General features: G+C 41.3%; 1 protein-coding gene across 3 annotated transcripts; it reads left to right on the top strand.

The window, feature by feature from the left end:
* Positions 1-57747: 57747 nt before the first annotated feature.
* Positions 57748-110852, top strand: LOC128666682 (gastrula zinc finger protein XlCGF17.1). Of its 3 annotated transcripts, none has more exons than XM_053721409.1 (6): positions 57748-57860; positions 60607-60810; positions 62500-62613; positions 67198-67305; positions 77847-77951; positions 109255-110852. In XM_053721409.1, the coding sequence occupies exons 3-6, from the start codon at positions 62505-62507 to the stop codon at positions 110064-110066; spliced, it is 1134 nt and encodes a 377-aa protein (XP_053577384.1). In that variant the 5' UTR covers positions 57748-57860; positions 60607-60810; positions 62500-62504; the 3' UTR covers positions 110067-110852. The 3 variants fall into 3 exon arrangements, with proteins under 3 accessions (XP_053577384.1, XP_053577383.1, XP_053577386.1); XM_053721408.1 differs by having other exon boundaries at positions 60607-60857; XM_053721411.1 differs by lacking the exon at positions 60607-60810 and having other exon boundaries at positions 57771-57860.
* Positions 110853-144179: the final 33327 nt, after the last annotated feature.

The following is a 144179-nucleotide window of genomic DNA, read 5'->3' as shown; positions in this document are numbered from 1 at the left end:
TCACTAGCTCATGGACTCTTGCTAATTACATGAAAGAAATATACGTGCACACTCACCTGTAACCTGCGTGCCTCAGAAACAACATATGTGCACACTCACCTGTAACCTGCGTGCCTCAGACACAACATATGTGCACACTCACCTGTAACCTGTGTGCCTCAGACACAACATATGAGCACACTCACCTGTAACCTGTGTGCCTCAGACACAACATACGTGCACACTCACTTGTAACCTGTGTGCCTCAGACACAGCATGTGTGCACACTCACCTGTAACCTGTGTGCACACTCACCTGTAACCTGTGTGCCTCAGACACAGCATGTGTGCACACTCACCTGTAACCTCTGTGCCTCAGACACAACATGTGTGCACACTCACCTGTTACCTGCGTGCCTCAGACACAACATACGTGCACACTCAACCTGTAACCTGCGTGCCTCAGACACAACATACTTGCACACTCACCTGTAACCTGCGTGCCTCAGACACAACATACGTGCACACTCACCTGTAACCTGCGTGCCTCAGATACAACATACTTGCACACTCACCTGTAACCTGCGTGCCTCAGACACAACATACGTGCACACTCACCTGTAACCTGCGTGCCTCAGACACAACATACATGCACACTCACCTGTAACCTACATGCCTCAGACACAACATGTGTGAATACTCACCTGTAACCTAGGTGCCTCAGACACATATGTGCACACTCACCTGTAACCTAGGTGCCTCAGACACATATGTGCACACTCACCTGTAACCTGCGTGCTTTAGACACAACGTGTGCACACTCACCTATAACCTGCGTGCCTCAGACACAAAATACGTGCACACTCACTTGTAACCTGCGTGCCTCAGACACAACATACGTGCACACTCACCTGTAACCTACATGCCTCAAACACAGCATATGTGCACACTCACCTGTAACCTGCGTGTCTCAGACACATGTGTGCACACTCACCTGTAACCTGCATACCTCAGACACAACATAAGTGTACACTCACCTGTAACCTGTGTGCCTCAGACACAACATACATGCACACTCACCTGTAACTTGTGTGCCTCAGACACAACATACATGCACACTCACTTGTAACCTACATGCCTCAGACACAACATATGTGCACACTCACCTGTAACCTGAGTGCCTCAGACACAGCATACGTGCACACTCACCTGTAACCTAGGTGCCTCAGACACAACATGTGTGCACACTCACCTGTAACCTGCGTTCCTCAGACACAACATGTGTGCACACTCATCTGTAACCTGTGTGCCTCAGACACAACATGTGTGCACACTCATCTGTAACCTGTGTGCCTCAGACACAACATGTGTGCACACTCATCTGTAACCTGTGTGCCTCAGACACATCTGTGCACACTCACCTGTAACCTGGGTGCCTCAGACACAACATATATGCACACTCATCTGTAACCTGCATTCCTCAGACACAACATACGTGCACACTCACCTGTAACCTGTGTGCCTCAGACACAGCATGTGTGCATACTCACCTGTAACATGTCCCTGTATATGACTAACAACACCACATACACATTATAGTAACTAAACAGCACTGTGCCTATAAACCTTATTAAACCCTGATTTAGTGCTCCCTGTATGTGACCAACAACACCACATACACATTATAGTAACTACACAGCTCTGTGCCTATAAACCTTATTAAACCCCTGATTTAGTGCTCCCTGTATGTGACCAACAGCACCACATACACATTATAGTAACTACACAGCTCTGTGCCTATACACCTTATTAAACCCCTGATTTAGTGCTCCCTGTATGTGACCAACAACACCACATACACATTATAGTAACTACACAGCTTTGTGCCTATACACCTTATTAAACCCCTGATTTAGTGCTCCCTGTATGTGACCAACAACACCACATACACATTATAGTAACTACACAGCTTTGTGCCTATAACCCTTATTAAACCCCTGATTTAGTGCTCCCTGTATGTGACCAACAACACCACATACACATTATAGTAACTACACAAATCTGTACCTATAAACCTTATTAAACCTCTGATTTAGTGCTTCTGTATGTGACCAACACCACATACACATTATAGTAACTAAACAGCACTGTGCCTATAAACCTTATTAGCACCCTGATTTAGTGCTCCCTGTATGTGACCAACAACACCATATACACATTATAGTAACTACACAGCTTTGTGCCTATAAACCTTATTAAAACCCTGATTTAGTGCTCCCTGTATGTGAGCAACAACACCACATACACATTATAGTAACTACACAGCTCTGTGCCTATAAACCTTATAAAACCCATGATTTAGTGCTCCCTGTATGTGACCAACAAAACCACATACACACTATAGTAACTACACAGCTCTGTGCCTATAAACCTTATTAAACCCCTGATTTAGTGCTTCCTGTATGTGACCAACAACACCACATACACATTATAGTAACTACACAGCTATGTGCCTATAAACCTTATTAAACCCCTGATTTAGTGCTCCCTGTATGTGACCAACAGCACTACATACACATTATAGTAACTACACAGCTCAGTGCCTATAAACCTTATTAACCCCCTGATTTAGTGCTCCCTGTATGTGACCAACAACACCACATACACATTATAGTAACTACACAGCTCTGTGCCTATAAACCTTATAAAACCCCTGATTTAGTGCTCCTGTATGTGACCAACACCACCATATACACATTATAGTAACTACACAGCTTTGTGCCTATAAGCCTTATTAAACCCCTGATTTAGTGCTCCCTGTATGTGACCAACAGCACCACACACATTAAAGTAACTACACAGCTCTGTGCCTATAAACCTTAAACCCCTGATTTAGTGCTCCCTGTATGTGACCAACAACACCACATACACATTATAGTAACTACACAAATCTGTGCCTATAAACCTTATTAAACCTCTGATTTAGTGCTTCTGTATGTGACCAACAACACCACATACACATTATAGTAACTAAACAGCACTGTGCCTATAAACCTTATTAGCACCCTGATTTAGTGCTCCCTGTATGTGACCAACAACACCATATACACATTATAGTAACTACACAGCTTTGTGCCTATAAACCTTATTAAAACCCTGATTTAGTGCTCCCTGTATGTGAGCAACAACACCACATACACATTATAGTAACTACACAGTTCTGTGCCTATAAACCTTATTAAACCCCTGATTTAGTGCTCCCTGTATGTGACCAACAAAACCACATACACATTATAGTAACTACACAGCTCTGTGCCTATAAACCTTATAAAACCCATGATTTAGTGCTCCCTGTATGTGACCAACAAAACCACATACACACTATAGTAACTACACAGCTCTGTGCCTATAAACCTTATTAAACCCCTGATTTAGTGCTCCTGTATGTGACCAACACCACCATATACACATTATAGTAACTACACAGCTCTGTACCTATAAACCTTATTAAACCCCTGATTTAGTGCTTCCTGTATGTGACCAACAACACCACATACACATTATAGTAACTACACAGCTATGTGCCTATAAACCTTATTAAACCCCTGATTTAGTGCTCCCTGTATGTGACCAACAGCACTACATACACATTATAGTAACTACACAGCTCAGTGCCTATAAACCTTATTAACCCCCTGATTTAGTGCTCCCTGTATGTGACCAACAACACCACATACACATTATAGTAACTACACAGCTCTGTGCCTATAAACCTTATAAAACCCCTGATTTAGTGCTCCATGTATGTAACCAACAAAACCACATACACACTATAGTAACTACACAGCTCTGTGCCTATAAACCTTATTAAACCCCTGATTTAGTGCTCCTGTATGTGACCAACACCACCATATACACATTATAGTAACTACACAGCTTTGTGCCTATAAGCCTTATTAAACCCCTGATTTAGTGCTCCCTGTATGTGACCAACAAAACCAAATACACATTATAGTAACTACACAGCTCTGTGCCTATAAACCTTATTAAACCCCTGATTTAGTGCTTCCTGTATGTGACCAACAACACGACATACACATTATAGTAACTACACAGCTATGTGCCTATAAACCTTATTAAACCCCTGATTTAGTGCTCCCTGTATGTGACCAACAGCACTACATACACATTATAGTAACTATACAGCTCAGTGCCTATAAACCTTATTAACCCCGATTTAGTGCTCCCTGTATGTGACCAACAACACCACATACACATTATAGTAACTACACAGCTCTGTGCCTATAAACCTTATTAAACCCCTGATTTAGTGCTCCCTGTATTTGACCAACAACACCACATACACATTATAGTAACTACACAGCTCTGTGCCTATACACCTTATTAAACCCCTGATTTAGTGCTCCCTGTATGTGACCAACAGCACCACACACATTAAAGTAACTACACAACTCTGTGCCTAAAACCTCTGATTTAGTGCTTCTGTATGTGACCAACAACACCACATACACATTATAGTAACTAAACAGCTCTGTGCCTATAAACTGTGATATACCTTTAAGGTATATCCCTGCCTTTCCTCTTTCTCTATAAAAAGGGATCAATTACGTCATTTCCTTGCCTGATTATTGAAGCCAAGACTCAGTTTTCTAGCTGATGCCTGTTACGTCTCAACTCAGGTCTCAGGAGACTTTCATAACCTTTTCTAAGTATTTTTCAGATATAAGCCCATTCTGTTCCAGAGACTTAACCGCTGGAGTGTTGAAGCTGAAGCAGTAGTCTAATCTACTAATATCTATTGGTCCGATCACTCTGACTTTACCCGCTGTCAGTTCCAGCAACTGTTCACAGTCAGCGATGCCGAATAACCGGAAGTGAGTCACACACTCTATTTCCTCAAGCCGCAACCGCAACCTCCGCTCTCAATACCGAACAGGTAAAACCAGATTATCCAAACTTGTTTCTCTCTGTATCTGCCGAATTCCAGATTACCGGGTTGAATATTGTCAGCCTGTTTACTCACTGCCTTCTAACCACACAATCAGGCGTTTAGCATATTACTCAGAATCTGCTTGTCAGGAGTTGTATTGAACGCCATTTCTTTCACTGACCGCTACATGTTAAGAGGCACATTACAAGGGATTCACTGTACCTGTGAGGGTGTTTTGAGGATTGACTGTGTGTAAATATTTTAGAGTGTGTGTGAAGCAATTTCATTCATAGGAATATACTTGATTATTTGGAGGCTGTACTTCTACAAAACTATACTAAAGTAATATTGGATTACAATACTCGCATCTGACTTTTACTCATGATCTGACTAAGACGTGAATAGTCTGGTCTGTCATACAAGTTCACTGACTTTCAGTTCATATAACCACTGTGTAATAAAAGCTCACTGTGACTCACTCCTATCTAAAGAAGTGTTCTGGGGTTTGTTCACAAAAGAGCAACATAACATATTTAACTTTCTGGTATCGTTCTGGTGATTTCATCACATAATAATCAGGCCTTATATATAGAATCCTGTTTTTCTTTATTTTATTGTGAAAGAAAAAACATGGATCCTACTGAGATTAAGAACAAATTCACCAATGTATATCAGAAACTGGATTATCTTGCCCATGCATTACAGGAGGTTCAAACAGAAAATTCTGCCATAAAAAATCTCTTAAAAGAATGTGTTACCACAAAACATCAGGAGATACCTGAACCTCAGGTACAAGCACCAATGCCTTTTGCAGGAAAAAAGGTCAGAGTTCCGCGATTTCAAAAACGCCTGTAACCTAATGTTCTCACTCAGACCACACACCTACCATTCAGATAGAATCAAGGTGTGCACAACAATATCCTATCTAGTTGGAGAACCACGGACCTGGGCAAATCGTTTCTTTGAAAATAACAACCCGATATTGGACTCCCTCCCAGATTTTTTTGCAGCAATGTCAAGTCTATATGAGGATACTAATAGCCAAATTCAAGCAGAAACATAGCTACGCGCACTGAGGCAAGGAAAGAGGACCGTAGAGGAGTACACTACTGATTTTCAAATGTGGGCCACAGACTCGCTGTGGAATGAAATCACTCTACGAAATCAATTCCGCCTGGGGCTCTCTGAGGCCCTAAAGGATGAACTGTCTAGATTGGAGATACCTGAATCACTCTCTGGTCTCATCAAACTAAGCACTACATTAGATCGGCGACTTAGGGAGCGAAAGGCTGAAAGAGGGACATATGAAACCACTAGTAGACGCCCGTACACCTTAACACCTTCTCAAGAAAAAAATTCTACCCACTCCATACCAATGGAAATTGGAGCAATTAAAGGACCGTTAAGTCAAGAGGAAAAGACCCGGAGACGACTTGCCAATCTATGCCTTTATTGTGGCCATAAGGATCACTCCGTGGCTCTGTGCCCATTACTGGCAAAACAAAAAAAGGGTAAGACTTATCAATCTATCTCTCTATGTAATAACTTTAAGACAACTCAACTCACATTACCTCTCTCCTTGCAGTGGGACCAACTTCATATCCAGAGTGAAGCGCTTATAGTTTCCGGGGCTTCAGGCTTATATATTGATTTTTTGTTTGTACAACTAAATAAAATCCCCACTGTGTGTAAAAAGCAACCAGTATTCGTAAAGTTAATAGATGGATCTATGATTCAGAAGGGTCCTATTAGACACCACACGATACCACTACTCACAACCACAGTTGGGGGACATACAGAATATCTGACATGATATTATACCAATTGAAAAACACACTTTAATTCTGAGTTATACTTGGTTAACTACACATAATCCTAGAATCAATTGGACATAAAATACACTACAATTAACCTCTGAATATTGCAATAAAACATGCTACCCACATTCTTCAATAAGCAACATCACAAATGGGGTACCTCTGGCATATTCGGATCTGCTTGAGGTTTTTAATCTCAAGGAGGCTGAGTCTTTACCGCCTCATCGGCGATTTGACTGCCCCATAGAGATAATACCAGGCTCTCAAATTCCATATGGTAAAATTTACCCTTTGTCCCAAAAAGAACTCACTTATTTACTAACCTATCTTGATGACAACCTTAAAAAAGGATTCATTTCCCATTCTACATCGGCGGCAGCAGCTGGAATATTCTTTGTAAAAAAACAAAGATCAGTCATTAAGACCTATAATAGACTATAGAGCACTTAATGCAATTACCGTAAAAAATAGGTATCCCTTACCACTGATACCCGAATTACTTGAAAGATTGTCAGATGCCACTATATACAGTAAATTAGACTTGAAGGGTGCATACAATTTAATACAAATAAAAAAAAGGTGATGAATGGAAAACAGCGTTTAGGACACGCTATGGATTGTTCCAATATAACGTGATGCCATTTGGCTTGAGTAATGCACCCGCCACTTTTCAACATTTCATAAATGAAATTTTCCGTGACCTTACAGATATATGTGTTATCATATATCTAGATGACATTCTGGTGTATTCAAAGAATCTTAAAGAACACGAAAAACATGTTAGATGGGTACTCACCCGTCTAAGAGAACACAGGCTATTCGCAAAATTGGAAAAATGTAATTTCCATGTTCATCAAATAAAATTCCTTGGGTATATAATTTCCCCGAACAAAATCCAGATGGACCCTGAAAAAACAAAAATGATTCAAGAATGGACAAGACCAAGAACTGTTCGGGCCCTCCAGAAATTTCTGGGATTCTCAAATTTTTATAGGAAGTTCATTAAGAATTTCTCTACCCTGGTAAGACCACTGACTCAACTTACAAGAAAAGGCCATAAATTTGCTTGGTCTGACGATGCACAAGATGCCTTCACTAAATTGAAAGACTCGTTCACTACTGCTCCAATCCTAACTTTACCAGATTATCATTCACAATTTATATTCGAGGTTGATGCTTCCAACACAGGAATTGGAGCAGTCCTATCACAACGTAATAAAGAGACTCAAGACTTACATCCAATAGCTTACTTCTCAAGGACACTTCTCCCTGCTGAAACAAATTACAGCATTGGGGACAAAGAACTTTTAGCCATCAAAAGTTCATTGGAGCACTGGCGACATCTTTTGGAAGGTGCAAAAGAACCTTTCCTCATATTCACAGACCACAAGAATCTTGAATACTTAAAACGGAGCAAAACATTATCTGCACGTCAAGTAAGGTGGTCCTTGTTTTTAGATAGGTTTGATTTCCAAATCACCTATAAACCAGGACATGCTAACACGAAAGCTGATGCTCTCTCCAGGATGAATGACATAACGAACAATTCAGAAAGCTTAAACCCTATCATTCCACAAGAAAAGTTTATAGGGTCACTTACCAATTTGGAAAAAGACATACTAGAAGAGTTATAAAGAGAACATGATCATCCAACCAACTGTGTAGAGGACTCAACGACTGGGTTACTATTCTATAAAGACAGAATGTATATTCCCAAATCTTTGAGAAACCTCATCTTGAAACACCACCATGACAACGTACTATCCGGTCATAAAGGGGTGCAGAAAACAACTGACTTAATTAAACGTCATTTTTGGTGGCCAGAAATGCAAAACACAATAGAGCAATATGTCAACACCTGTGACATCTGTTCTAGAAACAAAAAACTCCATAGAAAACCAATTGGTTATTTAACGTCACTGCTGATCCCAGATATGCCATGGTCCACCATTTCGATGGATTTCTTAGTAGAGTTACCTATATCACGCCATTATAATACTAGTCGTGGTTGATCATTTGACTAAACTAGGTCATTTTATACCTCTCAAATCACTACCAACAGCAATGACCACAGCCAAAGTATTTATAGACCATATAGTCAAATTACATGGGCTACCCACTACCATTATCACAGACAGGGGCACTCAATTTACTTCTGCTTTCTGGAGGTCTCTCTGTAAACAATTACGTATTGATACTCATTATTCAACCGCATATCAACCGCATATCACCCTCAATCTAATGGCTTAACAGAGCGACTGAACCAGACCCTAGAACAGTTCCTTCGCTGTTACCTTACACATCTTCAGGATGATTGGGTAGACTATCTCCCGATGGCGGAGTTTTCTTATAATAACTCCATTTCTGCTTCTACGAAAATGTCACCGTTTTTTGCTACATATGGCTACCATCCTACCACACTAACTTTCACACATACTACAGTCAACTGTCCCACTGCATCAGATTTCACTTCTACTTTACAAGACAGACTCAGGTTACTTAAAACACATTTGGAGGAAGCAAAAAACAGCCAGAAACATTATTATGACCTACGTCACACACCAAGTCCTGCTTATAAAGTTGGTGACTTAGTAATGTTGTCAACCAAACATTTAAATTTACAAGTGCCCTGTAAAAAACTAGCCAATCAGTTTATAGGACCTTATCCGATTGAAACTGTGATAAATTCAAACGCGATGCACTTGACCTTACCGAAAGACTTCGGCATACATCCAACGTTTCACGTATCCCTCCTGAAACCTAATAGGGGTGAGACCCGGGATGCTTTATCACAGCCGCCACCTCCAGTTGTTCTACAAGATCACCTTGAGTATGAGGTGGAGCAGATACTTGACTCCCGCTTTCGTCGGGGGCGTTTACAATATTTGATCAAATGGAAGGGTTATGGTCCTGAGAATAACTCTTGGGAATCTCATCTTGATTTACATGCACCTGCGCTTGTGCTTCCTTTCATCGCCACCATCCTGAGAAGCCGCGTTTGCTCCCCTTGGGGGCCCACCCTTATGGGGGGGATATGTGATATACCTTAAAGGTATATCCCTGCCTTTCCTCTTTCCCTATAAAAAGGGATCAATTACGTCATTTCCTTGCCTGATTATTGAAGCCAAGACTCAGTTTTCTAGCTGATGCCTGTTACGTCTCAACTCAGGTCTCAGGAGACTTTCATAACCTTTTCTAAGTATTTTTCAGATATAAGCCCATTCTGTTCCAGAGACTTAACCGCTGGAGTGTTGAAGCTGAAGCAGTAGTCTAATCTACTAATATCTAATGGTCCGATCACTCTGACTTTACCCGCTGTCAGTTCCAGCAGCTGTTCACAGTCACTGATGCCGAATAACTGGAAGTGAGTCACACACTATTTCCTCAAGCCGCAACCGCAACCTCCGCTCTCAATACCGAACAGGTAAAACCAGATTATTCAAACTTGTTTCTCTCTGTATCTGCCGAATTCCAGATTACCGGGTTGAATATTGTCAGCCTGTTTACTCACTGCCTTCTTACCACACAATCAGGCGTTTAGCATATTACTCAGAATCTGCTTGTCAGGAGTTGTATTGAACGCCATTTCTTTCAATGACCGCTACATGTTAAGAGACACAATACAAGGGATTCACAGTACCTGTGAGGGTGTTTTGAGGATTGACTGTGTGTAAATATTTTAGAGTGTGTGTGAAGCAATTTCATTCATAGGAATATACTTGATCATTTGGAGGCTGTACTTCTACAAAACTATACTAAAGTAATATTGGATTACAATACTCGCATCTGACTTTTACTCATGATCTGACTAAGACGTGAATAGTCTGGTCTGTCATACAAGTTCACTGACTTTCAGTTCATATAACCACTGTGTAATAAAAGCTCACTGTGACTCACTCCTATCTAAAGAAGTGTTCTGGGGTTTGTTCACAAAAGAGCAACATAACATATTTAACTTTCTAGTATAGTTCTGGTGATTTCATCACATAAACCTTATTAGCACCCTGATTTAGTGCTCCCTGTATGTGACCAACAACACCATATACACATTATAGTAACTACACAGCTTTGTGCCTATAAACCTTATTAAACCCCTGATTTAGTGCTCCCTGTATGTGACCAACAACACCACATACACATTATAGTAACTACACAGCTCTGTGCCTATAAACCTTATTAAACCCCTGATTTAGTGCTCCCTGTATATGACCAACAACACCACATACACATTATAGTAACTACACAGCTCTGTGCCTATACACCTTATTAAACCCCTGATTTAGTGCTCCCTGTATGTGACCAACAGCACCACACACATTAAAGTAACTACACAGCTCTGTGCCTATAAACCTTATTAAACCCCTGATTTAGTGCTCCTTGTATGTGACCAACAACACCACATACACATTATAGTAACTACACAACTCTGTGCCTATAAACATTATTAAACCTCTGATTTAGTGCTTCTGTATGTGACCAACAACACCACATACACATTATAGTAACTAAACAGCTCTGTGCCTATAAACCTTATTAACCCCTGATTTAGTGCTCCCTGTATGTGACCAACAACACCACATACACAATATAGTAACAACACAGCTCTGTGCCTATAAACCTTATTAGCACCCTGATTTAGTGCTCCCTGTATGTGACCAACAACACCATATACACATTATAGTAACTACACAGCTTTGTGCCTATAAACCTTATTAAACCCCTGATTTAGTGCTCCCTGTATGTGACCAACAACACCACATACACATTATAGTAACTACACAGCTCTGTGCCTATAAACCTTATTAACCCCTGATTTAGTGCTCCCTGTATGTGACCAACAACACCACATACACATTATAGTAACTACACAGCTCTGTGCCTATAAACCTTATTAAACCCCTGATTTAGTGCTCCCTGTATGTGACCAACAAAAACAGAATTTATGTTTACCTGATAAATTTCTTTCTCCAACGGTGTGTCCGGTCCACGGCGTCATCCTTACTTGTGGGATATTCTCTTCCCCAACAGGAAATGGCAAAGAGCCCAGCAAAGCTGGTCACATGATCCCTCCTAGGCTCCGCCTACCCCAGTCATTCGACCGACGTTAAGGAGGAATATTAGCATAGGAGAAACCATATGGTACCGTGGTGACTGTAGTTAAAGAAAATAAATTATCAGACCTGATTAAAAAAAAACCAGGGCGGGCCGTGGACCGGACACACCGTTGGAGAAAGAAATTTATCAGGTAAACATAAATTCTGTTTTCTCCAACATAGGTGTGTCCGGTCCACGGCGTCATCCTTACTTGTGGGAACCAATACCAAAGCTTTAGGACACGGATGAAGGGAGGGAGCAAATCAGGTCACCTAAATGGAAGGCACCACGGCTTGCAAAACCTTTCTCCCAAAAATAGCCTCAGAAGAAGCAAAAGTATCAAACTTGTAAAATTTGGTAAAAGTGTGCAGTGAAGACCAAGTCGCTGCCCTACATATCTGATCAACAGAAGCCTCGTTCTTGAAGGCCCATGTGGAAGCCACAGCCCTAGTGGAATGAGCTGTGATTCTTTCGGGAGGCTGCCGTCCGGCAGTCTCGTAAGCCAATCTGATGATGCTTTTAATCCAAAAAGAGAGAGAGGTAGAAGTTGCTTTTTGACCTCTCCTTTTACCTGAGTAAACAACAAACAAGGAAGATGTTTGTCTAAAATCCTTTGTAGCATCTAAATAGAATTTTAGAGCGCGAACAACATCCAAATTGTGCAACAAACGTTCCTTCTTTGAAACTGGTTTCGGACACAGAGAAGGCACGATAATCTCCTGGTTAATGTTTTTGTTAGAAACAACTTTCGGAAGAAAACCAGGTTTAGTACGTAAAACCACCTTATCTGCATGGAACACCAGATAAGGAGGGGAACACTGCAGAGCAGATAATTCTGAAACTCTTCTAGCAGAAGAAATTGCAACTAAAAACAAAACTTTCCAAGATAATAACTTAATATCAACGGAATGTAAGGGTTCAAACGGAACCCCCTGAAGAACTGAAAGAACTAAATTGAGACTCCAAGGAGGAGTCAAAGGTTTGTAAACAGGCTTAATTCTAACCAAAGCCTGAACAAAGGCTTGAACATCTGGCACAGCTGCCAGCTTTTTGTGAAGTAACACCGACAAGGCAGAAATCTGTCCCTTCAGGGAACTTGCCGATAATCCTTTTTCCAATCCTTCTTGAAGGAAGGATAGAATCCTAGGAATCTTAACCTTGTCCCAAGGGAATCCTTTAGATTCACACCCACAGATATATTTTTTCCAAATTTTGTGGTAAATCTTTCTAGTTACAGGCTTTCTGGCCTGAACAAGAGTATCGATAACGGAATCTGAGAAACCTCGCTTCGATAAAATCAAGCGTTCAATCTCCAGGCAGTCAGCTGGAGTGAAACCAGATTCGGATGTTCGAACGGACCCTGAACAAGAAGGTCTCGTCTCAAAGGTAGCTTCCAAGGTGGAGCCGATGACATATTCACCAGATCTGCATACCAAGTCCTGCGTGGCCACGCAGGAGCTATCAAGATCACCGACGCCCTCTCCTGATTGATCCTGGCTACCAGCCTGGGAATGAGAGGAAACGGCGGAAACACATAAGCTAGTTTGAAGGTCCAAGGTGCTACTAGTGCATCCACTAGAGCCGCCTTGGGATCCCTGGATCTGGACCCGTAACAGGGAACTTTGAAGTTCTGACGAGAGGCCATTAGATCCATGTCTGGAATGCCCCACAGCTGAGTGACTAGGGCAAAGATTTCCGGATGGAGTTCCCACTCCCCCGGATGCAATGTCTGACGACTCAGAAAATCCGCTTCCCAATTTTCCACTCCCGGGATGTGGATAGCAGACAGGTGGCAGGAGTGAGACTCCGCCCATAGAATAATCTTGGTCACTTCCTCCATCGCTAGGGAACTCCTTGTTCCCCCCTGATGGTTGATGTACGCAACAGTCGTCATGTTGTCTGATTGAAACCGTATGAACTTGGTCCTCGCTAGCTGAGGCCAAGCCTTGAGAGCATTGAATATCGCTCTCAGTTCCAGAATATTTATCGGTAGAAGAGATTCTTCCCGAGACCAAAGACCCTGAGCTTTCAGGGATCCCCAGACCGCGCCCCAGCCCGTCAGACTGGCGTCGGTCGTGACAATGACCCACTCTGGTCTGCGGAATGTCATCCCTTGTGACAGGTTGTCCAGGGACAGCCACCAACGGAGTGAGTCTCTGGTCCTCTGATTTACTTGTATCTTTGGAGACAAGTCTGTATAGTCCCCATTCCACTGACTGAGCATGCACAGTTGTAATGGTCTTAGATGAATGCGCGCAAAAGGAACTATGTCCATTGCCGCTACCATCAACCCGATCACTTCCATGCACTGAGCTACGGAAGGAAGAGGAACGGAATGAAGTATCCGACAAGAGTCCAGAAGCTTTGTTATTCTGGCCTCTGTTAGAAAAATCCTCATTTCTGAGGAATCTATAATTGTTCCCAAGAAGGGAACCCTTGTTGACGGGGATAGAGAACTCTTTTCCACGTTCACTTTCCAGCCGTGAGATCTGAGAAAGGCCAGGACGATGTCCGTGTGAGCCTTTGCTCGAGGGAGGGACGACGCTTGAATCAGAATGTCGTCCAGGTAGGGTACTACTGCGATGCCCCTTGGTCTTAGCACCGCTAGAAGGGACCCTAGTACCTTTGTGAAAATCCTTGGAGCAGTGGCTAATCCGAAAGGAAGCGCCACGAACTGGTAATGTTTGTCCAGGAATGCAAACCTTAGGAACCGATGATGTTCCTTGTGGATAGGAATATGTAGATACGCATCCTTTAAATCCACCGTGGTCATGAATTGACCTTCCTGGATGGAAGGAAGGATAGTTCGAATGGTTTCCATCTTGAACGATGGGACCTTGAGAAATTTGTTTAAGATCTTGAGATCTAGGATTGGTCTGAACGTTCCCTCTTTTTTGGGAACTATGAACAGATTGGAGTAGAACCCCATCCCTTGTTCTCTTAATGGAACAGGATGAATCACTCCCATTTTTAACAGGTCTTCTACACAATGTAAGAACGCCTGTCTTTTTATGTGGTCTGAAGACAACTGAGACCTGTGGAACCTCCCCCTTGGGGGAAGTCCCTTGAATTCCAGAAGATAACCCTGGGAGACTATTTCTAGCGCCCAAGGATCCAGAACATCTCTTGCCCAAGCCTGAGCGAAGAGAGAGAGTCTGCCCCCCACCAGATCCGGTCCCGGATCGGGGGCCAATATTTCATGCTGTCTTGGTAGCAGTGGCAGGTTTCTTGGCCTGCTTTCCCTTGTTCCAGCCTTGCATTGGTCTCCAAGCTGGCTTGGCCTGAGAATTATTACCCTCTTGCTTAGAGGACGTAGCACCTTGGGCTGGTCCGTTTTTACGAAAGGGACGAAAATTAGGTCTATTTTTTGCCTTGAAAGGCGATCCTGAGGAAGGGCGTGGCCCTTACCCCCAGTGATATCAGAGATAATCTCTTTCAAGTCAGGACCAAACAGCGTTTTCCCCTTGAAAGGAATGTTTAGTAGCTTGTTCTTGGAAGACGCATCAGCCGACCAAGATTTCAACCAAAGCGCTCTGCGCGCCACAATAGCAAACCCAGAATTCTTAGCCGCTAACTTAGCCAATTGCAAAGAGGCGTCTAGAGTGAAAGAATTAGCCAATTTGAGAGCATTGATTCTGTCCATAATCTCCTCATAAGGAGGAGAGTCACTATCGAGCACCCTAATCAGTTCATCAAACCAGAAATATGCGGCTGTAGTGACAGGGACAATGCATGAAATGGGTTGTAGAAGGTAACCCTGCTGAACAAACATCTTTTTAAGCAAACCTTCTAATTTTTTATCCATAGGATCTTTGAAAGCACAACTATCCTCTATGGGAATAGTGGTGCGTTTGTTTAAAGTAGAAACCGCTCCCTCGACCTTGGGGACTGACTGCCATAAGTCCTTTCTGGGGTCGACCATAGGAAACAATTTTTTAAATATGGGGGGAGGGACGAAAGGAATACCGGGCCTTTCCCATTCTTTATTAACAATGTCCGCCACCCGCTTGGGTATAGGAAAAGCTTCTGGGAGCCCCGGCACCTCTAGGAACTTGTCCATTTTACATAGTTTCTCTGGGATGACCAAATTTTCACAATCATCCAGAGTGGATAATACCTCCTTAAGCAAAATGCGGAGATGTTCCAATTTAAATTTAAATGTAATCACATCAGATTCAGCCTGCTGAGAAATGTTCCCTAAATCAGTAATTTCTCCCTCAGACAAAACCTCCCTGGCCCCCTCAGATTGGGTTAGGGGCCCTTCAGAGATATTAATATCAGCGTCGTCATGCTCTTCAGTAACTAAAACAGAGCATCCACGCTTACGCTGACAAGGGTTCATTTTGGCTAAAATGTTTTTGACAGAATTATCCATTACAGCCGTTAATTGTTGCATAGTAAGGAGTATTGGCGCGCTAGATGTACTAGGGGCCTCCTGAGTGGGCAAGACTCGTGTAGACGAAGGAGGGAATGATGCAGTACCATGCTTACTCCCCTCACTTGAGGAATCATCTTGGGCATCATTGTCATTATCACATAAATCACATTTATTTAAATGAATAGGAATTCTGGCTTCCCCACATTCAGAACACAGTCTATCTGGTAGTTCAGACATGTTAAACAGGCATAAACTTGATAAGAAAGTACAAAAAACGTTTTAAAATAAAACCGTTACTGTCACTTTAAATTTTAAACTGAACACACTTTATTACTGCAATTGCGAAAAAACATGAAGGAATTGTTCAAAATTCACCAAACTTTCACCACAGTGTCTTAAAGCCTTGAAAATATTGCACACCAATTTTGGAAGCTTTAACCCTTAAAATAACGGAACCGGAGCCGTTTTAAGCTTTAACCCCTTTACAGTCCCTGGTATCTGCTTTGCTGAGACCCAACCAAACCCAAAGGGGAATACGATACCAAATGACGCCTTCAGAAGTCTTTTATAAGTATCAGAGCTCCTCTCACATGCGACTGCATGCCATGCCTCTCAAAAACAAGTGCGCAACACCGGCGCGAAAATGAGACTCTGCCTATGCTTTGGGAAAGCCCCTAAAGAATAAGGTGTCTAAAACAGTGCCTGCCGATATTATTATATCAAAATACCCAGAATAAATGATTCCTCAAGGCTAAATAAGTGTTAATATCAATCGATTTAGCCCAAAAAAAAGTCTACAGTCTAAATAAGCCCTTGTGAAGCCCTTATTTACAATCGTAATAAACATGGCTTACCGGATCCCATAGGGAAAATGACAGCTTCCAGCATTACATCGTCTTGTTAGAATGTGTCATACCTCAAGCAGCAAAGGACTGCAAACTGTTCCCCCAACTGAAGTTAATTGCTCTCAACAGTCCTGTGTGGAACAGCCATGGATTTTAGTTACGGTTGCTAAAATCATTTTCCTCATACAAACAGAATTCTTCATCTCTTTTCTGTTTCTGAGTAAATAGTACGTACCAGCACTATTTGAAAATAACAAACTCTTGATTGAATAATGAAAAACTACAGTTAAACACTAAAAAACTCTAAGCCATCTCCGTGGAGATGTTGCCTGTACAACGGCAAAGAGAATGACTGGGGTAGGCGGAGCCTAGGAGGGATCATGTGACCAGCTTTGCTGGGCTCTTTGCCATTTCCTGTTGGGGAAGAGAATATCCCACAAGTAAGGATGACGCCGTGGACCGGACACACCTATGTTGGAGAAACCACATACACATTATAGTAACTACACAGCTCTGTGCCTATAAACCTTATAAAACCCCTGATTTAGTGCTCCCTGTATGTGACCAACAACGCCACATACACACTATTGTAACTACACATCTCTGTGCCTATAAACCTTATTAAACCCCTGATTTACTGTTCCCTGTATGTGACTAACAAAACCACCTACATTCAGTTAATTAAAAGGATATAGGAGTCAGTAGTATGCTGGCACGTATAGTTCAAGCACACTAGTGCAAGACATTGTGTAGCTCAAAATCCATGAAAACAAACCAGTGCTGATCTATGCACTAACAAAAGCACTTAATGGTTGGTGCGAGGAGCTAACCGTTCATATAGTGCACATTTAAAGGGACACAAAGCCAAAGTTTTTTTTTTCATGATTCAGATAGAGCAGCAATTTTATAATTTGTTCTTATTTCTCATTATCAATATTATCCCCTTCTGATGACAAAACCAGGTGACATGTGACGTCCTGCTTACCTCCGTGTGCATCAGGAAGATCTAAGGTTTGGTTTTTGTCAGACATTGTTTTTTTCAGCAACTGAATTTGTCAGATATTCTTATAATGTTTCTCCTTTAATGACAAATGCAGTGACGTTTATTGTACGTGATCTTCACAGTAACCGGAGCCTAAACACAGAGAGAGAGAGAGAGAGAGAGAGAGAGAGAGAGAGACACAGAGAGAGGGTCGCATGTACAGTTCATTATCATAGGTGACATTAGTGTGAGTATGACCAATGCCCTTATCTGAGTTTTTCAGTGAGTTACCCACATTAGTTATACTGCTTTTTCAGTAAACCAAACACTCAAATACCATCAAAAAGCCATCATATTAAATCCATTTTCCATAACATACATATTGTATTAAAGAGATGTCATCTCTGCCTTGTACACTCGTATAGAACCCTCCCCGGTACCACATAGAGATATATAATTTTATAGAGAGGTTTCCTCTGTCTCACACACACAGCCCCCTCCCCAGATCCTTGTATACATATATATAGTATTATAGAGCCTTACACACACAGCCCCCACAGTACCTTATATACAGATCTATAATATTATAGAGAGATTCCCTCTGTTTCACACACACAGCCCCTCCCTCAGTACCTTATATACAGATCTATAATATTATAGAGAGATTCCCTCTGTCTTACACACACACAGTCCCTCCCCAGTACCTTATATACAGATCTATAATATTATAGAGAGATTCCCTCTGTTTCACACACACACAGCCCCTCCCTCAGTACCTTATATACAGATCTATAATATTATAGAGAGATTCCCTCTGTCTTACACACACACAGTCCCTCCACAATAGCTTATATACAGATAGATATTATAGAGAGGTTCCCTCCGTCTCACACACAGCCCCTCCCTGGAACTTTATATACAGATATATAATATTATAGAGAGGTTCTCTCTGTTTCACACACACACACAGCCCCTCCCCAGTACCTTATATACAGATATATAATATTAAAGAGAGGTTCCCTCTGTCACACACACACAGCCCCTCCCCAGTACCTTATATACAGATCTATAATATTATAGAGAGATTCCCTCTGTTTCCCACACACACAGCCCCTCCCTCAGTACCTTATATACAGATATATAATATTATATAGAGGTTCCCTCTGACACACACAGCCCCTCCCCAGTACCTTATATACAGATATATAATATTATAGAGAGGTTCCTTCTGTCTCACACACACAGCCCCTCCCTCAGTACCTTATATACAGATATATAATATTATATAGAGGTTCCCTCTGACACACACACACACACACAGCCCCTCCCCAGTACCTTATATACAGATATATAATATTATAGAGAGGTTCCTTCTGTCTCTCACACACAGCCCCTCCCCAGTACCTTATATACAGATATATATTATAGAGAGGTTCCCTCTGTCTCACACACACACATCCCCTCCCCAGTACCTTATATACAGATAACAAAATTTATGCTTACCTGATAAATTCCTTTCTCCTGTAGTGTAGTCAGTCCACGGGTCATCCATTACTTATGGGATTATAACTCCTCCCTAACAGGAAGTGCAAGAGGATCACCCAAGCAGAGCTGCTATATAGCTCCTCCCCTCTACGTCATACCCAGTCATTCGACCAAAAACCAAACGAGAAAGGAGAAACTATAGGGTGCAGTGGTGACTGGAGTATAATTTAAAATTTAGACCTGCCATAAAAAACAGGGCGGGCCGTGGACTGACTACACTACAGGAGAAAGGAATTTATCAGGTAAGCATAAATTTTGTTTTCTCCTGTTAAGTGTAGTCAGTCCACGGGTCATCCATTACTTATGGGATACCAATACCAAAGCTAAAAGTACACGGATGACGGGAGGGACAGGCAGGCTCTTTACACGGAAGGAACCACTGCCTGAAGAACCTTTCTCCCAAAAACAGCCTCCGAAGAAGCAAAAGTGTCAAATTTGTAAAATTTGGAAAAAGTGTGAAGTGAAGACCAAGTTGCAGCCTTGCAAATCTGTTCAACAGAGGCCTCATTCTTAAAGGCCCAAGTGGAAGCCACAGCTCTGGTAGAATGAGCTGTAATTCTTTCAGGAGGCTGCTGTCCAGCAGTCTCATAGGCTAAACGTATTATGCTACGAAGCCAGAAAGAGAGAGAGGTAGCCGAAGCTTTTTGACCTCTCCTCTGTCCAGAATACACGACAAACAGGGAAGAAGTTTGTCGAAAATCTTTAGTTGCCTGCAAGTAAAATTTCAGGGCACGGACAACGTCCAGATTGTGCAGAAGTCGTTCCTTCTTTGAGGAAGGATTAGGGCACAATGATGGAACAACAATCTCTTGATTGATATTCCTGTTAGTAACGACCTTAGGTAAGAACCCAGGTTTAGTACGCAGAACTACCTTGTCTGAATGGAAAATCAGATAAGGGGAATCACAATGTAAAGCCGATAACTCAGAGACTCTTCGAGCCGAGGAAATGGCCATTAAAAACAGAACTTTCCAAGATAACAGCTTGATATCAATGGAATGAAGGGGTTCAAACGGAACACCCTGTAAAACGTTAAGAACTAAGTTTAAGCTCCATGGCGGAGCAACAGTTTTAAACACAGGCTTAATCCTGGCCAGAGCCTGACAAAAAGCCTGAACGTCTGGAACTTCTGACAGACGTTTGTGTAAAAGGATGGACAAAGCTGAGATCTGTCCCTTTAACGAACTAGCGGATAAACCCTTTTCTAAACCTTCTTGTAGAAAAGACAATATCCTAGGAATCCTAACCTTACTCCATGAGTAACTCTTGGATTCGCACCAATGCAAGTATTTGCGCCATATTTTATGGTAAATTTTCCTGGTAACAGGCTTCCTAGCCTGTATTAAGGTATCAATTACTGACTCCGAGAATCCACGCTTTGATAGAATCAAGCGTTCAATCTCCATGCAGTCAGCCTCAGAGAAATTAGATTTGGATGTTTGAAAGGACCCTGCACCAGAAGGTCCTGTCTCAGAGGTAGAGACCATGGTGGACAGGACGACATGCCCACTACGTCTGCATACCAGGTCCTGCGTGGCCACGCAGGCGCTATCAGAATCACCGATGCTCTCTCCTGTTTGATCCTGGCAATCAATCGAGGAAGCATCGGGAAGGGTGGAAACACATAAGCCATGTTGAAGGCCCAAGATGCTGTCAGAGCATCTATCAGAACTGCTCCCGGGTCTCTGGACCTGGATCCGTAACAAGGAAGTTTTGCATTCTGGCGAGACGCCATGAGATCCAGATCTGGTTTGCCCCAACGCCGAAGTATTTGGGCAAAGACCTCCGGATGAAGTTCCCACTCCCCCGGATGAAAAGTCTGGCGACTTAGAAAATCCGCTTCCCAGTTCTCCACGCCTGGGATGTGGATCGCTGATAGGTGGCAAGAGTGAGACTCTGCCCAGTGAATTATCTTTGAGACTTCCATCATCGCTAGGGAACTCCTTGTCCCTCCCTGATGGTTGATGTAAGCCACAGTCGTGATGTTGTCCGACTGAAACCTGATGAACCTCAGAGTTGCTAACTGAGGCCAAGCCAGAAGGGCATTGAAAACTGCTCTTAATTCCAGAATATTTATGGGAAGGAGACTCTCCTCCAGAGTCCATAATCCCTGAGTCTTCAGGGAGTTCCAGACAGCGCCCCAACCTATCAGGCTGGCGTCTGTTGTTACAATCGTCCAATCTGGCCTGCTGAAGGGCATCCCCTCGGACAGATGGGGCCGAGAGAGCCACCATAGAAGAGAATTTCTGGTCTCTTGATCCAGATTCAGCATAGGGGACAAATCTGAGTAATCCCCATTCCACTGACTTAGCATGCACAATTGCAGTGGTCTGAGATGCAGGCGTGCAAAGGGTACTATGTCCATTGCCGCTACCATTAAGCCGATTACCTCCATGCATTGAGCCACTGACGGGTGTGGAATGGAATGAAGGACACGGCAAGCATTTAGAAGTTTTGTTAACCTGTCTTCTGTCAGGTAAATTTTCATTTCTACAGAATCTATAAGAGTCCCTAAAAAGGGAACCCTTGTGAGTGGCAATAGAGAACTCTTTCCTTCGTTCACTTTCCACCCATGTGACCTTAGAAATGCCAGTACAAACTCTGTATGAGACTTGGCAGTTTGGAAACTTGACGCTTGTATCAGAATGTCGTCTAGGTACGGAGCTACCGATATTCCTCGCGGTCTTAGTACCGCCAGAAGAGAACCCAGAACCTTTGTAAAGATTCTTGGAGCAGTAGCTAACCCGAAGGGAAGAGCTACAAACTGGTAATGCCTGTCTAGGAAGGCAAACCTTAGGTACCGGTAATGATCTTTGTGAATCGGTATGTGAAGGTAGGCATCCTTTAAATCCACTGTGGTCATGTACTGACCCTTTTGGATCATGGGTAAGATTGTCCGAATAGTTTCCATTTTGAACGATGGAACTCTTAGGAATTTGTTTAGGATCTTTAAATCCAAGATTGGTCTGAAGGTTCCTTCTTTCTTGGGAACCACAAACAGATTTGAGTAAAACCCTTGTCCGTGTTCCGACCGCGGAACCGGGTGGATCACTCCCATTAGTAAAAGATCTTGTACACAGCGTAGAAACGCCTCTTTCTTTATCTGGTTTGTTGACCACCTTGAAAGATGAAATCTCCCTTTTGGAGGGGAAGCTTTGAAGTCCAGAAGATATCCCTGAGATATGATCTCTAACGCCCAGGGATCCTGGACATCTCTTGCCCAAGCCTGGGCAAAGAGAGAAAGTCTGCCCCCTACTAGATCCGTTTCCGGATTGGGGGCCCTCACTTCATGCTGTCTTAGGGGCAGCAGCAGGTTTTCTGGCCTGCTTGCCCTTGTTCCAGGTCTGGTTAGGTTTCCAGCCCTGTCTGTAGCGAGCAACAGTTCCTTCCTGTTTTGGAGCGGAGGAAGTTGATGCTGCTCCTGCCTTGAAGTTACGAAAGGCACAAAAATTAGACTGTCTAGCCCTTGGTTTGGCTCTGTCTTGAGGCAGGGCATGGCCCTTACCTCCGGTAATGTCAGCGATAATTTCTTTCAAACCGGGCCCGAATAATGTCTGCCCTTTGAAAGGTATGTTAAGCAATTTAGATTTAGAAGTGACATCGGCTGACCAGGATTTTAGCCACAGCGCTCTGCGCGCCTGAATGGCGAATCCGGAATTCTTAGCCGTAAGCTTAGTTAGATGTACTACGGCATCAGAAATAAATGAATTAGCTAGCTTAAGGGTTTTAAGCTTGTTTATAATCTCATCCAATGGAGCTGTGTCAAGGGTCTCTTCCAGAGACTCAAACCAGAATGCCGCCGCAGCCGTGACAGGCGCAATGCATGCGAGGGGTTGTAATATAAAACCTTGTTGAGTAAACATTTTCTTAAGGTTACCCTCTAACTTTTTATCCATTGGATCTGAAAAGGCACAGCTATCCTCCACCGGGATAGTGGTACGCTTAGCCAGAGTAGAAACTGCTCCCTCCACCTTAGGGACCGTCTGCCATAAGTCCCGTGTGGTGGCGTCTATTGGAAACATTTTTCTAAATATAGGAGGGGGGGAAAAGGGTACACCGGGCCTATCCCACTCCTTAGTAATAATCTCTGTAAGCCTCTTAGGTATAGGAAAAACGTCAGTACACGCCGGTACCGCATAGTATCTATCCAGCCTACATAATTTCTCTGGGATTGCAACCGTGTTACAATCATTCAGAGCCGCTAATACCTCCCCTAATAATACACGGAGGTTCTCAAGCTTAAATTTAAAATTTGAAATGTCTGAGTCCAGTCTATTTGGATCAGATCCGTCACCTACAGAATGAAGCTCTCCGTCTTCATGCTCTGCCATTTGTGACGCAGTATCAGACATGGCTCTAACATTATCAGCGCACTCTGTTCTCACCCCAGAGTGGTCGCGCTTACCCCTAAGTTCTGGCAATTTAGATAAAACTTCAGTCATAACATTAGCCATGTCTTGCAAAGTGATTTGTAATGGCCGCCCTGATGTACTTGGCGCCACAATATCACGCACCTCCTGAGCGGGAGATGCAGGTACTGACACGTGAGGAGAGTTAGACGGCATAACTTTCCCCTCGTTGTCTGGTGAAATTTTCTTGACATGTACAGATTGGCTTTTATTTAAAGTAGCATCAATGCAATTAGTACACAAATTTCTATTAGGCTCCACATTGGCCTTTGAACATATTGCACAAAGAGATTCCTCTGTGTCAGACATGTTTAAACAAACTAGCAATTAGACTAGCAAGCTTGGAAAATACTTTTGAAAACAATTTTCAAGCAATATAAAAAAACGTTACTGTGCCTTTAAGAAGCACACAAAAAAACTGTCACAGTTGAAATAACAATGAACCGGATTAGTTATAGAAACCAAATTTTTACAGTAAATGCATAAATTTAGCAAAGGATTGCACCCACTAGCAAATGGATGATTAACCCCTTAATACCAAAAAAACGGATAACAAATAAAATATATACGTTTTTATCACAGTCAAAGCTCAGTCTCACAGGTCTGCTGTGAGTGATTACCTCCCCTCAAAACTAGTTTTGGAGACCCCTGAGCTCTGTAGAGACGTCCTGGATCATGCAGGGAGAACAAGAAGACTTGTGACTGAATTTCTACTGCGTAGAAAAGCGCCAAAATAGGCCCCTCCCACTCATAATACAACAGTGGGGAAGCTCAATAAACTGATTTTATTTAAAACAAACGACAGCCAAGTGGAAATTAATGCCCATAAAATTTTTCACCAAGTACCTCAGAGCTAAAACGATTAACAAGCCAGTAAACGTTTTAAATATAAATACATGAATTTATAAAAAAGCCTGTTGCTAGTTGCTTTTTACTGAAGAAAGGCTATAAGTTATATGTATACAGTATTTTCTTAGTGAAGTGCCATTCCCCAGAAATACTTCAGTGCCAACATACATACATAACAGCCTGATACCAGTTGCTACTACTGCATTTAAGGCTGTACTTACATTTTATCGGTATTAGCAGTATTTTCTGAGTCAATTCCATTCCTTAGAAAATAATATACTGCAACATACCTCTTTGCAGGTGAACCCTGCCCGCTGTCCCCTGTTCTGAAGTTACCTCGCTCCTCAGAATGGCCGAGAACAGCAAATGGATCTTAGTTACGTCCGCTAAGATCATACACAAACTCAGGTAGATTCTTCTTCTAATGCTGCCTGAGAAAAAACAACACACTCCGGTGCCGTTTAAAATAACAAACTTTTGATTGAAGAAATAAAAACTAAGTTTTAATAACCACTGTCCTCTCACACATCCTATCTATTAGTTAGGTGCAAGAGAATGACTGGGTATGACGTAGAGGGGAGGAGCTATATAGCAGCTCTGCTTGGGTGATCCTCTTGCACTTCCTGTTAGGGAGGAGTTATAATCCCATAAGTAATGGATGACCCGTGGACTGACTACACTTAACAGGAGAAATATAATATTATAGAGAGGTTCCCTCTGTCTTACACACACACAGCCCCTCCCCAGTACCTTATATACAGATATATATTATAGAGAGGTTCCCTCTGTCTCACACACACACAGCCCCTCCCTGGTACTTTATATACAGATATATAATATTATAGAGAGGTTCTCTCTGTTTCACACAGCCCCTTATATATAGATATATAATATTATAGAGAGGTTCCCTCTGTCACACACACACAGCCCCTCCCCAGTACCTTATATACAGATATATATTATAGAGAGGTTCCCTCTGTCTCACACACACACATCCCCTCCCCAGTACCTTATATACAGATATATAATATTATAGAGAGGTTCCCTCTGTCTTACACACACACAGCCCCTCCCCAGTACCTTATATACAGATATATATTATAGAGAGGTTCCCTCTGTCTCACACACACACACAGCCCCTCCCTGGTACTTTATATACAGATATATAATATTATAGAGAGGTTCTCTCTGTTTCACACAGCCCCTCCCCAGTACCTTATATATAGATATATAATATTATAGAGAGGTTCCCTCTGTCACACACACACAGCCCCTCCCCAGTACCTTATATACAGATACATAAAATTATAGAGAGGTTCCCTCTGTCTCACAAACACAGCCTCTCCCCAGTACCTTATATACAGATATATAATATTATAGAGAGGTTCCCTCTGTCTCACACACACACACAGCCCCTCCTCAGTACCTTATATACAGATATATAAAATAGTAAACAGAGGTTCCCTATGTCACACACACACACATGTTCCCTCTGTCTCACACACACAGCCCCACCCCAGTACCTTATATACAGAAATAAAATATTATAGAGAGGTTCCCTCTGTCTCACACACACACAGCCTCTCCCCATTTCTTTATATACAGATATATAATATTATAGAGAGGTTCCCTCTGTCTCACACACACAGCCCCTACCCAGTTCGTTATATACAGATTTATAATATTATAGAGAGGTTCCCTCTGTCTCACACACACAGCCCCTACACAGTTCCTTATATACAGATATATAATATTATAGAGAGGTTCTCTCTGTTTCACACACACACAGCCCCTCCCCAGTACCTTATATACAGATATATAATATGATAGAGAGGTTCCCTCACACACACACACACACAGCCCCTCCTCAGTACCTTATATACAGATATATAATAGGTTCCCTATGTCTCACACACAAACAGGTTCCCTCTGTTTCACACACACAGCCCCACCCCAGTTCTTTATATACAAATATATATTATTATAGAGGTTCCCTCTGTCTCACACACAGCCGCTCCTAAGTACCTTATATACAGATATATAATCTGTCTCACACACACACACAGTCCCTCCCAGTACCTTATATACAGATATAATATTATAGAGAGGTTCCCTCTGTCTCACACACAGCCCCCTCACCAGTACCTTATATACAAATATATAATATTATAGAGAGGTTCCCTCTGTCTCACACACGGCCCCTCCCCAGTACCTTATATACAGATATATAATATTATAGAGAGGTTCCCTCTGTCTCACACACGGCCCCTCCCCAGTACCTTATATACAGATATATAATATTATAGAGAGGTTCCCTCTGTCTCTCACACACACAGCCTCTCCCCAGTACCTTATATACAGGGAGTGCAGAATTATTAGGCAAGTTGTATTTTTGAGGATAAATTTTATTATTGAACAACAACCATGTTCTCAATGAACCCAAAAAACTCATTAATATCAAAGCTGAATATTTTTGGAAGTAGTTTTTAGTTTGTTTTTAGTTTTAGCTATTTTAGGGGGATATCTGTGTGTGCAGGTGACTATTACTGTGCATAATTATTAGGCAACTTAACAAAAAACAAATATATACCCATTTGAAATAATTTATTTTTACCAGTGAAACCAATATAACATCTCAACATTCACAAATATACATTTCTGACATTCAAAAACAAAACAAAAACAAATCAGTGACCAATATAGCCACCTTTCTTTGCAAGGACACTCAAAAGCCTGCCATCCATGGATTCTGTCAGTGTTTTGATCTGTTCACCATCAACATTGCGTGCAGCAGCAACCACAGCCTCCCAGACACTGTTCAGAGAGGTGTACTGTTTTCCCTCCTTGTAAATCTCACATTTGATGATGGACCACAGGTTCTCAATGGGGTTCAGATCAGGTGAACAAGGAGGCAATGTCATTAGATTTTCTTCTTTTATACCCTTTCTTGCCAGCCACGCTGTGGAGTACTTGGACGCGTGTGATGGAGCATTGTCCTGCATGAAAATCATGTTTTTCTTGAAGGATGCAGACTTCTTCCTGTACCACTGCTTGAAGGTGTCTTCCAGAAACTGGCAGTAGGACTGGGAGTTGAGCTTGACTCCATCCTCAACCCGAAAAGGCCCCAACAAGCTCATCTTTGATGATACCAGCCCAAACTAGTACTCCACCTCCACCTTGCTGGCGTCTGAGTCGGACTGGAGCTCTCTGCCCTTTACCAATCCAGCCACGGGCCCATCCATCTGGCCCATCAAGACTCACTCTCATTTCATCAGTCCATAAAACCTTAGAAAAATCAGTCTTGAGATATTTCTTGGCCCAGTCTTGACGTTTCAGCTTGTGTTTCTTGTTCAGTGGTGGTCGTCTTTCAGCCTTTCTTACCTTGGCCATGTCTCTGAGTATTGCACACCTTGTGCTTTTGGGCACTCCAGTGATGTTGCAGCTCTGAAATATGGCCAAACTGGTGGCAAGTGGCATCTTGGCAGCTGCACGCTTGACTTTTCTCAGTTCATGGGCAGTTATTTTGCGCCTTGGTTTTTCCACACGCTTCTTGCGACCCTGTTGACTATTTTGAATGAAACGCTTGATTGTTCGATGATCAAGCTTCAGAAGCTTTGCAATTTTAAGAGTGCTGCATCCCTCTGCAAGATATCTCACTATTTTTGACTTTTCTGAGCCTGTCAAGTCCTTCTTTTGACCCATTTTGCCAAAGGAAAGGAAGTTGCCTAATAATTATGCACACCTGATATAGGGTGTTGATGTCATTAGACCACACCCCTTCTCATTACAGAGATGCACATCACCTAACATGCTTAATTGGTAGTAGGCTTTCGAGCCTATACAGCTTGGAGTAAGACAACATGCATAAAGAGGATGATGTGGTCAAAATACTAATTTGCCTAATAATTCTGCACTCCCTGTACAGATATATAATATTATAGAGAGGTTCCCTCTGTCTTACACACACACACACACAGCCCCCTCACCAGTACCTTATATACAAATATATAATATTATAGAGAGGTTCCCTCTGTCTTACACACACACACACAGCCCCCTCACCAGTACCTTTATATATATATATATATATATATATATATATATATATATATATATATATATATATATATATATATATATATATATATATATATATATATATATATATATATATATATATATATATATATATATAGGTGGCCCTCGGTTTACAACGGTTCAATTTGCACCGTTTCAGAATAACAACCTTTTTTTTCAGTCATGTGACTGCTATTGAAAAGCATTGAGAAGCAGTGCATTGATTAAAATAGTCAGTAGGTGGAGCTGTCCGCTTGTGTTGCAGCAAAGATATTCAAGCCAAGCAAGCTGAAATTAATCAGAGCAGCTTGCAAAGGAACAAGATCTTCCTGTCTATAAATCAGTCCAGATTGGAATGCATAGAAAGAACTGTTTGCAGAAAAATGCAAGTAAAGTCTGTGTTGTGTGATTATTTTATTAGGTTTATAATGCTGTTTAGCATTTAAAGTCTTCATTTCAAAGCTTTAAAAATAATGTATTAGGTGTTACTTATGACAATTTTGAGAGGGGCCTGGAACCTAACTCCCTCACTTCCCATTGACTTACATTATAAACTGGGTTTCAATTTACAATGGTTTCGATTTACAACCATTCCTTCTGGAACCTAACCCCGGCGCAAACTGAGGGCTACCTGTGTATATACAAATATATAATGTTAGAGAGGATCCTCCTGCCTAACACACCCCTCCCCAGTACCTTTATATATAGATAATATAGTTATATAATATTAGAGAGATGCTTTGTATGCCTCACACACACACACACACACACACTCAGTACCTACCCCAGCACCTTATATACAGATATATAATATTATAGAAAGGTTCCATTTGCAATAAAGTGTACCTTATGTAGATGCATATAACACTATAGAGTGGTACAAACTGTGTCACACACGGCCACGTCCCTAACACCATATATATGGAACACTAAAGAGAGGTATCATCGGTCTCTCTCTCACACACACACAATATACATATAAACACTAGAGAGGTACAATTTGTTTCACACTCTATACACAGACAGATAATGCTACAGAGCTGCACATGCAAATACACACAGTGAGTTACACATATTACACACATAACACAGTTACACACAGTGAGATAGATATTACACACATAACACAGTTACACACAGTGAGTTACACATATTACACACATAACACAGTTACACACAGTGAGTTACACACATAACACAGTTACACACAGTGGGCTCTATTTAACAAGGGCCAAATGGCCCCTGTTCCCCTTGTTTTCGCGCGAGCCTTAAGGCTTGCCAGAAACAGGAGTTAAGAAGCAGCGGGCTCCTAAACTCATACGCCGCCTCTAAGGCGGCGTATAGTAATCCGCCGGATCATGATCGGGCTGATTGACACCCTCTGCTAGCGGCCGATTGACATTTATCGATGTGCGTCAGACATGGCTCGCTATAGCGGATCATGTCTGCCCACACACATATATAAATAGACCCCAGTGAGTTACACAAATTACACACATAGCACAGTTACACACAGTGAGTTACACATATTACACACATAACACAGTTACACACAGTGAGTTACACATATTACACGCATAACACAGTTACACACAGTGAGTTATACATATTGCACACATAACACAGTTACACATATTACACACATAACACAGTTACACACAGTGAGTTACACATATTACACACATAACCCAGCTACACACAGTGAGTTACACATATTACACACATAACCCAGCTACACACAGTGAGTTACACATATTACACACATAACACAGCTACACACAGTGAGTTACACAAATTACACACATAACACAGTTACACACAGTGAATTACACATATCACACACATAACAGTTACACACAGCAAGTTACGCATATTACACACATAAAGTTACACCCAGTGAGTTACACATATTACACACATAACAGTTACACACATTATTATCATTATTATCGGTTATTTGTAGAGCACCAACAGATTCTGCAGCGCTATAAACAGAGGCGAAGTACAACAAAACAATTATAGGGATCAAATGGGTAGAGGGCCCTGCCAAGAGTTGCACTGTTGTAGTCAGCTCTTAAGAAGGTGATCTACAAACAGTTGGATTTGTAGGCTTACAAGCTAAGGGGGTTCAGGGGATAGCAATGGAGAAGAGGAACTGGTATAAAGAAAGGTTAGCGTAGGTTGTATGCATCCCTGAACATTAGAGTCTTTAGGGCGAACTTGAAGCTTTTAAAACTATAAGAGAGTCTTGTGGAGCGAGGCAGAGAGTTCCACAAGATGGGAGCCAGTCTGGAGAAGTCCTGTAAACGGGAGTGTGATGAGGTGACAAGAGAGGAGGAGAGTAGGAGGTCGTGAGCAGAGCGAAGGGGACGGAAGGGAGAGTATCTGGAGACAAGGTCTGAGATATAGGGGGGGAGCAGTGCAGTTGAGGGCTTTGTATGTCCGAGTGAGAATTTTGTGTTTGATCCTAGAGGCAAGAGGAAGCCAGTGAAGGGATTGGCAGAGAGGTGCAGCAGATGAAGAGCGACGTGTAAGGAAGATGAGTCTGGCATAACACAGCTATACACAGTGAGTTACACACATAACACAATTACACCCAGTGAGTTAGATATTACACACATAACACAGTTACACACAGTGAGTTACACATATTACACACATAACACACAGTGAGTTACACATATTACACACATAACACAGTTACACACAGTGAGTTACACATATTACACATAACACAGTTACATACAGTGCGTTACACATATTGCACAACACACAGTTACACCCAGTGAGTTACACATATTACACACATAACACAGCTACACACAGTGAGTTACACATATTACACATAACACAGTTACATACAGTGCGTTACACATAGTGAGTTACACACATAACACAATTACACCCAGTGAGTTACACATATAACACACATAACACAGTTACACACAGTGAGTTACACATATTACACACAGAACAGTTACACACAGTGAGTTACACATATTACACATAACACAGTTACATACAGTGCGTTACACATATTGCACATAACAGAGTGAGTTACACATATTACACAATACACAGTTACACCCAGTGAGTTACACATATTACATACATAACACAGTTACACACAGTGAGTTACACACATAACACAATTACACCCAGTGAGTTAGATATTGCACACATAACAAAGTTACACACAGTGAGTAACACATATTACACACATAACACAATTACACACAGTGAGTTACACATATTACACACATAACACAGTTACACACAGTGAGTTACACATATTACACACATAACACAGTTACACACAGTGAGTTAGATATTACACACATAACACAGTTACACACAGTGAGTTACACATATTACACACATAACACAGTTACACAAAGTGAGTTACACATATTACACATAACAGTTACATATAGTGCGTTACACATATTGCACATAACAGAGTGAGTTACACATATTACACACAACACAGTTACACCCAGTGAGTTAGACATATTACACACATTACACACAGAACACAGTTACACACAGTAAATTACACATATTACACACAGAACACAGTTACACCCAGTGAGTTACACATATTACACACATAACACAGTTACACACATTACACACAGAACACAGTTACACACGGTGCGTTACACATATTACACACAGAACACAGTTACACACAGTGAGTTACACATATTACACACAGAACACAGTTACACACAGTGAGTTACACATATTACACACATAACACAGTTACACACAGTGAGATAGATATTACACACATAACACAGTTACACACAGTGAGTTACACATATTACACACATAACACAGTTACACACAGTGAGTTACACATATTACACACATAACAGTTACACACAGTGAGATAGATATTACACACATAACACAGTTACAGTGAGTTACAGATATTACACACATAACACAGTTACACACAGTGAGTTACACATATTACACACATAACACAGTTACACACAGTGAGTTACACATTACACACATAACAGTTACACACAGTGAGATAGATATTACACACATAACACAGTTACAGTGAGTTACAGATATTACACACATAACATAGTTACACACAGTGAGTTACACATATTACACACATAACAGTTACACACAGTGAGTTACACATAACACAGTTACACACATTACACACATACAGCGAGTTACACATATTACACACATAACACAGTTACACAAAGTGAGTTACACATATTACACGCATAACACAGTTACACCTAGTGTGTTACACATATTACACACATAACACAGTTACACACAGTGAGTTACACATATAACACACATAACACAGTTACACAAAGTGAGTTACACATATTACACACATAACACAGTTACACAAAGTGAGCTACACATATTACACACATAACACAGTTACACAAAGTGAGTTACACATATTACACACATAACACGATTACACCTAGTGTGTTACACATATTACACATATAACAGTTACACAAAGTGAGTTACACATATTGCACACATAACACAGTTACACCCAGTGTGTTACAGATATTACACACATCACAGTCACACACAGTGAGTTACACATATTACACACATAACACAGTTACACACAGTGAGTTACACATAACAGTTACCCACAGTGAGTAACACATATTACACCCGACACATAACACACAGTCTGTGCACCCCGTACTTACAGCACTATACACACAGTAAGTTACACATATTATTACACACATGACACATCGCACAGAATCTGTGCACCCTGTACATACAGCACGATACACACAGTAAGTTACATATATTATTACACACATGACACATCACACATAGTCTGTGCACCTTGTACTTACAGCACTATACACACAGTAAGTTACACATATTATTACACACATGACACATCACACACAGTCTGTGCACCCTGTACTTACAGCACTATACACACACAATAAGTTACACATATTATTACACACGACACATCACACACAGCCTGTGCCCCCTGTACTTACAGCACTATACACACAGTAAGTTACACATATTATTACACACACGACACATCACACACAGTCTGTGCACCCTGTACTTACAGCACTATACACACAGTAAGTTACACACGACACATCGCAGAGTCTGTGCACCCTGTACTTACAGCACTATACACACAGTAAGTTACACATATTATTACACACGACACATCGCAGAGTCTGTGCACCCTGTACTTACAGCACTATACACACAGTAAGTTACACATATTATTACACACATGACACATCACACACAGCCTGTGCCCCCTGTACTTACAGCACTATACACACAGTAAGTTACACATATTATTACACACATGACACATCACACACAGTCTGCGCACCCTATACTTACAGCACTATACACACAGTAAGTTACACACATGACACATCACACACAGCCTGCGCATCCTGTACTTACAGTACTATACACACAGAAAGTCACACATATTATTACACACATGACACATCACACACAGTCTGCGCACCCTATACTTACAGCACTATACACACAGTAAGTTACACACATGACACATCACACACAGCCTGTGCACCCTGTACTTACAGCACTATACATACAGTAAGTTACACATATTATTACACACATGACACGTCACACAGTCTGTGCACCCTGTACTTACAGCACTATACACACACAATAAGTTACACATATTATTACACACATGACACGTCACACAGTCTGTGCACCCTGTACTTACAGCACTATACACACAGTAAGTTACACATATTATTACACACGACACATCGCAGAGTCTGTGCACCCTGTACTTACAGCACTATACACACAGTAAGTTACACATATTATTACACACATGACACATCACACACAGCCTGTGCCCCCTGTACTTACAGCACTATACACACAGTAAGTTACACATATTATTACACACGACACATCACACACAGCCTGCGCATCCTGTACTTACAGTACTATACACACAGAAAGTCACACATATTATTACACACATGACACATCACACACAGTCTGCGCACCCTATACTTACAGCACTATACACACAGTAAGTTACACACATGACACATCACACACAGCCTGTGCACCCTGTACTTACAGCACTATACATACAGTAAGTTACACATATTATTACACACATGACACGTCACACAGTCTGTGCACCCTGTACTTACAGCACTATACACACAGTAAGTTACACATATTATTACACACATGACACATCACACACAGTCTGTGCACCCTGTACTTACAGCACTATACACACAGTAAGTTACACATATTATTACACATCACACACAACCTGTGCACCCTGTACTTACATCACTATACACACAGTAAGTTACACATATTATTACACACATGACACATCACACACAGCCTGTGCACCCTGTACTTCTCATCTTCTTTCAAACACGCAAAAGTCACTCCCATACTCAAAACTGACGGCGTGGTGTTTTGCGCAGCTGGGGAGGGGCAAGTGTGTCTAATGCAGAGGAGAGAATATTGTTATAGTGGGCTGTAGCGAGATCAGGGCAGGTTATAGTGGAGGTGTGAGGGAGGAGATTTTGAATGATTTTTGAAAATTGGAGCGGATCCACAGCATGTGTATTTCTACAGGTGCGGGGTCGGGTTTAGCTGTGACACATCACACACAGTCTGTGCACCCTGTACTTACAGCACTATACACACAGTAAATTACACATATTATTACACACATGACACATCACACACAGTCTGTGCACCCTGTACTTGCAGCACTATACACAAAGTAAATTACACATATTATTACACACATGACACATCACACACAGTCTGTACACCCTGTACTTACAGCACTATACACACAGTAAGTTACACATATTATTACACACGACACATCACACACAGTCTGTGCACCCTGTACTTACAGCACTATACACACAGTAAGTTACACATATTATTACACACATGACACATCACACACAGTCTGTGCACCCTGTACTTACAGCACTATACACACAGTAAGTTACGCACATGATACATCGCACATAGTCTGTGCACCCTACACTTACAGCACTATACACAAAGTAAATTACACATATTATTACACACATGACACATCGCACAGTTTGTGCACCCTGTACATACAGCACTATACACACAGTAAGTTACAAATATTACACACATGACACATCACACACAGTCTGTACACCTTGTACTTACAGCACTATATACACAGTAAGTTACACATATTATTACACACATGACACATCACACACAGTCTGTACACCTTGTACTTACAGCACTATATACACAGTAAGTTACACATATTATTACACACATGACACATCACACACAGTCTGTACACCTTGTACTTACAGCACTATATACACAGTAAGTTACACATATTATTACACACATTACACATCACACACAGTCTGTACACCTTGTACTTACAGCACTATACACACAGTAAGTTACACATATTATGACACACGACACACCACACACAGTCTGTGTACCCTGTACTTACAACACAGTAAGACAGTGGAGGGCAGCATAGCCCGGAACCAACATAATAATTAAGGCCCTTAGGAGTGTGCTGCTGTGAAGTGGCAAAAATGTTGCATTAGTGAGGGTGAGGTTTAGCTTACCCTTTAAGTAGTCAGGTTACAGGCCCCAAACCCTCTTTCCAGCTCCTCTTCACAGCTTGCAGGGTCCGTGATACCAGTTCATCTGCTGAGGATCAGTCAGGGTTCCTGTAAAAAAATTGAGGAATTGGATGAGCTGCTGATTGGGGACTTCGACTCCAAGGAGGATGTAGTGCCACCTTCTCCTCCTCCTCGGAGTCGAAGTCCCCAATCAGCAGCTCATCCAATTTCTCAATTTTTTTACAGGAACCCTGACTGATCCTCAGCAGATGAACTGGTATCACGGACCCTGCAAGCTGTGAAGAGGAGCTGGAAAGAGGGTTTGGGGCCTGTAACCCGACTACTTAAAGGGTAAGCTAAACCTCACCCTCACTAATGCAACATTGTTGCCACTTCACAGCAGCACGACTCCGGTGAGTCGTGCCCCTGGGTCTTCCCTGTACCCCACTGTCCGTGTGGTTTCCCCCCCTAAATCTGGCCCCCCATCAGCCCCCTCTCCCTTGGTGGGTAGTATTGGGGTCCCGGGTGTGTCCAGAGCTAGCCCCCAATCCTCAAATGTGTTCCCTCCTAACCTTCCGTGGCTGGGCCTAGTGGGAGCGTCGTTGCCGGGGAGGCCTTACCTGCATCTGTTACACTGACCGGTGAGGCAGTGTCTACGGCTGGGGTGCTGCTCCAATCCCACGCATCGGTGCTTTCCGGCGGGGGGTCGTCATCCCCAGGCGTCAGGTACTCTTCTCCGGTGCGTCAGTCGGGTCCATCATCCACGCGGGCATCCATGCCAGTGTCGGGTGACGTCACTTCCGGTTTGGCCGTTTCTGGTGACGTCACTTCCGGAAACGCCATTCCGGACCTGAGAGCAAACGGGCAGCATCGTCGTTGCCTCCGGGGTATGCAGGTAAGAGAGGAGTACCTCGGGGGGGGGGGGGTCGAAGCGTGCCACAAGTACACAGCGCTCGCGTGGGGGCATTGTTTTGGTGTCCTCTGGGCGTGGTAGGCAGCAGCAAGATGGCTCACATGAGCAGGCCGCAGGCCTGACCGGGGGTACGTTGTTATCTGCTAATGCGAAGTCAGGGGGCAGTTGTGTCGCAGATGGGCAAGAGGCAGGGGCGACATCAGCTGTTAGTGGGCAGCAAGATAAGGGTGATTCTGGCATATATGAGCAGGCCACAGGCCTGACAGGGGACACGTCAGTAGTTCCTCAGGAAGTAGGGCCTCAGGGCCAGATTAGACAGGCGGGGGGCAAACGGCGAGCCGCAAGTACCTCGCGGCCTAGCAGACGCCGTGTTGCTGCGTCGCGCAGCACCCGTAGCACATCGCAGGGTGCGCGCGTGTCGCCCGTGGGTGTGGCCCTCAGCGGGGTCCCCCGGGAGTTGTTACTAGGGCTTCGACCAAGAAAGCCCCAATATCCACGCCCAGCTTATGTCAAGCACCAGTTATTCCAGAGCAGGGCCTAGGCAGACAGGTTCAGTTCGCTGACGCTGTTTGGATGCGCACACGTGGGGAGTGTGTCTGGCAGTGTGAGGCATGAGTGTGGCATAGAGCGTAGGAGTCCTAGCCCAGGGGGGATTGATGTTGTTGATTGTGGGCCTTCGCCCTCCCCCCGTGGTACTCCTCTCTCGCATTTTTCTTTTCAGAATATCATGGAGCCCAGAAATGCCTTGGTGCCACTGCAGTCCACTCCTGGGGTTGGTGAAAGGGAGGAGCAGAGTCGGGAACAACTATCCACCTCCTCAGATCCTTTGCCGGTGCAGTGTCTCATGGGAGCTGGTAAGCACACTGTGACTTATGAACATAGGGGTTTTAACTCATCCTCTGATAATTCGGGGTCCGAGAGTGATAGATCCCTGGGGTTGGAAGCTAAGGGGCAGAAGAGGATGTATAGGATGGTTACATGGCTAGTTGAAGAAAGGAAGGGCATGGGTTTACCTCTCCCCCTGGTTCATCCCGCATGGAGCCCTGTGTTCCTATGCCGAACCTCCCGGGCAAACGGGCCTAGTTAGCCCAGGGGCGACCAATAGGCGTAGAGCGGCTATGCATGGGGACACGGATACGTGGCCCGCATACAGTCTGCATGAGCATCTTAAATCTAAGATGGTGCGGCGGATTCAGGACGGCAAATACGTGCATATGTTTGAGCGGTCAGCGGAAGCCTACCGCCAGAAAGAAATGGCGGATGATGGCACGGGCCCTAAGACATTCAAAAGGCCCGATTCGTATGATGAGTGGCGCAAATCTTTCTGGGTTTATGCGTTGTGTTACATAACCAGATTCCCTGACCAGGCCTTGAATATCCTGAAGTATCTGGATTCTATCGAGACTGTTTTTGAGAAACGCAAAGAAGGGGCGTGGCGGGATTACGACGCAGTGTTTTGCAGGAAGATGGTTGGTAACCCTCTTCTTACATTCAGCGATGTTGATTCGCGATTGTGGGTGCAATTGGGGCCTGAAAGGCAGGTGGCACCTGGACAGTCTCCTGGTAGTTTACCGGGCGCCAAGGCCTCACAGCGCTCTCGACGGCGGCTTACAGGTGTGTGCTGGCGTTTCCAAGACAAGCTCTGTGCCAGGGGTACGGCTTGCGCCTTCCGCCATGCCTGTAAGCACTGCGGGCGGCCACTCAGGTTCCAAGTGTACCAGGGCCCAAGTCGTTCCCAGGAGAGACCAGGCACTGGTCCCAAGCCTTTATCTTCGGGAAAGGGCGGCCACCCCGCTGAGAGTAGCCGTAATTGAGGAATGGCTGCTCCTTTACCCGTTTAAGGAAGCCGCCGCTTTACTTAGGGATGGTCTTCTATGGGGATTTATTATCCCTGTCGGATCGCATGTGGTAGGTTCCTCCACTCATAGGAACTTGAAGTCCGCATATCAGTTTCCCTGTGTTTTGAAGGAGAAACTGAACAAAGAGATAGCGTTGGGTCGCATGGCGGGCCCATTTGGGGAGATTCCGATTCCGGGGTTGGATGTTTCCCCGTTGGGGGTCGTACCAAAGGAGCCGGGGTTGGGGCTGATATGGCGAAACTGGATGTGGAATCCGCATTTCGGCTCCTCCCGATTCACCCCTCTTCTTTTCGGCTCATGGAGTGTTGGTTTGATGGCAAGTATTATGTGGACAAGTGTTTGCCTATGGGGTGCTCAATTTCCTGCGCATACTTTGAAGCTTTAAGTAGTTTCCTACACTGGGCTATCGCAGCGGTTGCCAGCTTTGATGGCCTGGCACACTACTTGGACGACTTTTTGCTCGTCGGGCGTGCAGGATCGTCAGAATGCGCTTTCTTGATGAAAGCGACAAGATTACTGTTGGGTAGGATGGGAGTTCCTTTGGCTGAGGACAAGACCCAGGGCCCTTGCACATGCCTTACTTTTCTGGGCATTGAAATTGATTCTGCGGCAAGGCAGTGCCGTTTGCCACAGGATAAAGTTGAACGAATGCTGGAGGCTGTACGGGCTATGAGAACAGAGCCCTATCGATCCGTGAAGGATCTTCAGACTTTGTTAGGTTTACTTAATATTGCGGGCAGGATTATTCCTATGGGAAGGATTTTCCTTCGGCGGCTTGAACGGCAGTTGTGCGGCGAGAGGTCACAGATGCGCAAGTTTTGAGTATCCCCGGAAATGGTGGATGACCTTAAAGTATGGGAAGAATTTTTAACACACTTTAATGGTATTTGCTTGTGGCTGGAGGTGGTTCCTTCCAATGCAGTGTTGCAACTGTTTACTGATGCTCGTGGGTGGACAAAGGGCTGGTACGGAACCTATGCCTTTTGGAGCTCTTCCCCATCATGGTTGCCCTGGAGATTTGGGGAAATCAGCTGCGAGACCGCGAAGTAATATTCTGGACTGATAACACGAGCGTTGTTTTTGCTATTAACAAGCTCACGTCCGGATCCCCTCCGGTGGTGCGATATTTGAGGCTTTTGGTGCTGAGGTGTCTACACCTGAATATCGTGTTACGTGCTCGGCATGTTCCGGGTGTTCAGAATAGGATTGCTGATGCTCTTTCCTGTTTTCAATGGGAAGCCTTCTATGCGTTAGTTCCTCTTGCGGATACTAATGGTTCGCCTTGTCCTGATTATTTATGGCAGGTGGCGTTGGATGGGGACCTTTGATCGCGATGATTCGTTCTTCGCTCGCCCCGTCCACCTGGACAATTTATTTAAAGCACTGGACAGAATGGATCGCTTTCTGTGACTCTAGAGGCCGTCCATCTTGCCACGGCGACCAATGGGGTCTTCTTGAATGGATTACCGAACTCAAAGGTAATGGGGTTTCGAAGAGTGCGGTTGGGTCTCGGCTCACCGCCGTGTCCTTCTTCTGCAAAATATATGGCCTCACTGACTCCTCTAGGACTTTCCTGGTTCGGCAGGTACTGAGGGGTTGGGGGCGTATGGTGCCCAGAACAAGGGATGTTAGGAAACCAGTTACTATTGAGCGCATGGTAGTGTTATGTCAGGCCTTGCCGGCAGTATGTTCGTCCGCCTACAAGGCCACCCTGTTTTCAGTCGCCTTTGGGCTGGCTTTTCACAGGGCACTCAGGGTGGGGGAACTGGTTCCCCCTTCGAAGAGCAAGCCTGGAGGCCTTATGGCCTCCTGTGTCAAGAGCGACGAGTCGTCAATTCTTGTCTTCATTCCCAGATCCAAAACTGACCAAGAAGGGAAAGGAGCTTGGTTATCTTTGCCGGCCCACGAGGGATCTGTATGTTGCCCAGTCAGGCTCATCAAAGCCTACATGGACGTGCGTCCGGAAGGTTCCTCACAATTCCTTGATCACAGGGACGGTTCCCTGTTGACGAGATTCCAGTTTCAGAGAGTATTGGGCTGGGCAGCGTCTCGAGTGGGCCTTGACCTGAGGGTCATAGCTCCTCATTTGTTCAGAGTTGGAGCGGCTACCACAGCTGCGGGTTTAGGTTGGTCTGCAGACCATATCAGAGCACTGGGGAGATGGAGGTCTAAAAGGTATTTGCTGTACGTTAGGCCTTTAACTGTGTAGATGATGCTTTACTTTTGTAATGTTCCACGGTTAACTTTTATTTCTTTTTTGGGCCGAGGAGCGGTCCACTGAGAGTTTGGATTACGGGTCACTCTTACATCCACTGGGCGGAGCTGAGAGCGATCGCGAGACCTGATGGGCGTCAGCTGGGGTTCCCCTCATCCCGTGTCACCATTAGATGGTTAGGGCGTAGATGTCTGACATGGCAGGGTCTGCCCGAGTTACTGCAGGGGGCGTTGCGCAGGTGGGAGAAACCCCATGATTTAATCATTCACGCCGGGGGGAATGATATGGGGCTCCTGCCGTGTAAACAGCTCAGTGCAGTTATTCAATCAGATCTGAGCACGTTTCAGACTTGGGTTCCTCAAGTAAAGATTGGGTGGTCCAACATTATCCCCAGAATCGAGTGGCGACATATGCAGTCCCACCGAGCAGCTTTCCAGGTCCATAAGAAGATCAACAGGGAGGTTAGAATCTTCTTAGGCCAGTCAGGAGGTTTTGTTATAGAGCATAGGAACATTACAACGGCTGAGAGGAGCCTCTACAGAAGGGACAGGGTGCACCTCACTGAGAGGGGCATTTACATGTTCCTCTGTAATTTGAGACGTTCTATTTTACTACTCCTATGAGTGTGGCGGCAAGAGCTGTGCCTGTTGGGCTGTCTCTTGTGGCGGTTGGTCCGCGCCCCGGTTTGCCATCAGAGGTAGAGTGACGGCTGCCCAGGGGAGGGTGATCTCTGCAGGCACGCGCCTGGGGTCCCTCCCATTCGAAAGATGCCGAGAACTCCCTAAGCCTTCTGCGTGCAGCTAAGCTCCACTTGTGTAGGCATTCACGGGCGCGGCCCTTCTTCCTAGCAGGGGGTTGCTTACTCTCCTAGCTAGATTGCCGCCACATGTTTAGCTGGCCCTGTTGCCTCCAGCCGGTTCTCATGTTCTTCAATAAATGTGACACACGGGTCTTTACCCACACTTGTGTCTGTGTTATTTATTCAAAGTTATAAATAAGTTATGGTTATGTATATAGTTATGGTTGAGTCAGTTTTATGGCTCTTATATATATTTTATGACAGCAAGCCAGGAGGATAGGGCATTTAATTAATTAAGACAGTGGAGGGCAGCATAGCCCGGAACCAACATAATAATTAAGGCCCTTAGGAGTGTGCTGCTGGGAAGTGGCAACAATGTTGCATTAGTGAGGGTGGGGTTTAGCTTACCCTTTAAGTAGTCAGGTTACAGGCCCCAAACCTTCTTTCCAGCTCCTCTTCACAGCTTCCCTCCCTCCCTTCAATTTGATACTGCGGCAATCTTTAGGCTGGGCATCACTAGGGTGTTTCAGCAGGATGTCCGAGGCAGGATGAGGGCTACACGGCTTGTTTCCTTAAGTCCAAGGACGGTAGTTTTGACTCCCCAGGTAGTGGCATGGTTTTGCGCCTCGTCACACCTGGTCCTACTGGTCTGGAGATCTTTGATTTACACCCTGGTTAGGCGGTTGGTCCGCGCCCCGGTTTGCCATCAGAGGTAGAGTGACGGCTGCCCAGGGGAGGGTGATCTCTGCAGGCGCGCGCCTGGGGTCCCTCCCATTCGAAAGATGCAGAGAACTCCCTAAGCCTTCTGCGTGCAGCTAAGCTCCACTTGTGTAGGCATTCACGGGCGCGGCCCTTCTTCCTAGCAGGGGGTTGCTTACTCTCCTAGCTAGATTGCCGCCACGTGTTTAGCTAGCCCTGTTGCGTCCAGCCGGTTCTCATGTTCCTCTATAAATGTGACCCACGGGTCTTTACCCACACTTGTGTCTGTGTTATTTATTCAAAGTTATAAATAAGTTATGGTTATGTATATAGTTATGGTTGAGTCAGTTTTATGACTCATATATATTTTATGACAGCAAGCCAGGAGGATAGGGCATTTAATTAATTAATTAAGTTACACATATTATTACACACATTACATATCACACACAGTCTGTGCACCATGTACTTACAGCACTATACACACAGTAAGTAACACATATTATTACACACATGACACATCACACACAGCCTGTGCACCCTGTACTTACTGCACTATACACACAGTAAGTTACACATATTATTACACACATGACACATCACACACAGCCTGTGCACCCTGTACTTACTGCACTATACACACAGTAAGTTACACATATTATTACACACATGACACATCACACACAGTCTGTACACTCTGTACTTACAGCACTATACACACAGTAAGTTACATATATTATTACACACATGACACATCACACACATCCTGTGCACCCTGTACTTACAGCACTATACACACAGTAAGTTACACATATTATTAAACACATGACACATCACACACAGCCTGTGCACCCTGTACTTACAGCACTATACACACAGTAAGTTACACATATTATTACACACGACACATCACACACAGCCTGTGCACCTTGTACTTACAGCACTATACACACAGTAAGATACATATATTATTACACACGACACATCACACACAGCCTGTGCACCCTGTACTTACAGCACTATACACACAGTAAGATACATATATTATTACACACGACACATAACACACAGCCTGTGCACCCTGTACTTACAGCACTATACACACAGTAAGTTACACACATGACACATCACACACAGCCTGTGCACCCTGTACTTATAGCACTATACACACAGTAAGTTACACATATTATTACACACATGACACATCACACACAGTCTGTGCACCCTGTAATTACAGCACTATACACACAGTAAGTTACACAAATTATTACACACATGACACATTACACACAGTCTGTACACCTTGTACTTACAGCACAATACACACAGTAAGTTACACATATTATTACACACATGACACATCACACACAGTCTGTGCACCCTGTACTTACAGCACTATACACACAGTAAGTTACACATATTACGCACAGGACACATTACACACAGTCTGTACACCTTGTACTTACAGCACTATTACACACAGTAAGTTACACATATTATTACACACATGACACATCACACACAGCCTGTGCACCCTGTACTTTACAGCACTATACACACAGTAAGTTACACATATTATTACACACATGACACATCACACACAGTCTGTGCACCCTGTACTTACAGCACTATACACACAGTAAGTTACACATATTATTACACACATGACACATCACACACAGCTGTGCACCCTGTACTTTACAGCACTATACCCACAGTAAGTTACACACATGACACATCACACACAGCCTGTGCACCCTGTTCTTACAGCACAATACACACAGTAAGTTACACATATTATTACACACATGACACATCACACAAAGCCTGTGCACCCTGTACTTACAGCACAATACACACAGTAAGTTACACATATTATTACACACAATCTGTACACCCTGTACATACAGCACTATATACACGGTAACTTAAACATATTATTACACACATGACACATCACACACAGCCTGTGCACCGTGTACTTACAGCACTATATACACGATAAGTTACACATATTATTACACACATGAAATCACACACAGTATGTACACCCTGTACTTACAGCACTATATACACAGTAAGTTACACATATTATTACACACATGACACATAACACACAGCCTGTGCACCCTGTACTTACAGCACTATACACACAGTAAGTTACACATATTATTACACACATGACACATCACACACAGCCTGTGCACCCTGTACTTACAGCACTATACACACAGTAAGTTACACATATTATTACACACATGACACATCACACACAGCCTGTGCACCGTGTATATACAGCACGATACACACAGTAAGTTACACATATTATTACACATCACAGACAGTCTGTGCACCCTGTACTTACAGCACTATACACACAGTAAGTTACACATATTATTACACACATGACACATCACACACAGTCTGTGCACTCTGTACTTACAGCACTATACACACAGTAAGTTACACATATTATTACACACATGACACATCACACACAGTCTGTGCACCCTGTACTTACAGCACTATACACACAGTAAGTTACACATATTATTACATACATGACACATCACACACAGCCTGTGCACCCTGTACTTACAGCACTATACACACAGTAAGTTACACATATTATTACACACATGACACATCACACACAGTCTGTGCACCCTGTACTTACAGCACTATACACACAGTAAGTTACACATGTTATTACACATCACACACAGCCTTTGCACCCTGTACTTGCAGCACTATACACACAGTAAGTTACACATATTATTACACACGACACATCGCACACAGCCTGTGCACCCTGTACTTACAGCACTATACACACAGTAAGTTACACATATTATTACACACATGACACATCACACACAGTCTGTGCACCCTGTACTTACAGCACTATACACACAGTAAGTTACACATATAACACATCACACACAGCCTGTGCACCCTGCACTTACAGCACTATACACACATTAAGTTACACATATTATTACACACATGACACATCACACACAGTCTGTGCTCCCTGTACTTACAGCACTATACACACATTAAGTTACACATATTATTACATACATAACACATCACACACAGTCTGTACACCCTGAACATACAGCACTATATATACAGTAAGTTACACATGACACATCACACAGAGTCTGTGCACCCTGTACTTACAGCACTATACACACAGTAAGTTACACATATTATTACACACATGACACATCACACACAGTCTGTACACCCTGTACTTACAGCACTATACACACAGTAAGTTACACATATTATTACACACGACACATCGCACAGAGTCTGTGCACCCTGTACTTACAGCACTATACACACAGTAAGTTACACATATTATTACACACATGACATATCACACAGCCTGTGCACCCTGTACTTACAGCACTATATACACGGTAAGTTACACATATTATTACACACATGACACATCACACACAGTCTGTACACCCTGAACTTACAGAACTATACACACAATAAGTTACACATATTATTACACACATGACACATCACATACAGTCTGTACACCCTGAACTTACAGCACTATACACACAGTAAGTTACACATATTATTACACACATGACACATCACACACAGCCTGTGCACCCTGTACTTGCAGCACTATACACACAGTAAGTTACACATATTATTACACACGACACATCGCAGAGTCTGTGCACCCTGTACTTACAGCACTATACACACAGTAAGTTACACATATAATTACACACATGACACATCACACACAGCCTGTGCACCCTGTACTTACTGCACTATACACACAGTAAGTTACACATATTATTACACACATGACACATCACACACAGTCTGTACACTCTGTACTTACAGCACTATACACACAGTAAGTTACATATATTATTACACACATGACACATCACACACATCCTGTGCACCCTGTACTTACAGCACTATACACACAGTAAGTTACACATATTATTACACATCACACAGTCTGTGCACCCTGTACTTACAGCACTATACACACAGTAAGTTACACATATTATTAAACACATGACACATCACACACAGCCTGTGCACCCTGTACTTACAGCACTATACACACAGTAAGTTACACACGACACATCACACACAGCCTGTGCACCTTGTACTTACAGCACTATACACACAGTAAGATACATATATTATTACACACGACACATCACACACAGCCTGTGCACCCTGTACTTACAGCACTATACACACAGTAAGATACATATATTATTACACACGACACATAACACACAGCCGGTGCACCCTGTACTTACAGCACTATACACACAGTAAGTTATACATATTATTACACACATGACACATCACACACAGTCTGTGCACCCTGTACTTACAGAACGATACACACAGAAAGTTACACATTATTATACACATGACACATCACACACAGCCTGTGCAGTGTGCACCCTGTACTTACAGCACTATACACACAGTAAGTTACACACATGACACATCACACACAGCCTGTGCACCCTGTACTTATAGCACTATACACACAGTAAGTTACACATATTATTACACACATGACACATTACACACAGTCTGTACACCTTGTACTTACAGCACAATACACACAGTAAGTTACACATATTATTACACACATGACACATCACACACAGTCTGTGCACCCTGTACTTACAGCACTATACACACAGTAAGTTACACATATTATTACACACATGACACATAACACACAGTCTGTGCACCCTGTACTTACAGCACTATACACACAGTAAGTTACACATATTATTACACACATGACACATCACACACAGCTGTGCACCCTGTACTTTACAGCACTATACCCACAGTAAGTTACACACATGACACATCACACACAGCCTGTGCACCCTGTTCTTACAGCACAATACACACAGTAAGTTACACATATTATTACACACATGACACATCACACACAGCCTGTGCACCCTGTACTTACAGCACAATACACACAGTAAGTTACACATATTATTACACACAATCTGTACACCCTGTACATACAGCACTATATACACGGTAACTTAAACATATTATTACACACATGACACATCACACACAGCCTGTGCACCGTGTACTTACAGCACTATATACACGATAAGTTACACATATTATTACACACATGAAATCACACACAGTATGTACACCCTGTACTTACAGCACTATATACACAGTAAGTTACACATATTATTACACACATGACACATAACACACAGCCTGTGCACCCTGTACTTACAGCACTATACACACAGTAAGTTACACATATTATTACACACATGACACATCACACACAGCCTGTGCACCCTGTACTTACAGCACTATACACACAGTAAGTTACACATATTATTACACACATGACACATCACACACAGCCTGTGCACCGTGTATATACAGCACGATACACACAGTAAGTTACACATATTATTACACATCACACACAGTCTGTGCACTCTGTACTTACAGCACTATACACACAGTAAGTTACACATATTATTACACACATGACACATCACACACAGTCTGTGCACCCTGTACTTACAGCACTATACACACAGTAAGTTACACATATTATTACATACATGACACATCACACACAGCCTGTGCACCCTGTACTTACAGCACTATACACACAGTAAGTAACACATATTATTACACACATGACACATCACACACAGTCTGTGCACCCTGTACTTACAGCACTATACACACAGTAAGTTACACATATTATTACACATCACACACAGCCTTTGCACCCTGTACTTGCAGCACTATACACACAGTAAGTTACACATATTATTACACACGACACATCGCACACAGCCTGTGCACCCTGTACTTACAGCACTATACACACAGTAAGTTACACATATTATTACACACATGACACATCACACACAGTCTGTGCACCCTGTACTTACAGCACTATACACACAGTAAGTTACACATATAACACATCACACACAGCCTGTGCACCCTGCACTTACAGCACTATACACACATTAAGTTACACATATTATTACACACATGACACATCACACACAGTCTGTGCTCCCTGTACTTACAGCACTATACACACATTAAGTTACACATATTATTACATACATAACACATCACACACAGTCTGTACACCCTGAACATACAGCACTATATATACAGTAAGTTACACATGACACAGAGTCTGTGCACCCTGTACTTACAGCACTATACACACAGTAAGTTACACATATTATTACACACATGACACATCACACACAGTCTGTACACCCTGTACTTACAGCACTATACACACAGTAAGTTACACATATTATTACACACGACACATCGCACAGAGTCTGTGCACCCTGTACTTACATCACTAAACACACAGTAAGTTACACATATTATTACACACATAACACATCACACACAGCCTGTGCACCTTGTACTTACAGCACTATACACACAGTAAGTTACACATATTATTACACACATGACACATCACACACAGTCTGTACACCCTGTACATACAGCACTATATACACAGTAACTTACACATATTATTACACACATGACATATCACACAGCCTGTGCACCCTGTACTTACAGCACTATATACACGGTAAGTTACACATATTATTACACACATGACACATCACACACAGTCTGTACACCCTGTACTTACAGCACTATATACACAGTAAGTTACATATATTATTACACACATGACACATCACACACAGTCTGTACACCCTGAACTTACAGAACTATACACACAATAAGTTACACATATTATTACACACATGACACATCACATACAGTCTGTACACCCTGAACTTACAGCACTATACACACAGTAAGTTACACATATTATTACACACATGACACATCACACACAGCCTGTGCACCCTGTACTTGCAGCACTATACACACAGTAAGTTACACATATTATTACACACGACACATCGCAGAGTCTGTGCACCCTGTACTTACAGCACTATACACACAGTAAGTTACACATATAATTACACACATGACACATCACACACAGTCTGTGCACCATGTACTTACATCACTATACACACAGTAAGTTACACATATTATTACACACATAACACATCACACACAGAATGTGCACCTTGTACTTACAGCACTATACACACAGTAAGTTACGCACATGACACATCACACACAGCCTGTGCACCCTGTACTTACAGCACTATACACACAGTAAGTTATACACATATTATTACACACATGACACATCACACATAGTCTGTGCACCCTGTACATACAGCACTATACACACAGTAAGATACATATATTATTACACATGACACATCACACACAGCCTGTGCACCCTGTACTTACAGCACTATACACACAGTAAGTTACACATATTATTACACACATGACATATCACACACAGTCTGTGCACCCTGTACTTACAGAACGATACACACAGTAAGTTACACATTATTATACACATGACACATCACACACAGCCTGTGCAGTGTGCAACCTGTACTTACAGCACTATACACACAGTAAGTTACACACATGACACATCACACACAGCCTGTGCACCATGTACTTACAGCACTATACACACAGTAAGTTACACATATTATTACACACATGACACATCACACACAGTCTGTGCACCCTGTACTTACAGAACGATACACACAGTAAGTTACACATTATTATACACATGACACATCACACACAGCCTGTGTAGTGTGCACCCTGCACTTACAGCACTATACACACAGTAAGTTACACATATTATTACACACATGACACATCACACACAGTCTGTACACCCTGTACTTACAGCACTATACACACAGTAAGTTACACATATTATTACACACGACACATCATACACAGTCTGTGCACCCTGTACTTACAGCACTATACACACAGAAAGTTACACATATTATTACACACATGACACATCACAAACAGTCTGTGCACCCTGTACTTACAACACTATACATACAGTAAGTTATATATATTATTACACACATGACACATCACACACAGCCTGTGCACCCTGTACTTACAGCACTATACACACAGTAAGTTACACATAGTATTACACACACTTGACACATCACGCTGTACTTACAGCACTATACACACATTAAGTTACACATATTATTACACACATGACACATCACACACAGTCTGTGCACCCTGTACATACAGCACTATACACACAGTAAGTTACACATATTATTACACACATGACACATCACACAGAGTCTGTGCACCCTGTACTTACAGCACTATACACACAGTAAGTTACACATATTATTACACACATGACACATCACACATAGTCTGTGCACCCTGTACTTACAGCACTATACACACAGTAAGTTACACATATTATTACACACGACACATCACATACAGCCTGTGCACCCTGTACTTACAGCACTATACACACAGTAAGTTACACATATTATTACACACGACACATCACAAACAGTCTGTGCACCCTGTACTTACAACACTATACATACAGTAAGTTACATATATTATTACACACATGACACATCACACACAGCCTGTGCACCCTGTACTTACAGCACTATACACACAGTAAGTTACACATATTATTACACACATGACACATCACACACAGTCTGTGCACCCTGTACTTACAGCACTATACACACAGTAAGTTACACATATTATTACACACATGACACACAGTCTGTGCACCCTGTACTTACAGCACTATACACACAGTAAGTTACACATATTATTACACACATGACACATCGTCTGTGCACCCTGTACTTACAGCACTATACACACAGTAAGTTACACATATTATTACACACATGACACACAGTCTGTGCACCCTGTACTTACAGCACTATACACACAGTAAGTTACACATATTATTACACACATGACACATCGTCTGTGCACCCTGTACTTACAGCACTATACACACAGTAAGTTACACATATTATTACACACATGACACATCACACACAGTCTGTGCCCCCTGCACTTACAGCACTATACACACAGTAAGTTGCACATATTATTACACACTTGACACATCACACACAGCCTGTGCACCCTGTACTTACAGCACTATACACACAGTAAGTTACACATATTATTACACACGACACATCACACACAGCCTGTACTTACAGCACTATACACAAAGTTACACATATTATTAAACACATGACGCATCACACATAGTCTGTGCACCCTGTACTTACAGCACTATACACACAGTAAGTTACACATATTATTACACACATGACACATCACACAGTCTGCGCACCCTGTACTTACAGCACGATACACACAGTAAGTTACACATATTATTACACACAGTCTGTGCACCATGTACTTACAGCACTATACACACAGTAAGTTACACATATTATTACACAGTCTGTGCACCATGTACTTACAGCACTATACACACAGTAAGTTACACATATTATTACACACAGTCTGTGCACCATGTACTTACAGCACTATACACACAGTAAGTTACACATATTATTACACACAGTCTGTGCACCATGTACTTACAGCACTATACACACAGTAAGTTACGCACGACACATCACACACAGTCTGTGCACCCTGTACTTACAGCACTATACACACATTAAGTTACACATATTATTACACACATGACACATCACACACAGTCTGTGCACCCTGTACTTACAGCACTATACACACAGTAAGTTACACATATTATTACACACATGACACATCACACACAGTCTGTGCACCCTGTACTTACAGCACTATACACACAGTAAGTTACACATATTATTACACACATAACACATCACACACAGCCTGTGCACCATGTACTTACAGCACGATACACACAGTAAGTAACACATATTATTACACACATGACACATCACACACAGTCTGTGCACCCTGTACTTACAGCACTATACACACAGTAAGTTACACATATTATTACACACATGACACATCACACACAGTCTGTGCACCCTGTACTTACAGCACTATACACACAGTAAGTTACACATATTATTACGCACATGACACATCACACACAGTCTGTGCACCCTGTACTTACAGCACTATACACACAGTAAGTTACACATATTATTACACACATGACACATCACACACAGTCTGTGCACCCTGTACTTACAGCACTATACACACAGTAAGTTACACATATTATTACACACATGACACATCACACATAGTCTGTGCACCCTGTACTTACAGCACTATACACACAGTAAGTTACACATATTATTACACACTTGACACATCACACACAGTCTGCGCACCCTGTACTTACAGCACTACACACACAGTAAGTTACGCACGACACATCGCACACAGCCTGTGCACCCTGTACTTACAGCACTATACACACAGTAAGTTACACATATTATTACACACATGACACATCACACATAGTCTGCGCACCCTGTACTTACAGCACTATACACACAGTAAGTTACGCACGACACATCACACACAGTCTGTGCACCCTATACTTACAGCACTATACACACAGTAAGTTACACATATTATTACACACATGACACATCACACACAGTCTGTGCCCCCTGTACTTACAGCACTATACACACAGTAAGTTACACATATTATTACACACTTGACACATCACACACAGTCTGCGCACCCTGTACTTACAGCACTACACACACAGTAAGTTACGCACGACACATCACACACAGTCTGTGCACCCTGTACTTACAGCACTATACACACAGTAAGTTACACATATTATTACACACTTGACACATCACACACAGTCTGGGCACCCTGTACTTACAGCACGATACACACAGTAAGTTACACATATTATTACACACATGACACATCACACAGTCTGCGCACCCTATACTTACAGCACGATACACACAGTAAGTTACGCACATGACACATCACACACAGTCTGTGCACTCTGTACTTACAGCACTATACACACAGTAAGTTACACATATTATTACACACATGACACATCACACAGTCTGCGCACCCTGTACTTACAGCACGATACACACAGTAAGTTACGCACATGACACATCACACACAGTCTGTGCACTCTGTACTTACAGCACTATACACACAGTAAGTTACACATATTATTACACACATGACACATCACACACAGTCTGTGCACCCTGTACTTACAGCACTATACACACAGTAAGTTACACACATGACACATCACACACAGTCTGTGCACCCTGTACTTACAGCACTATACATACAGTAAGTTACACATATTATTACACACATGACACGTCACACAGTCTGTGCACCCTGTACTTACAGCACTATACACACAGTAAGTTACACATATTATTACACACAGTCTGTGCACCATGTACTTACAGCACTATACACACAGTAAGTTACACATATTATTACACACAGTCTGTGCACCATGTACTTACAGCACTATACACACAGTAAGTTACACATATTATTACACACTTGACACATCACACACAGCCTGTGCACCCTGTACTTACAGCACTATACACACAGTAAGTTACACATATTATTACACACGACACATCACACACAGTCTGTGCACCCTGTACTTACAGCACTATACACACAGTAAGTTACACACATGACACATCACACACAGTCTGTGCACCCTGTACTTACAGCACTATACAAACAGTAAGTTACACATATTATTACACACAGTCTGTGCACCGTGCACTTACAGCACTATACACACAGTAAGTTACGCACGACACATCACACACAGCCTGTGCACCCTGTACTTACAGCACTATACAATATTATTACACACATGACACATCACACACAGCCTGTGCACCCTGTACTTACAACACTATACATACAGTAAGTTACATATATTATTACACACATGACACATCACACACAGCCTGTGCACCCTGTACTTACAGCACTATACACACAGTAAGTTACACATATTATTACACACATGACACACAGTCTGTGCACCCTGTACTTACAGCACTATACACACAGTAAGTTACACATATTATTACACACATGACACATCGTCTGTGCACCCTGTACTTACAGCACTATACACACAGTAAGTTACACATATTATTACACACATGACACATCACACACAGTCTGTGCCCCCTGCACTTACAGCACTATACACACAGTAAGTTGCACATATTATTACACACTTGACACATCACACACAGCCTGTGCACCCTGTACTTACAGCACTATACACACAGTAAGTTACACATATTATTACACACGACACATCACACACAGCCTGTACTTACAGCACTATACACAAAGTTACACATATTATTAAACACATGACGCATCACACATAGTCTGTGCACCCTGTACTTACAGCACTATACACACAGTAAGTTACACATATTATTACACACATGACACATCACACAGTCTGCGCACCCTGTACTTACAGCACGATACACACAGTAAGTTACACATATTATTACACACAGTCTGTGCACCATGTACTTACAGCACTATACACACAGTAAGTTACACATATTATTACACACAGTCTGTGCACCATGTACTTACAGCACTATACACACAGTAAGTTACACATATTATTACACACAGTCTGTGCACCATGTACTTACAGCACTATACACACAGTAAGTTACACATATTATTACACACAGTCTGTGCACCATGTACTTACAGCACTATACACACAGTAAGTTACGCACGACACATCACACACAGTCTGTGCACCCTGTACTTACAGCACTATACACACATTAAGTTACACATATTATTACACACATGACACATCACACACAGTCTGTGCACCCTGTACTTACAGCACTATACACACAGTAAGTTACACATATTATTACACACATGACACATCACACACAGTCTGTGCACCCTGTACTTACAGCACTATACACACAGTAAGTTACACATATTATTACACACATAACACATCACACACAGCCTGTGCACCATGTACTTACAGCACGATACACACAGTAAGTAACACATATTATTACACACATGACACATCACACACAGTCTGTGCACCCTGTACTTACAGCACTATACACACAGTAAGTTACACATATTATTACACACATGACACATCACACACAGTCTGTGCACCCTGTACTTACAGCACTATACACACAGTAAGTTACACATATTATTACGCACATGACACATCACACACAGTCTGTGCACCCTGTACTTACAGCACTATACACACAGTAAGTTACACATATTATTACACACAGTCTGTGCACCATGTACTTACAGCACTATACACACAGTAAGTTACGCATGACACATCACACACAGTCTGTGCACCCTGTACTTACAGCACTATACACACATTAAGTTACACATATTATTACACACATGACACATCACACACAGTCTGTGCACCCTGTACTTACAGCACTATACACACAGTAAGTTACACATATTATTACACACATGACACATCACACACAGTCTGTGCACCCTGTACTTACAGCACTATACACACAGTAAGTTACACATATTATTACACACATGACACATCACACACAGTCTGTGCACCCTGTACTTACAGCACTATACACACAGTAAGTTACACATATTATTACACACATGACACATCACACACAGTCTGTGCACCCTGTACTTACAGCACTATACACACAGTAAGTTACACATATTATTACACACATAACACATCACACACAGCCTGTGCACCATGTACTTACAGCACGATACACACAGTAAGTAACACATATTATTACACACATGACACACAGTCTGTGCACCCTGTACTTACAGCACTATACACACAGTAAGTTACACATATTATTACACACATGACACCTAACACAGTCTGTGCACCCTGTACTTACAGCACGATACACACAGTAAGTAACACATATTATTACACACATGACACACAGTCTGTGCACCCTGTACTTACAGCACTATACACACAGTAAGTTACACATATTATTACACACATGACACCTAACACAGTCTGTGCACCCTGTACTTACAGCACGATACACACAGTAAGTAACACATATTATTACACACATGACACACAGTCTGTGCACCCTGTACTTACAGCACTATACACACAGTAAGTTACACATATTATTACACACATGACACCTAACACAGTCTGTTCACCCTGTACTTAGAGCACTATACACACAGTAAGTTACACATATTATTACACACATGACACATCACACACAGTCTGTGCACCCTGTACATACAGCACTATACACACAGTAAGTTACACATATTATTACACACATGACACATCACACACATTCTGTGCACCCTGTACTTACAGCACTATACACACAGTAAGTTACACATATTATTACACACATGACACATCACACACAGCCTGTGCACCCTGTACTTACAGCACTATACACACAGTAAGTTACACACATGACACATCACACACAGCCTGTGCACCCAGTACTTACCGCACTATACACACAGGAACACAAGAGCTACTGAATTTGCAGCTTTTTCCTGGGCCTGTGTGTATCACGTGACCACTGCAGTCTGATGACTATGACATCACAGGTCTTTTAGCAGGATGGGATCTAGCTGCTACCGTACTAGTCAGACATGCTGGGGTCAAAGTACAGTCCTGCGTTCTACACCTGATTCCGGGTAGCTTCTGCTCTCTGTCTAGCTGTGTAACTAACCAGGTCAGTAAATCAGTGTGTGTGACTGTGTAATATATATAGTGTGTTTGTAACTGTGTAATGTATATATATGTGTGTAACTGTGTAATGTATATATATTTATAGTGTGTAATGTGTGTAACTGTGTAATGTGTGTATATATATATATATATATATATATATATATATATATATATATATATATATATATATATATATATATAGGCATAACATAATTTTTAGAGGTGAAACTGGGACCACCTGGTGCGGTGCCAGTGGGGGTGTGGTCAGGAGCGTGGTCAAGGGGGCGTGGCAATTACCGGTCCTTTTAAAGTACAGGTGGCCCTCGGTTTACAACGGTTCAATTTACACCGTTTCAGAATAACAACCTTTTTTTCCAGTCATATGACTGCTATTGAAAAGCATTGAGAAGCAGTGCATTTATTAAAATAGCCAGTAGGTGGAGCTGTCCGCTTGTGTTGCAGCAAAGCCAAGCAAGCTGAAATTAATCAGTTTAACCAGACCTGAGATATTGAGCAGATTTCAAAGGAACAAGATCTTCCTGTCTATAAATCAGTCCAGATTGGAATGCATAGAAAGAACTGTTTGCAGAAAAATGCAAGTGAAGTCTGTGTTGTGTGATTATTTTATTAGGTTTATAATGCTGTTTAGCATATGTTTTTGTTCATTTAACTTAGTTTAATTATATATTCTGTGTTGTGTGATTATTTTATTAGGTTTATACATGCTGTTTAGTATTTAAAGTCTTTATTTCAAAGCTTTAAAAATAATGTATTAGGTGTTACTTATGCCAATTTTGAGAGGGGCCTGGAACCTAACTTCCTCACTTCCCATTGACTTACATTATAAACTGGGTTTCAATTTACAACGGTTTCGATTTACAACCATTCCTTCTGGAACCTAACCCCGGCGTAAACTGAGGGCTACCTGTAGTAGCTTTTATGTGTGTAATGTTTCGTGGATACTCTACCCTTCCTCAGTCAAACAAGTAAATCACACAGTTTAAATAGACCATAACACCACCCCCTAGTGAAAAAGGCACCATTACGTTGTCATGGCAAATAAATCATTAATCTAAATCTCAGATTCTAAATAATGCCAAACATCAAGCATAATTATCACTTTCATAATTATCAATTTCACAATTTAATATCTGCAGTGTAATATGTGTTTTATGTGTCTAATTAAGGAACAGAGCCAAATACTGATAAGGCATAAATACAACATTGAATGAAAGTAAAAAAGAAACACGTAAGTACCTGCTAAAGCTGTTTAAGAGGCTACTCTATACCATAATGCAGGTCTACCATAATGTCTGTACTTCCTAGTCATACCCATATGATTCCCCTAAAGGTGTATTACCGGCAATGTCACCAGGGGTCGTGGGGGAGTTAAATTCTTAGAAAAATAAACCAAGTAGTACTACAAAATTAAAAAAAAACTATGCTGCTCACTGTATTACTAAATGTAAACTTTGAAGGACATGAACGTTAAGCTAAGCAGGGCTGTATGTAACAAAGTACCAGTATCCAACTATGCTGGAAAGTCACAGTCCAGTCATTTTGAATAATGTGTCTGGGTTTCAGGTGGGCTGAAACCCAGACACATGATTTGAAACCTGGAGGTGGCAACCCTATTGGGACAGAATGAACAACTGGGTGGGACACTGGGATAGCGCCTCCAAACCGGGACAATCCCAGTAAAAGTGGGACTTCTGGTAAGCCTATATATATATATATATATATATATATATATATATAGTGTGTAATGTGTATGTGTGTGTGTGTGTGTATATATATATATATATATATATATATATATATATATATATATATATATATATATATGTGTGTATATATATATATATATATATATATATGTGTGTAATGTGTGTGTATATATATATATATATATATATATATATATAGTGTGTAATGTGTGTGTGTGTGTGTGTGTGTATATATATATATATATTCTTGCCCCAGGCAATACGTGGGTAAAACCTACCGTGAGATTAAAGAAAGAATCAAAGAGCATAGACGTGACATCCTAAAAAAACGTGTCAAAACAAGTGGAATTGCACGCCACTTTTTGGAATTCCATAATAGTGAGGTTACCAACTTACGTTACATGGGTTTAGAAAAAGTCAGTATTTCTGAAAGAGGTGGTGACTGGGATAATGCCCTCCTTAAAGAGGAATGTAAGTGGATTTTTAATTTGGACACAGTACAACCAAATGGTCTTAATGAAGAGCTAAACTATGCTCCTTTTTTATAGCTTTGATAATGACTTATTGTATATGTGCCCTCTATCCACTTATATCCCCAGGTTTATACCATCCTATGTTCTTTGTATATATTGGTACCATTTAATGCTAATGTCTGGAATTAAAATGTTTAATATTAACAGATGTTTACTTCGACTTATTTAGCACCAACTTCTTATATTGAATTAAAATGTTAATTATCGATTGATCCTTTTTTATGTTAATATAAAGTATTTCATTGCAGATAATTGTTTCTTTTGAACAATCCTGAGGCCGGCTATGTCTGCACTTTTTCAGTTATTATTTTTTAGTTATTTTCAAATTGTTAGACAACTGTATTTATCACCTAACGGGTTAACCATTTCACCTGGCAACCGGATATAAAGTCTAGCGATGATACGCAATAATCACATGCCTGATGAAGCCCAATAGGAATTGAGGTTTTGGGTGAAACACGTGTCGTTTCTTTGTTCACGCCCACAGGAGCTCCGTGAGCGTGGTGAATTGTTTGGTGGAGAGCGGTTTACCCCCATGAAGAATCGGCTTATCCTAGACCTGGTTTCTAGGACGGATACAGCAAAGGCAGTGGCCAGCTCATCTGTGGAATTAACCTGCCTGTTTGGTAGCAGCACCGCAAATCTTGCCCTTATTAAGCAGGGTCTGTATCACACTAAGCCCGCAGCGGAGGTAAGCGGATATATTGCTCCTAATACTGGATGACTGCAGAGACTAAGGTGAGCTGTCATTAACCCCCTGTGAAGGTACGGGGAAATACCGCCCCACCAGAACGGACTGTGGTTTGGTTTCTGTTAAATCACGGACTGGCTATCCTGCATCTAACAATCCATGTACTGTGTTACTGCTAATGTCGACATATAGCTTGGCAAGTAATCATCTAGCTTTTGCTTTCTGACATCGCTAAACTTACTCCATTGTTACTTGCATGCGAAGATTACTGCCGCCCACTACTGGACTTTATGAATTTTGACAGAACCGCAGTTTGTTATTGTAAATTGCTTATCTACTTGTTAGGTTTTCATTCCTTTAGTCGTAGTTTATTGTACTAGGCTTTAGGGATAGGATATATGAGTATTATAAATTTTGATTGTGCATACTGCCTTTGTCTGCATCCTTTGATTAAATGCATAGGTCACCTGAGGGTTGCTGTATAAATTTGGTACATCAGTGTGTGCTGGATTAAGGGTATTTTCTAATACTATTCTTTTTCTTAATTTTATATATATATATATATATATATATATATATATATATATATATATATATATATATATATATTGTGTAACGGTGTAATACAGACATCCCAACCTGCAAAAACTCATATATTGTGTGTGAGGTACGTGGGTTACAGGTGAGTGTGCACATATATTGTGTGTGTGAGGTACGTGGGTTACAGGTGAGTGTGCACATATATTGTGTGTGAGGTACGTAGGTTACAGGTGAGTGTGCACATATATTGTGTGTGAGGTATGTGGGTTACAGGTGAGTGTGCACATATATTGTGTGTGAGGTACGTAGGTTACAGGTGAGTGTGCACATATATTGTGTGTGAGGTACGTAGGTTACAGGTGAGTGTGCTCATATATTGTGTGTGAGGTATGTAGGTTACAGGTGAGTGTGCACATATATTGTGTGTAATGTACGTGGGTTACAGGTGAGTGTGCACATATTGTGTCTGAGGTACGTGGGTTACAGGTGAGTGTGCACATATATTGTGTGTGAGGTACGTAGGTTACAGGTGAGTGTGCACATATATTGTGTCTGAGGTACGTAGGTTACAGGCGAGTGTGCACATATATTGTGTGTGAGGTCCATGGGTTACAGGTGAGTGTGCACATATATTGTGTGTAAGGTACGTAGGTTACAGGTGAGTGTGCACATATATTGTGTGTGAGGTACGTAGGTTACAGGTGAGTGTGCACATATATTGTGTGTAAGGTACGTAGGTCACAGGTGAGTGTGCACATATATTGTGTGTAAGGTACGTAGGTCACAGGTGAGTGTGCACATATATTGTGTGTAATGTATGTGGGTTGCAGATGAGTGTGCACATATATTATGTCTGAGGTACGTAGGTTACAGGTGAGTGTGCACATATATTGTGTGTGAGGTACGTAGGTTACAGGTGAGTGTGCACATATATTGTGTCTGAGGTACGTGGGTTACAGGTGAGTGTGCACATATATTGTGTGTGAGGTACGTAGGTTACAGGTGAGTGGGCACAATATGTGTGATAGTCTGCTAAATAATTATCTCATTTGTACATAGTAATTTCTGGATGACCACATGATATTTATGTAAAAGGAGGGAGATATTGATCTCACTGACACTACAAACACGTGTATTCTCACTGTACAGGCCGTATGGATGTGACACCTTCAGATGACTCAGCGGTAGAGCACGGAGGAGAACCGGATGTGTTAGATCACTCGAAGACTGAGGAGGATGAAGTTCTTATAAATACGTCTACAGGTGATTAGCGCTAATTTTAAGTAAAAATTCTGTGATGGTGACATTTTGTCTCTTGTAAATAACAGTTTATATATGCTATATATGGCCGAAGTGGTTGTCATGAGAGCATACTGTGATAGACTCAGGAGCGTGCTTTATATATGGCAGCAGTACTTGTCATGTGAGCGCATTGAGGTAGATTTTTGGAGCATAATCTATATATAGCAGCAGTGTTTGTAGCAATATTATACACGAAGGGCCAGATTGCAAGTGAAGCGCTAATTTGTCGTGCGCCCGTAAACGTACTATGCTTATATACATATATATTTCTGTTAATATGTGTAAATACCCAAATAAACACATAAATATTTAAAACTGCTGCCCATAGCTGCGCAACTTACCCCCTTCACTGCACTTGGTTCTCATGCTGTGTCTCACGGCATGAGAACGAGGTTCCCGTGCAATGCGAATACGAGCGGGGGACTTCACTGTGTGCAGCACTGAGTCATCTAATATTCTGTTACCGCTGGTTATATACACATTATATACAATATGGTGCAACACTAATATTCTGTTACCACTGGTTATATACACATTATATACAATATGGTACAGTACTAATATTCTATTACCGCTGGTTATATACACATTATATACACTATGGTGCAGCACTAATATTCTGTTACCGCTGGTTATATACACATTATATACAATATGGTGCCGCACTAATATTCTGTTACCGCTGGTTATATACACATTATATACAATATGGTGCAGCACTAATATTCTGTTACTGCTGTTTATATACACATTATATACAATATGGTGCAGCACTAATATTCTGTTACCGCTGGTTATATACACATTATATACAATATGGTGCAGCACTAATATTCTGTTACTGCTGGTTATATACACATTATATACAATATGGTACAGCACTAATATTTTGTTACTGCTGGTTATATACACATTATATACAATATGGTGCAGCACTAATATTCTGTTACCGCTGGTTATATACACATTATATACATTATGGTGCAGCACTAATATTCTGTTACCGCTGGTTATATATACATTATATACAATATGGTGCAGCACTAATATTCTGTTACCGCTGGTTATATACACATTATATACAATATGGTGCAGCACTAATATTCTGTTACCGCTGGTTATATATACATTAAATACAATATGGTGCAGCGCTGATATTCTGTTACCGCTGGTTATGTACACATTATATACAATATGGTGTAGCACTAATATTCAGTTACCGCTGGTTATATACACATTATATACACTATGGTGCAGCACTAATATTCTGTTACCGCTGGTTATATACACATTATATACAATATGGTACAGCACTAATATTCTGTTACCGCTGGTTATATACACATTATATACAATATGGTGCAGCACCAATATTCTGTTACTGCTGGTTATATACACATTATATACAATATGGTGCAGCACTAATATTCTGTTACCGCTGGTTATATACACATTATATACAATATGGTGCAGCACTAATATTCTGTTACCGCTGGTTATATACACATTATATACAATATGGTGCAGCACTAATATTCTGTTACCGCTGGTTATATACACATTATATACAATATGGTGCAGCACTAATATTCTGTTACCGCTGGTTATATACACATTATATACAATATGGTGCAGCGCTAATATTAGGTTACCGCTGGTTATATACATATTATATACACTATGGTGCAGCACTAATATTCTGTTACCGTTGGTTATATACACATTATATACAGTATGGTGCAGCACTAATATTCTGTTACCGCTGGTTATATACACATTATATACAATATGGTGCAGCACTAATATTCTGTTACCGCTGGTTATATACACATTATATACAATATGGTGCAGCACTAATATTCTGTTACTGTTGGTTATATATACATTATATACAATATGGTGCAGCACTAATATTCTGTTACCGCTGGTTATATACACATTATATACACTATTGTGCAGCTCTAATATTCTGTTACTGCTGGTTATATACACATTATATACAATATGGTGCAGCACTAATATTCTGTTACCGCTGGTTATATAGACATTATATACAATATGCTGCAGCACTAATATTCTGTTACCGCTGGTTATATACACATTATATACAATATGGTGCAGCACTGATATTCTGTTACCGCTAGTTATATACACATTATATACAATATGGTGCAGCACCAATATTCTGTTACTTCTGGTTATATACACATTATATACAATATGGTGTAGAACTAATATTCTGTTACTGCTGGTTATATACACATTATATACACTATGGTGCAGCACTAATATTCTGTTACCGCTGGTTATATGCACATTATATACAATATGGTGCAGCACTAATATTCTGTTACCGCTGGTTATATACACATTATATACAATATGGTGCAGCACTAATATTCTGTTACCGCTAGTTATATACACATTATATACAATATGGTACAGCACTAATATTCTGTTACCGCTGGTTATATACACATTATATACAATATGGTACAGCACTAATATTCTGTTACCGCTGGTTATATACACATTATATACAATATGGTGCAGCACCAATATTCTGTTACTGCTGGTTATATACACATTATATACAATATTGTACAGCACTAATATTCTGTTACCGCTGGCTATATACACATTATATACAATATGGTACAGCGCTAATATTCTGTTACCGCTGGTTATATACACATTATATACACATTATATACAATATGGTACAGCACTAATTTTCTGTTACCGCTGGTTATATACATATTATATACAATATTGTACAGCACTAATATTCTGTTACCGCTGGCGATATACACATTATATACAATATGGTGCAGCACTAATATTCTGTTATATACACATTATATACAATATGGTGCAGCACTAATATTCTGTTACCGTTGGTTATATACACATTATATACAGTATGGTACAGCACTAATATTCTGTTACCGCTGGTTATATACACATTATATACAATATGGTGCAGCACTAATATTCTGTTACCGCTGGTTATATACACATTATATACAATATGGTGCAGCACTAATATTCTGTTACCGCTGGTTATATACACATTATATACTATATGGTGCAGCACTAATATTCTGTTACCACTGGTTATATACACATTATATACAATATGGTGCAGCACTAATATTCTGTTACTGCTGGTTATATACACATTATATACAATATGGTGCAGAACTAATATTCTGTTACCGCTGGTTATATACACATTATATACAATATGGTGCAGCGCTAATATTTTGTTACCACTGGTTATATACACATTATATACAATATGGTGCAGCACTAATATTCTGTTACAGCTGGTTATATACACATTATATACAATACGGTGCAGCACTAATATTCTGTTACCGCTGGCTATATACACATTATATACAATATGGTGCAGCACTAATATTCTGTTACCGCTGGTTATATACACATTATATACAATATGGTGCAGTGCTAATATTCTGTTACCGCTGGTTATATACACATTATATACAATATGGTGCAGCACTAATATTCTGTAACCGCTGGTTATATGCACATTATATACAATACGGTGCAGCACTAATATTCTGTTAACGCTGGTTATATTCACATTATATACAATATGGTGCAGCGCTAATATTCTGTTACCGCTGGGTCTATACACATTATATACACTATGGTGCAGCGCTGATATTCTGTTACGGCTGGTTTTATACACACTATATACAATATGGTGCAGCACTAATATTCTGTTACTGCTGGTTATATACACATTATATACAATATGGTGCAGCACTAATATTCTGTTACCGCTGGTTATATACACATTATATAGAATATGGTACAGCACTAATATTCTGTTACCGCTGGTTATATACACATTATATACAATATGGTACAGCACTAATATTCTGTTACCGCTGGTTATATACATTATATACAATATGGTGCAGCACTAATATTCTGTTACTGCTGTTTATATACACATTATATACAATATGGTGCAGGGCTAATATTCTGTTACCGCTGGTTATATACACATTATATACAATATAGTGCAGCACTGATATTCTGTTACCGCTGGTTATATATACATTATATACAATATGGTGTAGCACTAATATTCTGTTACCGCTGGTTATATACACATTATATACAATATGGTGTAGCACTAATATTCTGTTACCGCTGGTTATATACACATTATATACAATATGGTGCAGCACTAATATTCTGTTACTGTTGGTTATATATACATTATATACAATATGGTACAGCACTAATATTCTGTTACCGCTGGTTATATACACATTATATACACTATGGTGCAGCACTAATATTCTGTTACCGCTGGTTATATACACATTATATACAATATGGTGCAGCACTAATATTCTGTTACCGCTGGTTATATACACATTATATACAATATGGTACAGCACTAATATTCTGTTACCGCTGGTTATATACACATTATATACAATATAGTTATTTTACACCCTGTACTTTGTACTATCAGGTAACTTCCTGCTGTGATTACAGGGCGTCTAGCGGAAAACCCGGGCACTGGGCTATTAAATTGTAAGGAAGAGGATGAGACAGATGACATAAATAGTCATCAGACTAAAATTCATTGGTCCCTCCCTACCGGTGAGTAGTAATATTGGAGAGTCTACCGGGGCTGTGCACAGAGTTACTGCTCTCTCATGTAGTTTACTGTCTGGTTTATAAGTGCTGGGGGGCTGTGTACACAGTTACTTACTGCTCTCATGTAGTTTACTGTCTGGTTTATAAGTGCTGGGACTTTGCACACAGTTACTGCTCTCTCATGTAGTTTACTGTCTGTATTATAAGTGCTGGGGCTGGGCACACAGTTACTTACTGCTCTCATGTAGTTTACTGTCTGGTTTATAAGTGCTGGGGCTGTGCACACAGTTACTTACTGCTCTCATGTAGTTTACTGTATGGTTTATAAGTGCTGGGGCTGTGCACACAGTTACTTACTGCTCTCATGTAGTTTACTGTCTGGTTTATAAGTGCTGGGGCTGTGCACACAGTTACTTACTGCTCTCACATGTAGTTTACTGTCTGGTTTATAAATGCTGGGGCTGTGCACAAAGTTACTTACTGCTCTCGCATGTAGTTTACTGTCTGGTTTATAAGCGCTGGGGCTGTGCACACAGTTACTTACTGCTCTCACATGTAGTTTACTGTCTGGTTTATAAGTGCTGGGGCTGTGCACACAGTTACTTACTGCTCTCATGTAGTTTACTGTATGGTTTATAAGTGCTGGGGCTGTGCACACAGTTACTTACTGCTCTCATGTAGTTTACTGTATGGTTTATAAGTGCTGGGGCTGTGCACACAGTTACTTACTGCTCTCATGTAGTTTACTGTCTGGTTTATAAGTGCTGGGGCTGTGCACACAGTTACTTACTGCTCTCACATGTAGTTTACTGTCTGGTTTATAAATGCTGGGGCTGTGCACAAAGTTACTTACTGCTCTCGCATGTAGTTTACTGTCTGGTTTATAAGTGCTGGTGCTGTGCACAAAGTTACTTACTGCTCTCATGTAGTTTACTGTCTAGTTTATAAGTGCTGGGGCTGTGCACACAGTTACTTACTGCTCTCTCTTATGTAGTTTACTGTCTGGTTTATAAGTGCTGGGGCTGTGCATACAGTTACTTACTGCTCTCATGTAGTTTACTGTCTGGTTTATAAGTGCTGGGGCTGTGCACACAGTTACTTACTGCTCTCATGTAGTTTACTTTCTGGTTTATTAGTGCTGAGCCTGTGCACACAGTTACTTACTGCTCTCTCATGTAGTTTACTGTCTGGTTTATAAGTGCTGTGACTGTGCACACAGTTACTTACTGCTCTCATGTAGTTTACTGTCTGGTTTATAAGTGCTGGGGCTGTGCACACAGTTACTTACTGCTCTCACATGTAGTTTACTGTCTGGTTTATAAATGCTGGGGCTGTGCACAAAGTTACTTACTGCTCTCGCATGTAGTTTACTGTCTGGTTTATAAGCGCTGGGGCTGTGCACACAGTTACTTACTGCTCTCATGTAGTTTACTGTATGGTTTATAAGTGCTGGGGCTGTGCACACAGTTACTGCTCTCTCATGTAGTTTACTGTCTGGTTTATAAGTGCTGGGGCTGTGCACACAGTTACTTACTGCTCTCATGTAGTTTACTGTCTGGTTTATAAGTGCTGGGGCTGTGCACACAGTTACTTACTGCTCTCACATGTAGTTTACTGTCTGGTTTATAAATGCTGGGGCTGTGCACAAAGTTACTTACTGCTCTCGCATGTAGTTTACTGTCTGGTTTATAAGTGCTGGTGCTGTGCACAAAGTTACTTACTGCTCTCATGTAGTTTACTGTCTAGTTTATAAGTGCTGGGGCTGTGCACACAGTTACTTACTGCTCTCTCTTATGTAGTTTACTGTCTGGTTTATAAGTGCTGGGGCTGTGCATACAGTTACTTACTGCTCTCATGTAGTTTACTGTCTGGTTTATAAGTGCTGGGGCTGTGCACACAGTTACTTACTGCTCTCATGTAGTTTACTTTCTGGTTTATTAGTGCTGAGCCTGTGCACACAGTTACTTACTGCTCTCTCATGTAGTTTACTGTCTGGTTTATAAGTGCTGTGACTGTGCACACAGTTACTTACTGCTCTCATGTAGTTTACTGTCTGGTTTATAAGTGCTGGGGCTGTGCACAGTTACTGCTCTCTCATGTAGTTTACTGTCTGGTTTATAAGTGCTGGGGCTGTGCACACAGTTACTTACTGCTCTCATGTAGTTTACTGTCTGGTTTATAAGTGATGTGAATGTGCACACAGTTACTGCTCTCATGTAGTTTACTGTCTGATTTATAAGTGCTGGGGCTGTGCATACAGTTAGTTACTGCTCTCTCATGTAGTTTACTGTCTGGTTTATAAATGCTGGGGCTGTGCACACAGTTACTTACTGCTCTCTCATGTAGTTTACTGTCTGGTTTATAAGTGCTGTGACTGTGCACACAGTTACTTACTGCTCTCATGTAGTTTACTGTCTGGTTTATAAGTGCTGGGGCTGTGCACAGTTACTGCTCTCTCATGTAGTTTACTGTCTGGTTTATAAGTGCTGGGGCTGTGCACACAGTTACTTACTGCTCTCATGTAGTTTACTGTCTGGTTTATAAGTGATGTGAATGTGCACACAGTTACTGCTCTCATGTAGTTTACTGTCTGGTTTATAAGTGCTGGGGCTGTGCATACAGTTACTTACTTCTCTCTCATGTAGTTTACTGTCTGGTTTAAAAGTGCTGGGGCTGTTTACACAGTTACTTACTGCTCTCATGTAGTTTACTGTCTGGTTTATATGTGCTGGGGCTGTGCACACAGTTACTTACTGCTCTCATGTAGTTTACTGTCTGGTTTATAAGTGCTGGGGCTGTGCACACAGTTACTGCTCTCTCATGTAGTTTACTGTCTGGTTTATAAGTGCTGGGGCTGTGCACACAATTACTTACTGCTCTCTCATGTAGTTTACTGTCTGGTTTATAATTGTTGGGGCTGTGCACACAGTTACTGCTCTCTCATGTAGTTTACTGTCTGGTTTATAAGTGCTGGGGCTGTACACACAGTTACTGCTCTCTCATGTAGTTTACTGTCTGGTTTATAAGTGCTGGGGCTGTGCACACAGTTACTTACTGCTCTCTCATGTAGTTTACTGTCTGGTTTATAAGTGCTGGGGCTGTGCACACAGTTACTTACTGCTCTCTCATGCAGTTTACCGTCTGCTTTATAAGTGCTGGGGCTGTGCACACAGTTACTTACTGCTCTCATGTAGTTTACTGTCTGGTTTATAAGTGCTGGGGCTGTGCACACAGTTACTTACTGCTCTCATGTAGTTTACGGTCTGGTTTATAAGCGCTGGGGCTGTGCACACAGTTACTGCTCTCACATGTAGTTTACGGTCTGGTTTATAAGCGCTGGGGTTGTGCACACAGTTACTTACTGCTCTCTCATGTAGTTTACTGTCTGGTTTATAAGTGCTGGAGCTGTGCACACAGTTACTTACAGCTCTCATGTAGTTTACGGTCTGGTTTATAAGTGCTGGGGCTGTGCACACAGTTACTTACTGCTCTCTCATGTAGTTTACTGACTGGTTTATAAGTGCTGGGGCTGTGCACACAGTTACTTACTGCTCTCTCATGCAGTTTACCGTCTGCTTTATAAGTGCTGGGGCTGTGCACACAGTTACTTACTGCTCTCATGTAGTTTACTGTCTGGTTTATAAGTGCTGGGGCTTTGCACACAGTTAATTACTGCTCTCATGTAGTTTACGGTCTGGTTTATAAGCGCTGGGGCTGTGCACACAGTTACTGCTCTCACATGTAGTTTACGGTCTGGTTTATAAGCGCTGGGGTTGTGCACACAGTTACTTACTGCTCTCTCATGTAGTTTACTGTCTGGTTTATAAGTGCTGGAGCTGTGCACACAGTTACTTACAGCTCTCATGTAGTTTACGGTCTGGTTTATAAGTGCTGGGGCTGTGCACACAGTTACTTACTGCTCTCTCATGTAGTTTGCTGTCTGGTTTATAAGTGCTGGGGCTGTGCACACAGTTACTTACTGCTCTCTCATGTAGTTTACTGACTGGTTTATAAGTGCTGGGGCTGTGCACACAGTTACTTACTGCTCTCTCATGTAGTTTATTGTCTGGTTTATAAGTGTTGGGGCTGTGCACACAGTTACTTACTGCTCTCTCATGTAGCTTGCTGTCTGGTTTATAAGTGCCGGGGCTGTGCACACAGTTACTTACTGCTCTCTCATGTTGTTTGCTGTCTGGTTTATAAGTGCTGGGGCTGTGCACACAGTTACTGACTGCTCTCTCATGTAGTTTACTGTCTGGTTTATAAGTGCTGGGGCTGTGCGCACGTGGCCGAATTTACTACCTACTTTTAATATAAGTAGTTTTTGAGGTGCACCCGAAAAGGCGCATTTTCTTCTGTTAAGTGTGATCAGTCCACGGGTCATCATTACTTCTGGGATATTACTCCTCCCCAACAGGAAGTGCAAGAGGATTCACCCAGCAGAGCTGCATATAGCTCCTCCCCTCTACGTCACTCCCAGTCATTCTCTTGCACCCAACGACTAGATAGGATGTGTGAGAGGACTATGGTGATTATACTTAGTTTTATATCTTCAATCAAAAGTTTGTTATTTTAAAATAGCACCGGAGTGTGTTATTATCTCTCTGGCAGAGTTTGAAGAAGAATCTACCAGAGTTTTTGTTATGATTTTAGCCGGAGTAGTTAAGATCATATTGCTGTTTCTCGGCCATCTGAGGAGAGGTAAACTTCAGATCAGGGGACAGCGGGCAGATGAATCTGCATAGAGGTATGTAGCAGTTTTTATTTTCTGACAATGGAATTGATGAGAAAATCCTGCCATACCGATATAATGTCATGTATGTATACTTTACACTTCAGTATTCTGGGGAATGGTACTTCACTAGAATTACATTGTAAGAAATACATAAAGCTGTTTAATAACTAGAGATTATGTTTAACGTTTTTGCTGGAATGTAAAATCGTTTTCATTTGCTGAGGTACTGAGTGAATAAATGTTTGGGCACTATTTTTCCACTTGGCAGTTGCTTAATCTGTTTTCTGACAGTTTCTGTTCTCCCTCACTGCTGTGGGTGAGGGGGAGGGGCCGTTTTTTTTGGCGCTTTTACTACGCATCAAATATTTCAGTCAGCAACTCATTGTATTCCCTGCATGATCCGGTTCATCTCTACAGAGCTCAGGGGTCTTCAAAACTTATTTTGAGGGAGGTAATTTCTCTCAGCAGAGCTGTGAGAATTATAGTTTGACTGAGATAAAAAACGTTTATTCTGTAATTTGTTTCCTGCTTTCAGAATTTGTTATCTTTGCTAATGGGATTAAACCTTTGCTAAAGTTGTGTTGTTTACAAGGATTGAGGCTATAACTGTTTTCAATTTATTAATTTTCAACTGTCATAGATCTTCTGTGCTTCTTAAAGGCACAGTACGTTTTAATATTATTCTAATTGAATTGTATTTCCAAGTTGCAAGTTTATTTGCTAGTGTGTTAAACATGTCTGATTCAGAGGATGATACCTGTGTCATTTGTTGCAATGCCAAAGTGGAGCCCAATAGAAATTTATGTACTAACTGTATTGATGCTACTTTAAATAAAAGTCAATCTGTACAAATTGAACAAATTTCACCAAACAACGAGGGGAGAGTTATGCCGACTAACTCGCCTCACGTGTCAGTACCTACATCTCCCGCTCAGAGGGAGGTGCGTGATATTGTAGCGCCGAGTACATCTGGGCGGCCATTACAAATCACATTACAGGATATGGCTACTGTTATGACTGAGGTTTTGGCTAAATTACCAGAACTAAGAGGTAAGCGTGATCACTCTGGGGTGAGAACAGAGTGCGCTGATAATATTAGGGCCATGTCAGACACTGCGTCACAGGTGGCAGAACATGAGGACGGAGAACTTCATTCTGTGGGTGACGGTTCTGATCCAAACAGACTGGATTCAGATATTTCAAATTTTAAATTTAAACTGGAAAACCTCCGTGTATTACTAGGGGAGGTGTTAGCGGCTCTGAATGATTGTAACACAGTTGCAATACCAGAGAAAATGTGTAGGTTGGATAAATATTTTGCGGGTACCGACGAGTACTGAGGTTTTTCCTATACCTAAGAGACTTACTGAAATTGTTACTAAGGAGTGGGATAGACCCGGTGTGCCGTTCTCACCCCCTCCGATATTTAGAAAAATGTTTCCAATAGACGCCACCACAAGGGACTTATGGCAAACGGTCCCTAAGGTGGAGGGAGCAGTTTCTACCTTAGCTAAGCGTACCACTATCCCGGTGGAGGATAGCTGTGCTTTTTCAGATCCAATGGATAAAAAGTTAGAGGGTTACCTTAAGAAAATGTTTGTTCAACAAGGTTTTATATTGCAACCCCTTGCATGCATTGCGCCGATCACGGCTGCAGCGGCATTCTGGATTGAGTCTCTGGAAGAGAACATTGGTTCAGCTACTCTGGACGACATTACGGACAGGCTTAGAGTCCTTAAACTAGCTAATTCATTCATTTCGGAGGCCGTAGTACATCTTACTAAACTTACGGCGAAGAATTCAGGATTCGCCATTCAGGCACGCAGGGCGCTGTGGCTAAAATCCTGGTCAGCTGATGTTACTTCTAAGTCTAAATTGCTTAATATACCTTTCAAAGGGCAGACCTTATTCGGGCCCGGGTTGAAAGAGATTATCGCTGACATTACAGGAGGTAAAGGCCATGCCCTGCCTCAGGACAAAGCCAAGACTAGACAGTCTAATTTTCGTTCCTTTCGTAATTTCAAAGCAGGAGCAGCATCAACTTCCTCTGCACCAAAACAGGAAGGAGCTGTTGCTCGCTACAGACAAGGCTGGAAACCTAACCAGTCCTGGAACAAGGGCAAGCAGACTAGGAAACCTGCTGCTGCCCCTAAAACAGCATGAATTGAGGGCCCCCGATCCGGGATCGGATCTAGTGGGGGGCAGACTTTCTCTCTTCGCCCAGGCTTGGGCAAGAGATGTTCAGGATCCCTGGGCGCTAGAGATAATATCTCAGGGATACCTTCTGGACTTCAAATACTCTCCTCCAAGAGAGAGATTTCATCTGTCAAGATTGTCAACAATCCAGACAAAGAAAGAGGCGTTTCTACGCTGCGTACAAGAGCTCTTGTTAATGGGAGTAATCCATCCAGTTCCACGATCGGAACAGGGACAGAGGTTTTACTCAAATCTGTTTGTGGTTCCCAAAAAAGAGGGAACTTTCAGACCAATCCTGGACTTAAAGATCCTAAACAAATTCCTAAGAGTTCCATCGTTCAAGATGGAGACTATTCGGACAATTTTACCTATGATCCAAGAGGGTCAGTACATGACCACTGTAGATTTAAAAGATGCTTACCTTCACATACCGATTCACAAAGATCATTATCGGTACCTAAGGTTTGCCTTCCTAGACAGGCATTACCAGTTTGTGGCTCTTCCATTCGGATTGGCTACAGCTCCAAGAATCTTCACAAAGGTTCTGGGTGCTCTTCTGGCGGTACTAAGACCGCGGGGAATCTCGGTAGCTCCATACCTAGACGACATTCTGATACAAGCTTCAAGCTTTCAAACTGCCAAGTCTCATACAGAGTTAGTTCTGGCATTTCTAAGGTCACATGGATGGAAGGTGAACGAAAAGAAAAGTTCACTCGTTCCACTCACAAGAGTTCCCTTCCTGGGGACTCTTATAGATTCTGTAGAAATGAAGATTTACCTGACAGAGGACAGGCTAACAAGACTTCAAAGTGCTTGCCGCACCCTTCATTCCATTCAACACCCGTCAGTGGCTCAATGCATGGAGGTAATCGGCTTAATGGTAGCGGCAATGGACTTAGTACCCTTTGCACGCTTACACCTCAGACCACTGCAACTGTGCATGCTAAGTCAGTGGAATGGGGATTACTCAGACTTATCCCCTTCTCTGAATCTGGATCAAGAGACCAGAAATTCTCTTCTATGGTGGCTTTCTCGGCCACATCTGTCCAGGGGGATGCCATTCAGCAGACCAGACTGGACAATTGTAACAACAGACGCCAGCCTTCTAGGTTGGGGTGCCGTCTGGAATTCTCTGAAGGCTCAGGGACAATGGAGTCAGGAGGAGAGTCTCCTGCCAATAAACATTCTGGAATTGAGAGCAGTTCTCAATGCCCTCCTGGCTTGGCCCCAGTTGACAACTCGGGGGTTCATCAGGTTTCAGTCGGACAACATCACGACTGTAGCTTACATCAACCATCAGGGAGGGACAAGAAGCTCCCTAGCTATGATGGAAGTATCAAAGATAATTCGCTGGGCAGAGTCTCACTCTTGCCACCAGTCAGCAATCCACATCCCGGGAGTGGAGAACTGGGAGGCGGATTTCTTAAGTCGTCAGACTTTTCATCCGGGGGAGTGGGAACTTCATCCGGAGGTCTTTGCCCAAATACTTCGACGTTGGGGCAAACCAGAGATAGATCTCATGGCGTCTCGACAGAACGCCAAGCTTCCTCGTTACGGGTCCAGATCCAGGGATTCAGGAGCAGTCCTGATAGATGCTCTGACAGCACCTTGGGACTTCAGGATGGCTTACGTGTTTCCACCCTTCCCGTTGCTTCCTCGATTGATTGCCAGAATCAAACAAGAGAGAGCATCAGTGATTCTAATAGCACCTGCGTGGCCACGCAGGACTTGGTATGCAGACCTGGTGGACATGTCATCCTGTCCACCTTGGTCTCTACCTCTGAAACAGGACCTTCTGATACAGGGTCCCTTCAAACATCAAAATCTAACTTCTCTGAAGCTGACTGCTTGGAAATTGAACGCTTGATTTTATCAAGACGTGGGTTTTCTGAGTCAGTTATTGATACCTTAATACAGGCTAGGAAACCTGTTACCAGAAAGATTTACCATAAGATATGGCGTAAATACCTATATTGGTGTGAATCCAAAGGTTACTCTTGGAGTAAGGTTAGGATTCCTAGGATATTGTCTTTTCTACAAGAAGGTTTAGAAAAGGGTTTATCTGCTAGTTCATTAAAGGGACAGATCTCAGCTCTGTCCATTCTGTTACACAAACGTCTGTCAGAAGTTCCTGACGTCCAGGCTTTTTGTCAGGCTTTGGCCAGGATTAAGCCTGTGTTTAAAACTGTTGCTCCACCATGGAGTTTAAACCTTGTTCTTAATGTTTTACAGGGCGTTCCGTTTGAACCCCTTCATTCCATTGATATAAAGTTGTTATCTTGGAAAGTTCTATTTTTAATGGCTATTTCCTCGGCTCGAAGAGTCTCTGAATTATCAGCCTTACATTGTGATTCTCCTTATTTGATTTTTCATTCGGATAAGGTAGTCCTGCGTACTAAACCTGGGTTCTTACCTAAGGTAGTTACTAACAGGAATATCAATCAAGAGATTGTTGTTCCTTCTTTATGCCCAAATCCTTCTTCAAAGAAGGAACGTCTACTGCACAACCTGGATGTAGTCCGTGCTCTAAAATTTTACTTACAGGCAACTAAGGAATTTCGACAAACGTCTTCTCTGTTTGTCATTTACTCTGGGCAGAGGAGAGGTCAAAAAGTTTGGGCCTTCAAGAATGAGGCCTCTGTTGAACAGATTTGCAAGGCTGCAACTTGGTCTTCGCTTCATACTTTTTCCAAATTTTACAAATTTGACACTTTTGCTTCATCGGAGGCTATTTTTGGGAGAAAGGTTCTTCAGGCAGTGGTTCCTTCTGTATAAAGAGCCTGCCTATCCCTCCCGTCATCCGTGTACTTTTGCTTTGGTATTGGTATCCCAGAAGTAATGATGACCCGTGGACTGATCACACTTAACAGAAGAAAACATAATTTATGCTTACCTGATAAATTCCTTTCTTCTGTAGTGTGATCAGTCCACGGCCCGCCCTGTTTTTAAGGCAGGTAAATATTTTTTAATTTATACTCCAGTCACCACTTCACCCTTGGCTTTTCCTTTCTCGTTGGTCCTTGGTCGAATGACTGGGAGTGACGTAGAGGGGAGGAGCTATATGCAGCTCTGCTGGGTGAATCCTCTTGCACTTCCTGTTGGGGAGGAGTAATATCCCAGAAGTAATGATGACCCGTGGACTGATCACACTACAGAAGAAAGGAATTTATCAGGTAAGCATAAATTATGTTTTTACCAACTGTAATCTGTGTTAAATGGACACCTCTTGGTTTTGTGTAACAAAAAGCAGAATCTGTAACTTCAGTTATCTAAATGCTGTAGATTTCCCCGATACAATTTTTAATTTGCAGCATTTGCAGTTTACAGAATTTTTCTTTTAACATCTGGTTAGTGTAGGATCTTCAGTAGCACAATATTTATGGAAAAGCAAAAGGGGCATTTTAAATGCATTAAAAAAAACACATACTGATTTATTATGTTACCTTATTACAAGACTCCACTGTTTTATGGTAAAGTTATAAACACTAGATCATGTGATATCAACACTAGATCATGTGATATCAACACTAGATCATGTGATATAAACACTAGATCATGTGATATAAACAGTAGGTCATATGATATAAAAACTGAATCTGCTTTATTTGTGCAGATGAAGATAAAGCTGATATAGTGAAAGTTGAGATAACAGAAGATTTGTGTGTGAGGCGTCAACAGGGAACCCCGGATGAGGAAACCAGTGGCAGTATCAGCCCAGGTGAGTGCTTGTGTGTTGTGTCTGATCGATGCAGGGTTACAGATGAGTGTGCACGTGTGTTGTGTCCGAGGGATGCAGGTTACAGGTGAGTGTGCACTTGCGTGGTGTCTGAGGGACATGTATCACAGATGAATGTGCACATATGTTGTGTCTGAGGGACACCTATTACAGATGAATGTGCACATACGTTGTGTCTGAGGGACACGTATTACAGATGAATGTGCACATATGTTGTGTCTGAGGGACACTTATTACAGATGAATGTACACATATGTTGTGTCTGAGGGACACTTATTACAGATGAATGTGCACATATGTTGTGTCTGAGGGACACTTATTACAGATGAATGTGCACATATGTTGTATCTGAGGGACACTTATTACAGATGAATGTACACATATGTTGTGTCTGAGGGACACTTATTACAGATGAATGTGCACATATGTTGTGTCTGAGGGACACCTATTACAGATGAATGTGCACATATGTTGTGTCTGAGGGACACTTATTACAGATGAATGTACACATATGTTGTGTCTGAGGGACACTTATTACAGATGAATGTGCACATATGTTGTGTCTGAGGGACACTTATTACAGATGAATGTGCACATATGTTGTATCTGAGGGACGCTTATTACAGATGAATGTACACATATGTTGTGTCTGAGGGACACTTATTACAGATGAATGTGCACATATGTTGTGTCTGAGGGACACGTATTATAGATGAATGTGCACACATGTTGTGTCTGAGGGACACGTATTACAGATGAATGTGCACATACGTTGTGTCTGAGGGACACGTATTACAGATGAATTTGCATATATGTTGTGTCTGTGGAACACCTATCACAGATGAATGTACACATATGTTGTGTCTGAGGGACACCTATTACAGATGAATGTACACATATGTTGTGTCTGAGGGACACTTATTACAGATGAATGTACACATATGTTTTGTCTGAGGGACACTTATTACAGATGAATGTGCACATATGTTGTGTCTGAGGGACACTTATTACAGATGAATGTACACATATGTTGTGTCTGAGGGACACCTATTACAGATGAATGTACACATATGTTGTGTCTGAGGGACACTTATTACAGATGAATGTACACATATGTTGTGTCTGAGGGACACTTATTACAGATGAATGTGCACATATGTTGTGTCTGAGGGACACATATTACAGATGAATGTACACATATGTTGTGTCTGAGGGACACTTATTACAGATGAATGTGCACATATGTTGTGTCTGAGGGACACGTATTACAGAAGAATGTGCACATATTTTGTGTCTGAGGGACACGTATTACAGATGAATGTGCACATATGTTGTGTCTGAGGGACACTTATTACAGATGAATGTGCACATATGTTCTGTCTGAGGGACACCTATTACAGATGAATGTACACATACGTTGTGTCTGAGGGACACGTATTAGGGACACATATTACAGATGAATGTACACATACGTTGTGTCTGAGGGACACGTATTACTGATGAATGTGCACATACGTTGTGTCTGAGGGACACGTATTACAGATGAATGTGCACATACGTTGTGTCTGAGGGACACGTATTACAGATGAATGTGCACATACGTTGTGTCTGAGGGACACGTATTACAGATGAATGTGCACATATGTTGTGTCTGAGGGACACGTATTACAGATGAATGTGCACTTGTGTGGTGTCTGAGGGACACTTATTACAGATGAATGTACACATACGTTGTGTCTGAGGGACACTTATTACAGATGAATGTGCACTTGTGTGGTGTCTGAGGGACACGTATTACAGATGAATGTACACATATGTTGTGTCTGAGGGACACTTATTACAGATGAATGTACACATATGTTTTGTCTGAGTGACACCTATTACAGGTGAATGTACACATATGTTGTGTCTGAGGGACACTTATTACAGATGAATGTGCACATATGTTGTGTCTGAGGGACACGTATTACAGATTAATTTGCACATACCTTGTGTCTGAGGGACACCTATTACAGATGAATGTAAACATATGTTTTGTCTGAGGGACACCTATTACAGATGAATGTAAACATATGTTTTGTCTGAGGGACACTTATTACAGATGAATGTGCACATACGTTGTGTCTGAGGGACACTTATTACAGATGAATGTGCACTTGTGTGGTGTCTGAGGGACACTTATTACAGATGAATGTACACATACGTTGTGTCTGAGGGACACTTATTACAGATTAATGTACACATATGTTGTGTCTGAGGGACACTTATTACAGGTGAATGTACACATATGGTGTGTCTGAGGGACACTTATTACAGATGAATGTACACATATGTTGTGTCTGAGGGACACTTATTACAGATGAATGTACACATATGTTGTGTCTGAGGGACACGTATTACAGATGAATGTACACATATGTTGTGTCTGAGGGACACGTATTACAGATGAATGTACACATATGTTGTGTCTGAGGGACACGTATTACAGATGAATGTACACATATGTTGTGTCTGAGGGACACTTATTACAGATGAATGTACACATATGTTGTGTCTGAGGGACACTTATTACAGATGAATGTACACATATGTTGTGTCTGAGGGACACGTATTACAGATGAATGTACACATATGTTGTGTCTGAGGGACACTTATTATAAATGAATGTGCACATATGTTGTGCCTGAGGGACACGTATTACAGATGAATGTACACATATGTTGTGTCTGAGGGACACGTATTACAGATGAATGTACACATATGTTGTGTCTGAGGGACACTTATTACAGATGAATGTACACATATGTTGTGTCTGAGGTACACTTATTACAGATGAATGTACACATATGTTGTGTCTGAGGGACACGTATTACAGATGAATGTACACATATGTTGTGTCTGAGGGACACTTATTACAGATGAATGTACACATATGTTGTGTCTGAGGGATACGTATTACAGATGAATGTACACATATGTTGTGTCTGAGGGACACGTATTACAGATGAATGTACACATATGTTGTGTCTGAGGGACACTTATTACAGATGAATGTACACATATGTTGTGTCTGAGGGACACTTATTACAGATGAATGTACACATATGTTGTGTCTGCGGGACACTTATTACAGATGAATGTACACATATGTTGTGTCTGAGGGACACTTATTACAGATGAATGTGCACATATGTTGTGTCTGAGGGACACTTATTACAGATGAATGTGGACCTATGTTGTGTCTGAGGGACACCTATTACAGATGAATTTGCTCATATGTTGTGTCTGAGGGACACCTATTACAGAGGAATTTGCACATATGTTGTGTCTGAGGGACACCTATTACAGATGAATGTGCACATATGTTGTGTCTGAGGGACACCTATTACAGATGAATGTACACATATGTAGTGTCTGAGGGAGGAAGTTCCTATAAATATGGCTAAAGGTGATTAGTACATGTTAAAGGCACATAACTGCAAAAAGAAAATGCTCTAAGTGATATATTGAACAAATGTATATAATCCAATATGTTTACTTAAACCTATGTTCTTTTATATATATATATATATATATAATTTTAAATATCAGTGTAAGGCATACATAGAAATATATATCACCGGAAAAATACAAGGTTAATTTGTGGCATATATACAGCCAATATGAACAGTAAACATAGATTATAAAAATATATGACAAATTCTAAGAGCACAAATATATTTGTCTCTTGCCCATATAACTGTATATCTTCTAACCAGTATATGAGGCCACTTATGGACCTCTTAATGCTATGAACAATTTACAGAAGGTGGTCTCAAATAAGAGGAGACCTCTCTTGGATCTCAGATGGTGAACCTTTTTTTATTTTTTCTTTAGTAAGTAAACAGTAGGAAATGTATAATATTTCAACACTAGATGAAAACAGGTTCCGTATATATAAGAAGATAAATATTCTCCAATTAGCCATTGTCTAAGATGAACTCTGTATATTTCTTTCATCAGATGGGGAAAGTCCACAAGTCATTACTTGTAGATCCCCTCCAGACCACTAGGTGGAGGCTAAAGATACTCCAACAAACTAGTGCTTTAAATACCTCCCATTTCTTCTGTTAAGTGTGATCAGTCCACGGGTCATCATTACTTCTGGGATATTACTCCTCCCCAACAGGAAGTGCAAGAGGATTCACCCAGCAGAGCTGCATATAGCTCCTCCCCTCTACGTCACTCCCAGTCATTCTCTTGCACCCAACGACTAGATAGGATGTGTGAGAGGACTATGGTGATTATACTTAGTTTTATATCTTCAATCAAAAGTTTGTTATTTTAAAATAGCACCGGAGTGTGTTATTACCTCTCTGGCAGAGTTTGAAGAAGAATCTACCAGAGTTTTGCTATGATTTTAGCCGGAGTAGTTAAGATCATATTGCTGTTCTCGGCCATCTGAGGAGTGAGGTAAACTTCAGATTAGGGGACAGCGGGCAGATGAATCTGCATAGAGGTATGTAGCAGTTTTTATTTCTGACAATGGAATTGATGAGAAAATCCTGCCATACCGATATAATGTCATGTATGTATACTTTACACTTCAGTATTCTGGGGAATGGTACTTCACTAGAATTACACTGTAAGAAATACATAAAGCTGTTTAATAACTAGAGATTATGTTTAACGTTTTTGCTGGAATGTAAAATCGTTTTCATTTGCTGAGGTACTGTGTGAATAAATGTTTGGGCACTATTTTTCCACTTGGCAGTTGCTTAATCTGTTTTTCTGACAGTTTCTGTTCTCCCTCACTGCTGTGTGTGAGGGGGAGGGGCCGTTTTTTGGCGCTTTTACTATGCATCAAATATTTCAGTCAGCAACTCATTGTATTCCCTGCATGATCCGGTTCATCTCTACAGAGCTCAGGGGTCTTCAAAACTTATTTTGAGGGAGGTAATTTCTCTCAGCAGAGCTGTGAGAATTATAGTTTGACTGAGATAAAAAACGTTTATTCTGTAATTTGTTTCCTGCTTTCAGAATTTGTTATCTTTGCTAATGGGATTAAACCTTTGCTAAAGTTGGGTTGTTTACAAGGATTGAGGCTATAACTGTTTCAATTTATTAATTTTCAACTGTCATAGATCTTCTGTGCTTCTTAAAGGCACAGTACGTTTTAATATTATTCTAATTGAATTGTATTTCCAAGTTGCAAGTTTATTTGCTAGTGTGTTAAACATGTCTGATTCAGAGGATGATACCTGTGTCATTTGTTGCAATGCCAAAGTGGAGCCCAATAGAAATTTATGTACTAACTGTATTGATGCTACTTTAAATAAAAGTCAATCTGTACAAATTGAACAAATTTCACCAAACAACGAGGGGAGAGTTATGCCGACTAACTCGCCTCACGTGTCAGTACCTACATCTCCCGCTCAGAGGGAGGTGCGTGATATTGTAGCGCCGAGTACATCTGGGCGGCCATTACAAATCACATTACAGGATATGGCTACTGTTATGACTGAGGTTTTGGCTAAATTACCAGAACTAAGAGGTAAGCGTGATCACTCTGGGGTGAGAACAGAGTGCGCTGATAATATTAGGGCCATGTCAGACACTGCGTCACAGGTGGCAGAACATGAGGACGGAGAACTTCATTCTGTGGGTGACGGTTCTGATCCAAACAGACTGGATTCAGATATTTCAAATTTTAAATTTAAACTGGAAAACCTCCGTGTATTACTAGGGGAGGTGTTAGCGGCTCTGAATGATTGTAACACAGTTGCAATACCAGAGAAAATGTGTAGGTTGGATAAATATTTTGCGGTACCGACGAGTACTGAGGTTTTTCCTATACCTAAGAGACTTACTGAAATTGTTACTAAGGAGTGGGATAGACCCGGTGTGCCGTTCTCACCCCCTCCGATATTTAGAAAAATGTTTCCAATAGACGCCACCACAAGGGACTTATGGCAAACGGTCCCTAAGGTGGAGGGAGCAGTTTCTACCTTAGCTAAGCGTACCACTATCCCGGTGGAGGATAGCTGTGCTTTTTCAGATCCAATGGATAAAAAGTTAGAGGGTTACCTTAAGAAAATGTTTGTTCAACAAGGTTTTATATTGCAACCCCTTGCATGCATTGCGCCGATCACGGCTGCAGCGGCATTCTGGATTGAGTCTCTGGAAGAGAACATTGGTTCAGCTACTCTGGACGACATTACGGACAGGCTTAGAGTCCTTAAACTATCTAATTCATTCATTTCGGAGGCCGTAGTACATCTTACTAAACTTACGGCGAAGAATTCAGGATTCGCCATTCAGGCACGCAGGGCGCTGTGGCTAAAATCCTGGTCAGCTGATGTTACTTCTAAGTCTAAATTGCTTAATATACCTTTCAAAGGGCAGACCTTATTCGGGCCCGGGTTGAAAGAGATTATCGCTGACATTACAGGAGGTAAAGGCCATGCCCTGCCTCAGGACAAAGCCAAAGCCAAGACTAGACAGTCTAATTTTCGTTCCTTTCGTAATTTCAAAGCAGGAGCAGCATCAACTTCCTCTGCACCAAAACAGGAAGGAGCTGTTGCTCGCTACAGACAAGGCTGGAAACCTAACCAGTCCTGGAACAAGGGCAAGCAGACTAGGAAACCTGCTGCTGCCCCTAAAACAGCATGAATTGAGGGCCCCCGATCCGGGATCGGATCTAGTGGGGGGCAGACTTTCTCTCTTCGCCCAGGCTTGGGCAAGAGATGTTCAGGATCCCTGGGCGCTAGAGATAATATCTCAGGGATACCTTCTGGACTTCAAATACTCTCCTCCAAGAGAGAGATTTCATCTGTCAAGATTGTCAACAATCCAGACAAAGAAAGAGGCGTTTCTAAGCTGCGTACAAGAGCTCTTGTTAATGGGAGTAATCCATCCAGTTCCACGATCGGAACAGGGACAGGGGTTTTACTCAAATCTGTTTGTGGTTCCCAAAAAAGAGGGAACTTTCAGACCAATCCTGGACTTAAAGATCCTAAACAAATTCCTAAGAGTTCCATCGTTCAAGATGGAGACTATTCGGACAATTTTACCTATGATCCAAGAGGGTCAATACATGACCACTGTAGATTTAAAAGATGCTTACCTTCACATACCGATTCACAAAGATCATTATCGGTACCTAAGGTTTGCCTTCCTAGACAGGCATTACCAGTTTGTGGCTCTTCCATTCGGATTGGCTACAGCTCCAAGAATCTTCACAAAGGTCCTGGGTGCTCTTCTGGCGGTACTAAGACCGCGGGGAATCTCGGTAGCTCCATACCTAGATGACATTCTGATACAAGCTTCAAGCTTTCAAACTGCCAAGTCTCATACAGAGTTAGTGCTGGCATTTCTAAGGTCACATGGATGGAAGGTGAACGAAAAGAAAAGTTCACTCGTTCCACTCACAAGAGTTCCCTTCCTGGGGACTCTTATAGATTCTGTAGAAATGAAGATTTACCTGACAGAGGACAGGCTAACAAGACTTCAAAGTGCTTGCCGCACCCTTCATTCCATTCAACACCCGTCAGTGGCTCAATGCATGGAGGTAATCGGCTTAATGGTAGCGGCAATGGACATAGTACCCTTTGCACGCTTACACCTCAGACCACTGCAACTGTGCATGCTAAGTCAGTGGAATGGGGATTACTCAGACTTATCCCCTTCTCTGAATCTGGATCAAGAGACCAGAAATTCTCTTCTATGGTGGCTTTCTCTGCCACATCTGTCCAGGGGGATGCCATTCAGCAGACCAGACTGGACAATTGTAACAACAGACGCCAGCCTTCTAGGTTGGGGTGCCGTCTGGAATTCTCTGAAGGCTCAGGGACAATGGAGTCAGGAGGAGAGTCTCCTGCCAATAAACATTCTGGAATTGAGAGCAGTTCTCAATGCCCTCCTGGCTTGGCCCCAGTTGACAACTCGGGGGTTCATCAGGTTTCAGTCGGACAACATCACGACTGTAGCTTACATCAACCATCAGGGAGGGACAAGAAGCTCCCTAGCTATGATGGAAGTATCAAAGATAATTCGCTGGGCAGAGTCTCACTCTTGCCACCTGTCAGCAATCCACATCCCGGGAGTGGAGATCTGGGAGGCGGATTTCTTAAGTCGTCAGACTTTTCATCCGGGGGAGTGGGAACTTCATCCGGAGGTCTTTGCCCAAATACTTCGACGTTGGGGCAAACCAGAGATAGATCTCATGGCGTCTCGACAGAACGCCAAGCTTCCTCGTTACGGGTCCAGATCCAGGGATCCAGGAGCAGTCCTGATAGATGCTCTGACAGCACCTTGGGACTTCAGGATGGCTTACGTGTTTCCACCCTTCCCGTTGCTTCCTCGATTGATTGCCAGAATCAAACAAGAGAGAGCATCAGTGATTCTAATAGCACCTGCATGGCCACGCAGGACTTGGTATGCAGACCTGGTGGACATGTCATCCTGTCCACCTTGGTCTCTACCTCTGAAACAGGACCTTCTGATACAGGGTCCCTTCAAACATCAAAATCTAACTTCTCTGAAGCTGACTGCTTGGAAATTGAACGCTTGATTTTATCAAGACGTGGATTTTCTGAGTCAGTTATTGATACCTTAATACAGGCTAGGAAACCTGTTACCAGAAAGATTTACCATAAGATATGGCGTAAATACCTATATTGGTGTGAATCCAAAGGTTACTCTTGGAGTAAGGTTAGGATTCCTAGGATATTGTCTTTTCTACAAGAAGGTTTAGAAAAGGGTTTATCTGCTAGTTCATTAAAGGGACAGATCTCAGCTCTGTCCATTCTGTTACACAAACGTCTGTCAGAAGTTCCTGACGTCCAGGCTTTTTGTCAGGCTTTGGCCAGAATTAAGCCTGTGTTTAAAACTGTTGCTCCACCATGGAGTTTAAACCTTGTTCTTAATGTTTTACAGGGCGTTCCGTTTGAACCCCTTCATTCCATTGATATAAAGTTGTTATCTTGGAAAGTTCTATTTTTAATGGCTATTTCCTCGGCTCGAAGAGTCTCTGAATTATCAGCCTTACATTGTGATTCTCCTTATTTGATTTTTCATTCGGATAAGGTAGTCCTGCGTACTAAACCTGGGTTCTTACCTAAGGTAGTTACTAACAGGAATATCAATCAAGAGATTGTTGTTCCTTCTTCAAAGAAGGAACGTCTACTGCACAACCTGGATGTAGTCCGTGCTCTAAAATTTTACTTACAGGCAACTAAGGAATTTCGACAAACGTCTTCTCTGTTTGTCATTTACTCTGGGCAGAGGAGAGGTCAAAAAGCTTCCGCTACCTCTCTTTCTTTTTGGCTTCGTAGCATAATTCGTTTAGCTTATGAGACTGCTGGACAGCAGCCTCCTGAAAGAATTACAGCTCATTCTACTAGAGCTGTGGCTTCCACTTGGGCCTTCAAGAATGAGGCCTCTGTTGAACAGATTTGCAAGGCTGCAACTTGGTCTTCGCTTCATACTTTTTCCAAATTTTACAAATTTGACACTTTTGCTTCATCGGAGGCTATTTTTGGGAGAAAGGTTCTTCAGGCAGTGGTTCCTTCTGTATAAAGAGCCTGCCTATCCCTCCCGTCATCCGTGTACTTTTGCTTTGGTATTGGTATCCCAGAAGTAATGATGACCCGTGGACTGATCACACTTAACAGAAGAAAACATAATTTATGCTTACCTGATAAATTCCTTTCTTCTGTAGTGTGATCAGTCCACGGCCCGCCCTGTTTTTAAGGCAGGTAAATATTTTTTAATTTATACTCCAGTCACCACTTCACCCTTGGCTTTTCCTTTCTCGTTGGTCCTTGGTCGAATGACTGGGAGTGACGTAGAGGGGAGGAGCTATATGCAGCTCTGCTGGGTGAATCCTCTTGCACTTCCTGTTGGGGAGGAGTAATATCCCAGAAGTAATGATGACCCGTGGACTGATCACACTACAGAAGAAAGGAATTTATCAGGTAAGCATAAATTATGTTTTCCCATCCTCTGTCATTTTCTTTTGTCTTCTTGATGAGGAGTGTGGTGAAAGTGAAGTGCGGATCTACTCTTTGTTGAGATCTGATTGATCTGCCAGTTCCTCCTTGCAGTACTCTGTCGGTCAGAGGGGCAGACAAGGAGATATCAGCCAAACAGGGAAAAAGTCTTACAGAATACAATCAAATTACAGGAGTTACAGATCAAATAAATCTCACATGCTAGCAGTCAATGACGTTCATAGAATGTCCTTCTTTTGTGTCTCTCTGTTCGTAAATACTCAAAAAGTCCAAATACTAAAGTCCTGTGGGTTATAGATCCAAAACCCTAATATAAACTAATTTTTGCTTTTTCTTTTTCTATCTATTGGAGGTAAAAAAAATTAAATCAAGATCTAAACTTAAAGGGATACTAACCACAATTTATTTCTTGATTCAGATAGTGCATCAGTTTTAAGCAACTTTCTAATTTACTCCTATTATCAGTTTTTCTTTATTCTCTTGCTATCTTTATTTAAAAAGCAGGAATGTAAAGGTTAGGAGCCGGCCCATTTCAGGTTCAGCACCATGGATAGTGCTTGCTTATTGATGGCTGACATTTAACCACCAATAAGCAAGCATAACCCAGGTTCTGAACCAAAAATGGGCCGGCACCTTTGATTAAAGTGAATTTCAATTTCGATGAATTAGTGCCTGGTTTTTAATAATCCTATTAAAAACAAGGGCACTTTAATTCATCAAAATTGACTTTTCACTCGTTTTCTGCAAAAATGTATCTTTGAATCCTGACAGCCGCTCCAGTGATTTCCACCGGCCGTCAGAAGCCTCTTCATACGTCAGAAATGACGAATCCGGCTTCCTCCAATCATGGCTTCCCCCCCCAGGGGAATCATGGCCTGATGCAACGCCGTGATTGGAGGAAGCCAGATTCTTCATTTTGGACCCGCAAAGAGGGCTTGCGGCGGGTGGAGGATGCGCTGCAGCAGCTGTCAGGATTGAAAGGTACGTTTTTGAAGAAAACAAGTGAAATGTCAATTTTGAAGAATTAAAGTGCCCTTGTTTTTAATAGGATTATTAAAAACCGGGCACTAATTAATCGAAATTGACCTTCACTTTAACATTCCTGATTTTTAAATAAAGATAGCAAGAAAACAAAGAACATTTGATAATAGAAGTAATTAGAAAGTTGAATCTTTAAAGAGAAAGTTTGGGTTTAGTATCACAACCGACTATAGTGACAGATTGACGATTGTAAATAAGAAAAAAGGTAACAAACATTATATTCAGAAATTAACATATGTTGTACACATACTCATAGATATAATGAAACGGAATAACAATGTAGTCATTTGGCCAATGAGCAATTCTTTAGGCCAGCGTTTTAGTGATATAGATATGAATGGTATGAAAAGGCAAGGGAAGTTTTTGACAAATAACCTACTATACCCCTTATATACTTCTCAGCATTTTTCATATATATTATTAAGTCTATCAATCAATAACAAGGACTATTAAAAACTCAGCAATTCACCTTTCAAATAATATATATCTTCAATATCTAGCTCTAACCTTATAGTAAAATTGATCTAATCAGCCTTATATTCAGGTGTCGTTGTAGCTTTATTTAAAGTCCCCAAACGGCATTGTTTGCTATCTTTCTAAAAGATTAAGGAAGTTGGTTTTCAGAGTAAGGAGTTCTTTTCCGATATAGGGGCATATCTATCAAGCTTCGTACAGAGCTTGAAGCCCTGTGTCTAAAGACTGCTGCTCCATAACCTGTCCGCCTGACATCGACGCAAATCTGCAGGGGGCGGCGTTGCACCAGCAGCTCACAAGAGCCGCCTGGTGCAATGCTGAATATGGAGAGCGTATTGCTTTCCGCATTCAGCAAGGTCTGTCGGACCTGATCCGTGACTGTCGGATCAGGTCCGACAGACCTTTTGTTAAATAGGCCCCATAGAGTTTAAAAAAGCCTTGTTAGGTGTTATTTTCAGGGGGGGGAGTGTGTCAGTCAGCACTTGGCCTGGATCCTATACTGTCACCTGGAAATGAATGGGTTACTTGATGACGGGATATCCCAGAGAACAGGAATCAGACCACGCAGCAATTAGTCTAACATCTGTTCTGTTTATTAGAAGATGAACAACACTTTTTATAGGCGATAGTTACAGCATATGGGGTTAACACGGTGACGTGTTTATAACTACATCATCTTACATAGTATTTCTGCAAGAACAAAGAAGCTCATTTAAAATATAATTGGTAGAAAGGAGTGTTAGGGAGTCATTTCTACAGAAATACCTAACTTTAGATAACAGTAAATCTGAGCCTCATAGCCCAGCACAAATCAAGACCGTTTGACATCTTTGTAGAGATAACAGTGCATCCTTTCCGGTAGGAGGAGCAAGGAAGTGTAGCTGCACTGAACGCTCTTCTGATCGTGGCGATTTCAGCACGCCACCACGCCAATCACCAAAGGCTAGGAAGCTTCTATTCTAGCCTGGCCTGATGCGATGCACCTTGCAACGGTGTGAGGAAGCCTTGCGGTGCTAGTAGCCGTTTTGCCCCAGCCTTACTATCAAGACCTGTTCTGGAAGAGGATAGGAACACACATTGAGAAGTCTCTGAATAGCGATCCCTCGACTGCTAGAACGTAAGTCCCTGACCTGGTTGCAGGGTGACTGTAAGCAGAGAGAGGGTCCGTGGGGACTGCACCTACGACTGAAGGAGTTTTGAGTCCTATCATACACCTGCCTGTTGTCTGCCTGTTGCGGTGCCTTGGAACACACATTGAGAAGTCTCTGAGAGCCTCGATTGTACGGCCCGGGACGTGACCGTCTTAGGGAAAGGCGGAGCGTGACCCGGGGAGGTCCCGATTGAAGGTAGCTTCCACCTGATGTAGTAAGAGGCAGCGGATGACAGCGGGAGCCGATTGAAGGAGCTTAGAGCCATAGTATACACCTGCCTGCTGCCTGCCTGTTGCGGTGCCTCGGAGAATACCGATCCCTCGACTGCTGGAACGTAAGTCCCTGACCTGGTTGCAGGGTGAAGGTAAGCAGAGAGAGGGTATGTGGGGACTGTACCTATTCAGGGGCCGATATTTAACACACCGATATATATAACACAGTAGCTGAGTGCGCGGAGCACAGGAAGGCTAGAATTCTGATTATACAGGCTGTGAAACAGCATCCCTGACATCATGCACAGTAAGGTCTGGAGCTGGAGAATCTAAAATTTTTTCTTATTTATGAAACGTGTGCTTCCAAAGCTATTTTAAATGGCCAATAAGGCGGTCAAAGGCTGACACTTTTTTGCTAAGAGTCCTGGCAGTAGCCGCTATAACTAACACTAAGATCTAATATCTAGATGCCAAAGGGAGGGCTCGGCTACATGACTTATATAAGTTATAATAATCTGGCCTTTTTTTTCTGAAGCAGGCTAAGAATAACATTATCAGTGATGTGCCGCACAAAGGCAACCTAGGGGAACAGCTGAAAGCCCCTCACTTGGCGCTGGGCCAGTGGAGCTATAGCCGCCAAGAATTGATTTGGTTGAGTTTAATGCTCCTAGACTTCCTTAAGATAGAGGACGCTGCGTTTAAGTCAGAACAAATTATTCAACAACACAATAGTAAAATAAATTACCTTAATGAAAAAATCGAGGAATTAGAAGATAGATCTCGCTGTAATAATTTAAGAGTTATTGGCTTACCAGAGAGCTCTAATTATCAAGATCTAATTTATTTTGCAGCTATAACACTTCCACAACTACTTGGAATAAACAGACAAGATCAGAATATTCAGGTAGAAAGAGCGCATCGGATTGGTATTGCTAGAAATACAGCAGATAATACGATACAGAAACGCCCTATTATCGTGACATACCTGAATTTCCACGATAAAATTACCATTCTCAGAGCTTACAGGAAAATGCAAACCTTAGAAATAGACCAAAACAGAATTTTATTGTTCCAGGACTTCTCCTCTCAGACGGCAAGTAAACGAAAAGTAATGGCACCATTCTGCACTACGCTTTTTAATCTTGGCCGCCCGGCTAGATTACTGTATCCAGCTAAAATTAAGATTTATGTTGATAATGAGCTAATAGTGCTAGATACGCCTCAGGAGGCCAAGACTTTTGTAGATAAATATAAAGAAGGCTAATAGGTAGCTGATAGGGAGACGGGTACTAGCCCCTATGGCCCCTGCCTCATTATTTGTTATGCTTTCAGGCTACTGTCTGACGGTGCATGTGTGTTTTTTTTTTTTTTCCTTTTTTAATGCATCAAATAAAAAATAGATACACTGAGTACAGCTATAATTACTGGTACAATAATTGTATGGGTAGGTTTAACATCAACAATATGTTTTGTATTGGGTTGTTGGGATGGGGAGGGAGGTCTTTCTCTTTTTTTTTTTTTTTTTTTTTTTTTTTTTTTCATTGGTCCCACTTAAATTAAAATGTCAAAGTTGAAGCTTGTATCATGGAATGTAGGGGGGCATTTCTAGTCCGGTGAAAAGGAAAAGAATTTTAACATATCTCAAAAAATATAAGGCAGACTTAATTTTCTTGCAGGAAACCCACCTTTCAGAAAGAGAACACAAAAAACTGCAAGTTAATTGGCTTCAAGAAGTGATCTTTACTCCCTCTGCCTCTCGTAAAAGAGGGGTAGCGATTCTTATTAGAAAAGGATTAGACTTTCAAATTATTTCTCAGGAGATAGACCCTGATGAGAGCTTTATTATTTTAAAAATAAAAATGGGCTTTCATATCTTCACAATGTGTAACGTATACGGGCCAAACAATGTGGATGAACCTTTCTGGGAAACTTTGAAGATTAAATTGTTTGAATATGTGGATACCATTTTGGTAGTAGCCGGAGACTTTAATATGGTCTTTAATAATATTGACAGACTACAGACCACAAAGCAAAGAACCATTAAAAAATTTCAAAAAGCAACGAGAATTCTTAAATCGCTTTGTAGTGTGCTTAAGATTAGGGATCTATGGCGGCACACATATCCTTATAGTCGCGCATTTACATATGAATCTAAACAATTCAAATCATTTTCACGCATTGACTTTTTTCTTGGCTCTGACAGACTGTTTGGCTCTGGGGTAAAAACGCAAATAGGTGATTTTACTATCTCAGATCATGCCCCTATTTCATTGGAGCTTGGTCTGGATAATAATAAATATGAGCCAACTAGAGGCTACTCTTTCCCACGATATCTATATAACAATTCCAAATTTAGGAAATTTGTTACAGATCGATGGTATGAATACACGACTCAAAATCTCTCATACAGCCATAAACCAGAGATATTCTGGGAAGCAGCCAAAGCTGTGATCAGAGGTGAAATTAAGAAATACACTTGTAGACTCAGAGTAAACATGCGTCTAAGGGAAACTGAGTTATCAAACTGTCTTAGAAATACCTACAATAACTATATAACGACACCTACACAGATTAATTGGCAGAAATATATCAAAGCAAAACAGGAGTGGGATTCATTTAGCCTTCAGCAAACAACTAGACAAGACCTGCGCCAGAGAGCTAGTTACTACAGATATGGTAGCAAGATAGGTAAGCTCTTAGCTAACCATGTGAAACTATATAAAGCCCACAAAACAATTAAAGCCATTGTTGTAGATGGTATTAGAGTCACTGAGGCAGAGGCAATTAAGAAAGGTTTTGCTAAATTCTTAAAAAAAACTATACTCGGCCCCACAGACCAATGTTCAAAATAAAAAATGGTTTTGGGAAAAAATCTCGCTCCCAAAGCTACCTTCAGGTGAGGCAGATAAACTAAATACACCCATAACTCCTACAGAAGTAATCCAAGCTATAGACAAACTTAAATTGGATAAAGCGGCCGGCCCAGATATTCTCCCTGCGGAATTTTATAAAATTCTCAGAGAGGAGATAAATACGACACTTGTGAACCTATTCAACGACTACCTATGTAATGGTAGAGTGCATTCTGCCTATTTTGCAGCATCCAAAATTATTTTAATTTTAAAAAAGGACAAAGATCCAGAAATAATCTATTCATATCGTCCTATATCACTGCTCAATGCAGATTACAAAATATTTACAACCATTCTGTCAAACAGACTCAAACAAATTCTCGGCTCTTTGATTCATGTGGACCAGGTCGGCTTCATGCTACATAGGAATCCAGCTGCCAGTATTTGAAAAATTTTATTACTCTTAGATTTTTTTCCGATTGGTAGACGCTCAAAAGGCGTTCGACTCGATTACCTGGGATCATTTATTCTATACCATGGAGCAATTTGGTTTTAGGGGTCGATTTCTAAATTGTATTCAAGCCTTATATGCTAAGGCTTCTTCAGTACTACTGGTAAATGGCTCACCCACAGAAACTTTTCGTATTTTGACAGGCACAAGACAAGGTTGCCCGGTCTCACCTTTACTTTTTAATTTGGCAATTGAACCACTGGCATCTATGTTGAAGTTATACTTAGAAGGGATTCTTTTAGGAGACAAATACAGTACAACTCCGAAAATCCGGACTGCTTGGGAATTTGCCTGGTCCGTATTTTCGGATTTTCCGGATTCTCGGACATTGCTGATAAAATACCTGTAAATAAAAAAGAAGACGTGCTAATGTTTTTTATTATAAATAAATACTGTACAGATCACCTTGTTTATTAAAATAGAGTACTGCACCTGCATATGTACATTCCTTTCCGTTACAGGTATTTTTTGGCACATGCTGAACTGCTTGTTCACGGAGCGCTAGCATCTGCTGCGCCCGGTGAACCACTTGTGGATGGTGCTTCTGCTTTGCCCAGTGATTTCAGAGTGTTTCTCCTCTGCTTCTGATTAGAACCCTTATCCACTTTAGGAAACATTGGTACAGTACAGTACACTACTGTACAATATAGTACAGTATATAGAGGTATAACAGTACTGTGCAGTGTAAAGATGGTAAATACCTGCACAGGTAACGGTCATGTATGGCAAACTGTAGTGCGCAGTTGTGGAGCTCAGATTTCTCACTGCTTTCGTGTGCCGTCGCTTGTTGCAGCTCTGAATGCCAATTTGCACATGCGCAGTGACAAACCAACACCCGGAAGTTGTAATCACTCCAGAGTCCGGATTCTCAGGTTGTCCGGATTTCTGGAGTCCGGATTTTTGGAGTTGTACTGTATCTTAAGTTACTCTTATATGCGGATGACTTGTTACTTTTTCTTAATAATCCTCAACTAGAGATTCCCATCATCTTAGAAATAATTGCTAAATTTGGCTCATTCTCAGGTTACAAAATAAATATCTCAAAATCAGATCTTCTATGGTTAATAAAACCATTAAATACAGATTATATCCCACCTTTCAATGTGGCTGAACAATATATTACATATCTAGGTATTAAAATCAGTATAAATCCGGCGGAATGGTATTCTTTGAATTACTCTCCACTGCTAAAGAAAATTCAAATAGATCTTAGAAACTGGGCAAAGCTCCCCTATCATTGACGGCAAAAATTAACTTGATAAAGATGATCGTATTACCTAAGTTGATGTATATAATGCAAAACATTCCAATCCCGTTAACAAAATCAGATCTTAAATGTCTGGATAGTTCTACCAGGTTGTTTATATGGGGTACGGGTAAAAAACGTATTTCCTTACAGAAGCTCTCGCATCTTAGACTATGTGGAGGCTTAGCACTCCCTATCTTTTCTACTTACAACAAAATATGTTTAGCAAAGGTAGCCATGGACTGGCTTACTGGGGGGACTCATGTTGCTTCTTTGGAAGTGGATCAAAAATTGTTTTTTCCGCTTGGCCTGACGGCCCTACTACATTGCCCTATCAAGGAACTACCACGCAAGATTAAAACCAAACTTACATGTTACAGAAGCATTAGTTATTTTGTTGTGAAGAGCTTATTTCCCAGCAGCAATGCCTGAACCAGCCAAGCCAGCGCCTAAGAAGGGCTCCAAAAAAAACCGTAACAAGTATCATTTCATAAAGAGTTAACTTTTTTTCAGCTTTTAGAAACTATTGTCTAATCACCTCTGGAGCCAGACTGCTAATTGATAAGATGAACTTGTAAACTTGTTATCTTAAGTACTGTAATCCTATTGTGGCCTGTCAAAGGACATTGCTCTCTATCTAACTGTGTGATGGGGGATTTTGTGCTTCCCCCCCCCCCCCCCCTGGGAGTGCCCTGTGTGCATGTAACCTTAATAAAAAGCAGGCTGGGCATCCCAGTCCTGAGTTCTTGTTTGACCCTCAATCGCAGCGTTGACTCGTTTTTGTGGGCAGAAGGGTATCCTAGCTGTACTGCAGCTAAGGGAGATTATTCTATATTTGCGAGACTCATATAGAATACTATGGAAAGCAGCTTCTCCCCTCTTTAGCAATAGGGATCCAGGCTACTAAGCGGTCCATCTCTCAGCGAGACTAAGGGTAACCGTAACATTTGGCGGCAGCGGCGGGATTTTCCTGGATTTCCTAGGAGAGGTACAGAACGGATGGAGAGCGCTTACGAAAAATTGAAGCGTACAACCCTAAAGGATTTACTTGAAAGCAGAGGGGGGTACGCCAGCAACCGGCCGAGGAGAGAGCTGATCGCAGAATTGACCGAACTGGATCAGAGCTTCACAATGGCGGAAACACCGACCACGATTAGTGACGAAAAAAACAGGATTGTTCGGGAAAGGCTCTCATTATACGGGCCGAACCCCTCCATGGAATTGGTACAGCAGTTGATGGCGGAGGCGGACGAGGATATACGAGAGACTCGAGCCCACGAACTCAACCTAGCGAACGCACACCGCAATGCTGAAGCCCCGCAGGTAATCATCCCTGTCGAAAATGCTGGGAGGCCCAAGATACCCTATGCGGCATTTCGACCCTTCCTAGAGAGCGAGACAGGGATTGATGAATATTTGGCGGACTTCGAAAGGCAATGTGCCCTGCACCAGATTCCCAACAGAGAGTGGCCCACGATATTGTCTGGGAAACTATCCGGGCGAGCCCTGGAAGCCTTTCGTACTCTGGGTGCTGAGGAAGTGACACAGTATGAGCTAGTTAAGGAGACACTGTTGCGACGGTACGCTGTAACTCCGGACACGTATCGCCGACAGTTTCGGGGCACGAAAAAGAAGCCTAACGATACCCATATGGAATGGGCGCACCGAATGCGGAGAGCGGCAAATCACTGGCTGAGCGGAAGTAAATCGGTGACTGGTGAGGAAATTTTACAATTGTTTCTCTTAGAACATTTTTATAATGGCATGGAACAGCAAGGGAAGGAATGGCTGCGAGACAGGCGGCCTTCTACCTTAGAAGAAGCAGCCAAATTGGCCGATGAACATTATGACTCCCGTCTTCACGAACCCATGAACTACCGAGCTCCAGCACGGGTCGAACCCAGAGAGGTTTACCGTGCACCCCCTCGTGCTGAATTCCGAGCCCCGGTGCCCACAGGGCCCGTCCGACACTCAGGACCACACAATAACAGCTCTGAGCGTCCCAGACCGACTTGCCACCGATGCAAGCAACCAGGGCATTTCATGGCTAGCTGCCCCCTTAATACGCACCAGACACCCAGGAATTACAATTACCCCTCTGGGTCCTATCGTCCGGCCCGGGCCCTCTGTGTTAACCAAGAGGCCCCTATGGAGGGATATGTGGGGCCGCTTCACGAGGTGGACCCTGTATATGCTGCCTCAGATAACCGCCAGCACCATCGGCAGAAGGTATGGCTCGAGGGGCGATCTACAGAGGGATTGAGAGACACAGGGGCTACTATCACGCTGGTACAGAGTCATTTGGTGCCAGAGCACAAGCGATCCGGACAGACTGTGGCCGTTAGAGTGGCGGGGGGGGATGTGTACAAAATTCCAACAGCTCAAGTGCATCTTGATTGGGGAGCGGGAAAGGGGGCTGTGAACGTGGGCATAATGGATAATTTACCTGCCGAAGTACTACTGGGCAACGATTTGGGCCCCATGACTTCTGCCTATGCTCCAGTATGCAACAACGAGGCGGACCCAGTGACTACACGGGCCCAAGCCCGGATGGAGCGAGAGCTCTCACCAGTGCGGGAGACACAGGTAAGACCTACCCCGACCTTGCATGACATGTTAGGCCCCATACCCTGGGACACCCCAGATGCTTTCGAGACAGAGTCTAAGACTGACCCGACTTTACAAAAGTACCGGGAACGAGCAGAGACCGGAGGGGGCGGGGCAGATAACGAAACATTCTTATGGGAAAAAGGGAAAATATACCGCTGGACAGAGAAAAGGGGACAGCGTAGGCGACAGCTGGTAGTGCCCCACAAATACCGTCAAGAAATCCTCAAGATAGGCCACGACATCCCCTTAGCAGGCCACCTAGCCGTAACCCGTACCCTACACCGCATTACTCACACGTTCTTTTGGCCAGGGGTGCACGCTGACGTTAGAACTTACTGTAACACCTGCGATGTGTGTCAACGGGTAGGAAGGCGAGGCGATCACCCTAAAGCCCAGCTAGTAAATATGCCCATTGTAGAGGAACCCTTCAGCCGGGTTGCTATTGACCTAGTGGGACCACTGGCTACCCCTAGTCCCTCCGGTAAGCGCTACATTCTTACCGTAGTGGACTACGCTACCAGGTACCCAGAGGCTGTCGCCCTATCCAACATACAAGCGGATACGGTAGCGAATGCACTAGTACAGGTGTTCTCCCGGGTAGGATTTCCAAAAGAAATCCTATCCGACCGAGGCACCCAATTTACGGCTGAATTGACCCAACAACTCTGGCAGGTTTGCAAAATTAAGTCCCTCCTGAGCTCCCCATACCACCCCCAGACGAACGGGCTGTGTGAGAGGTTCAATGGGACCCTCAAGCAAATGCTCAAGACGTTCACTCAGGAATACCGAGACTGGGAACGCTTCCTGCCGCACCTCCTATTTGCTTATCGGGAGGTGCCCCAGGAAACGACAGGGTTCTCTCCCTTCGAGTTGCTCTATGGAAGAAAGGTACGGGGACCCCTAAACCTGATCCGGGAGCACTGGGAGGGAGAGATGGAGGCTGACGGTGTCCCCATTGTGCCATACGTGCTGGAACTCAGGGACCGAATGGAGCAATTAGCCAAATCCGTGCGGGCTAATCTCCAGTTGGCCCAGAGAAGACAGAAAGTATGGTACGATCGGGGGGCCCGAAAGAGAATCTTCACCATAGGACAAAAGGTGTTAGTACTTAAGCCGGTGAAGACAGACAAATTGCAGGCGTCCTGGCAGGGTCCCTACCAGATCGTAGAGAAAAGGGGAGACACCACTTATGTGATAGCTAGCTGCCATGACAACAATCTTAGAAAGACATTCCATGTAAACATGCTCAAGGAATATTTTGAGCGACCAGAGAACGTGACGGCCGTATGTTGTTCCCCTCAGGAAGACCCCGACAGTCTACCCATTCCAGACCTATTAGAAAAGAGTCTCCCCACAGGTATAGTGGCTCAGGTTCAGATAGGAGACCGACTTAGTCCCACTGAAAGGGAGCAGCTCAGCCAACTCCTCCAGTCCAAACACCTCACCTTCTCCCCGAAGCCAGGGTACACTACTTTAACCACCCACCAGGTAGATACTCCGGGACAAGCTCCCTTGCGCCAGGCTCCGTACCGAATCCCCGAAGCAGTTAGGACAGGAATGAAGAAGGAGATCGATGAGATGCTCCAGCTTAGGGTAATTGAGCCCTCCGATAGTCCCTGGGCCTCCCCAGTTGTCTTGGTGCCCAAGAAAGATGGGACCACCCGGTTCTGCGTAGACTATCGGAGGCTCAATGAAAAAACCGTGACGGACGCTTACCCTATGCCCAGGGTAGACGAGCTACTCGATCGTATAGCCAGGGGAAATTACCTGACCACTATTGACCTCTGCAAAGGTTACTGGCAGATTCCCCTGGCCCCGGAGGCTATCCCCAAGTCGGCATTCGTCACCCCATTCGGCTTATATCAGTTTAGGGTAATGCCGTTTGGGATGAAGAATGCCCCAGCTACATTCCAGCGCTTGGTGGATAGGCTCCTGGATGGCTTCCAGAGTTTTGCTTGCGCCTACCTGGACGACATAGCGATCCACAGTGAGTCCTGGGAGGACCACTTAGCTCATGTAGGAATGGTTCTGGATCAGATCCGGGCTGCTGGCCTGACTCTGAAGCCAGAAAAATGCCACTTTGGGATGGCCGAGGTACAGTACCTGGGTCACCGGGTGGGGTGTGGAAAGCAGCGACCAGAGCCGGCCAAGATAGAAGCTGTCGCCAATTGGCCCACCCCCATCACTAAGACTCAGGTCCTAGCCTTCCTGGGCACGGCAGGGTACTATAGACGGTTCGTACCAGACTACAGCACACTTGCCAAACCCCTGACTGACTTGACCAAGAAGAACTTACCTCGACAGGTCCTGTGGTCTCCCCACTGTGAAACGGCTTTCCAGGCTCTCAAAAATGCTCTAATTAACGCTCCTGTCTTGGCGGCCCCAGCCCTTAACAAACGTTTTATCGTCCATACAGATGCTTCCATGTTCGGGCTGGGAGCCGTCCTCAGCCAAGTAGGCGAAGATGGAGGGGAGCATCCAGTTGCCTACATCAGCCGGAAGCTCCTGCCCCGCGAAGTCAGCTATGCAGCGGTCGAAAAGGAGTGTTTGGCTTTGGTGTGGGCATTAAAGAAATTGACTCCCTATTTATATGGTCAGGAGTTCACCCTGGTCACCGACCATAACCCGTTGGTGTGGCTGAACCGGGTCTCTGGAGATAACGGCAGGCTATTACGTTGGAGCTTATCGTTGCAACCCTTCAATTTCACCATTACTTACAGACCTGGGAAACAGAATGGCAACGCCGACGGGTTGTCCAGACAAACCGACCTCAACCCCGCATAACCAGCGGTCTGGACAGCCTTAGTCTGCCCCGAAAAGGGGTCAGACCGTGTCTGCCAGAGTGTTCCACAGAAAGGGAGCACTGTTACAGAAGCATTAGTTATTTTGTTGTGAAGAGCTTATTTCCCAGCAGCAATGCCTGAACCAGCCAAGCCAGCGCCTAAGAAGGGCTCCAAAAAAAACCGTAACAAGTATCATTTCATAAAGAGTTAACTTTTTTTCAGCTTTTAGAAACTATTGTCTAATCACCTCTGGAGCCAGACTGCTAATTGATAAGATGAACTTGTAAACTTGTTATCTTAAGTACTGTAATCCTATTGTGGCCTGTCAAAGGACATTGCTCTCTATCTAACTGTGTGATGGGGGATTTTGTGCTTCCCCCCCCCCCTGGGAGTGCCCTGTGTGCATGTAACCTTAATAAAAAGCAGGCTGGGCATCCCAGTCCTGAGTTCTTGTTTGACCCTCAATCGCAGCGTTGACTCGTTTTTGTGGGCAGAAGGGTATCCTAGCTGTACTGCAGCTAAGGGAGATTATTCTATATTTGCGAGACTCATATAGAATACTATGGAAAGCAGCTTCTCCCCTCTTTAGCAATAGGGATCCAGGCTACTAAGCGGTCCATCTCTCAGCGAGACTAAGGGTAACCGTAACATTACAATATTCCACATTATCAAAGCCTGGCAGTTTATTCGGTCCAGTATGAAGGATAACACACTAATTTCAGACTCCGTCCCTATTTTAGGGAATCAGTGTTTTACTCCTGGTATCAGGAATAAAGTGTTCAGTAGATGGGCCGTGCTGGGCCTACAACATCTATCTCAATTTAGGGATCCAGAAACTATTCGGGCATATACGTTTGCAGCTCTAAGAAGTCAATTTCAACTTAAAAACACAGATTTTTATGCCTATTTACAGGTGCGGCACTGGTATAATGAGACTATCAAAGATCCTACTAGAAAGTGGATACATCCAGGCATAAAAATGGGTCTTGCCCTCTATAAGGCAGGCAAACATTCCATTAGCTATTGGTATAGGATGGTGCTATTAGAGATTAGAGAAGCGAATTTAGTATTGGATATGTACAAAACGAAAAAAAAGTATAATTGCGGCAGAACATGCCACCCTATCTGCCTCATGGCGAGAGTCACATTTCAAAGTTTTAAATCGTATACATATAACCCCGACTAGCCTAAACAGATGGTTTGGGAATTCTTTGCATCTCTGCCCACGCTGTAGCTCTTCTGATGCTGACCTGGTCCATATGTTCTGGAGTTGTTCGAAGATCCAACAATTCTGGCGAAGAGTGCAATTTTGGTTAAATAGGTTACTCTCCACTCAGACAGTACTAGAACTGCAACACATTATTTTCTTACTAGACCTGAGAGATCTTAGGGAGTATGTTTGTAATACTGACTTTATCAACACAGTAATTTTGGGAGGGAGGTATCTTATTCTTAAAAACTGGAAATCTACAAGGGAACCAACAATAAACAATCTAACTTTTTTACTGCACTCCCAATATACAATAGAACAGCTTGATAGTGCCAACAATGGAATAAACCAGCAAGATAGATTTGAATGTAAGTGGCTAGAGTTTATTAGGAGATATAGAAATAATACAGAAATACAGTTGAAAATTTTTTTTTTTTTTTTTTATGTTTTCTATTCCCTCCCCGACCATCTCCCCCCTCCCACAACCCAACATGACTTTGTAATAGGATGTATATAGATATGGACAGAACTCAAATAGTTTATGTTACACCGAATCTCAAGGTATTGACTCAGAATGAGTCTGGTAGTAATTTTATGTTAAACAAAGAAACAATTTATTCTTGGTTTATTTGTGTTTATTAATCTGCTGAAAATCTGAGGTTCTTTTTTTTTGCTATTTATATAAATGTCTACAATACTCTGTGATGTAACAGAATGCTGCGGTCCCAGTGTTGCTAAAAATTAACTGATATGTATGCTAGTGTCTTGATATGTATTATCTTGTCCTTTTATTGTCGATATTTTGTTGCTTTATTGTCAACCTCAAATAAAAAAAAAGAGAGATAACAGTGCATCCAAGCACATTGTCAGGGTCATTCCCAGGGCTTATACAAGTCTCCCTAACATCAGCATATTTCTCACTACATAATAAACTGTTATAATAAACCTTTCTTAGACAAGATGGATGCCTAAGACAAAATGGCAACTAGGACAAGATGGCGTCGGTAATGCTAACATATCCTAACAAGCCTGTTTATCAGTGAACCAATTTCGAAACATATCCTTCCCCCTTAGGTGCTTTACTATAACCATAGCTGAGTTAACTAAATCTCTGGGCCCCAGTTTATCTTTTTCTGTCTAGCATTCACTAAGGGACTAAGAATCTGTTTTTGTTGCGCTCCATCTAGATCTTTTATGAAAGCGCCCCATTTCTTTACTATTTTTTTAATCTTACTTCTTTATCACTCAATGTATCAAAAACTTTGATGTCTAATTGTGTTTCTAGAGCTTGTCTTATTTTCCTCACACTGGGTATACCTGGTGTTAACCACTCTTTCAATATACATTTCCTTGTCATAATTATAACCATTGAGAGGAACATAGGCTTATCTTTATAGACCTGTTTGGTAAAATAAGTATTTCTTTAAAATCTGTTTTAACATTCGTCTGAAGTATCTTGGCTGCCCAGTAGCTCCTTTTTAACCATAACTGGTTTATTCTGGGACAGAAAAAGGCATTTAAACCATTTGAAAGCTTTTTTAGGCATAATATTGAATCTGTTTATTAGTTTTGTTTAAGATTCTCTAAAATATGAGTCCAAAGTGACTTCTTTAATATTATTGAAGCTACTTAGGGGTCAATTTATCAAAGGCTTTCCCCAGCCTTTTGAGCCCCTACTGCTGCAGGTTCTCACAAGGGAACCTGCACGCCGTATTTAACAAGAAGTGGCGAAAAGAAAAAATCTCTGTGGTCTAGTCTAACCGGGGAGATTGACAGCTCCTGCTCGCGTGTGATAGGCTGTGCACGGGCAGGGGACGGGATTGCACGCGAGCGGGCGGGGGCACGTATGTGCGCCCCTGTTCACCTCAGCTTGATAAATCGCCCCCTTATCATATCCTCCATTTCTAACTGAGTAGAGAGATCTTTTTGCCAGCCCTCTACTATTTTTGCCATGTTTTTTCCCTATTTGAGTCCAATAGAGCTCTATAAGTTGCTGAGTATGTGAATTTTCCATTTTTAAACATATTTATTGTGTTGGCACAACAATGTAGCTTCCATAGCCCAGGGTAACCTTCAAAATCTCTAGTATGTAGTGCGTGATTTGCAAATACGAAAAATAGTGTGTATCAGGTAGTTCAAATTTCTCTTGAATTTCTGAAAAGGTTCTAATTTTTCCCTGTTTAATGTCTAGTAACATAGTAAATGAGGTTTAAAAAAGACCGAAGTCCATCGAGTTCAACCTATACAAATCTAATATACTTACAAAAAAAAAGATCCAGTTGAGTTTAAATGAATCCACTAAAAGGTGACCCATTTAATACAATCAATCATATCCATGAATTTAGTTTCTACCCAGAAATGTATCCAAACATTTTTTAAATGTATCTAGGGTATTGGCATTCACTACCTCCTTTGGTAATGAGTTCTGCAATTTTATTTCTCTTACAGTGAAAAAATGTTTCAGTTGCAGGAGATTAAATCTCCTTTCCTCCAGCCTTACATTGTGACTCTTGTCACAAACAATTTTCTTGGAATAAAGAGCTTCTGCCATCTCTGTATATGGGCCTTGAATATATTTATATAAAGTAATCATGTCACCTCTCAAGCACCTTTTTTCTAGGGAAAACAGACCCAGTTTGGCTAGCCTCTCCTCATAGCCTAAATTCTCCATTCCCCTTATTAGCTTTGTGGTCCTTCTCTGAACTTTTTCTAGTTCTGCAATATCTTTTTTTGCAATCGGTCCCAAGAACTGCACTCCATACTCAAGGTGAGGTCTTACCAGGGATTTATATAGTGATAGAATTATGCTTTCCTCCCTTGAATCAATGCCTCTTTTAAATCATGCTAGTATCTTATTAGCCTTTGTAGCCGCTGTCCTGCATTGTGCACCCATCTTTAGCTTGTTATCTATTACTACTCCCAAATCCCTTTCCTCCTCTGTTTGGCTAAGTCTTGTCCCATTTAAAAATATGTTGCCTGCTTATTTTTACTTCCAAAATGTAGAACCTTGCATTTTCCTGTATTAAATCTAATTTTTCATTTACCTGCCCATACATTTAATTTTTGCAGATCCCTTTGTAACGAAAGTTCATCCTACGCTGACCTAATGACCTTACTTAATTTAGTATCATCTGCAAAAATAGAGATGTCACTATTTAATCCTTGCTCCAAGTCATTAATAAAAATATTAAAAAGAACAGGGCCCAGTACTGATCCCTGGGGGACTCCACTTATTACCTTTGTCCAATCTGAGTATGATCCATTTACTACTACTTGTTGCTCCCTTTCTTTTATCTAGTTATTTATCCATGAGCTAACATTTTCAGCTATTCCCAGTCCCTTAAATGTGTGCATTAATCTCTCATGTGGCACTGTATCAAATGCCTTTGCAAAGTCTAAGTATATCACATTAACTGATTCCCCTTTATCTATCTTTTTACTTACTTCCTTGTAGAATCTAATTAGATTAGTTTGACATGATCTATTTCTCATAAAACCATGCTGATATGAACTCATAGGGGCCAATTTATCAAGCGCGAGCCTTCAGACCGCTGCTCCATAACTTGTCCACCTGCTCTGAGGCCGCGGACATAAATCAACCTGATCGAATACGATCGGGTTGATTGACACCCCCTGCTAGCGGCTAATTGGCTGCGAATCTGCAGGAAGCAGCATTGCACCAGCAGTTCACAAGAACTGCTGGTTCAATGATAAATGCAAACAGCGTATGCTGCGGCGGACATGATACGCTACATCGTATCATGTCCGCTCGCACTATGATAAATCTACCCCATAATCTTGTTTACATGAATATGCTCATCAATCTAATCCCTTATAATCCCTTCAAATATTAACTATTCTCTTTAATTCTACTTTAGACCATACGTTAAAGATAATTGAGTTTAGGCCTAAGGGAAATTTTGGATTGTTTCTGATAGGTAAGTATATTGACCATTTGTGGGGTACCTCCCAGATTTTATGGATCTTATACCAGGCTTTTATAATCCCTTCATACATTATATAAAGTCCTGATCTGTGGAGAAATATCCTTCCATTCTAGGTGTAATAACATGTCTGTTGCATGGTCTTCTAAGATTAAGTCCACTAATCACCTGGTCTTCAGTGAGCTGCTTCCTGTGGGATCCACCGCCCTCTCCAGGTGCAATGAGGACTTGTCCTGTGATGTAGATTATGTTACTTGTTTACAACCCCAATTCCAAAAAAGTTGGGACAGTATGGAAAATGCAAGAATACAAACAAAAAAAAAAATTTTTATGTATTGAAAACACATTATTAACACATTATTTGATGTTTTACTTTGTGAATTTAATGTATTTTTGAAAATATACACATTTAAAATCTGATGGATGCAACACACTCCAAAAAAGTTGGGACAGTCGACTGTTTACCACTGTGTAACATCACCTTTTCTTTAATAACACTTATTAAGCATTTGAGCACTGAAGACACCAGTTGGGTAAGTTTAGCAAACAGAATTTTCCCCATTCATCCATTATGCATGTCTTCAGCTGTGCCTTTGTTGCCTTATTTTGCACTTCTTAATGCTCCACGCAATCTCAATTGGAGACCGGTCAATGACTGAAGGGAGGCCATGCTAGCACCCGCACTCTGCTTACGCAATTATGCACTTGTAATCCGAGCAGAATGTGGTTTGGCGTTGTCCTGTTGGAAAATGCAGGGACATCCCTGTAAAAGACGACATCTAGATTGCAGCATATTTTGCTCCAAAATGTATACATATCCTTCTGCATCAATGGTGCCCTCACATATGTACAAGTTACCCATGCCATGAGCATCGACGCACCCTCATACCTTGACAGACACTGGCTTTTGGACCTGACGCTGATAACAGCTTGGATAGTGCTTTTCTTCTTTGGCCCGTAGAAGACGAGTGTTTTTAAAAAAAACTATTTGAAATGTTGACTCGTCGGATCACAAAATATGATTCCACCGTGCTGCTGTCCATCTCAGATGAGACCAAGCCCAGAGAAGTCAGTGGCGCTTCTGTACAGTGTTGATGTATGGATTCTGTTTTGCATAGTAAAGCCTTAACGTGCATCTGTGGATGCAGCGATGAATGGTGTTAACCAAATGGTGTTAAGGTTTACCAAAGTATTCCTCAGCCCATGTCAGGATATCCATTACAGACTCATGACGGTTTTTGAGACAGTGATGTCGGAGAGATCCGAGATCACACACATCCAGAAGTGTTTTTTTTCGGCCTTGCCCTTTTCGCACCAAGATTTGACCAGATTCCTTGAATCTTTGAATTATATTCTGCACTGTAGAAGGTGAAATGCCCAAAATCCTACAAAATTGTCTTTGGGGAATGTTTTTCTCAAAGTGTTGGATTATTCGCTGACGCATTTGTTGGCAGATTGGCGAGCCTCGATCCATCCTTGCTCTTGAAGGACTAGGCCTTTTTTGGAGGCTCCTTATGATTACACGATTGCCTCACCTGTTTCACATCACTTAACTTATTTTAACTTTTGCCCCTGTCCTAACTTTTTGGGTATGTGTTGCAGTCATCAGATTTGAAATGAGTGTATATTTTAAATTTACAAAGTAAAACATCAAATAATGTTTTAATAATGTGTTTTCAATACAGTACAGGGTGAATTAAATTTTCAGATGACTCTTTTTGTTTGTTTGTTTTTATGCGTTTTCGGAATTGGTGCTGTAAACAAGTAACAGAATCTACATCACAGGACAAGTTTGGGGTTGTAGATCCTTTTCATTGTACTGGCACTGCCTAGGATGGGCTCGTCTACTGGAAGCAAGTTGCTGCAGTTGACATAAGCACAGTGGTCGATAGTGCTGACAGGCAAGTACTTTGCACCTTCATAGCCCACTAGCTATTAGTATAGACATGTTTTACATAGTCTTGAGACATATATGTGTACACCATATACCTTATTTTAACAGTTTGTAACACTTTTAGGCATTTTTAAGAATTCTGTATTTTTTTCAACTCATTAATGACCAACGTACCCTGTACATCCATGGTTAAAGGGACACTCAATCAAAATTAAACTTTCATTATTCAGATAGAGCATGCAATTTTAAACAACTTTCCAATTTACTTCAATTAACAAAATGTGCACAGTCTTTTTATATTTAAACATTTTGAGTCACCAGCTCCTACTGAGCATGTGCAAGAATAAGTGTGTATGCATTTGTGAATAGCTGATTGCTGTCACATGGTACGTGTATGCATTTGTGATTGGCTGATGGCTGTCACATGGTACAGTGGGAGTGGAAAAAGACATAACTTAAAATTGTCAGAATAAAAATCTACTACTCATTTGAAGTTAAGACTAAGTGCTATTGCATTGTCTTGTTATCTTGCATTTGTTGATTATGTAAATCTACTGTGTTGACTGGTCCTTTAAGGGTTTTGCTAGCTCTGCTGACGGCTTCACTTTAATTTTTTACTCTTATTTCTATACCTCAATTGCTTGGATATACATTAGAATAACTTATATGTGAGGCGGGAGGGCTTTTATAGAGCTCTTGGGGTTTGGGAATCTTTGCCTCCTCCTAGTGGTAAGGAACTCCCAGGAGTAATGGACTGTGGACTCTCACAACCATGATAGAAATGATTTTTTCAGGTAAGTATAAATTATGTTTTCTTTTTAGTGCATTTTTAGATTTTATTTTTTTAGCATTAAAGGCACAAACTTTAGAAATATTATTTGGATATATTCACTATAAATTGTATCCATTATACATCACTTTTTTGTATGGAATGATGTTTAGAAAATTTTCTCTAGAAGTAAATAATATGTGGTATGAATGCAACTTTAAAAATAAAAATAAACTGAATGCATTGTGCATACATTAGTTACAAAGAGTAGTTATTGGACTGAAATAATTGTATTACTACAATTTTAAAAGCTCAATGCATTTAAAAAAATAAAACGTAAGAGAAAAAAAAGCGTTTAGTTTTCTTTATTTCAGTATCTGACTAATAGGTGTTGGTGGAATTTCTTAAAAATATTCAATAGAGTTCAATAAACTGCCTTTATAGCTTAGCATTCAGGTTGGGGAAAGGTGTGAGGGTCATAGCTGATGCCCTCCACTTCTAGCAGACACTAATTCTGAACAGTTAAAAGGTTCTCAATATAAAGTAAGTATGTTGTTAACAAATAACATTATTCCAATTCTATTTCTTTTCAACAGGTGGATTCACAAATTGCAATAATCCTGGTAATGGTCAAAGTGCTGATGCTTCATTCAGTCTTTTCCAAAATAGAAGAAGCCATGAAGAAAATGTATATTCTGAATGTGGGAATTTTTCAACCAGGAAATCACAATATATTACTCATATGAAATGTCATACAGAAGAGAAAGAATTTTCATGTTCTCAATGTGGGAAATGTTTTAATAAGAGATCAAATCTTATTACTCATATGAAAATCCATACAGGAGAGAAAGCATTTTCATGTTCTGAATGTGGAAAATGTTTTACCAATAAATCAACTCTCATTAGTCATCTGAAGATTCATACAGGAGAAAAAATATTTTCATGCTCTGAATGTGGGAAATGTTTTAGTCAAAAATCAAATCTTATTACTCATTATAAAACTCATACAGGAGAGAAAGCATTTTCATGTTCTGATTGTGGGAAATGTTTTAGTCAGAAATCAAGTCTTATTACTCATCAGAAAATCCATACAGGAGAAAAGGCATTTTCATGTTCTGAATGTGGGAAACGGTTTACTCAGAAATCCACTCTTAATATTCATCAGAAAATTCATAGAGAAGAGAAATCATTTTCATGTTCTGAATGTGGGAAATGTTTTACTCGGAAGTCAAGTCTTATTATTCACCAGAAAACTCATACAGTACAGAAACCATTTTCTTGTAATGAATGTGGGAAATGCTTTACTCGGAAATCAAATCTTATTGCTCATCAGAAAATTCATACAGCAGAGAAAGCCTTTTCATGTTCTGAATGTGGAAAATCCGATATTAAAAAGGCAAATAACTGACATTGTAATATAAAATGTTTAAAGGGTCACAAAGCCCAAAATTTCTCTGAGCATACATTTTAAACAACTTTTGTGGAAGGAGGAGAAATGCACTACTAGGATCTAGCTGAACACATTTTATGAGCCAATGACAAGAGTTATATATGTGCAGCAACCAATCATCTGCCAGCTCCTGAGCCTACCAAAATAGTAAGCAAATTAGATAATGGAAGTAAATTAAAATGCTGTTTAAAATGGCTGTTTTAAAAATCTGAATCGTGAAGGGAAAAAATGTGGGTTTTATGTCACTTTAATTATGTGTATTAAAACAACTTTGCATTTTTTTCCATTATTTATTATGTCCTTTTTTCCTGTAATGTAACTCTACAAATTGTGGGCTTTCCAAATCCCATGTGTTTCTATTAAGTAATGGGTAATGCACGTTGAAACCTAGATGTCACAGATGTGCCATCCCTGACCTTTTAATGGGGACATAACATAGTTCTTTTATCATTTATTGTAATCATAGGAAAAGGACTTGTGAAATGTGTGTTGTAAAATGTTACCAGGGACAGTTGGAACGGCACCGCTGATAAAACAATACGTCCAGCAAGCTCCCTACCTGCCCGGGCTGTTTTATGTATTAAGAGCATGTGACGATTAACAACAATTTGTAACCAGGCAAATTCAATGTCATAGAATCTATTACTCTGAATGGCTGGAACATACATTTGATTATTTCTGCTCTAGCCATTAAGGAAATGAGTTAATAAACAACCAAGAAATGTTGCAGTGGACTTTCTACAATTGGTTGGTTTCTATTCTGGCTGTTAATTGTTCAGTGTCTCAGAAAAGAGAGTTTTTGTTGATTTATGGCACCTAGAATGTAAGAAGAATTGTTATTTATACATCTGCAGTTCCCTCAAAACAGACTTCCCAGGATGCAAGTCTCATCTGTGTCACTAGGGTGAATGGGCTATTGTCACTTTGTCTGAATTAACGTCACTTAAAGGGACAGTATACACCAATTTTCATTTAACTGCATGTAATAGACACTACTATAAAGAATAATATGCACAAATGCAGATATAAAAATCAGGTATAAAACCTTTTAAAAACTTACATAGGGATCAGTTTGACAACTACTTTCAGGGATTAGATTTGCCTATACTGAATAAAGAGGGAAAGGTCCACCTTGAATCACCTATCATACTAGAGGAAATACGACAGGCAATTAAGGACTTCCCATCGGGAAAGAGCCCCGGGCCAGATGGCTACACGATAGGTTACTATAAGAAACTATCAGATGCCCTGTTCCCTCACCTCTTAACTCTATTCAATAAATTAAGGAGCAACCCCTCTTTATCTAGGAACCTCTTAGAGGCACATATCACTGTACTTCCCAAGCAAGGTAAGCCAGCGACTCGCCCTGAGAACTTTAGGCCCATTTCACTCATCAATACGGACAGGAAAATCCTCGCTAAAATTTTGGCCAACAGACTAAATAAATACCTCCCTAGTTTAATATCTTGCGATCAGGCTGGGTTTATTCCGGGCCGAGAAGCAAGAGATAACGTCATCAAAACTATCCATCTCATAAATTTTGCCAAGGCTTCGGGTACACCCTTGGTCCTCTTCTCATCTGACGCGGAGAAGGCCTTTGATAGGGTTCGGTGGTCTTTTCTGCGTCGGGCTATGATCGAGATGGGAATACCAGAACCCTTCCTGAATATGTCTTTTGCTTTGTATTCCAACCCCAACGCGAGAATCAGGGTGAATAACACCTTGTCAGAATCTTTTTCCATAAAAATTGGCACCAGACAGGAATGTCCCCTGTCCCCCTACTATTCGCCATCTCTATCGAAATTTTAGCCCAAAAAATTAGGAACAATGATAACATTAAAGTCCTTAGGATAGGACAATCGGAACATAAACAAGCATTATACGCTGATGACATTCTGTTCTCCCTGACAGAGGCAGAAAGCTCTATACCTGAGTTGTTGCTGGAATTGAAAGCCTATGGCACCGTGTCTAACTTTAAACTTAACATTTCGAAATCAGAAATTTTGAATATCAACACCCCCCATAAAGTCTTACAAGATATCAAAGATAACTATGGCGTCCCCCTGGCCCAAAATAAATTAAAATACCTAGGAATCCACCTGACCTCAAATACCCAAGAACTATTCAAATATAACTATAGCTCCCTAAAAAAGATATAGCATGTGACTTGTCCTCCTGGAGAAACAAGCCCCTGTCCTGGTTAGGCAGGATAGGGGTGATAAAAATGAACGTTCTTTCCCGAATTCTATATCTAATGCAGGCCCTACCCATACCGCTTTACGATAACTATCTTACCCAACTACAAAAGACTATAGACCAGTTTATATGGGCGGGCACTAGCCCCAGAGTACCGAGGAAAACGCAATACCTTCCTAGAGATAATGGAGGGCTGGGGATCCCGAACCTCCTAGCTTACAAGCAGGCAATCGTGCTTAGACATGTAGTCGAGTGGGCACACAACACTGACAACAAGATTTGGCTCCAACTAGATAGACATCCTCAAAGTAAACAATGTTGCATCACTAGCATGGACACCCTCTCAACAGAGACCCAAACACACACAGCAGTATCTTATCACGGCACATACCCTGTCTGAGTGGGACAAGCTCCTTTTCACCACCACACACATCTCCTCTAAACTTGGACCGCTCTCCCCGCTCTTAGAGAATGTAGACCTCCCTTACCACAGACTGAAAAGTAAAATCCCGGTTTCATACCCTCTTAGAACAGGCTCCATCCAATTAATCTCAGATGGGGGCAAATTGAAAACGCAAAAGACCCTCGCGGAGACTCATGGGGGAATTTTCTCCTCATGGCTCTATTACAACCAATTAGTACACTACATTTTGCACCACAAGAACAGACATGATTTTGGAAGAGAACTTACATACTTCGAGAAACTGTGTGTACAACCTAACTACCCTGGACACTTGATCTCCAAATTATACAAAATTACTGTTGCACCTTCAACTACCTCTCTCCCCTCATACACAATCTCCTGGCAACGGGAGCTGAACCAAAATATAGACACCGAACCGTGGCTGAGAGCATTTAAACTTATCAAGCGCTCCTCAGTGTCAGCGAAAATACAAGAAATTCACCTCAAACTCACTAGCCGCTGGTACTTAATGCCAATGAGACTAAGCAAAATGTTTCCCGGAACGGCCAACATATGCTGGCGGGGGTGCGGGGAGGTAGGCTCCCTCCTCCACATTTGGTGGAGTTACCCTCGCCTGACAGAATATTGGACGGCGGTATTTAATGTAATGTCGGAGGTTTTGGGTGCAACGGTCCCGCTAACACCAGAGACTCTGCGATTTTGTTCCTTGCCCCGGTTAGAAGGCCAGGGCATACAGGCACTGTTGCTTCTTATGCTGACTGCAGCCAAAAAAATCATTCCAAAGTACTGGAAATCTCAAACGGCCCCCACTGAACAAGAATGGCGGAACCAGGTGAGTGGCCTGTTGCTGCTTGAGAGATACCACTACCTAAAAACCCATAAGCTAGACCTCCACAAACTAATACTTGCACACTGGAACACAACCATTTAATACTGTCTCCCACTTAATTGTAGGGCTATCGTCTCCCTCCTAATCACATGTCCTGGACCCCTATCCCACCCAACCCCCCCCTTTTTTTTTTTTTTTCTCTTTTCTTCTCTCTCCTCTCCCTACCAGAACCTTCTGGTCTGTTTACTTATCTGCTCATACATATATTATAATTTACTTATTTGTGTTGAAAAAAATAAAATTAGGTTCTACCTTTCTGCTGGGGCCCGGAAAGGGACCTCCTATTTATCATTAGCCTTCCATGTGTTATAAGACTCCGAAGGGCCCAAAAATGGCCCTCATCTTTAGCCAGAAGGCGTGTTATGTTTTACTGCACTATGTTATTGTCATCCAATGTGCCCATTTTTGCTGTCTGAATTTATGTACCAGTGTTCCGCATTGAAGGATGTTCTTTTATTTTTTTGTACTGCCTGGTGAACCTTAATAAAAATTATTTAAAAAAAAAAAAAAACTTACATAGAAGCTCCCAATTTAGCACTGTTAATGAGGTTAGGTTGGGACACCCACTGAAAAGGGCTGAGAAAGCAGGAAGAACAGACACTTCCCCCTCCCCTGCATATGAAAAGACAGTTTATACAAACAGAACCAATCTGAAGTCTGTATACATCACCCTCTTCCTCTGACATATCTACACCTCCAAATATAAGCAATTAAAGACATTAGATACCAGAACATCAGTAGGGTATTGATTTATCTTAATATTCTCTTTTGAGATAAGGTTGGTCTTCTCCTCATAGAGAGACTCATGATTTAATATATTTTATAACTTTTTTATATAGACTTTTTATATATTTTTTATATATATATATTTGCATATTTATATATTTTACTTAGGCTCTATACATATCCCACACGATTATGTTCTAGATATATCACCGAGATTGATTTATCACTCATAAGAAGTATTAACATGCTGACTTAGATGTTGGTTTATAATCTCAAAATATTTGTTTTTTACCGTAATACTTAGGTTTGTGTTTAGATAATTGTTTTTTAACACAATTGTTTTTAACATAATTGTTTTTAACATACCTGTTTGTTTGTGTGTATATATATGCCCCTGTCTATGTACCTGTACATATCCCATGTCAAAGAAATTAGGCAGACACTCAGGAATCAGTTCAAATCAAAGTTTCTTTACTGTAGGCAGCAGCACACAAAGAGCAACGTTTCAGGGTAAATTACCCCCTCCTCAGGCTCAATACAAACAAATGCCAAATGTACACCTTATATAGCCAGATAGACCCACCCCCAATTAACAATTATGACATCATTTAGGAAAGAAAGCACACCTATTGTGCAATTTAAAGTAATAACACTATACATCCATTCTCATTTATCATTAAATGTTTAAATGTCACAAACTACAACTTCTCACACTATGTATGAATATTACTTATAATTCTAATAAATTCCATTTTATATTCTAACATGAACTATAAGCTAGTCTCTCACTCTCTACAGATCCTTTAAACTCATACTATATATACATTTCATACATTTGGAATCTAATTTTCTTGTTATTAATTTACTTTTTTGTTTTTTTATTTCTTTATTATTATTTTACTTATTGACCTCTCCCTAACCTGAAGAAAATTAAAACAGACCTGCTAAATGATACTCTCTATTAAGCCCTCTAGGATGTAACGTGCTAAGTCTATGTATCCACATAGCTTCTTTTTTAAGCAACATCCTTTCCCTGTCAAAGCCAATAGTTCCTTTAGAAACAGAATCAAGTACTGTACCATAAATCTTAGCTGATTCACCTGATGCCCCCTCTCAAAAAAATGAAAGGGGACAGGAAGGTGTCTCATTTTGGAGTTCCTAATGGTAGACTTATGTTGGGTGAGTCGCTCCTTAACACTCTGTGTCGTCTCGCCAACATATAATAGTCCACACGGACACTTTAGAGCATACACCACATAAGATCATTTACAAGTGAAATGGCCCTTAATATGAAAAAGTTTACCTGAATGGGGATGACTTATTGTATTACCCTTAATAATTCTATTGCAATGAGAGCAGTTGAGGCAGGGAAAAGTCCCATTCTCAACAGGTCGAAAAACCTTTTGTAAATTTTTCATGGACTTTACCTTAGCCCTGACCAACTGCTTACCAATAGAATTACCCTTTCTAAAAGAAGAAAAAGGAGGACATTTAAATTCCCTGATGTCTGGCATAGAATCCCTTAACATAAACCAATTCTTACAAATCACTTTATGTAATTTAACGCTCATGTTGCTGAAGTTAGAAGCAAAGGCCAATTTCTTAATCTCATCTCCATTTTGCTTAGGCTGAAGATTGATAGACTCCAATTCCCCATAAGAATAACCTCTTGAAACCTCTTGCGCATCTCATCTAAGCGCAATGAACAGGTTAAGGGGTCTGAGACTATCCTCTTCACTCTAAGAAATTGCGATTTTGGTACACTCTTAAATACCCTTGGCGGGTGGTGGCTTTGACGGGACAATAAAGTATTCTTATCAGTAGGCTTTCTAAAAATGTCTGTCTCAAAGTGGTTGCCAGCTCGCATAACAACAGTGTCTAGGAAAGCCACACTCTCAGTATGATAATTTGCAGTGAATTTCACCGCTGGCACCTTATTTTCTATTCTTAAACGGAGTGCCTCAATGGATTCAATGTTGCCCTGCCAAATGATAAATAGATCATCTATATACCGCCACCAAGCCAAACATTTATGAAACTCAGGATCAATGTATATAACTTGTTCCTCCAATTGATCCATATAGAGGCAGGCGTAGGCTGGGGCAACATTTGAACCCATTGAGGTGCCCCGTAACTGCAGAAAAAATCTGTCATCAAAAAAGAAATAATTGTGAGTTAAAACTAGTTCTAATAACTCCATAAAGAAGTTAATTTGTCTATCAGAATATTTACCTGACCGCACCAGAGAAGACCAGGCACTATTTAAACCATTCACATGGTGGATTATAGTATACAGACTATTTACATCCCAAGTGGCCAAAATGATGTCTTCTGGTAGGTCAGTTAAACTTCTGATTTTACTCAAAAAATCACTAGTATCTTTCAAAAAAGACCGTCCCTGTCTTACTAAAGGAGTGAAAACTTTTTCCAAAAATTTAGAAATTGGGCTAAATAAGGAATCAATAGAAGCCACTATGGGCCTACCCGGTGGATCACAAAGATCCTTATGTATCTTAGGTAATACATAGAAATTAGGGGTTTTTGGATTCTGATTAAATAAATAATCAAACATTTTTTCATTGATAATCTCATCATCAACAGCTGTTTTAAGCATCTCCCTAACTCTAGTCATAAACCCAAATAAAGGATCACAATCAAGTTCCTTATAAACCCTTTGATCACTTAATTGTCTTAGAATTTCACCTTTGTATTTGGATGTATCCATAACGACAATTGCTCCGCCCTTATCAGCTCCTTTAATAGTGATATCAGAATTATGTTTTAAATTTTCAAGGGCAGTCTTTTCAGCAATTGTCAAGTTATGTTTTACATCCAAGTAAGAGGACCTATTAACCAAAATCTCAAATTCCTTATTTACAACATTGATAAATGTGTCAACAGAATGATTGTACACAGTAGGGGTAAATTGACTCTGAACACGTAGACCAAAAACAGATGGATCCAAAATACATTTGAGAGCCGGTATCAATCATAGGCTCTGATTCCCCAAAAAAAGCTTTCAGTTTAATAGTCCTGTATAGACGATGTAAATCTAGCTGTAATTGAAAAGTGTCCACTTCCTCCACAGGGCAATAAGTAAGACCTTTAGACAAAACAGAAAGTTCTGCAGCAGAAAGTACATAACTTGAAATATTAATGACATTGTTGATATTACCTATTTCTTTACTCGGCGTGCTCGCCGTTGCATGCCCTGTCCCTGACTTCCTTGCTCGTTTTTGGCTCTGTCGCCTCTTTCGCTTGGAGCTGGATTGTTGTCCCCCGAGGAGGTTGAAGAGGAACTTGTTTCAGTCGAGGCCGGATCATTCGTGGCTTTTTTCCCCCGCTGTGGCTTCCATGCTTTCGCCCGGGGTCGATTCTGAAAGCCACCCGATTGCCAACGGTAGACATTTCCTGCTGTGTAGTCAGACTCATCACGTCTGAACTTCCGGCGCTTACGTTCCTCCACTTCCTTCCGGAACGTAGCTGCGCCCTCCTTAGCCGTCTGAACCAGCTGTTTGAAGTCGTCCTCGGTCGATGCCTCACGAAGAAGCTCCTCCTGTAACTTAACCTTTTCCCATAAAAAAGTGTACATATCCCTGTACATATCCCATAACCTTGCGCTGATCACACCCACTGGCATCGATATTTGTTATCTTAGATGCCACTGAAACCGGAAGTGGAACTATCAAAACATCCGATCGAACATGACCGGAAGTGACGCGTTAATACGTCATTTCCGGTTCCGGTAGAAGGCAATTTCGGTTCCGTGAATACTACAATTCCGGTTCCGGTGGTAGCTAACACAGCGGAGGTCATGAGGATATTGAAGTAAACTGACTGAAACTCAAAGACAGGTAGTTTGTTACACTCTAAAACCATGAGGCTTTAATGATACCACGCAATAGGCACATTAATAAGGATAACGTAACAGATCCTTACTTTGATTTTCCAAATGACCTGGAAGCCAAAATTTGTTATTTCAACATCCGGTTCTGGGTGAAATGTAAGATATTTTGGCGCCAATTAGAACCGCAGCCATTGGTTATTGGAAGTATTTAAGGAGCACTCTCACCAAACCATAACATAGTCTTGAAAAAGGCCCATTCACAGGGTCGAAACGCATTTACAATTTATGGTGAGCTGCTTTTCAATCGTTTATCTTTGAGTTTTAGCTATATTGCACTATGTACTGTTCTTTTTATTCATAGGTAAACAGGAAATGGATATTTGAGGAAACCCTTGGATATTTTTTGATTTTTCACCACGCATAATTTGCACATATAACTTTTGGAACATACTATCTATAATTTTGAGGAACTATTTGACTTTTATATTCACACAACTTGGATGATATCAGATCTTTGGATTATAATGTTTTCATCACTTTTTTTATCGTATTTGACCACAAGTCACTTTTTCAATTTTTTTATATATATATATATATATATATATATATATATATACATATATATGATGTTTATTTTTCACAATTTGGCGTAATCATATTAATTTTTGACTTTTTATATTTGATATTTTTATACACTTCCACAGGACCCCACCAATTTTACTTCGCCTTTTTGGGACTTATATCATCAACTTTTTCATTTGATTATATATATATATATATAATTTTTTATCCACTTTTTTCACATTTGATACATCCATGGATTAATCATCCATTGAATTAACTTCTTTTTTATACATCCATCCTTATATGTCCATCAATTTTTAAATTGTTACTAGTGTTTGAACCGCGAAGCCTTGGTTTTATGTTTTATATAAATTATCTGTATATTATTATTAAGTTTACATCATGGATCCATGAATTTTAGCATTGTATGTTTTAGGATTTTTATTATGTTATTATAAAATAAGCAAAACTATACATTGTTACAAAAACACCACCAGATGGGCTATATAAATGGATAATCTACAAAACATGTATGCAAAGAAAAATCTAGTGTATAATGTCCCTTTAAGGATCCTACACTAAGTAGGCTGTGACCCACAGGTCTGGGCTCCAGATCCTGTCTACTGGTAGGGTGCAGAAGATTGCTGGAGTCTTCCTGCTAGAAGCTGGTTCTTTTCAGAACCCAGGAAGACCACACTGACTGCAAAACTGGCTGCTTCTTCCTCTGGCAACACCCACCCGGGACACTAGGTTTCGCTTTTCTCTTCTACTGAGGATAATTAGGGACATATAATGTGCACAAATGTCGATATATGCTTTAAACCTTGTTAGATAGTTTATCATTGCACACTTTTATCTGTCCCTATTTGTCCTAAGCAGATAAGATAATGGAAACTTAGGTTTCAAGACGGCGGCACCCAATTTGTGTGAGTCTACAAATCATTGCATGTCGGATATACTTCCTGTTCACCGGGAGGAGGCAATACACCCCGACATTGCAGAGCTTTACTCCACCACATCTCAAAGCATTCCTCAGTTATGTTTTGCCTCCAGCATTGAGTTATTGGTTTTCTCTTTCAGCGTTTTGTATATTCTCAGTTGTGCATATTATGCCATGCTTGCTTTTTGCCCTTGTATTTGCTTTATTATAGAGCAATCTAGTGCCGCTCAAGTGTATGGACCATCAACTGAGGGTTAAGGGTAGATCTACTGATCAAGTAGTTCCCTCTTATATATGCTTACTCTGCAAAGCGTGTGCCTATGCATGTCCTCTATGTATGTTATTCTTGAGTTGAGCATATTACTAATACAAGACAGAGGGTATCTACTGAGCTACCTCTTACATTTAAAGGGACAGTCTACAATAGAATTTGTTATTGTTTAAAAGGATAGATTATCCCTTTATTACCCATTCCCCAGGTTTGCATAACCAACACAGTTATATTAATATACTTTTTACCTCTGTGATTACCTTGTATCTAAGCCTCTGCAGACTGCCCCTTATCTCAGTTATATTAATATACTTTTTACCTCTGTGATTCCCCTGTATCTAAACCTCTGCAGACTGCTTCTTATCTCAGTTATATTAATACACTTTTTACCTCTGTGATTACCTTGTATCTAAGCCTCTGCTGACAGCAACCTGATCACATGATTATTTATTATCTATTGACTTGCATTTAGTACTGTGTTGTGCTAACTCTTGAATAACTCCTCAGGTGTGAGCACAATGTTATCTATATGGCTCACATGAACTAGCAGTCTCCTGTTGTGAAAAACAAACAAAAATGCATGAAATAAGCGGCTGTCTGTAGTGGCATAGAGGCCCATTTATCAAGCTCCGAATGGAGCTTGAGGGCCCGTGTTTCTGGTGAATCTTTAGACTCACCAGAAACAGCAGTTATGAAGCAGCGGTCTAAAGACCGCTGCTCCATAACCCTGTCCGCCTGCTCTGAGCAGGCGGACAGGAATCGCCAGAATTCAACCCATTGGCCGCGAGTCTGCAGGGGGTGGCGTTGCACCAGCAGCCCTTGTGAGTTTCTGGTGCAATGCTGAATACGGAGAGCGTATTGCTCTCCGCATTCAGCGATGTCTGTCGGACCTGATCCGCACTGACAGACATTTGAAAATTTGGCCTCTTAGAAATAGGCAGAAATTTAGAAGTTTAAATGTTATAAAGTATATTAATATAACAATGTTGGTTGTGCAAAGCTGGGGAATGGGTAGTAAAGGCGTTATCTATCTTTTTATACAATAACAACTTTAGTGTTGACTGTCCCTTTAAGGAATATATACATTTTGCTATGGCACACATCTGCTATGCTTCCCCCAGACTTGTGCCTATAATGGAGTTTACCTCTCGTCATGAGCAATTCTTCCCTGGGTCACCTATATACAGTGACTTTTATTGTAGTCTTAAACATAAGAAAGGAATGTTGCACTGTGATTGTGACAAGTGCTGCTATGGTTGTTTTAGCTAGAAACACCTTATAGCTAACATCTTTATCTAAAATAATTCTTTTATCTCTGCTTTTCCTAAGCCCTTATTTTGGGCCTGGCCTGTTTGCTATCATATTCAGAGTTACTGGGAGTAAGGGAGCTTTCTTGTCGCAGGATGGAAATCCAAAGGCAGAGCTGCAGTATGGTTAAAGAGAAAGAAACCCCCCCAAAAATAGGTACAACAATTTTTAACAACTTTCCAGTTTATTTCTATTATCAAATTTGCTTCATTCTCTTGGTATCATTTGTTGAAGGAGCAGCAATGCACTACTGGTTTCTAACTAAACACTTGGGTGAGCCAATGACAATCAGTATATAAATGCAGCCACCAATCCGCAGCTAGAGCCTAGGTTATTTGCTGCTCCTGGGCTAATCTAGATAAACCTTTCAGCAAAGGATAGCAAGAGAAGGAAGCCAATTAAATAATAGACGTAAATTGGAATGTTGTTTAGAATTGACTGTCATGACTGTGTAATTATTACTTTACTGTCCCTTTAAGTTCATTTTAGCACTCAAGATTTCAAAAACCTTTCCCCCACTTAAAGGGACACTCAAGTCAAAATAAACTTTTATGAATCAGAGCAGCAGTTTTAAGACACTTTCCAATTTACTTCCATTATCAAATTTTGAACAGTCTTTTTATATACAGACCTACTGAGCATGTGCATAAGCTCACAGGGTATACGTATAATAGTCTGTGATTGGCTGATGGCTGTCACATGATACAGGGGGTCGGAAAATGAGAGGAAAAATAAATGAGTCAGGAAAAAAATCTACTGCTTAATTGAAATTCAGAGTAAGTGTTATTGCATTGTCTTTTTATTATGCACTTGTTAATTATGAGATTCTACTGCATTGAGTGTCCCTTTAAGCTGCAGGATCTCACAAGTCCTAGCTCCAAGAGGTTTGCAGTTCTCTCCTTTTAAGTCTACGCAAAGAGGCCAATTTAACAAAGGTCTTGCGGACCTGATCCGACAGTGCGGATCAGGTCCGCAAGACCTCGCTGAATGCGGAGAGCAATACGCTCTCCGTATTCAGCATTGCACCAGCTGCTCACAAGAGCCGCCTCCTGAAGACTCACGGCCAATCGGTCGCCAGCAGGGAGGTGTCAATCAACCCGATCGTACTTGATTGGGTTGAATTGCGGCGATGTCTGTCCGCCTGCTCAGAGCAGGCGGACAGGGTTATGGATCAACGGTCTTTAGACTGCTGCTTCATAACTGGTGTTTCTGGTGAGTCTGAAGACTCGCCAGAAACACGGCCCTTCAAGCTCCATTCGGAGCTTCATAGATAGGCCTCAGAGTTTGGACCATCGGTTTCTGTCTTGAAATGTCTTATTTCTCTTAGTTTCAGAATTGTTTCTGAATTTAGTTTCTTGCGAGCCTCCATATCTTATTTTTCACCAGGATAAAGTGGTTTTAAGGACTAAATATAATTTCTTATCAAGTGTTTTCTTCAGATAACGTCAATCATGGAATTTCAGTACCATCCCTTTGTCCTAATCTCAGGAATTCAAAGGAAAGACTCCTACACATTTTAGATGTAGTGAGAGGAGTAAAATTCTACTTACAAATTTACAAAGGACTTTAGACAATCCTTAATATTTTTTTTTATTAATTTCTTGGGTTTACTTAAAGGTCAGAAGGCCACAGCCATTACTTTAGCTTCCTGGCTAAAACTGTTGATTCACAAGGTTTACTTGGAGGTGGGAAAGTCTCCCCCAAAACACATCACAGACCACTCCACTAGTTTCCACTTCCTGGACTTTCAAAAAATAAGTCTTCTGTTGAACAAATTTGCAAGGAAGTAACATGGTCATACTTTTACTAAATTCTACCACTTTAAGGTAAGAGTGACTTTTGATTGGAAAGTTCTCTAGGAAACAGTCAGATTACGAGTTTTGAGCACTATAAGGAAATTAACGACCGACACAAAAGCGGCAGCATTTAACCTCCCTATAGCGCTTCTATTACAAGTTTACAAAAAGCAGGCTTGCGCGTGCAATATGGTGGCGTTGAGCTCCATGCTTCACCCAAATACAAGCGCTGCTTTGACGCCTAGCACCTGCGATCGCGGAAACAAAAGCTTTGTAATGCAGCCCCATTGATGTCTATGGGGAAAGAAAAAGTTATGTTTAAACCTAACATAAAAACCACGTCTAAACACCCCTAATCTGCTGGCCCTAACACCGCCGACACCTACATAACACTATTAACCCCTAATCTTCCGCTCCTGATATCGCCGCCACCTACACAGTTTTTAACCCCTAATCTGCTGCCCTTACCTTAACATCACTGCCACCTGTATTACAGTTATTAACCCCTAATCTGCTGCCCCCAATGTCGCCGCCACTATACTAAAGTTATTAACCCCTAAACCTCTGGCCACCAACATCACTAACACTAAATAAATATATTAACCTGTTATGGTATAACCCGGATATCAAGGGTTAATACCAGATGAAAGGTGCCCTGAATACGGGATCAGCAACACACGAACCCAGTTAATTCACCCCAAACACGAGACCAAGCTCCATCTTGAGGGTAAAACAGAAGAATGTGTTTTATTGAGGGCTATATGCCCAGTATTTATGCAGGTCTCCCATCTGGTTGACACTCCCTAGGAGACCAGATGGGGGGTTGGAAGAGTATAGTACATTAGATAGAGGGAAGACGCCCTTTTACAGGATACAATAGAATTACATTACCAAATAAACAATTAAACACAAGAAAACAATGGAGTCCTTCTTGGCAGTCTGACTCTGGAGGTGATTAAACAATGTGGACGCTTATCACCGAAACTTAATTACAGTAAACAATAGCTGATGCCAGGAAACCTGTCTTCAGAAAATACAAACAAAGTTAACCCTTCCAGTACTGACAGAGGGGTCTGTCACACGGCTCACTCCTGGTGGGACACTCTGGCAGACCCGGCTTGACCCTTTGGCGGGTCAACTTGGGGATGACCGGACTAGGAGGTGGTAGGAATGTCAGTTTGCCGGGACAATCCATCTGCATTCCCGTTTTGCTTACCGGGCCGGTAGCTGATGGTGAAGTTATAGGGGCTAAACTCCACCGCAGCAATCTACCATTGTCTCCTGAGACCCAGTTAAGCCAGACTAAGGGATTGTGGTCTGTTATGAGAGAGAATTCCTGTCCATATAAATAAGGGTTCAACTTCTTCAGTGCCCAGACCAGGGCTAAACATTCCTTCAAGTTTTTGTTTTCAGAGACGCTTCTTTCCAGTTGGAGACAAATCTCATTGGTTTCTTTACGAGTTTTTTGTACCTGCTCTTTATAGGTATCCACAATCCCTTCATACTGACATAGGGTGCCCTTGAGTTGCTGCACCTCACTATGAGCCAGCGTCAGCTTTTCCTCCAGTGTCGCTAAGTTTGTCTTTAATGTTTCATGTTCCACTCTCAAGCTGGTGTTTTCTGCGGTCTGTCGATGCAGCTTGTCTAGCAGAGATTCTTGTTCTAAACGCACTTTTTCCTCTGCGCTCCTCTTCTCTCCCGCTAGCACCGTTACGTGATTGTTTAACGTGACCATTTCATCCTCTACTTGACTCTTCTCTTTTATCAGCGTGTTGAAACAGGACTTCCACGTATCAATAGCGGATAGAGATTTACTGAGCTCAGCGTCCTGGGGCTTAGCAGCAGGTGGGTCGGTCTCGGCGGCACGGATCTGGGCACGGGTAGTCACAGGGTTAACATCGGCAGGACCCATGGGAGTGTAGGCAGAAACAAGGAGGGCCAAGTTATTTCCAAGGAGAACATCAGCTGATAAGTCCTTCATGACCCCCACATTCACATGTCTAGCGCCCACTCCCCAATCCACATGTACCCGGGCAACAGATAGGTGGAACACAGTGCCCCCTGCTGCCCTCACAGTCACAGTGTCTCCGGTGTGCTGGTTCTCAGACACCAAGTTCTTTTGCAGCAAGGTCATGGTAGCACCAGTATCCCGTAGACCACTGACCTCCTTCCCATTCACTTTAACCAGTTGCCGGTTACCCCGGTGGGCAGCTTGCACGGGGTCTGCTTCGTGTAGGATGCCCCAGCATTCTTCCTCCTCTACGCAGTGGGCAGCAGGCTGAGGGTTATGTGGGTTTCCGCTGGCGGGTCTTCTCCAGGACAGTGCTTGGTTCGCTGTGTTTAATGGACACTCTGGTCTTTTGTGCCCTAGTTGCTTACATCCAAAGCACCAAATAGGCTGTGAGTAGTCCCGTGAGTTGAACCGGGCTGTGTGAGGATAGTTCGTGGCTGAAGGCGGTGTGGTAGAGCGGTGCGCCGGGGGTTGGTAACTGGTAGCTGCTGGGGTGACTGTGGGTCTGTACTCTACTCTGGCAGGGATCTTAGTGGTAGCAGTGTCCAGTTTGCGGGCATCCGTATACTCATCTTCCAGGCAAGCAGCTTCATGCAGGGTGGAGGGTTTATGGTCCCGAACCCACTCTCTAAATCCTGCGGATAACTTGTCGAAGCAATGTTACAACAGGAATAGCTGCAGCACCTCTTCCCCAGATACGGCTTGGCACCTTACCATCCATTGAGCTGCTGTGCGGTGCACCTTACATGCCCACTCGACGTAGGAATCTCCAGCTAGTTTAACAGTGTCTCTGAACTGTCTCCTGTATGCCTCCGGTGTAATCGCATACCTGGAGAGCAGAGCCTCTTTTACAGCATTATAAATCCCAGACTTCCTCATCTGGAATGGCCCGAAAAGCCTCGCTGGCCCGGCCGGATAATTTTCCGGATAATATCGTGACCCAGTCCTCTGCGGGTACCTTGTGTAGGGCACGTTGCCTCTCAAAATCCGCAAGGTAACCATCAATCTCTCCTTCTGTTTCCATGAAGTTTTTAAAAGCTGCAAAATGTACTTTTCTCTTTTCCACTGGGGTTGCTGTGACTTGGGCTGCTGCAGCGCCGCTTTGGCAAAGTAGATTGGCCTCCACAGCTGCTATGACCCGGTCGATAATTTCGGCAGACGGGTTGGGTCCATAATGTGCCTGTCTTATTTTAACCGCCCGGTCAAAGCTTGCTTCTTCAGGGGGTTCTGTCTGATAAGCTGGGCTCATTGGTTACTTCGGGCCCTGGTACTCTGTCCATCTCGGTCAGTATTGTAATAATCTCCCTCTTCCTGAGGTTACTGGCTTGTCGGCCCCGTTGTTCTAGCAGGTCTTTAAGGGTGGCTCTTTTCAGCCTTTCATATGGTATTCCCATTTGGTCCGGATGTGTAGTTGCTCTTCTGGGCGATGAGGACCATCCCGTTGTTTGCCACCAATTGTTATGGTATAACCCGGATATCAAGGGTTAATACCAGATGAAAGATGCCCTGAATACGGGATCAGCAACACACGAACCCAGTTAATTCCCCCAAACACGAGACCAAGCTCCATCTTGAGGGTAATTCAGAAGAATGTGTTTTATTGAGGGCTATATGCCCAGTATTTATGCAGGTCTCCCACCTGGTTGACACTCCCTAGGAGACCAGATGGGGGATTGGAAGAGTATAGTACATTAGATAGAGGGAAGACGCCCTTTTACAGGATACAATAGAATTACATTACTTAACCAAATAAACAATTAAACACAAGAAAACAATGGAGTCCTTCTTGGCATCTGGCAGTCTGACTCTGGAGGTGATTAAACAATGTGAACGCTTATCAGCTAAACTTAATTACAGTAAACAATAGCTGATGCCAGGAAACCTGTCCAGAAAATACAAACAAAGTTAACCCTTCCAGTACTGACAGAGGGGTCTGTCACATAACCCCTAAACCGAACCCTAACGTAACCCTAACACCCCCTAACTTAAATTAATTAAAATAAAGCTAAATAAACCTTACAATTATTAACTAAATAATACCTATTTAAAACTAAATACTTACCTGTAAAATAAAACCTAAGCTAGCTACAATATATTTATTTCACAGGTAAGTTTGTATTTATTTTAACTAGGTAGACTAGTTAGCAAATAGTTGTTAGCTATTTATTAACTACCTATCTAAAATAAATACAAAGTTACCTGTAAAATAAAACCTAACCTGCCTTACACTAAAAACTAACATTACAATAAATTAAATCAAATACAATTATCTAAATTACAAAAAAAATAAACACTAAATTACACAAAATAAAAAACGAAATTATCAAAAATAAAAACAAATTACTCATAATCTAATAGCCCTATCAAAATAAAAAAGCCCCCCCCCCACAAGAAAAAAACCCTAGCCTACACTAAACTGCCAATGGCCCTTAAAATGGCCTTTTGCGGGGCATTGCCCCAAAGAAATCGGCTCTTTTACCTGTAAAAAAAATACAAACAACCCCCAATCAGTAAAACCCACCACCCACACAACCAAACCCCCCAAATAAAAACCAAACCCTAATCTAAAAATAAAAGCCACCCAATAAACCCTTAAAAAAAACCTAACACTAACCCCCGATGATCCACTTACAGTTTGCAAAGACCAGACATCCATCCTCATCCAGGAGGCAGAAGTCTTCATCCAAGCGGGCAGATGTCCTCATCGAAGCCGGCAGAAGTCTTCATCCAAGCGGCAAGAAGTGGTCCTCCAGGCGGGCAGAAGTCTTCATCGGCATCTTCTATCTTCATCCACCCAAGCAGAGCAGGTCCATCTTCAAGACATCCGGCATGGAGCATCCTCTTCTTCCGATGGTCAACGTAGAATGAAGTTTCCCTTTAAGGTACGTCATCGAAGATGGCATTCCTCACATTACAACTGTTGGGGGGGTGTATGTATTTTTTTACAGGTAAAAGAGCTGAATTCTTTGGGGCAATGCCCTGCAAAAGGCCCTTTTAAGCGCCGTTGGCAGTTTAATGTAGGCTAGGGGTTTTTTTTATTTTGGGGGGGCTTTTTTATTTTGATAGGGCTATTAGATTAGGAGTAATTCGTTTTTATTTTTGATAATTTCGTTATTTACTTTGTGTAATTTAGTGTTTATTTTTTTGTAATTTAGATAATTGTGTTTGATTAATTTAATTTATTTCATTTTATTGTAATGTTAGGTTTTAGTGTGAGGCAGGTTAGGTTTTATTTTATAGGTAAATTTGTATTTATTTTATCTAGGTAGCTAGTAAATAGTTAATATCTATTTAATAACTAGTCTACCTAGTTAAAATAAATACAAACTTACTTGTGAAATAAAAATAAAACCTAAGATAGCTACAATATTATAACTATTAGTTATATTGTAGCTAGCTTAGGTTTTATTTTATAGGTAAGTATGCATTTAATTTTAAATAGGAATTATTTAAGTAATAATTGTAAGTTTTATTTAGATTTATTTTAATTATATTTAAGTTAGGGGGTGTTAGGGTTAGAGTTATGTTAGGGTTATACTTAGGATTAGGGTTACGATAGGATTAGGTTTAGGGGTTAATATATTTATGTAGTGATGTGGGAGGCCAGAGGTTTAGGGGTTAATAGTTTAATTTAGTATATTTCATTGTGGGGACTTGCGGTTTAGTGGTTAACAGGTTTAATATAGCGGCTGTGTGGGTGGACGGCAGATTAGGGGTTAATAATATTTAAATTGTGTTTGCGATGTGGGAGGGCTGCGGTTTAGGGGTTAATAATTTATTATAGTGGTGACGATGTCGGGAAGCGGCGGAATAGGGGATAATACATTTTTGAAGTGGCGGCGATGTCCGGAGCGGCAGATTAGGGGTTAATAATTTTATTTTAGTGTTTGCGATGTGGGAGGGCCTCGGTTTAGAGGTTAATAGGTCGTTTATGGGTGTTAGTGTACTTTGTGACAGTTAAGTTATGAGTTTTATGCTACATCTTTGTAGCATAAAACTCATAACTACTGACTTTAGATGGCGTTATCGATCTTGTCATTTTAGGCTGTACCGCTCACTTTTTGGCCTCACTGCAAAACTAGTAATAGCAGCGCTATGGGAGTCCCATTAAAAAAGGACTTTTCTTAAAGTGCGGTACTGACGTTGCGTGACGGCCAAAAAGGTGTGCGGTACAGCTATTCTGACAAGACTTGTTATAGCGTTAGGGAAAAATAGCGTTATGAAGCATAACGCTTCTTTTTCACTCATAACGCAAAACTCGTAATCTATCTCAGTGTCTGGAAATTAGGTGCCTGCCTTTGAAAAACATATTTGTCCCACCCAAATTACTTGTGGACTCCACATCTTGGGTATTAATTCTCAGGAGTAATGGTTCATGAACTGTCACCACCTTATGAAAGAAAACAAAATGTATGCTTACCTGATAAATTAATTTCTTTCATGGTGGTGTCCAGGAGATCAGTCCAATTTTATTAAATTTAATTTATTTTTTTGTGGTGTTAGTTCTAGTTTACCTCTCATTTTCCCTGCTTTGTCCTTTCCTACTTTCTAGCCTACCAGAGAGTAAAAATATTTATCAGGTAAGCATACATTTTGTTTTTGCTTTAGTTTTTTTCAAGAAACCTTTGTTTTTCCTTATTTGTCTTGGGACCTGATGAGTACTGTTACAGAGTAAACTGCTTGTGTAATATGGATATGTATATATATATGGATATGTATGTATGTATGTATGTATATATATATATATATATGTGTATGTGTGTCTATGTATGTATGTGGGTGTAGGTATATGTATTAGTATGTGTGTGAATGGATCTGTATGTCTGACAGTCTGATAATAGCCCCTGGCAATGGAAAGAGATTGCCCCTTCACCTTTTACTGCCCTGTCTCAAGAACAAAAGCCATACAAGCCTTTTTGTTTACCATGCCCTGTCTATCTCAAAAAGAATCAAGAGATAGTAAACAAAGGAGTTATTTTCTCAGGCTTCCTTCCATTCAATATAGTCACCAAATGTTTACATGTAAATAGGAGTCTTTCATGTACCTGTTGGGGTGTGGATGGTAAATAACAGGTTATCATGGACAAAAGAACATCTGACCTTACAATCAGAACAGCTGTCCAAGCCATTTGATTTATAGATATCACCCTACAATAGCCCCTATTTACATGTAAACAGCTAGGACCAATGGCATTCAGTTTTCCAAATATGGTGAAGTGGGAAACAAATTAACCAATTGCATCAAAGCAATACTAACAGATGGGGCAAGTTTGAATATATAGAACAAGATTTAGTCAGTAGGGTTAATCAGGAGTCAGAAGGGAAGGAGAGAGGACACAGAAGGAGGAGAGAGCTAGCTGAAACAGAATTATTGACAGACTGTCCACAAGATAATCCCAAGGTACCTATGTCATGTATGTTTGTGTAAATGTATATTTGTCTGATAAGTAAATGTTAATTGTTATTGTCTTTAGGCCTACGCATTGAATATTGTGCCATTTTATGTTTTATAGCTGATCTAATAAATAATTGTGTCTTTTGAAACCAACAGTAATTTTAAGAGTCTTATTACATCGCGTTATTTATCATTTTCTCATCTATATGTGTATTTATGCAATATTTTAAACTAGAACCTAGTCAATTCTACCTATTAATATAATATAGAAATATTTAATCCCATAGCTACAGTTTGTACATTGTAAGCCCCTTTTAAGCTAAATAATAAGCCAGATTTCATATAATTTATGCCTTGCATGGTCAAGAAAACATAACATATATATATCTGGATTAGTTAGAATTTAATTGTTAATTCCTCAATGAGCCATAAAAAGCTGTGTAAATAAACAGATATATTTTATGGACGTATGCTATATTGTCACTCTGGGATGAAATCAGAAAATATTGCATAAATATACATATATATATGCACTTTACAAGTCAGATTAAGGATCTAAAATTCCTCATATTAAATAACCTTTAGGACTAAATATTATATTTGTACTCGGGGGGCGGAACGTAGCCGTGCAGGAACATGGCTGCACTTTAACTTTGCTCCGTAACATATTCTCACACACAGGTTCCATTATGGAGATTTGAAGGGCAGCAATAAGCTAAAAAGCAATTAGAGACTCTTATGCCATAGACCTAACTGTCCGGTGACCGGACCAGACGCTTACCAGCTGAAGAAACGCTGAACTTAAATAACGTATTACTGCACCTATACTCACTCGGCTGGAAGCTCCGCTTTACAAGAGGCACGCTTGTGCCCTGGATCCAACTTCGGTTCAGCAACGGGGAGCTAATAACCCACACTGGTAGGCCGTAGCAGCGATTACCGGACTTGAGGCTCAGACAGTCGAGCGAAACGCCACATACAGCCGCACGCCATTACAGCTCCCACGTGGCGCGGCCCCACCGGATAAACAAGGTAACTCGCAGATACACCTCAGACTACAGCCCAATCCACTGAACACATATACAAGGCAAAACGACCTAAACATCAGCATCGGATCGCAGTGGAAATTTGAGATCGGCCTTAAGGTAGCTATCTAACTATACCAAACCAGAGACTGAGGCCTACAGACTTAAACCGCTCTCCCTAGACAGATCGCAGTCGCCATCAGAGATAGCAACCTACCTATTTAGTGAACTGGCGCCACATTACATTAAGGAACCTTCATCCTCATAAACACCAGTGACTGAAAACTGGCTGTTGGCGAAGGGATAACTTTGTTATATCAATGGCATCAAGGCAGAAACCCAAAGCGGACAAGAAATCATCCACAACAGCTACTACCACCATGTCCTCCTTCTTTCACAAACAGGAGATTGACGCTCTTGACAATACTAAAGATTCACCACCAACAGACTCACATTTATTACAGGAGCAAGAATCCATACCACAGTCACAACAACTTAGTCTGATACAGAAAACTATTTCACAACTACCCTCTAAGTCTGACCTGGCAGACCTAAAATCATTCATCAAAACAGAAATGTCCTCCCTAAAAAAGAACATTAACGAACTGGGGGCAAGAATAGAGACCCTGGAGGAGGGTCAAGACACCTTAAACACTATGGTTTCCGATGCCAATCATCAAATGGTGAGACAAGACATCACAATGCAAGCACTTCAACTTAAAATTGAAGACCTGGATAACAGGAGCCGTAGGAGCAATTTGAGGATAAGAGGGGTTCCAGAGGAAGTGACACAGGACAACCTTGTCTCATACTTGCTACAACTTTTTGAGTACATTGTCCCTTCCCTCAAACTATCTGAAGCCTCTATGGAACGCGCACACAGGGCATTGAGACCCATACCAAAACCCCCCAATCCACCAAGAGATATAATCATTAAATTCACCACCTACTTAGACAAGGAGGCAATATGGAAGCAAGTTAGACTACAAAGAGAAATTAAATTCCAGGCCTACAGTATACAAATCTTTCAAGACATTAGCCCCTCAACAATTGAGAGAAGAAAGGGAATAAGATTCATTACCCAAGTCCTGCAAGAGAGGCGAATGAAGTACAGATGGGGATTCCCCTTCAGCCTTATAGTACAACAAGAAGGCAAGACACATATCTACAAAGAGCCCGACGACCTAGATGCTTTCTCAAAGGGCCTAAACATCTCCTTTCCACAACCACTCCTTAAAGATCTGGATGCACCTTCTTGAAGTGACCAGTCGAACCCCAAGCCACAACGCTCACAATGGTATCAAGCTAGCAAAAAGAAAAAAATAGATACCACAGCACCCTAGTCTCATGCACACGTTTGATGCAGTAAGTACCCCGACACCCTGAAGAATATCGAGTTCGGACCGAAATGGACCTTATTTCCCAGGAACTGATAAGTATATTGCTAAAAAGCTAACTGACCTAAAGGGAAATGTACCCTGAGGCCTATTTGGAACTGATCTGATTTGGGGTGGGAATGGAACTGTTAAAGTTATTACTTTCTAGATAGACCTAGCTGTTCTCCTCCCCCCTCACCCTCTCCTGCTCGGTGTCTGTATCACATTAACATAAGACCTATGTTGTTTAGAAATGCAGGCTCAAAACTGGCCTACTATACCCACGGTGACTGTGATCGGACGCTGAACATGATGCACTGCCTGAGGGGTTGGGGGATGAGGATGAGATGGCTTAACGTTGTTGGTTTGAAGTTGATGTTATCATAGTTAAAACGTTTAATTATTATATATATGATCCTAACCTCTCTCACGTTGGATATCTCAGTTATCCCCTTTTTACTAAGTGATGCGTTCTGAATGTATTTACATTTCTAGCTTTCTTCCTATAACTGACATGTATATCCATAGATATAACCCCTGTAGTAAATGACGACAAGAGAATCTAGAATCATGCTAACAGTGTATAATACCCTATTGTTCTATTAGAGGAACCTAGTGATAGATGAGAAATGATACCCCCCTTTATCCAACTACTGTTAATGTTGGTTTTTCCTGAATATTTGGCTCCACTGTTTATGTTATTTTATATTTGTGTTTTAAATTTGTCTTTTGAAGTTAATACATTATCACGTGGCGTGATGTTTAGGCCGCGTGAGGGCGCTCCCGGCCCGTCCTGCACCCAGACTCACAAACGCTCAACATCACAAATAGACATTTTAATAACCTCACGACCTACATCAGACATCCATAAACTAGATAATGGCTAACTGTAGAAGACAACCCCATTCCGGTAATAACTTAAAAATATACTCAATTAACGCAAAAGGACTAAATATACCCTGTAAGAGAACGCTGGCCTCTAAAGATTTCCATAGGCAGGGAGCAGACCTTGTCTTCTTACAGGAGACCCATTTCCGTAAAGGAAAGGAACCTACCACCTTCGCACGCACGTTTGGCACATGCTTTTGGGCATCACATTGCCACAATAAAAACAAGGGGTGGGAATCCTAATTAAGAAAAAATATACCCTTTACATCACTACAAACACTTAGAGACAGAGAAGGCAGATACCTCCTCCTAACTGGTCTTCTCTACGGGAGACCTGTAACATTAGTTTCAGTGTATGCCCCTAACACAGCACAACACTCCTTCATGAAGAAAATTAAAAACCTAATTTTAGACCATCAGAAGGGGACACTCATAATGTGCGGAGACTTAAACACAGCACTTAACCCTAGCCTAGACTGCTCATCCCGACACTCCTCCACATCACCTTCACAAATCTCAAAAATTAAGTCGTATCTCGAGAAAATTGTAGCACATGACGTATGGAGAACCTTACACCCTCAGACTAGAGACTATACATATTATTCTTACCCACATGAGATCTACACGAGAATAGACTATGTGTTTGCAGATGTTGGAGGCCTATCACTATTTAACTCGGCCACAATCTCTCCGATCACATGGTCTGACCATGCCTCTATGATATGTACAATGACATGGCCCTCTAAACCTATAAGAGATTTTGTCTGGCGACTTGATGAACATTTATTAACAGAAACTGATGTGATCACCAAACTGACAACCACTCTTACGGAATACTTTGAACATAATACTCAACCTGAGACAAACATGCACACCCTCTGGGAAGCACACAAGAGTGTTATTAGGGGAGAACTAATGGCCATTAAGGCACAACACAATAAAGCACAAAGAGAGCTCACGACCTCTCTAGTCTCACAAATAGAACAGATGGAAAACTTACATAAAAAAAACCCGACTGACAAAAATCTACTCGAAGAAATTACTGAACACAAACAAAAACTAGCCTCACATCTTGACAAGACACACAAACGACAGGCACTCTACTCCCAACAAAAACACTATGAGGGTTGGAACAAATCAGGCAGACTACTAGCCAGGTACCTCAAACAGAAAACATACCAGAGGTTCATCATGCAGATTAAAGACAAAAAGAACGCCTCCCATTTCTCCACCCAATCCATATCCAATACATTCAAAAACTTTTTCCAAAAGCTATACAATATACAACCCACCAATCCCAGAAACTTGAACCACAATTTAACTAGATCACAACTAATAGAGGAATATCTTAGCAGACTTAACTTACCACATATTAACGAATTACAAAAAGAACAATTAGAGAACCCCATCTCACTAGCTGAGCTCCAGTCAGCTATGAAACACCTACCCACAGGGAAAGCACCTGGACCAGACGGCTTTAGCCACAAATATTACACCACTTTCCAAGAGATCCTAAATCCATATATGGTACAATACTTCCAATCTATAGACGAGAGTAAATCATTTCCCGCCACCGCACTAGTAGCCCATATAACATTAATCCCTAAACCTAACAAACCCCAAGATTTACCTAACAATTATCGCCCCATATCGTTATTGAATACGGACATAAAAATGTTTGCACGGATACTGGCTCATAGATTAAACGGAATCCTCCCTGACCTGATCCATTTGGACCAGGTCGGCTTTGTGCCAGGAAGAGAGGCGAAAGACAACACGGTCAGGGCCTTAAATTTAATACATCATGCTAAGCATAACAACATCTCCTCTGTCCTTTTGTCCACAGACGCGGAAAAGGCCTTTGACCGTGTTGCCTGGGACTTCATGCGAGCTACACTGACCCACATGGGTCTAGGCACAAAGATCCTTACCAGGATCTTCTCCCTATACTCCCAGCCCACCGCGAGAATATTAGTAAATGGCACTCTTTCCTCCCCATTTCAAATTAATAACGGAACACGCCAAGGATGTCCCCTATCCCCACTCCTATTCGCCTGTGTGATTGAAACATTGGCAACCAGGGTCAGACAAAACCCCCTGATAACAGGAATTACAATTAAGGAACAGAAGTATGTTCTGTCTCTGTTTGCCGATGACATGTTATTCACACTCACCGACCCCGAACGCTCAATTCCTCACTTATTAAACGAATTTAATTCTTTCAAATCCCTGTCCAATTTCGCAATAAACATGTCCAAATCAGAAATATTAAACATAAATATGTCAGGCCCCTCACTACTAGCCACACAAGAGATTTCCCCGTTCACCTGGTGCACTCATTCACTGAAATACTTGGGAGTACACTTGACCTCCTCACAAGAAGATATCTTCCACCTTAACTATATACCTGCTAAACACAATATAATACGTGATCTCTCATCGTGGGGATCCAAAAAGCTATCATGGTTAGGTCGCATCGACACGATTAAAATGAACATATTCCCACGTATCTTATACCTACTCCAGGCCTTACCAATACCCCTTCCCAAAACATACCTCCCGTCCCTCCAGAAAGCATTCAGCGACTTCATTTGGCGCCGTAGACCGCCCAGAATTAGTAAACAAACAATGCAAACTTCAAAAACACAAGGGGGCCTGGGAGTTCCAAACCTAGCAGCTTACCGTCAAGCTATCTTTCTGCAACGCCTAGTGGATTGGAACATCCATTTCAACCATAAAAGATGGGTACCACTAGAACATTTAATAATGAATAAGCCGCACCTGGGAAGGTTATGTTGGAGCAGCCCACATCTATTCAAATTAATTAGAACAGACAACCCAATGATACAGGAGACCCTTAAGGTCTGGGAACACACAATTAACACAACACACTACATCTCCTCCATACCCTCACCCATGACATCCCTAATCGAAAACGGGGAATTCACGGTAAGGCCCTTCACCACACAATCCACCACAACAACTCTGAACAGAGACCTTGCAGTATATACACTGACCGAAAATGAATCCTTACTCTCACAAAATGAATTAGTAAAAAAGGGGCTAAACTGTTTTGCTGACTGGTTCACTTACAGACAGACTGCCCACTTTATTACCACACACCCAGAATATGGGAACATGGTCAGGCCTCTAACCTCCTTTGAATCCCTGTGCACTCGCCCTCCCCCCCTGAGACATACATTGTCCATCATCTATAAGATCTTAACTCACACACCCCCAGGACAAACTCCCCCCTATATAGAAAGCTGGGAAAGAGATCTAGGTGTCATTATACTACCCCAAACAAGTAAACTGATGTTCCAAGCTACAAAGAAATCTTCAATCTCATCCTCCATTCTGGAGGTCAATTTTAAACTTTTGCACAGGTGGTATCTCACTCCGAAAAAACTACACCGCCTTTTTCGATCTCAAAGCAATAGATGCTGGCGATGCGGCCATGTAAATAGTGACACTGCCCATATGTGGTGGTGGTGCAATAGTATTCAAAACTTATGGAGGAAAATCATCTCCGAGATAGAAATCATACTGGATACCCAATTGCCACTTGACCCCCTGATATGGCTTCTGCACAAACCCCCCTCCACTCTCAAATATAAACCATACATACACTTGTTTAAAATTATGACTAACGGAATCAAAGTCCTGATAGCTAAAAATTGGAGGAGTAGAGAAGTTCCATCAGTTACCATGTGGATTAAAAAAGTTTCAGAACTCATAAAATTAGAAGAGTATTATTTCCTTAAAAATGATAAAATGGACTCTTACTCAGAGTTCTCTCATTTGTGGACTACCTACGTCCAAAACGAACACAAGTAAATCAAGTTAAACTACTAAGCCTAAATAAAGTCATAAGCGTACCATCCAAATTCATAACTTACTGGTAATGGGACTTCATACATTTCGACATCAACAACACAAACATCTGGGGCATGGGCGGACCGGGAGCCCTCACTCTTTTCTCCCTTCTTATTATATTTTTCTTTTTTTTTTTTTTTTTTTTTTTTCTCTTTTATTTTATCCTTTCTTCCTTCTTTCCCCTCTCTTTCCTTTTTTTAATTATTTCACTATATATGTTAATAAATATCATATCAGTCTTACATATTATCCACAAAACCTACAGTTATTATTGTAAATGGAAAACTGGAGCTGCGCCTCCACCCCCTTGTATCTTTATTTTATATGCACAATAAAACTGTTTAAAAAAAAAATAAATATTATATTTGTACTCTAAATTATTACTTTTAAGAGTACTCAGGCTTTAATCTCTTGTGTGGCTGATCTATAAGGTTATGCAGTTATTTCAACAGATTCCTTGGATAAACAAGGTCAGAGTTTTTGTTAAAATCTGTCTGTGGTTCCCAAAAAAGGACGGAATTTTTAATCCCTTTTTGGATCTGAAGTTTCCAACAAATTCCTAAAGGTTCCAACCTTCAAAATATGGAGACTTTACACACAATTTCCCCTCTAACACAGAATGTATAGTCAGTTTATGTTAACCATACACCTGAAAGATGCATATCTGTGCATCCCAATTCACAGGGTTTATATGAATTTCCTGAGGTTTGCCTTTCTAAACAGCCATTACCAGTTTGTGTCTCTGCCCTTCAGCCTTGGCACAGCCCCTAGAGGTATTGGGAATCTTGCTGTCTTTGCAGACATGGCTGGTGCATAAATGTGTCAAACAACTCTTGTTCCAACTACTCAAGTCTCGATCCTGGGTTTTAGAATAGATTCAATGACCATGATGCTGTTTTTGACAGAAGAACACAGGCAAAAGCTAAAGGGGCATATTTATCAAAGCGTCAATCTCAGTGCATTCGCCGCCGTCAATACGCTCGCCAGACATCGCTGCCGCGGATCCACATACGATCCCCTTATTTATCAAAATAACCGTCAAAAACATGCGCTTCAAGTACGTTGCGATGAGCATCGGATTGTTGTTAACTAACAGTCATCGATGTCGCGGTTATTCAGGTTTTTCCCAACTTTATTTATACCATTTCTTTACTGTCCATGAACAAGCACATTTCTCTAATGCTAATCTTTTAATTTTTCTTCTGTTATTGTCCAATAAATAGCTACATTTATACCTCAACAAACAATATCTCATAGGAAGTTATTTTTATATGTATTTGTTATGATACTTTCACATATATCATTATATGGTTTTATCTCTCTTTTTTTTTTATAAATGATTATTAATGTTAGAATTTGTACATATATCTTTGCACATACTTGTATGTATGTATGTATGTATGTGTATATATATATATATATATATATATATATATATATGTATATTGTATATATATATATATATATATATATATATATATATACAGTTGTATGCAAAAGTTTAGGCACCCCTGACAATTTCCATGATTTTCAATTATAAATAATTTCATTTTAATCTATCAAATAACTGAAGGACACAGTAATATTTCAATAGTGAAATGAGGTTTATTGGATTAACAGAAAATGTTCAATATGCATCAAAACAAAATTAGACAGGTGCATAAATTTGGGCACCCTAACAGAAATATCGAATCAATAGTTAGTAGAGCCTCCTTTAGCAGAAATAACAGCCTCTAGACGCTTCCTATAGCCTGTAATGAGTGTCTGGATGAAGGTATTTTGGACCATCCCTCCTTACAAAACATCTCCAATTCAGTTAGGTTTGATGGTTGCCGAGCATGGATAGCCCGCTTCAAATCACCCCACAGATTTTCAATGATAGTCAGGTCTGGGGACTGGGATGGCCATTCCAGAACATTGTACTTGTTCCTCTGCATAAATGCCAGAGTAGATTATTACTGTGTCCTTCAGTTATTTGGTTGATCAAAATGAAATTGCTGGGGCGTTGCTAAAATGCGGCCATGATAAGTTGCAAAAAATAAAGCTCCTGGGGTTCCTATATTAATCCGTTGAATATCTCTTCAAAGCCTTGACATCTAACCTAAAAAATACTGGATCTAATTACTACACTATTAGCAGAGCTAAAAGATATCAAGATCACCCCATCGGAACTTCCAGGAGCAGACTCATCCAACTTTCAACTAAAACGGAGGCCTCAGCCTATAATCTCAACCTCATCTCAGGTCTTCTGGGTCCAACAGAATTACGCTCCCGGATCTACAGCTACGGAGGATGGATAGGGCGATTTTGGATGCACTTACCGCCTTGGAGATCCGAATGGACGTATATTTCAGTGTCCTCCATCACTGCATATCCCTAGACCGGGTGGCTATCACCGCTACCCCAGAGTACAGCCCTGAGAACTCCATTACTGGCCCACAGGAGACCCTGCCATGTTCTTATGTCCCAGATGACTCACCCAAATCTGGTGTGTGGCCTATCAGCACGGGCCCTCGTGGCTACACAGTATCTAACCCAGAGATCTATCCTGATACTACCCACTACATCGTCGCTGTTGTCTCGGGCCTTGCACCGAAGCGGCCGGTCGGGGCGGGGCTTGAGGCCGACATACCCGTCACAAAATTCCCATCCAGCAGCGGCACATCTGTCTTCACTCCATGTGGAGCTGTTGACTTCATACTAGGGCATCTAGTTCCAACGAGGAGTTCCGCTAATCATATACAGATGAAAGACTTTGGGAGAGATGTGGGTCATGGGATTGAAAGTACTACTCTCTTTTTTACAGCGATCAGCTTTGGGTCCATACATCCTGTACCTTGCTGGCTCCTGGTAGGACTCCTCTCCGACCTTCGTGGCAAGTATTTGAGGAGAACGGGTATTGGCTAAACACTAAAATCCTGACTGAGAAAGAAAGTGATGGCATTAATAACCTCTGCAACGTTCTATTTAGGTCACAGCAACTGCTCACTTGAACTAAGAGACATGAGTTTCAAAACTAGGACTTACATTAATACTGATCCGACTGGAGATTTCTTTGGTGTCACGCTTGAAGTCCCTTATATTTTTCTAAAGTCACTTATGTACTTTTATATGTTATCACTCCTCTCTTCGTGTAACAACATTGTGCAATGTTCTATCTAATATTACCCAATCACCTATCATTACTGAATAGGGAGGAGAGGAGACATATTTCTTTTTCAGTAGGATCCTGATTTATGCCACTTCATTGTTCATAGCTGAGAGTTTACATAATATATACCCACATGTGCCATATATACTTTTTAGACAGGGTAGATGTATTTTAATGCTGACACTTTTTATGTACCTAGTATCTGTTTATTTAAACTTACAGATAAGGGCCTCTAAACCCACACCACCATAAGCTTCAAACCAGTACTGAACTCCATGACAACTTTTCAAATGTCTGAAGATATATTTGGTACTGCTCACAGAATCCTCAAGCTTAGATTTATTAGCATTTTTGCTTCTTTAATTCATCATAACCTAACTGACTTATTGGCAATGTCCTCTACTCTGCCTAGTTTTGCTCTATTGCTTATTATTTAAGACCTCGGGTGGAGAATGATTTAGCCTTTCCCTTAAGGAATTGAGGTACGCCTTTTAAAAAAAAAAAAAAGAAGAAGCTTATAACTAAGACCTCATTAAATATCCACTTACATGTCTCATTCATCATTCCCAGGCAGGTTAAATATATTTTACTGCTTATGGTACCCGGAGATCTGATCAGTTATATACTATATATTATTCTATACTATAGTGAAAGATGTGAGTTTCATAATCTACAATATAGTATAGCCCAAATCGGTACTGAAAGTCACTGAAAACATTGTTGGTTTATGTTGTTGTATTATGTGTTACCTATATAACCTTCATGTTAAGAAGTAAGTGCACTTAAGACCTGAAATAAGTTATGCAGGGAAAGGATGAGCTAGACTGCGTATTGTTGTCTTACCTACAATTATTTAGCTATTTAGGATGAGGATATCTGTAGGAGAAACCCATACTTGACCCCTAGTTCTTCCCATGTTTAATATTACAATTTACAAGGCACTGCCCAAGCCTCCAGATTATGCCTGGTATAGGTCATACATGAGGATGTCACTTTTCATTTAACTTTAGCAAGGTGTGTATTTTAGTTTGTTATTTAGCTCACCCTGGTCCTTATAATATTGTTAGCTTATATGGCACAGTTTCTGATGATAGGCTTCACTGTACACTTTGCCATATTCAGAGGAACTACTTATATTTCTTGCCACTAACACATATCCTATTTGATCTGAGGCATTCAGTTATTCTTAAGATGGTCCGGTGTTAGATATTCTCAGTACAGCTCAAAGACCGGTGCAGTATTACATGTGTCTCCTTCCACTACCTCAAAGTCAATTTACCCCTCTCATCTCATTAACTATAACCTCATATCAATTCTAAAGCCTCGCCCCCCATCTCCCTCTCCATCTTTTTAACCAGAGCGGCTCTTGCCCGCTGAATTCCCCCCCCCAAAATAAAACCAAGATACTAACCCCCATTTTACCACACTACACTCTGAATAGATAAATTGCTATATGGTTTAAACAGTGAGTTGGGGACCATTCTTACCTGTATTAAGTTCAAGGTTATAAAAAGAGGTTATTCTAATATATGTTCCAGTTCGTTATCTTTACCATATGCAAGCCTTTTCTTTTCACTTTCAACCATATATATTATACATTTTATGATTCACATTCCAGATATACTTCTAAAATCTCTGCCAGAACCTATATTCTCATTGCTAGAACTGCTGTTTTGTCACTTTGTACAGTTTAAGCTCTCATTCACAGGTACTTAGTACAGTTTTGGGTAGGATATAGCATTTATGACTTTAATACTGGTACCTTATGGCTTTAGACTTAGCCTATCTACTACGTCAGGATGGTGAAGATGTTTATTTCTTTGTTTCCAAATTTGATCTGTACCTGGACATATGTACTGTTGCTATGTTATTGTTTATTACCTCAATAAAAAAACTTATTTAAAAAAAAAAAAAAAATTAAATTGCTGATCCAAACACCCAATTATTTATAAATGAAAATCATGGAAATTGTCAGGGGTGCCTAAACTTTTGCATACAACTGTATATGTGTGTGTGTGTGTTATGTCTGAAATCTTTTGCAAACATATTTACATGTCAAAAGTGGTTGAAAAATTCACTGGTGTGTGGGTTGTTTAGGAGTTTTCGTCATAATTGGTGCGAAAAGTGTTGAGTCAAATTTGGAGCAAAGTGGAGAGTGTGACTTGTATTACATGGCTTAAACATGGTGCACATAGATTTTTCCAAAAATAAAAAGGAAGTTATCTATATTATGTTGTGTATTTATTTCATTTTTATCTCTATATCTATTAGTGCAACAATTTTGGGGAAAAACTTTGCACCAAATTTGGAGAAATAATATTGTCCCCTTACTTTGTAATAAGAGACAAATTTGTAGCATAATCCTTAAGTAGTAATGTCTCATTTTTATCCCTATATCTACTAGTGCACCAAATGTGGAGCAATAATATTGTTTGATTTAGAAAGGGTATACAATTCTAATAAAGTTTCTAATTTACTTTTATTATGTTATATACTTCATTCTCTTGCAGCATCGAACATAAGTTTTCTCTGTTTTCAGACTCCCATTGAGTTCTATGGCATCCGCGGCCTCAAGGGTGGCGGATTGAAAACTAGGTACGCTGCGTCGGAATACACACGAGTGTACCTGTTAAATGTTTGATAAATTGGGAAAAGGGTCAAATAGAGTCGAATCTGAATTCGAAACATCTGTAATGACGCAAGCATCGATCTGCGCTAGATTGAGATTGTATATTACGTCACAAATTTCAACATTTGCCGATCTTGACGCTTTGATAACTACCAAGATAGTAGTGGAGAGAACAGCACAACAGTGGAGGGGTGCACGTAGGATCTGAGGGCACTGCCAGGTCCCCAAATAATGTATGAACACAAGTAAGGAAATCCCAAGCACTCCAGAATTCTTTTTTGGCAATTTATTGATACAAAGTAGCGACGTTTCAGGGTCACAGCCCCTTATTCATGCTTGATACTTCAATAGTTACACAGTTACCTTTTACTTTGGCGCCAATGCACCTGGAGTGGAGCTCTAGCTCCATCTACTGGCAGCCTATCAGTGTTACATTCAATAGAAAACTTATTACACATATGAACACCTATATTAAAAACATTAGACCCTAATGGTTTTGCTTTGATAACTACGGTGGCTCAATCTCACGACAAATACGACACAGGATTCAAGCATATTTTCAGTTGATGCTTTGATAAATATGCCCCTAAGTCATAATTCCTCAGGTAGGAACACACTTTTGTAGTCCAATGTATGTTGGTAGGGGTGTGGATGGTTGCTACGTCAGATGCAGAGCCCTTTTTAAAATGTAATCTAAGGCCTCTGCAACTTTGTTTTCTGCTTCAATGGAACAGATCACAAAGACTTGTTTCAGATTAC

This window comes from Bombina bombina, chromosome 7, assembly GCF_027579735.1.
Source record: "Bombina bombina isolate aBomBom1 chromosome 7, aBomBom1.pri, whole genome shotgun sequence".
Classification (NCBI taxonomy): Eukaryota; Metazoa; Chordata; class Amphibia; order Anura; family Bombinatoridae; genus Bombina; species Bombina bombina.
This window is presented reverse-complemented; position numbering and strand designations above follow the sequence as displayed.

Bases quoted from the DNA above. Each gene is read 5' to 3' on its own strand.
- LOC128666682 (XM_053721409.1), top strand. From the start codon at position 62,505: ATGGATGTGACACCTTCAGATGACTCAGCGGTAGAGCACGGAGGAGAA. The intron at 62,614-67,197 runs GTGATTAGCGCT...CTGTGATTACAG, and splicing joins TCTTATAAATACGTCTACAG to GGCGTCTAGCGGAAAACCCG. The intron at 77,952-109,254 runs GTGAGTGCTTGT...TCTTTTCAACAG, and splicing joins CAGTGGCAGTATCAGCCCAG to GTGGATTCACAAATTGCAAT.